The sequence below is a fragment of the Neovison vison genome, chromosome 6 (genome assembly GCF_020171115.1).
Source record: "Neovison vison isolate M4711 chromosome 6, ASM_NN_V1, whole genome shotgun sequence".
Taxonomy (NCBI): Eukaryota; Metazoa; Chordata; class Mammalia; order Carnivora; family Mustelidae; genus Neogale; species Neogale vison.
The window spans coordinates 173,541,829-173,686,007 of record NC_058096.1 but is presented as its reverse complement, the minus strand read 5'-3'; the positions used below and the strand labels follow the sequence as shown (position 1 = coordinate 173,686,007).

The window sequence follows — 144,179 nt, the reverse complement described above, 5'->3', positions numbered from 1 at the left end:
AAGGATGAGTATCAAAAAAATACTCATAAATACCAAGACATAAAAGAGTCCCCATATCAACTCACACATACAAAGCTACCTGATATATGACAAAGACAACACTGCTCAGCTGTGTGGGAAAAGACAGTGTTTTCAATAAATGGTCTTTGTGTAAAGTGGATAGTCACCTATCCCCTTCCTCTCACTGTACACTAAAATCATTTCCACTTCTCGGTGTAGACTGAAGCAAATGAGAAAACAGTAAGGATCCACAACTACACTGTCCACTGCAGTGGCCATTAGTCCCATGTGGCTACTTAAGTTTCAATTAATAAAAATTAAGTAAAATATAAAATTCAATTTGTCAGTTGCACTGGCTATATTACAATTGCACAACAGTCACATGGGGCTTGTGGCTGTCGTCATGACGTCATGAACAAAACACACATAGAACGTTGCCGTCATCACAGTGTGTACAAGTGGCCAGCGCAACTCTGACACACGGTTCAGGAAATGACGGCCAAGGAAACAAAACTGGCTCACTGCATGTCTTTGTAAATTACGTTGTATTGGAACACACACACAAGCCTTCACTTACACATTGCCTTGCTTTCCCACTACCGTGGCAGAGTGGCGTAGGTATGACGTAGACCGTAGGACTGACAGTCCTCAAATATTTATTATCCAACATGTTCCAGAAAGATTTTGTGCATCCCTGCTCTAGAAAATAAGAGAAGAATTTACTCATAACTCTCAGATCTTAAATAGGCCGTGAAATATATAACCATGAAGAAAAATGGTTAAACTGAACAGAATTAAGATGAAAATCTCCTACTCATCAAAAGACATCATTAATAGACTGAGAAGACAAGAGGAGAACGAGAATTTCTAATACATATAAAGACAAAGGACCACTTTTCAAAATATAGAAAGAATTTATACAAATCGATAAGAAAAAGAAAAATGGACAAGAGATTAGAAAGAGTATGTCACACACAAAAATCCAAATGGCAAATAAATATATCAAAACAGGGGTGCCTGGGTGGCTCAGTGGATTAAAGCCTCTGCCTTCGGCTCAGGTCATGATCCCGGGGTCCTGGCATCGAGCCCCGCATCGGGCTCTCTGCTCGGCAGGGAGCCTGCTTCCTCCTCTCTGCCTGCCTTTCTGCCTACTTGTGATCTCTCTCTCTGTCAAATAAATAAATAAAATCTTTAAAATATATATATATATATATCAAAACATGCTTAAACAAAGCTGATTCAATGCAATCCTAATCAAAAGCCCACCAAATCATTCTGTGACTAGCAGCAGACAGATTGTAAGATTGATAAGGAGAGATATAAGACCCAGAACAGCCAATGCTGTCTTGAAGGAGAACAAAATTGGAGGGCTGACACTACCCAACATCGAGTCCCGCTGCAAGGTTATAGTAATGAAGACAAAGAGTGGGGGCTGGTGGCAGAACAGACACACAGATCAATGGAACACAACAGAGTACCCAGAAACAGACAACTGATTTTTGACAAAGAAGCAAAGGCAATTCAATGGAGAAAGGACAGTTTTTCAACAAACGGCGCTGGAACAACTGGACACCCACGTGCAAAAAAAGAAAGTCAATGTCGATGCAGACCTTCTACACTTTACAAAATCTAACTCAAAATACACAGGCTTAAGTGTAAAGTGCAAAATTATAAAACTTCCAGAAGATCACATAAGAAAGGAATCTGGGTTTGGTGATGAGGTTTTCAGGATGCATGTAAGCCTGATGTATGAAAGAAAAACTGATAAGCTGTCCTACACTAAAATTAAAAATTTCTCCTCCATGAAAGATGCTATTAAGAGAATGAAAAGACAACCCACAGGCGGGGAGAAAATAAATGCAAAACATATAATCTGATAAAACACTTGTATCCAAAATACACAAAGAACTCTTAAGAAGAAAACAACCCAATTTAAAAATGGGCAAAGACAGGAACAGACTACTCATCACTGAAGATACACAGATGGTAGGTGAGGCCACAAAAAGAAAAGACGCTCAAATTTACATGTCATTAGAGAATTGCAAATTAAGACAAGAGATCGCTACCCACATATTAGACTGGCTAGAATCCCAAAACTGACACCACCAAATGCTGAGATGTGAAGCATCAGGAAGTCTCATTCACTGCCGGTGGGAGTGAAAATGGCTGCTCTGGAAGACAGGGTGGCAGTTTCTTACAAAACTACACCTGCTCTTACCATACAATCCAGCAACCACACTCCTCGGTATTTACCCAAATGCACTGAAACTTATGTCCACAAAACACAGCGCATGCGTGTTTCTAGCAGCTTTATACACAACTGCCAAGAGGTGGAAGCAACCAAGATACTCTTCAATGTGTGAATGGAGAGACAAACTGGGTATTTTGGAGATTAATCCAAATGGTGGAATATTATTAAATGATTTTTAAAAATTAACTACCCAGCCATGAAAAGACACAGAGAAACTTTAAATAGATATTGCTAAGTGAAAAAAGCCAGTCTGAGAAGTTTATACACTGTATGATTTCAACTATATGACATTCTGGAAAAGGCATAACCATAGAGATAGTAAAAAGTCAACCATTATCATATGGTTTCACTTATATGTGGAGCATAATAAATAGCATGGAGGACATGGGGAGTTAGAGAGGAGAAGGGAGTTGTGGGAAATTGGAAGGGGAGGTGAACCGTGAGAGACTATGGATTCTGAAAAAATCTGAGGGGTTTGAAGTGGCGGGTGGGGGGAGGTTGGGGGAACCCAGGTGGTGGGTATTGGAGAGGGCACAGATTGCATGGAGCACTGGGTGTGGTTCAAAAATAATGAATACTGTTATGCTGAAAATAAATAAAAAATAAATTTAAAAGAAAAAAAAGTCAGTGGCTATCAGGGCTTTGGGGGAAGCAGGGTGAGATGAGGAGATGGTACACAGGTCTTTAGGGCAGTAAAACTATTCTGTATGATACTCTGATGGTGGATACATGATGTTATGCATTTGTCAAAGCCCAAAGAATCAGACAACACCAAGAGTGAATCTTAATGTAAAGTGTGGACTTTAGTTAATAATAATGTATGAATATTAGTGCATTCATTGCAACAAATATCCCACAAGGGTGGCATGTGAGAACTCTCCGTACTATCCAACCAATACTTCTAAAACATAAAAATTCTTTTTTTTAAAAAATTTTATTTATTTATTTGACAGAGATCACAAAAGCAGGCAGAGAGGCAGGCAGAGAGGGGTGGGGGGGAAGCAGACTCCCCGCTGAGCAGAGAGCCCGATGCGGGGCTCGATCCCAGGACTCTGAGATCATGACCTGAGCCGAAGGCAGCGGCTTAACCCACTGAGCCACCCAGGCGCCCCTAAAACATAAAAATTCTTTTTAAAAGGTACTCAACCTCATGCAGGCGCTGTCAATTTCAGATGAAAAACACCACATGGGAAAATACAAGAGCAAGATAATCAATGCAAGACAGCCAAGAGTCAGGAATTGTGCCGGAACCAGAGAGAAGCAGACCCGAGTCGGGAATGCAAACTAAGCTGTAATGAGATAACAGCGAACACCTGCCACAAGGACTAATATAAAAAAGATAGTATCACACGTTGGCCAAGATCCACTCCCATATTGAAACCGGAATCTCATACCAGTGCTGTTGGGAGTTGAATTTTGTAAGAGCGTTCTGGAAAACATTGAACATTAGCTAATGAAGATGAACATATCTGTACTTGATGACCCAGCCATTCCATTCCTAGACACATACCCGACAGAAATGTGTGCTCACGAATGCCAGGAAAACACATACGAGAAGTGTTCACAGCAGCACTGTTCATAAGAGCCTGAGTCTAATTTGCAAAGTAAGAAAAAACAGTAATGCCCCCCAGGACTGCTGCGAGGACTCAGGACTGCCTCCAAGAAGCACCCAGTGACCCGCCTGGCATGGCTACCCACCTGGGCAATGGAAACTGTCCTTTATCATTATTGGTGGGCTGCGTCGGTCAGGTTTTCAACTACAAAAACCAAAACACAAGCATTTATTCTGACTCGATGAAGCAAACAAAGTAATTATTAAGAAGCTACTGCACTGGTCTCTGAATCTATCCAAAAATGGAGAAGGAAGGTAAAAAACGGACAGAAACCAGGAGGTCTAGGCAGCAAAGATACAACCCAAGTCAGGCCACTGGGAGAGCTGGGTGAGAGCAGATCACCTGTACAGCTGCTGCTAGGAGCCCCCTGTGATCTCCACGGAGCCCTCAGCTTCTCCACTTCTCCTGCATGAATTATTTCTCATGGGACCGTTGTTTTTATGAGACTGCCTCAAGATTCAAAGTGGGAGCATCTGGTTGGTCAGATATGCCAGAGAGGCCAGCAGCTGAGGAAAGGGAACATCAGGTCCCTGCTTAGGGAGACAGGACTGAGTCTGTCACCAATGAAGGATTTCTCCCAAATAAGAAAAAGTTCTGGATGCTTACAGCTATAAAACAACACAGGTCCACTACAAGTATCCAGCCCAAATCTATTCTGCTTGGACTCTATATCCCATCCAATGTTCTCAGTCCCCTTGGGACAAAATGACCACATCTGGAAACATAGCACCTGCCTTCAAGGAGACTATGGTGTGGACAGAGAAACTATATAACTCCCACATCTTGGGTGGAGTGGGTCAGGGGGACCAGGGCTGCAAGGGGAGTCCCGAGGAGTAGGCCAGGATGGCTGTCCCACCCTAAGTACAACTCAGCCCAAAGGAACTAAATCCACTGTCAGTTGTTGCTTTGGATAAGAAGCTGCATCCAAGCAGAAGCCCTTGAGGAAGCACTGAGATGCAGGAGCCAGCCATTTCAGAGGAGAACCGGCACATGGCAAAGTACAAGAACAGGATAATGAGTGCCAGAGAGCCAAGAGTCAGGAAGTGTGCAGAAGCCAGAGGGAAGCAGGCACAAGTCAGGAATGAGCAAGAAAGGTCTGGAGCAAGAAGATGGGTGGGGGGGTATTTGCAACGTCTATGATCTGTTGATTGTTGGGGATTAGTGTGTCCAGCCCGGTTCAAGGAGTAGGGTCAAGACAGGTATAGAGGGGTGCCTGGGTGGCTCAGTGGATTAAAGCTTCTGCCTTCAGCTCAGGTCATGATCTCAGGGTCCTGGGATCGAGCCCCGCATTGGGCTCTCTGCTCCGCGGAAAGCCTGCTTCCTCCTCTCTCTGCCTGCCTCCCTGCCCACTTGTGATGTCTCTCTGTGTCAAATAAATAAATAAAATCTTAAAAAAAAAAAAAAAGACAGGCATAGAACAGTATTCAGTGCCCATTACTGTGCCCCTCTGGCTGCAAGGTTGGACCAGAGGTGATGCCTGATCCAAATTTCCTCTCTTGGGATCCAGAACTGGGACACCTGTAGAAAGGATCAAGCACCTCAACTAAGTCTGTAAATACTGTTATATTTTATACAAGAGAGGTGGGGGTGGGTGGTATATCTAGTCTGGCACTTAGTGGGAGCACACCAACCCACATTTTAAGAAACGTTCCTTCCGTTCAAGCTATGGGATAACCAAGTCATTTCTTAAGATCCAAACTACCTGGATCTTTCTTAACTCAAAATGTGATGCCCAAAAATGAAATCTTGCCATTTGCAACAACATGGATGGAACTAGAGGGTATTATGCTGAGCGAAACAAGTCAATCAAAGAAAGATAATTATCATATGATCTCTCCAATATGAGGAATTTGAGAGGTAAAGTGGGGGGCTTGGAGTGGTAGGCAAGGAAAAAATGAAACAAGATGGGATCGGGAGGGAAACAAACCATAAGAGACCCTTAATCTCACAAAACAAACTGAGGGTTGCTGGAGTGTGTGGGGTAGGGATGGGGTGGCTGGGTGATGGACATTGGGGAGGGTATGTGCTATGGTGAGTGCTGTGAAATGTGTAAGCCTGATGATTCACAGACCTATACCCTTGGGGCAAATAATACATTGTATGTTAATTTTTTTAAAAATTTTTAAAATGTGATGCCCATGGTAGGAATGTCAGTGAACAACAAATCCTTCCATTTCCTTGACACTTGACAATTCATGGTGTGGACTCTCTGAGCAGTCCTCTAAGGGATAGGCATTTTTACTTTATTATGAATGTGATAAAAGTGAGGTTAAGGGAAAGGAAGCTGCATGCCCAAAGACACTTGAAAGCAGAGCATAGGGTGGATTTCTTTTAAAAGGCAATAAATTCTTCCCATCCACGTGCACACACGGCTTTGCAGCCTCTCTTTGCTGCTCCTTCCATTAGGAAGTGGAGTCTCTCTCTTTTGAGTCTCAGCTGGCCCTTGCAGTACATTAGCAAGTGTGCCCCAGGATGGAGTCTGAAGTGTCTACAGGGGGATGTCTGCTCCCTCTGCCACTGGGAACACTGAGATCCCTCAGGAAGAAGCCCGGGCTAGCTGCCTTCAGGACGCTAGACTGTGCCTACAGCCATCACAGCTGCGGTCTGCTTTCAGATGTGAGGTTTATTACGATTCGGGTATGGTGAGGCTAATCGAGCAGTACATGACAGCCACTGAAAAGAAAGTTACAGTTTGCAAGAGGAGGAGGCTCGTGACAGCCACAGGGGACCACATGGGGAAGCAGACAGAGGAGCCAGAGGAAAACACGAAGGGGAGGCTGTACCATGGCTTCTTCCATGGGAAGGAGCAGGCAAGGTAGAGGAAGCCAGTTTAGGGTTGGTCAGTTTGAATAATTTCAGTGGCTCTGGGACACAGGGGCTGTCCCTGGTTGTCTGGCACCTGCCTTGGGATAATTAGGGCAGTGAGACAGTGGCCCCGAGTACAAGAGCTCCACAAAAGAGATGGTGAGGAGGAGTATGGGCTCTTGGTTTCTACGTGAAAGGTGAGCCCTTGTAGGAAAGTCTCTGGAAATATAGGTTAACTCTGGGAGGGCAGTCCCTTGCAAGGCCCCAATATGTCAAACCATCAAAAATACAGAAAGGGGCTCCTTGGTGGCTCAGTCAGTTAAGTGTCTGTCTTCAGCTCAGGTCAGAGTCCCACATGGGGCTCCCTGCTCAGGGGAGAGTCTGCTTCTCCCTCTGCCCCTGTCCCTCCCTTGCACATGCTCTCTCTCTCTCAAAAGGATAAATAACATCTTTTAAAAAATCCAGAGAATAAGAAGGCATGATTAATATACTGTTCCAACTGAGGACCCGGGGGTGTGAGTGAGGCCACTCCAGACCATCCAATCCCAGCCAAACCACAGAATTGTGGAGGAAGAATAAATCCTTTTAAGCTGCTGATTTGGGGAATGTTACATAGCAAACACTAACTGAATCAGAGGATGACCCAAAACTGGCCTCCGACTAGTCCCAGCATGTTCCACTCCCCCTCCTGGAGAGGTAGAGGGGAGGGTAATTTGGGGTACAGAGAAGGGATTACCAAATCAGGGCCTAGGCTGCCGGGGCAGGCATGCGGGAAAGATCTCTGTACAAGGAAACACAGCCATCCGAAAGCTCAGGGGAAAAAGAGCTCCCACCGTCTCAGAACATCAGCTCTGTGCAAAGTAGTGACAGCAGGGTCACATGGGAGAGATATCCCATGCCTCACTCCTCAGGATGATGGCTCCACCTGAGACAAAACCACCAACACTGCCAAGAGGGTCAGACGTCAAAAACAGGCAGCAAGTTATGTGTCTACTTAGGAGAGACATCTAGACCCAGAGGGGTTCCTCATCCCTTGCTCCAGCTGTCCCTCCTGCCAGTGGCTGTCTGGTGCGCAGGATCCAGGAGGTGAGAGGAACAGCTCAGGGAACCAGGATCAGGCAACACTCACAGGCGGGCACATAAGAATGTGTGAACTTGGCAACCTGTCAGAGTGGGGCAGGAGGCGGGGACGGATGGAGGAGGGAGCAATGGGGTGCGGCTGAGGGAGCGCCAGGTGAGGAAAGCCACCTGGGTTTGGAGTCCCAGTGGTCCCTGTGTGTGTAACCTGAGGCAGGTCAGATTTAACCTCTCTGAGCCTCAGTTTCCATACCTGCAGAATGGAGATGGTTCACCTCGCTTCACCCAGCTTCACAGGTCTGTTGCTTCCCATGAGATGACAGCAGCGATGATGGTGATGAAGACGGTGATGGTGACACCAAAGAGGATAAGCTGCTCCTGTATACTGGAGACTCATGTTCCTGGCACCGCTAAGCACTTCACAGAAGGCATTTCAATGAACTGCCATAATGATCTTATAAGGGGCCTTACTGTTATTTCTGTTTTGCAGATGAGGAAACCAAATCTTAGACAGGTTACGTAACCTTTCCAAAGTCATGGCTTGTCCTCAGTGGAAGCAGGATTTGAACCAGGAGCTCAAGGTCAGGGGGAGCTGCTGGTTCTAGTCCTGTCCCGGGTGAGCACCAAGCAGAGGAACAGCTGCTGATGGCCTGCCTCCCACCAACTGTGCTCAGGGAACCAGGATCAGGCAACACTCACAGGCGGGCACGTAAGAATCCCCTGGCTGCTTATCACCTCAGGGAAAGCATCCCCCTTGGTTCCATTTCTGCCCCTCACAGATCTCCTGAACACCAGGCAGCCCCCACAGTCTGCAGCCCCTCTCATCTCAGCGAGGGAAGCCACCGGCAGGGGCTGAGGTCTAGGCCGGTGTGGGGAACCGGGAGCAAGAAGGAGCTGAACCTCATGTCTTTGAGGAGCTCAGCAAACATGTGACACGGATTCCAGATTACCCACATTCTTCCTTGTGGGGAAGGTATGTGAATGACCCTGAGTGAAAGGTCACTGAAGAAAAAGACCGAACAGAGAGACTAATGCCCAAGCTCTCCTCTGGAAATAGACTGTGGAGCTGGCCCCTGGACACCTGGGGATAACGGTCATCCCACTCACGCTCTACCAGCTCTGGGGCAACTAATTATCTCACTATTTTAGGCCAACCTGGGCCCATTCAGAAACTGGTCCCAAGTGTGACTCAGGAGGGCCAGGAAGACCCCCACTGAAATTTGTCCTTTCTGCATCTTGTCAGAGCAGTGAAATCCCTCTGGCAGATAGCCAGGCTTGGGGTTTAAAAGTTCTGCAAACTTCAGAGTTCTCTTAGAAAAAAAGGAGCAACACCTTAAGGCATTTTAGTTACAAGAGAGGTTTCCAAGTGTTTTTGGTTCACGGTCCCCTTGGTATCACTGTTTTTTCACAGTGCCCTTAGGCCAAAAGAAAGGCCTAACAATTCCATTTATGATGCAGTTAGATCCAAGCAACTTAATAAGTTCTTGGGTTCTGGCAACAATAAATAATACACAGAAATTAAAAGAAAGATAATCTTTTTATTTCATTCTTAAGGAACCACAATTCCTTCCCAATGGGACATGTATGCCTGTTGGGCACTGCACAAATTCTTAAGCCTTGCAATCTGATAGGACACTGCCACCTTCGATTCCTGTTCTACATGGATTTTTACTGGCTCTCACTTTTCATCACTGCAGATACTGAAAAGCCATCTTGCAAAGATATGATGTCATCTAAAGGAATGCAGAGTGGTCTGTTTCTCCCTTTCCTATGGGGTTGGAGAGATACCATGCACTGCTGTTTCCTCAAGTTTTCAAAATAACTGACTGAGCTCCTGTAAGTTCCCGGCCGTACCCTGGGCACCTTGCAACATGTGGGAACTGCATCTTAGTAGGTTACAAGTCAGACCAGCAAAACGCGAGGGTCTTTGATTCTACAATACAGGGTAGGGGCCTGGGAAACCCAGGGAGGCAAAGAGGTGCTTGGGGGAGGGAGGGAGTGAAGGGTGATGGTGTAGAAGAGGCCAGAAGAGCCTAAATGTCATTTAATTTTGGCGATTCTTTCCCCTTTGGTAAAAAGGTTCTAACCACAGCCATGTCTTCCTGCCTCCTTTAAAGATTATCACAAGTTCAAATGAGGTGACGGGTTTGGTGGTGTTTTACAAACTATAAAGCTTAGACCCATTTTGGCATATTGCAGTCAATGCACTTCCTCCCCCACAGAAATCACTGGAAGGACCCTTTGTCACGAATGTTTCACATACCCCCAGCACTTTGAGGGAACGCGGCAGATTCTAAATGAAGCTCCAACCGTATTTTCTTTCTTTTAGATAATACCGCGATGGTTACTTAACCAGGTTTGCTGCAGGTTTCTGAGAGAGCTGGTACTGTCTCAAAGGCAAGGTGAGAGCCAATTTCAACGGCCCGCAGGGTCACCGAGGGAAGGAAAACACAACCCTGAATGTAGGCAAAGCACCCCAGCACATTCAGAAACCCTCCACACAATTCCATCAACTCTGTGCCTGGCTTCCCTCTTGATTACATGGGTTTCCTATCAAATATGAATGAAAAGGAGGTTGACTGTATTAGAAAATTAATCACATAGGGTGGCAGCTGCCAGAGCCATTCATAACCTTAATTGCTTTTGCATGCATTCTCTGGAAAGCAATTTCGGGTTTGTCAAGAATTAGGAATGAGGACTCTCCTTGGATACTTACAGAGTCAGGCACAAGATGGGGCCTGGCAGCACACCGGAAGTGTGGTTCTCAGAGTATATGTACTCCAAGGCCTGTAAAGGTACTTTGATTTGGCCAACAAACTCAGAAGAGAATGCGTTCTTTAAGAACCCTTTGACCCCACTTCTGAGTTGAGATTTTCATAGATGGTTGCCGAAAGTTACCCGGGTCATGAAGAATTTCAAACTAAAGGGAGCTATTATATAATCCCTACAGTCAACATTTGATGTGTGCAGTGTCAAAAGTACTGGGAAAGGTAAGTGGGAGCAGTCTGAACCCAGTGGCATTACGGCACTGAAAATTCTAGAATCCTAGGAAAATTCACGAATTCTAGGGTTCTGGGAGAAAGGAGGAGGCTTCAAGTCTCCCCTCAGGAGAATAAGAGGAGCGTCTTCTTGTGAGCACAGAATGGAGTCTTGAGCACAGACTTCTGGAGCCACTTCCTTTTTTTAAATTAAATTAAATTTTATTTATTTATTTGTCAGAGAGCGAGCAGGCATACACAAACAGAGGGAGCGGCAGGTAGCTGAGCAGGGAGCCCGATGTAGGACTTGATCCCAGGACCCTGGGGTCATGACCAGAGCCAAAGGCCGAGGCTTAACCAACTGAGCCACCCAGGCATCCCCGGAGCCAGTTCTAAGGGATGACGAGAGTGATTCACCTGAGTTAAGAGAGAGACCTCTCTGAGGCTCCCTGTAACAGATGTTGGGTCACAGAAGAAAGATGTGACTCTGCCCTATCCCCAGGGTCTGGGGCCAGGCATATCTGGGGTTCAAGTGCCAGCTGGCCTTGGGCAAGTTGCTTCCTTGTGCCCTCAGTTGCCTCATCTGCAAACTGGAGGCAATACTCCCTAGCAGCGGCTAAGTTCCAGCATAGTGACATAGGAGGCAGAGCTCCAAAGTCATAACATCTGTACAGAAAGACTTCTTTTCCTCTCTGGCTCTGGGCCCAAACAGTCATGGATTCATGAGCCACCCCGATCATCAGTCTTTTCATCTCCTCCTGCTCGGATGTTGCCTTCCTCCCATGGTTCTCCAGCTCTGGGGTGTCTCAGACCCCCTGGGGAGCTGATAAAACCCCGCCTGTGGATCCAGGAGGCTGTGTGTGTGGCCTGTGAGGGTTTAACCAAGCCCTCCGGTAAACCTGATACTGTCCAAAGGTAAAGAACACTATCTAGATGTACCTAAAGCCCAGCAAAACATCCAAGTGAAAAAATCCTACAGAGACACATTATTTCTGTTAATTTCATGGTTCTCAAACTTGGCCACACAGTACTCACCTGAGGAGGGTCTTACGTGACTGAGGCTGGAGACCACTGCCACAGAACCTGATTTAACAGAGACCCACGGTGTTCTAAGGGGCAGCAAATTCTCAGAGGCACTGAGTTAGAAGCACGTGAGGTGTCTGGTCCCCTCTTCTCTGCCGCAAGGTAGCTGCTGAGGCATTGCCACCAGACTCAAGGACCTCAAGAGGACAGTGTGCAAACAAACTGACTCCACATTTGGTAGAAATGCCCTGCCGAGCTAGCTTGTCTCAGCCCATTACTTAGCCCTGGCTGAATAGGGCCGGTAGTTCAGAGGGGAGCACAGCCAGACTACAGTATATTCGGGCACTCCCCGCCAGCACTGCACCCCAAAATCCCTCAGGCCTGGCTGGCAGCTCTGCTCCCGCAACGGGAATATGGGCTCCAGGGGAAGAGGGGTTTCATCGATTTCCCCAGACTGGAAGACAGCACCTGGCACTTCGGAGGGGCTCCATAATTATCAGCTGAATCAATGAATGAATGAGGGCACGTGACTGAGAATGGGGTATGGGCTGACTGCACCCTTCCAGTGAAACCGCATTCTGGAAAGACCAAAAACCTCTCAAGCCCCCAAAAGATAGACTTCCAAGTATCTCTAGGTGGCTGGCCAGCAAAGTCCTCAGCGTCAGGACCCTCGACAGAGCTCAACTCACACCAGGTGTGGCAGATACACCGGGACGTCACCCATTCCGTCCAGCAGCAGTCCGCCTAGTTCAAGCTGTGTGCTACGGCGCCCTGTGGCTTCCCAAGATCCTCCAGGGCCTTCATGGAGGGGGTGGGGCTGAAAGGGGGAGACACCCCGCCCTCCACGCCCCATCACCTGAGAGCGCCCTCTGGCTACCTGTTTATATCATCAGCTCCAAGTAGGTTTCCACTGAAAGAAAGTATTTTGTTTTATTTTGTGTTTAAAGTCTGAAACAGCCCTAACTAGACTGTTTCGATAGATGAGTAAATTACACTTCCTTCATTAAGGCTGAGTACTTGTCTCCCAGCTGGAGGGAAAGAAAGTTACTCACGCCAAGGTAGCTTCCAGAGGGATGCTTCTGCCGGGTGTGATGTGTGCCCACAGAGTCTCTCAGTCCAAGAAGCAGGAAGGCCCAAGACCAATCCCCGGATGCTCCACATTCCTACAGCCTCAGCAATTCCTATCTTGTTGGTCCACACAGGAGACTTGGGGAGTAAGAAATGGGACGTCATCAGTCCTCGGCTCAAACTGCCCAAAGACTCATCACAGAAAATCCCGAGGAAAACAGGACCGCATTGCCTTGTGGATGGGGTCCCAGCCCACAGGGGGTCCCGCCAGCCTTGCTCACCCTGCCACAGAGGCAGCAGTAGGAACATGTGATATATGTTAAGAAAATCTTGACTTGAACTTCAAATATACAGAGCCTGGGTAGTAGTGATAATAACCAATGCTACGAGCTGTTTTCTCCATTAGACTCAAAGCTTGTTAAAGAGAAGGGACTCTTCCTTATGTTTTCATTCCCAGAGCCTAACACACAGTAGGTGACTCACAACCGCTGTTGTTTCACTGAATTTTATAAAGGTCACTTCACATGTTGACAATTCTAGGAGAGAGATATTGCCTTCAACTGTATTTGATAATCAGGGAGACTGAGAACCAGAGAACGTGGGTGATGCCCAAAAGACAATTAGCTGCAAATGGAGCCAGGAATAGAATTAGAATCTTGGTCCACGCCCTAAACTCCTGCAAAAGCCTAAGCATTTTGGACAGAGTCGAAACAAAGCACCTCCAAATGCTCAGTCCCTTAAGGACAGGAGTTCACCTCTGTGGCCCTAAGGGCTCTAGTGAGAATCCCACATCTGCGAAGACAGGGGAACTATTTTCTATGGGCTCTTGGCCCAGAGGGATGAAGTTCTTTCTAGGGTTTCTGTAAGAGCCCAGCATCCTGCCTCCCCCTGACCTGTTTCCAGCTCTGAGTCACGCTCGTCAGCGTGTTCCCAGTAATCAGACCGGCGCCGTTGGCAGCTGGTGCCCTGACTCACCTGGGGAAACAGAAGAGAACTTGGCTGCCCTGCTTTAGCTCCTCATCCTTTCACATCAGTGAGGAGCAGGACATTCACCATAAGACCCTGAGGAGTGCCCCGGAGTTTGGGCAAGGCCTTTACTAAGGTGAAAAAATTGGACCGTCCAGGAAAGGGTCCCAGGTCTGTGCCACCCAAATGCCTAATAATAAAACCTATCTCCAACTAATAGGCTCCAGATTTACACCTTAAAATAGGCGTGAACAGGTCCCAACGGGAGACACATGGTGACAGAGCTGGGGTATGGTCCCTGCAGCATTCGCAAGCATCACCTACAGACAAAAGGACATGCAGTGGAAGGAGGGGACACCTTGTCGTCCTGCGTGCTTCTTTTTAAGGGCATGAGAGCTCTTCCTGCCTTACAGAACAGCAACAGAGGCAGGTGCCTAAACCAGCCTCTGGAAGGAGACGTGGGCCACTGTGACTGACTCATGCCAGTCAGGATTTGTCCCTGGAGTGGGGGACGGCTCACTCGTTTCCTGAGTCCTCAGCCCCAGGGGCAAGATGGACAACGGAGCAAAAGACAAAGAGGAGGACGCCAACAACACTTCCCCAAACAGCCACCAATTTCTCCTACAGAGTTCAATCACTCTGCTACTTGCTGATCCCACGAGTAATCGTAAAACAGGTGCGGTGGCACGGGCCAAATCTTACAACTGAACAAGAAGGAAAGAATCAGGAGGCAAATGGGGCGCCTGGGTGGCTCAGTGGATTAAGCCACTGCCTTCGGCTCATGTCATGATCCCAGGGCTCTGGGATCGAGCCCCGCATCGGGCTCTCTGCTCTGTGAGGAGCCTGCTTCCTCCTCTCTCTCTGCCTGCCTCTCACCGACTTGTGATCTCTGTCAAATAAATAAATTAAGTAAATCTTAAAAAAAAAAAAAATCAGGAGGCAAAAATATATGCGCACAAGGACTGCAGCACACAGTGATGTCTGTGTGAGGACAATGCTGAGAGACTGTGTGCCAGGATGAAATTAATTCACAGATGGATTAAGACTAATGTATTTTTCGATCTTCTGAACACCCTGTCATGTTAGAAAATATTAATAATTACAACAATGTGAATAATTAATTTAAAAAAAAAAAAACGGCCTCACTATCAGCCAGGCTGAAGTATGGTCGAGATACTGAAATGCAAGCAGAGTGTGGATATTCTAGCCTAGTTCAAGGCCCACAGAGATTCTACTCAGAGCCACGCACTGCGTTGGAGGGAATGACTTATTTCTCAAGGTGAAATGCTAAGCATCTGGGCATCTCTCTAAATAAAACTGAGTTTGTTTTTTGTTTTAGCCATAGCATGTTAAAACAACAACAATAATAACAACAAAAAACCTTGAAAACATGAAAACAAAACAAAAAACAAAAAACATGAGAAAGAAGGGGCGCCTGGGTGGCTCAGTGGTTAAGCCGCTGCCTTCGGCTCAGGTCATGATCTCAGGGTCCTGGAATAGAGCCCCATGTTAGGCTCTCTGCTCAGCAGGGACCCTGCTGCCCCTCTCTCTCTCTGCCTGCCTCTCTGCCTGTTTGTGATCTCTCTCTGTCAAATAAATAAATAAAATCTTAAAAAAAAAAAAACATGAAAGAAGTGTTATGTTTCGGGTGGGCAATCTGACAATAAATATAGGCTACTGGGTCCACCCAGAATTCATCTTGAAGGTCTGGAACTGGGAAAAGCAATCTTCTATAGAAGGTTGTCTTTCCCAGGGCTTATCTTCTATAGCAACTGGGGCTGAGGCCAGTGTGCTACTGGGTGCAGGAGACAAACGCGGGTTTCGCAAACCAGCATGGAATCTGAAGTCTCAAGTGCAGACGCTCTGCTGGTAGACGTTGGTTCTTACTGGGGCAACTTTTTGAAGCAAGACCTCAGGGTAGATAGCAGATTTTACACATATACCAAGCAATAGTTACTAATGGCCCTGGACAACTCTTGCTGGTCTTATAATCAAAAAAAGGATTTCTCTAAAACAAAGACGTTGATTGCCCCCAGCAAGACCCAGCTTAGGAAAGGCGTGAGGGCCAGAAGATGGCTGGCTTGCACTGGCAATCACAGTCCCTTCCACACTCACAAGAACCCTGGATGTGTGCTAGATGGGTGACATCCCTCGGAGAGTCCTCTTTTCCCTGTTTCTAGTAGGATGGTAGCAGCCGCACGTAAAAGATAATGCCGACACTAACGACATGAATTACGTCACACTAGAGGTCCAGAGCTGAGGGAGCAAACACGGCTCCCCAATCACGTCATCCAGGATGTGGATTCTCTCCATCTCCCTGTTCCAGTGTTTAAAGCCTGGACTTCACCTTTATACTCACTCCCCTCATGTAGCAAGACACTGGCCCTCAGTGGGGCATCACATCCTCACATGGTAACATCCAAAAGAATAGTCCTCCCATTCCTGGGTCTGTCTCCTGACGATAAGGAAGCCTCTCCCGGGAACAACCACCACACTGGCTGTCCGGGCTCGTTGACCATACCGCGCCAAGTGCTCACGCCCACATTAACTAGCAGCGAGGGCGTGGGGCCGCAGGACACAGCTGCGCTAACGGTGGCTGCACGCTCGGAAGCAGCGTTCTATCAGAGAAGGGAGGAGGGATAAGCAGGGCAGGAACCAAAGTGTTGCTCACCCCATGCTCTTGGCATTTCCCCCCTTCACCTACAATGGAAAAACACCTCCCTGCCCTCTTTTTTTCATGGGCCCTACTATCCAGGCACCGGAAATTCTCTCTCTAGGGAGGTCTCACTTGGAGCAGACCATGGCTTCTGTAGAACTGGGACTCCCTCTCCTGCATCCCACACCACCATGCTTACACTCGCCCCCCTCAGACTCCTACTTTAGTCCATTATGAGCCATCTGTTTTCCCCCAACTGGACTGTGAGCTTCTGGGGGACAGACACTATGCCCCGTTGATGTTTCCATCCCCCCAGGATGCAGCTCTCCACCTGGTGCTCTGCATTTATTCACTTGAAACTGCCAGAGCTTTGCATCAAGGAGCTGAGACCCAAGGACCCATCCAGCAAATCTATGTCCCAACACTCAAGGCCAACGCCTACACTCCAAGTTAAAAACATGTGCCAGCACCAGTCAGAATGGCTAAAACTAACAAGGCAGGAAACGACAGAAGCTGGCAAGGATGCAGAGAAAGGGGAACCCTCCTGCACTGTTGGTGGGAATGCAAGCTGGTGCAGCCACTCTGGAAAACAGCATGGAGGTTCCTCAGAAAGTTGAAAATAGAGCTACCCTACGACCCAGCAATCACACTACTGGGTACTTACCCTGAAGATATAAATGTAGTGATCCGAAGGGGCACGTGCACCTGAAGGTTTATAGCAGCAATGTCCACAATAGCCAAACCATGGGAAGAACCTAGATGTCCAACAGATGAATGGTTAAAGAAGATGTGGTGTGTATATATATATAATGCAATACTATGCAGCCATCTAAAGAAATGAAATCTTTCCATTTGCATGACATGGGTGGAACTAGTAGGGTATTATGCTGAGCGAAATAAGTCAATCAGAGACAGACAATTATCATATGATCTCACTGATATGAGGAAATTGAGAGGCAGGGTGGGGGGCTGTGGGGGTAGAGAAGGAAAAAACAAGATGGGATCAAGAGGGAGAAAAACCATGAGACTCTTAATCTCAGGAAACAAACTGAGGGCTGCTGGGGGGCAGGGGCAGTAGGGATAGTGAGGATGGTATATGGACACTGGGGAGGGGATATGCTATGGTGAGTGCTGTTAATTATGTAAGACTGATGATTCACAGACCTGTACCCCTGGGGCAAATGATATGTTAATAAAAATAAGTAAATAAATATGAAAAATACATACATACGTATATACATACATACAAGTGTCAGGCTAGGCAGGAGGCGTGCCCTCCATCTACCTGCTCATTTGCAGTACCTGGGGATGGAATCTGCTTCCTTGAGATATTCTTGAGCATCCAAGGACAGTCACATGGGACACAGTGAGCATCCCCTGCTGTTTCTCCCTCTGGGCCCCGGAGTCAAGAGGGCCGGTGTTCCCTGACAGCAAACATCTCAGAAATGTACAACATGGAGGACATGGGCCAATTCCGTAGCACTGATTTCAACTCTAACACTAAGTTCAAACCAGGTCAATGTTCGCTCCAATCTGGTGAGTGCCATCTTGCCAGTCTTCCGGACTTGGCTTCACAACTCTCCCTTCTTGCACCCAGCAGCCCATGACACCACCGAGGACAGGCCTCCCACCTCCCCGGTCTGCTGCTGAAGTGGAGGCCTGTGATTCCTGCATGGTTCTACCTATGATGGTGGGGATCCTTGCAGCCACCGGGCTGGCCTCACTCATCCAAAAACACTCCAGCTTGTCAGTGTCCTCCAAACATAAGAGAGCAGAACCCGATACCCTAGTAATGGTGTAGCCAAAGCAGAAAAGAGGTGGACTTCCCCTTCTGTAAATGTTAAAGTAATCCCAAATCACACTAATTGTCCAAGAAACCACTTCAATGGCCAATTATGTTGAATTTACAAGTTTGCCAAAGCACTGGATTTGAAGTCAGCCAGAGGCAGGTTCAAATCCCAGCTGAGTCACTTGTTAGCTTGCTGTGTTACCCAGAACAAGTCAGATCACAGCTCTCTGAGGGTCGGTTCCCTCATCTCTAAAGCACCGATCAGGAAAAGATTGATAGGGGTGTTGTGAAGACTTGATTAGAAGAGAGCACATTCAAAGAACCGAGCACAGAATATGAACTCAACAATGGGAGCCATGACTGCTGTTACCATTAAAAACATGAACCCCTAAGCTGTTTTTCTGCATACTGTGCCTTTGCCCCTTACCAACACCATGGACGGAGAGTAGAGGGGTCACAGAAAAAACTTAGCCTGGGGGTTATTTTTCAGCTCCAGTGGAGTCATACAGAGAACTTTCCAAAAAAAAAAAAAAATCATCTCACAGGCCCAACCACAGACCACTTTAATCAGGATCTCTGGGGACAGAGTGTAGGCACCTGTTTTCTCAGACCAGTCTCCCCGAGGTACAGGGGAGCACGGGAGGCCCAGAGCAGTGAAGCGATTCTCTGATGTCTTCCAGTTTGATACTGTGGCATCAGCCCTGTGTTTCAGGTATCAGAGCATCTTAGGGACTCTGATTCTATTAGCCAAGGCCAAGGTCCCTCCCAGCTAATCCACGGGTTTGATTGGCTTGTTTTCCCTATCCTCACCCAGCTTCTTCTGGACTTGATGTTTCAGACTGGAGAAGGCATTGGGGCCGCTTTGTGTGATGGACAGAAATGGGCAAGATGATGGGAAGCATTCCAGGATGCAGGAACAGAGGGGCTACTCACCTCTGTCCGAACGCTCCCAGTCTTCTCCTCGTGTCCCGGTCCAGCTCCCTGAAGTCCAGCACACGCTGTTCTCCCAGGAAGAAAGCATTTCCTCGCACTGGCTGGTTCCTACTAACCTTGGCACCTATTCCCTGCCTCAGCCCCTGCACCAGTCAGAGGGCCCAGAGAACATTCAGTAATTCAAACGCTCTGTGCCTGGGGCTCTGCTAAGGAACGGAGATCTGACTGATCCAACAGATGGGGAAGGCCGACTCGGCACCTGCCCTTATGGTGCAGTCAGTCCGGGAAACGTCCTGCTTCCAAGAAGAGACCACCAGCCGGAACCTCAAGTCAGACGCCAAACTGTTAGCCAACGGGGAGGGACGGCCCTCCTTGTGGGGCACACACCGAACAGACAAGCGGTGCCCGCTGAGGTCCGGGGAAGCCGTGGAGTTCGGGGCAGGCTCCCCGCAGAGGGAGCATCTAGGGATTGATTCATTTTTAGCTGTAGAAACCTGGTTACAGAAGGTTCCCTCGAGTTCAGCAGTGTGGTCGCTGGAGCAAAGCTGTTGCTGATTGGCCGACTTTCAGCGGGGGAGAGAGACAGCACTGGGAGCTGTTGCTGATTGGCTGTTTGCAGGATGATCGCCGGTGTGCTCATTGGCTGTTAGCAGCACCGGTCCCTGGGGTGAAGCTGTCACTGATTGGCTGACTGTAGCAACGTTGTTACCGAAGCCTGGGCTGAGTGTGCAACAGGTGCGGGAAGTTAACCTGTGTACTGCAGGAAACTCTAGCCGAAAATAGCCAGTGTTTTCTTTTCTTGATGTTGGCATGTTAGATGGTTTATTTTACCCAGTTCCCCCTCTGAGTTCTTTATCCCCCATTTCTGAGTTCCAAAAAGGGGGACTGTCCCGTCCCTAATCCCAAGAAGTTCATAACACAGGTTAGGAATTCAGGACACACTCCTAAAAATGGAACAATGATGCCAGGTTTGGTGTTCACTTAGCAAATGAACTCCATAGTATGAGGTCTATCAGTGTTTTAGCCTAGGTGGAACCACTTGCGGGGGGGTGGGGGGAAGGTTGCTGAACTCCAGACCAAAAGGAGAAGGGTCAAGAACAAAAGACCAAAATAAAATAAGGCCTCTGGAATTGAATCATCTCCAAATGTAAAGCTGACAGAGACCCACCCCGAAGTGTGTGTGCATCAGCCTCCTCATTTAAATGGTAAGAAAACCTGATTCCCAGAGGAGGTAACTGATACACTCATGTTCACATAGCATGTTACTTAACAAAGTGGGAGCCGAGTATCCTGACTCCTGGTCCTGTGCTCTTTTACTGAAACCTACTGCCCATGCACAGGGACAAAGAAGCTGGCTGCTCTCATTTAGGGTGATGGGGAAAGGGTGTGAGTTTGCAGCTGGGTTTGGGGGAAAGGGTATGAGTGAACGTTGAGTACAGAACCCCCTTGCACCAGCTCACCCAGATGCTCCAATTCCTCACACCAGCTCTGTTCTTTTTCCCTCCCTCTGCCCTGGTGCATTGCCCCTTCTCGCTGGAGTAGTCACAGCTGAAGCCCTGAATCCTGGAAGACATGTCAGCCAGGATTTCTAAACTGCATTCAAAAGTCTGCCCCACTGGGCTATCTGGAGAAAGTGGAGGATGAAAAGACACAGTCTGCATCAGAGAGGTGACCCAGCTAATTGGGCAGGCACCCTGGGCCTCCCCTCTTCCCCTCGATTCTGGATCAGCTCTTCGAGGATCCTCTACAGATGCTCCCTAGGGTGCATCTTAAACAGCCCATTTGTTAGCAGCAGCATCCACCACAGGCTGGGAATGGCATGGGATCCGAAAGAGGTGATGCAGGCAAAGCTTGTCCTTGATGCCCACAGACACCTCTGCTCATTCATATCTGAGCCTGCCCCTACCCTGCTCCCTAACTCCTCCCAGAACCCCTTGCCCCTCCCTTAGCCCTGCTCTCTAATACAGTCTTCCTTCCCTCTTACAGTGGAACACATGTCCTGGGCCTCCTATACATTGCATGGTGGAGATAAAGAGAAACATCATGGTGGGATCCTTTGGCTTCAAGAAATCATGAATAAGTCAGAGAAAGAGATTTAATGAATATATATGGAAGACCAACAACATGCCAGGCCCAGTGCTAGGTACTTCCATATTTCATTTCACTCCCAGTGCTAAGAAGCAGATGGGTTTGTAGCAGACAGACTCCTAAGATAGCTCTCCAAATTCCCACCCCCTTGTGTACACACTGTGTAAAATCCCCTCTCCTTGAGTGTGAAAAGGACCCATGATTATGATGGGGCATCACTTCCTTGAATAGGTTATATTATAGAAAACTCTTATAGTAGACTGGAGATTCTCCTGCTGGCTTTGAAGTATTAAGCCACCATGTTGTAAGAGGGTGATGTGGTTAGGACCAAGGGCCACATGGCCTCTGGGAGCTGAGAAAAACCTCCAGCTGATGCCCAGCAAGAAAACTGAGACCTCAGTCCTGCAGCCGCAGACCCTGAATTTTGCCAACGACCTGAGAGAGCCTGAAAGGGGACCCAACCTCCAGATAAGAATGCAGCTCTAGCCACACCTCGATGTTAGCCCTATGACACCATGCAGAGAGAAACTAGTTACGCTGTGCCCAGACTTCTGACCTGCAGAAGCGGGGAAATAATAGGTGTTAAGTCTCTGATTTTGTGATAATTTGTGATGCTGCAAAGAAAACTAATACGGGGTGATATTTGAAGTATTTAGTAATCAGCAGGGTAGGGGACCAAGGAATCAGAGAGGACACAGACATTATACAACTGATAGGGTCATGTGGGCAGAATATTAGCCGTGAAGGGAGGTTTTGTCATGCACATTTTATACATGTGGAAATGGCTGTTCAGTGGAAATTAACTAGCCCAAGACTCTGTAGCTGTAAGAGGTAGAGCCAGATTCAATCCCAGGCTGGAAAGCAGCTTAGCATAGCAGAGGAGAACAGATGTCAGTGTGGGGAATGAAGGGCTTGGAGAGCCATCTTTAGGGATCGGGACTTGATCTTCTGGGTAAGGGTGAGCCATGGATAAATGTCAGTAATATGCAAGGGTCTAGTACAAGCTTGAGCGTGCAGAGGGGACAAGTATGTGTGTGATTCAGGAAAAGTTTTGATTAGAGAAGCAGACCCCTGACAAGTGATATGGAACATAGTGTTTGATAAAGAAACTAGGATGTAAGCAGTCGTGAGGGCTGGTTAAGAAGGCTAAGCAAAGCTGGGTCTTTGCTTTTGATTGGGTGCCTGGAGGCATAGGTTAGCCAGGCTTGTGGTCCAGAGAAGAGCCGGCTGTGACAAAGGACAGAACGAGGACTAATGGGAATCCCTGTGGCTGCCCTGAAACCCAAGAGGAAAATCTGGGACAGCGGGAGCCCATGCCTGTCTTCCCCTACCGCCAACCCCGACGATGCCAGAGGAAGTGGAGTGCCTCATCACAGAGCTGCACATGCACATGGCCGAGGACTCAGAGAAGTCTAAGGTAGAGAGGGTGGGAACTACACGCTGGGTTGCTGCCCCAGCTCAACCTCTGCTAAGTTGACTTGGTAAAACATACCCTACCATAACAAAGAAGAAAGTCTGCAGCCGAGGGAATGAGGTTCCAAGGCTGGAATTCCAGATGTAAGTTTTCTGTGCAGGATTTTCCTGTGCAGGAATTCCCATAGACTGTATACCCACAGGTATCTTGGTCCCAAACCTGCCTACTCTACCCCTGTCACCTGCTGTCCCTTCACAGGCCATCTTTGGCAGTGCCGAGAACCTTTGACTCTGGTCCTAATGTTTTAACAATCACAGCTCGACATTTTGCTCCTAGATCTTAGACATCGTCCCTGGGCTTACACCCTCTTCCCCTCATTCTTGTACCCACACATATTCTAAGTGACCCCAAAGAAGTCACTCGGTAGACTCTGGCATACACATTATATACTGAATACATGGATCTCCTCTATGTCCCTGCTAAATCCTTGGTTTCTTTATAACCACTGATGGTCAACTCACAGTCAAGGCTCCATTCCTATTCCATTCTGAATAGTGGAAAAGAGAAACATTATTTGTACTGAGTTGTAAGAAGTCTCCCTGGAAAGAAGTCTTTCCATCTATTAGTCTAGATTTTGCCACTAGATCCCATAGGAATAATCGAAGTCCCCAAAAGTGGTGGTGAAGACTTGCAGGAACTAGAGCCAGACAAACCCAGGTTCACATCTCAGCCCTGCCACTGCAGGCTCTGTGCCCTAGCTTCCTAACCACTCATTTCAGCATTATGTGGGGATCAGCACTGAGGCAGACAAACAGTGATTTTCTCTTTCCCCGTGCTTCGGTTTCCTCATCTGTAAATGGCGCCTGTGAAAATTTTTAAAAGAAAATGCAACACAGTCCCTGGCACACACCGAGGGCCCAGCAAACGCCAGCTTTTATTACGCAGACATACCGATGTCCCAAGGAACATTCTTTTCTAATTAAATGCCCCTGGTTCCTGTCATGGTTTTCAGGCTCCTCGCCTTCCCAGACTGCCGGTGCAGCACAAGGGCTGGGTGACCTTCGCCTCTCTGCCTCCCATCCTGTCCTCCTCAGTTCCCGCTGTCCTGCTCTCTCAGGGCTCACACCTGAGGCTGCTGAGATGCAGAAGCTAGAAGGGCGGTGTAGCAGGAACAAGCTGAGTGCTCACTTCGGGGAGGAACAGGGAGGTGCCTGGGGACAATGAGGATAGTTGTCCTGGAAGTGAGCAGGAGGTGGCCCCAGCTGGCGGGGGCCGCAGTGGGAACAGGGATCTGCACGCTGTGTCACGGAGGATCCCGTTGTCCCTGCCCAGCCCTGTGCTCACTGCTCACTTCAGCCTGGCAGGAAGCAGCTGATGGAGATGTTCCTTCAACATCATCAATTCCCTACAATTTCCTCCTCCTCCTTGACCTAGAAAAACAGACCAGCAGAGAAATGTCATCCCATCTGGAGTGATAGAGAGCTCTGGGAAATATTTCACTTTCTTCTAGCTCTTAAGGAAGCCCTGGGAGAAGAAATGAAAAAGGCAGAACAAGCAAGGCAATATGCACTTTAGAGCAGTCACTGGCTCTAAGCATGTCCCAGCAGGAGAGATCATTCTGTGGCTGAGAAGACTGAGGCTCAGAGAAGGAAAATGACTTGCCCTAAATCTCACAGGAGAGTTGTAGCAGAGCCGCTTATGGTGCAAGCATCCTCTGTCTCCTTTAATCAAACCCTCCATATTTCTTCCTTATCCCACTCCCGTGTGCACACACGTGCACATATCTATGTACACATGGACACATACACACATGTAGGAGACTCTCAATGGTGCATTAGAGACAATTTAGAAATACAGAAAACAGTAAGGAAAATGAAAATCATCTGAAATACCAAAATTCAAAAATTACATGTTGGGTGTTTTCTTTTTTTCTATGTATACACAGAATACATGAATAATATACAGTATGCACTTTTAAGCACTGGAATTTAGTGTAAATACCAATTTATAATTTCTTTTGCTCACTTACTATATTATGAAGTGTATCTACCAATATTCTTCCAAAACACTTAATAGCTTTAAAATACAACATCATATATATGGACCATATTTATTTAACTGTTCCACTATTGATGATCTTTAAATTATTTTTATTATTTTGCAATTTAATTAACAAGGCAATGGGCAACTTGCACATCCAGCCAAAGTGGAGTAATAGAGATCAGACTTATTCTCCTGCCTGATAAAATGTTTTTAAAACATGCAGAAAAGGGGGGGAGCTTAAAACAGCAATTTTCAAGAAACTGGCCCTGAGGCAATGAAGGATACTGATCCCTAGGAAATGGGAAACCACCAAGGGGAGTGAGAGTGTGGGCTGCTCCAGCTTGCCACCCAGAGAGAGTTTTTGGGTCACAGTGCAGGGGTGGGGAACCCAAGTAGAGCTTGCTGAACTCCCTGAGATGAGCAGATGCAGCTGAGAGTCCAGAGAAACCAGTTAGACAGAGACACAGAGAGATTTCTGCACAGAGAGCAAGCCCTGGAGACTTGCAGAGGGCCTGTCTTGAGTCTTCAAGAGAATATTAATTAGCACATGTAAGAATATTAGATGCTGTAGAAAGGACTATGAAAAGATTAGAGGTAACAGTGCCCAGCATTCACGTACAGCTGGAAACTTATTTCCACAGCTGGTCATAGCCAATTCCCACCAGCCAGACTGGAAATATTTGTAATTCACAGGGCATTAAGCACAGCAGTCAGGAAGGTCTTGACTCAATACTGGGGAAACCAGCATTAAACTGAGCCTTGTTCTGAACCCACCAAAAAAAAATCTTAAGACCCAAAGAATCAAACTGTTTCCAAGTAACTCAAATGCATCCCAGAAAAATGATCAAGATTATTTATAAGGACACAGAAACATTCAGGACCCAACAAGGTAAAACTCACGATATCCGGCATCCAGTAAAAAATTACCAAGCAGGCAAAGCATTAGGAAAACACAAGCCATAATGTAGAATTCAATCAATTAAAACTGATACAGATATAATACAGATGTTAGAATGAGTAGAAAAGTTCAATAAAAGCTATTATAACTGAATTCCCTGTGTTCAGATAATTAAGTAGAGACATAAAAGAGACAAAAAAGATCTTAATCACTTTCTAGAGATGAACACTGAAACGTCTGAGGTATAGAGTACAGTGGGTGCAATTAAAGACAGAGAAGAAATTGCAGAAAAAAAGATTAAATAACTTCAAGTGTGGAAATACAAGGTATACAAAATAAAACACGGAGAGAAAAAAACTGTAATGACAAGAACCAACAGTGAAATATGGGACACTTTTAGTATACATGTAACTGAAATCCTCAAAACAGTAGAGAGAAGGGGGACAGAAGAAATAATGGCCAAACTTTTCTAAATCTGATGAAAATTATGAATCCTCAGACCAAGGAATTCAAGAAAGCCCAAGCGCAAGAAACATGAAGGAAACAACAGGGACACAGGCTGTCAGAGGCATACTTCGGAGATACTGAAGTTTCAGTTCCATGCCATCACAGTAAAGTGACTTAAATGAATGTTTTGTTTTCCTAGTGATATCAAATGTATGTTTACTCTATATCATTGTCTATTAAATGTGCAACAGCATTATGTCTAATATAGATATATATGTGTGTGTGTGTATCTTAATTTAAAAATATCTTATTGCTTCATCAAAAAATTAAAATAGAAATATCATGCAATCCCTTAATTCCACTACTGGGTATTTACCCAAAGAAGACAGAAACACTAATTTGAAAAGACAGAGATTTACATACCCCTATGTTTATTGCAGATTATTTACAATAGCCAAGATACAGAAGCAGCCTGGGTCCATTGTCAGATAAATGAATAAAGTGTGATATAGATATACACACTCATACATACATGTAGTAGAACATTATTCAGCACTCCCCCCAAAAATGGAGATCTTACCATTTGCAACAACATAGATGGCCTTAGAAGGTATTATGCTAAGTGAAATAAAGACAAATACCATAGAATTTCACTTACATGTGAAATCTAAAACAAACCAAAAAATGAACAAACAAAAAAGCAGAAACAGTCCCGTAAATACAGAAAACTGGTGATTGCCTGAGGGAAGGGGTCGATGGGTAAAATGGGTGAAGGGGTGGGGAGATACAGGCTTCCAGTTATGGAAGCCACAGGGATGAAAGGCACAGCATAGGGAATATAGCTAATGATCCTGCGATAGTGTTGTATGGTGACAGATAGTAGCTACACTTGTAGTAAGCACAGCACGACATAGAGAGGTGTTGTACACCTGAAACTTGTGTAACATTGTATGTCAACTATACTTTAATTTTAGAAAATTGCTAAAAAATGCTAACCATCATCTGAGCTTTAACTGAGATATAATCAATGATCACAGATCACCATAACAAATAATAATGAAAAAAGGTTGAAACGCTGCAAGAATTACAATATCTGACAGAGACACAAAGTGAGCAAATGCTGTTGGAAAAATGATGCTGATGTCTAGTTTAGTACAGTGTTGCCACAAGCCTTCAATCTGTTAAAAAAAAAATAATATCTGGGACGCCTTGGTGGCTCAGTCGTTAAGTGTCTGCCTTTGGCTCAGGTCATGATCCCAGGGTCCTGGGATCAAGCCCCCCATCAGGCTCCCTGCTCCACGGGGAGCCTGCTTTTCCCTCTCCTACTCCCCCTGCTTGTGTTCCCTCTCTCGCTGTCTGCCTCTCTGCCAAATAGATAATAATTTAAAAATACTTTAAAAAATGTAATACCTGCAAAGTCCAATAAAGTGAAATACAAGAAAACAAAGTATTCCTGCATTACACTCAAATCTAATAAAAAAGAGAAAATCTCAAAAGCAGCCAGAAAAAAACACATGTTACATACAGAAAAGCAGATAAGGATGTCAGAAACTTTCTCACAGGAAGCAAAGCAGAGGAGATGACAATGGTGCAATATTTTAAGATACTCAAAAAAAAGTCAACCTACAATTCTATACTCAGATAAGATTCCTTATAAAATTGAAAAAGACATCTAGGTTGGAAAGAAAGAAATAAAATCATCTTGATTAGCAGACTACATGATTCTCTACAAAGAAAATCTAGCAGAATCTACAAAAAAGTTACCAAACTAGTAAGTTCAGCAAGATTGTAAGATACCTGATCAAAACACAAACATAATTCTATCTCTATAAGCTACCAATGCACAATCTTCTCTAAACTGAAATTTAGAAAACTAAACAATTAACTATTACACTCCGAGGTTAAAAAATTTTTAAATAGGCAAAGAATCTGAACAGACATGTTTCCAAAGGAGACACAGAGTTGGCCTGTAAGCACTGGAAAAAATGCTCAAAATTCATTATTTACTGGGGAAATACAAAACAAAACCACAGTGAGATACCACTTCACACTCACTATCATGACTGTAATAGACAAGACAGATAATGACAACTGTTGGAAAGAATGTGGAGAAACTGGAACCCCAATTCACAGCTAGTCACCTTGGAAAATAGTTTGACAGTTTCTCAAAATAAATTAAACAGAGTTACCATGAAATCCTGAAATTCCACTCCCAGATATATACCCAAAATGAATAAAAACATATGTTCACATAAAAACTTGTACACAAATGGAACATTAATTCATAACAGTCAAAATGAGTAGAAGCAACCCAAATATCCATCAGCTGATGAATGGATAAATGCCACATGCAATGAAATATCATTAAACAGTAAAAAGAAATGAAGCTCTGGTATGCGCTACAGCATGATGAACCTTGAAAAACTTATGCTGAGTGAAAGAAGCCAGATGGAAAGGGCCACATATGGTATGATTCCACTGATATGAAATGTACAGAATAAGGAAACAGACCACCAGGCAGTAGATGAATTGTTGCCTGGGGCTGGAAAGGATGGGAGCGTAGTGGGTAAGAGATAAGGAATGAAGGGACAATGAAAATGTTCTAAAATCAATTATGGCAATGGTTGCCTACTCTGCATAAACTAAAAGCCACTAATGGTACGTTTTAAGTGAATGAACTGTACATTAAGTGAATTGCATCGCAAGAGAGTTGTTTAACAAAGTTAGTCTCCAAGAGGTAGGATTCCCAGGAAGTGGTCCTGATCCTTGTACAAATCTCCATGGAATTCATGGACATGACCCAGTTGATATTCCCTTTGTTTCAACCTCTTCATCCCTCCTCTTCCCTCCATTATAAGTCTAAGTCTAGATACCAGTAACCCACCTACTGAGCTCACAAGTAGGTGGGTGGCAGCTTCAGGATGTCCTTACTGGTGCCTCAAAGAAACTTGCCAGCAGTTCCTCAGAGCAGGAGCCCTTTCTCTCAAACCAGCAACAAGACAAGACTCTCAGACTGGCCAAGGAAATTGCATGTCACCAGGATACAGGCAGCCCCAGAGCCACTGTGTGCCCTCTCCGAAGGTTCCAGAGACTCTTCCCGCCTTTGAGCTGTCCAGCCTCAGAGGCTGCATTTTTTTTTGGCCTGCTTCTAAAGTACCTGAAACCAGTTCCTTCCCTTCCGGGTTGACTGCTGAGCAGGGAAAAGGTTTCTCTTTCCCTTCGCTAAGCGGAGAGCTACCCATCAACTCCAGGGATCCCCTTTAATATGAAGCAGATCTGGACACTAGCTCTCATTTCGCAAGGGAGGGACCCATGAAGAGCGTCCAGCTCAGGAACGCCATCTGCAGCCCTGACCTCCACCCTTCTGAGGGCGAGGAGCCTCTGGTCTCTGACTGGAGCAACCCCACAGTTGGGGTGTGCCAGACCAGGAAGGACGTCAGGTGATGGAGCTTAACTCGGGAAGCCTCCAGCTCACCCTTCTTTTACCACCGGAGAAGCCAAGGCCTTGAGAGACTGTTGTTCAAGATCCTCTTCTGCAATTCCTGCCCCCTTCCCTGCCATCTCAAGGAAGCAGAAGAAAAACCCCCTTTTGGGACTCGGGAAAGCTGTGCCACCGAAGTCAGCAGAATGTAGGCAGAGGGACAGCTTTCCACCTCCCTCAGATGCCCACTGTGGACTGGGGTCCTTTATGAGAAGAGTGGCCCCTCCTTGTCTCTCCCCCTTCCTACTCAGCTCAGAACAAAGAAGACACAGACCCCCAAACCCAGGAAGGTGGCGCCAGCAGGCCAGGAAGCAATTGGTCTCCTTTCAGGGCCTATGGTTGTCCACAGGGGACAGTGGAGGCCCCTGAGAGGCTGTCCCAAGGGGTCCATGTTAGTTCTCTTCAGGCTAGAAAGACGGAGCTCCTGGAGCAAAGTTGATGGAGGGAACACCCCACAATGGGGTGTTCTTATGATCTTAAGCGGTTGCCTTCCTCTTCTTTGGTGCCAGGCAATGTAAACATTTTCCTTAATTTAGGGGCCAAATTTTACTTAATGGGAGACCAGAGATACAATATCGGTGCCATCCTGGATACCAAATATCTCCCGTGAAGTTCCTGTCCCTTGTCCCCAGGATTATTCTAATCCTATTGTTCTCTGTGAACTGTGCATGCTGTTCTAATTATCTGCCAACCTGCTTGTCTTTCTACCAGACTGAGTTCCTCATGCGCAAGAATGGTGCCTTCTACATCTTTGTATTCCTAGTGTTAGGAAAAAGCACCTCCCAGAGGAGGCGTGAGATGAAGTTGTGCTGAACTTCGTGCAGAGCTGGGGTCCAGGCCTAGCCTCACTCTGTCCACATCCAGTATCATTCTGCTCCACTGGAAACTCCTGGACAAGCAGGGCGTCAGGGCTGCAGGGAAGCACTGGGAACGATTTCTACACTATGGTCAGAGGCCCCATCTACCCAAACCTCTGTCTTCCCTCCCCTTTCTGACAGGTGCCAGAAGGCTCTCCCTACCTCGTCTTGCTCCCTCACCTATCATCCCTCTCCGGTGTTCCCTCAATAAACTTCTGGTCTCAGTCTGTCTTGGCATCTGCTTCTAGGAAAACCTGAGCCAACAGAGTTTGAGCTGGGGGCTCTCAGAGCAGGGATCTGGCTGGGGGAGAGAGCAGGGTCAGGGCAGCAGGCATTTTCCAGGGAGTCCTAAACATCCCATTCCTGACGCTCTAAAGAGGCCCAGTCAGGCCACTTGATTTCCTCACCAGTTTGCTATGGTTATAAAGCTGGAGGTCTACAGTGTTTGTTTGTTTGTTTGTTTGTTTAATGAATCACATTATCCAGGGGGTTAAAGATGACATTGAACCCGATGGTGCCTAATCTATCCTAAAACCCCCAGTCATTATCAGACTAGAGTCAGGCACCCTTCTGCAGAACTGAATCAGAAACTGAATCTACAAGATTGGGTTGAAGCTCAACCCAGCAGATGGGGAATCCCATCTGCTATATAGTCCCAACTCAGTTCTTCTTCCTCCTGCAAGAGAGGCATAAGAGAGGCCTTGGGAATAAAATCTGAACCTTGAGACAGTGCATGAGTGGCTGTCAGGAGGGTTAGGAAGAGCTAGGTGGGCCTCAGGGCTTGTAGGGCATGGCCTGAGAATCAGGTGAGAATACAGGCACAGCTGCCTCCAGCAAGTGGGGACACTTTTCCTATCTTAGCTCTTCTAAGACAGGTGACGTACCTGAGAGATGAAGACCAGGGACCGATTCCTCACCTGCCACCATCAATCCTACTGCTTTGACTGAAGCAAGACTATGCACAATACCTACTAACAACATGAAAACCAAGTAACAACAGGGTGTTAGCCAGGGAGAACAAAGCCTTCTTACACATTTCCCACACTGCCTTAGTTACCAAGATACTTAAAACTAAATTCAGCCAAATGCCTTTACCTCTCTGTTCCTCTCTCATCAGGTCAGTTACCACATTACGCTGCCCAACTCTGTAAGCACCAAGGTGAAAGTAGAAATGTTTAGGTATATGGCCAAGAGTTGTGATGTTACACTCCCAACCCTCATGGCAGCAGCTGTTGGAAGGGGAGCACTCACTGATACTTTGCTTGCTAGTTGTGGTTTTGTGTGGTTTTCATACAGGAAAATTGCATTTTTTCTTTCTTTGTTGTACACAGTTCTGTAAGACTTGGTCTGTGTTGATGAGCATGGACCCCACATGACACACCCTACTTGCCCTGTCTTCTCAGTGACAGCACAAGCCCCCAGCACTAGCCTGAGCAGTCTGAGAAGTTCTGTGCTGACCCAGACATTCACAGGCATCTAAGAATATATTCACTCATCCAACAAATATTTATTGCTATTTTGATACTAATTTTTATCATATGCCATTCATTCTGACCCTTATAAGGAAAAACTAGATGAAGGATTAATAGTCTAGGTCAGGCTCCACGGGGTACTTTGCGATCTGTATGCCCTGTTTGTGGGAGCAGACACTCTGGGAGCCTTTGCATCCGAAAGTGACAATGTGAGCTGTACAAAGATTTCCAAGCACCTTCATGTTTAGTCCCTTCTCAGTTGGCCCGGTTGTGGTCTTGGTTACTTTCTATTTTTATTATGCAGACACACATTCATACCTTTTCCCCCTCATCTCAGATCCTAAGCTTCTGTGAGTCAAAGGGCCAGAGCCTATAATCATTTGGAAAGAAGTTGAAAGCAGTATTTAGACTCAAGACATTAAAGTGGCATGAACTATCAAAATCCTTGAGCCAGGAATGCCTGGGTGGCTCAGTTCGTTGGGCTACTGCCTACGGCTCAGGTCAGGATCCCACAGTCCTGGAATAGGGTACCCCATCCGGCTCCTTGATCGGCGGAGAGCCTGCTTCTCTCGCTGCCTCTGCCTGCCACTCTGCCTGCTTGTGTGTGCGCTCACTCTCTCTCTTTCTGACAAATAAATAAATAAAATCTTTAAAAAAAATCTTTGACCCATTAAGTTCACTTCTAGGAATTTATCATACACATACACACACACACACACACAATCCATTTGTGTGTGTGTGTATGTGTATGTATGGTTATTTTAGCAAAATTTATAACAGAAATTTATTAGAAATTGAAATATCTTTTTTTTAATTTTTAATTTTTTAATAAACATATAATGTATTATTAGCCCCAGGCGTACTAGTCTGTGAATCGCTGGGTTTACACACTTCACAGAACTCACCATAGCACATACCCTCCCCAATGTCCATCCCCCCACCACCCTCTCCCTACCCCCTCAGTTTGTTTTGTGACACTAAGAGTCTCTTATGGTTTGTCTCCCTCCCGATCCCATCTTGTTTCATTTATTCTTTTCCTACCCCCCAAACCCCCCACGTTGCATCTCCACTTCCTCATATCAGGGAGATCATATGATAGTTGTCTTTCTCCAACTGACTTATTTCGCTAAGCATAATACCCTCTAGTTCCATCCACGTTGTCCCAAATGGCAAGATTTCATAGAAGTCGAAATATCTTTCATTTGGGAAGTGGTTTAGACATTTGGAACAGCCAGCCATATATGCAATCCTATGCAGCCTTTAAAAAAAAAAAGGATACTTTAATAAATGATATTTAAAAGGTATAATATTAAAGAGAAAAAAGCAAGGTACAGAACAGTGGCTATAGGATGCTATTGTTTCTGTGGAAATATAAAGGGCAGAGACTACATAGTTTCTTGCATGTGCATAATCCACTGGGAGAGACTGGTGGCTCCAGGGAGGGGTACTCAATGGCTAGAAAATGGTGGTGGCAGAGAGATTTCTTTTGTATACTCTTTTTGTACCTTATGAATAATGAACCATGATAATATATTGCTTAAAAATAATTAAAATGTTAAATACACTAATTACAGGCACTCTGATGGTATTTCTACTCTTCCTATAAAAGGGCCAGCACTATTCCATGTGTAACTGGACACAAATAATTAAATAGCTATAATACCGACCCGGCCTTTTCTCCAGAAAATGGTCAAGACGGGAATCAGTGAATTGGGGAATCGGTGTCCCCCAAAACTGATAAAGAACACAAATAAACAAGTCAGAGGACTTACTCGAGATCCTACAGTGAGCGATGAGTGTTTTTTTTTTAAAGATTTTATTTATTTATTTGACAGAGATCACAAGTAGGCAGAGAGACAGGCAGAGAGAGGTTGCGGGGGGGGGGCGGGGGGGTGGAGCAGGTTTCTTGCAAGCAGAGAGCCCGATGCGGGGCTCAATCCCAGGACCCTGAGATCATGACCCGAGACCAAGGCAGAGGCTTAACCCACTGAGCCAGCCAGGCGCCCCACTATGAGTGGTTTTAACAGTGCGTTGGTACCCAACCTTCATCTGTCCAAGTGGAATTTCAGTTCTTGCTTTTGACTGAGTATGTCTGCTGTGTGACCTGGAGAGAAACACTCTCTTTCCACTGAGTACCTTCATTTCAACGACAATGAGGTTGATTTCAAATTCCAGTCTTATGACCTCTTGAATAAAAAACCAACAATAATCTCAGGCCTCTTTTTATGATCACAGCCACAGTAATCCTTCAGATGCCTCTTCATCTGTTCCCTGATGACAGCGGATCATACGCTCCCAAGAGTAGAGCTTTGTCTCCAGAACAAAATTTCTGCTCTTCTTGTCACAAAACTCCAGAGAAAAAGCATGACAGTGCTGAACACTTCAAGTTTATTTATTTGCTTTTTTTTTTAAGGTTTTATTTATTTATTTGACACAGAGAGATCACAAGTAGGCAGAGAGAGGGGTGGCGAAGCAGGCTCCTTGCTGAGCAGAGAGCCTGATGCGGGACTCAATCTCAGGATCCTGAGATCATGACCTGAGCTGAAGGCAGAAGCTTAACCCACTGAGCCACCCAGGTGCCCGTTTTGGTTTTAGTTTTTTGTTATTATTGTCTTTTTTGGTTTTGTTTTTGGTTGTTTTTTGGTTTGTTTGGTTTTTTGTTTGTTTGTTTGTTTTTGGTACTCTCTACACCCAACCTGGAGCTCGAACTCACAACCCTGAGATCAAAACTCACATACTCCTCAGACTAAGCCAGCCAGGTGCTCCTGTGCTGCACATTTCAATATGATACAGAGACCCTGGAACCATTTATTAAGCCAACAGGAAAGCTATTAACAAAAGCCTTGAAGGCACCTAGGAAGACAGAGTAATAGCTTTTAGCATTAGGGATTCTTATCCATTTTAAGTGAAGATCTGTGTCCAACATGCAGGTCAACGTAAAGATTCAAAGCAAAATTAAGTTTGCGCCCAAAGAAGTAAGACTCTAGGTAAGCACTACATAAAAATAGAAAAAATGAAAAGGAAAGGAAAGGAAAGTTCCTCAACGATGTTTCTTGTAACATTTTTTAGTTAGGAGACTATGTCCACACTAGAAGACCAGCAAACTTCTTAAAGTCAGAAAAACATTTAGCGTTGTCATCAAATAAGTGGACAGTAAAAATTACTGTACAACTTAGTAAAGGTACACAGAGTTGCTACTGAGTGTCATGATGATTTGGAGTAAGTGACAAGCCGTTCACATACATGATATCGTTGATGTGATTTCCATCCTGTTGAATCAAGCATTTCTGGGACCGACGTAGAGCAGGTAGAAAGGACAGGAGCTGAGGGAAGGAGGAATGGCTGCAATGGCCTCTGAGCCCGCTAACCGCATCTCTCTGCTCTTCGGCAAGGACTCACCCAGTGCCTCTTCAGTGCTAAACCGCTGGCCTCCCAGGCTGCTTAAACAATGGGGGTCCAGGGGTGAGCACGACACAGATACAGTCCCCGGCCTCAGGGGCCTCATGGTCCAGCCGGGGAAGACATACCACAAACAGCTTTTCATTTTTTGTTGACAGTTTCAAAAACCTATTATGTACCAGACACTCTCCTAGGCACAGCAGACAAAGCAGGAAACATGACCGCCCCTCTTCCCAGAGCTCATGTGCTGGTAGGGGAAAACAAATGAAAAGCAGGCAGGCAAATAAATAGCTTTGGACAGTATTTAGGATGAAGGAAAGAAAGCCAAGCCTGGCACAGAAAGGGACTTGTGGGAGGGGAGCAGAGTGGACAGGGCTCCGGTCACCCAGGGCGGTGTAAGTCATGGCAAGTCATTCCTCTGAGAAATTTGGGCTTATCTGAAATATATTGGAGGAATCGAAGATCCAATATCATCTCTGCCACACATACTACATGTATAATCTTGGAATACTTCTTGACTTCTGTCTCAGTTTCCCTCTCTATACAGTTTTGTTGTAATGACTGAGTTAACACTGACAAAGTCCTTAGAACAGTGGCTGGCAAACACTACACACAATGTAATAAACATGAGCTATTACTAACTCCAGTCATTTATATACAGTGATTATCATGTATTTGGGCTTATCAGACCATCCTGTTTCATGTTTTCACCACATTTCTGTAGTAGTTTAACTTTCTTTTCTGTCTAGCGGTGGTTTGATCAAGTTTCCCTTAATCCCACTGTCTGACTTGAAAAATATTACATTGTTTCCATTCATGAATAATTAGCCCTAAAAATTTAAGAGATCTTTGAGTTAAAATGTAAAATAGGTCAATGCCTCCCAAACAATACCAAGGGCCTCAGAATATCTTTAATATTCTGGCTTTCCTTTCCCACAGACCATGGTACGGTGTAATACTGTCTGTCCATCCTATTTGGGCCATACCACATTTTTCTTTTTCTTTTGGTTTGTCTTTGTTTAGATTTGCCAATGTGTTTACCAATTTCTTTGCTCAGAACTGCCTTTAGTATCTCACTCCTCTCCTCTGGGTTCTAGTCCTGTCTTACACCCTTTAGCAAGTGCCCTCAGCCTACCAAAATCTAAGAGTACAGCCCGGGTCTCTCGATCAGCCCGGGTCTCTCGATCTATTATCTTGCATGACGAACACACAGGTTTTAAACACAACTATCCCCAAATGTATCACTATATTCTTTTTCTTTGCAAGAAAAGCCCCAGCCCTGAACAGGGTAGGACTTTAAGAAACATATTATCATCTCTCTTCCACTTCTAGGTAGAAAGCAGCAGTAGTCCAAACTGTATGATCTTGAAACACATCTAGGCAAAATGTGTCTCTATGAAGCCTGTATTGCCAGATGCATAAGGATATCAGCTGTCACATATGCAACCTTAACCTACCTCCTCCTTCAGGTTTTCAGCCTACTTAGATAACACAGTGACATGAACTGAAAATACAATAGAAATTGCTCTATAGAGATTTCATGGTTTCAGAAATTAACGTTGCCAAGTAAGAATGTTTTTAGCAGATATTCTTCAGAATTCAAACTGTTGTATTTAACAGCTTCATTCAACTACAAAATGTCCGAAGTGCATTCTGTGGTTCAGACTGTTTGGCACAGGAAAGTCAGGACTACTTTAAATGCTACACATACAAAAAATATATAAAATTCCTACAAGATTGTGATGTGGTTCTTATGCAACCAAAATGAAGTAATAAACAATGCCATGTGAAATCTGGGGTTTCACTTACGAAACTTAAGAGTTTCAAAGGTGTAATACTGGGACCAAAAATGTCCTCTGCCTGCTGGTACTCCTGAGCCCACCTGGCCCTCCATTCAAATAGACATTCATGAGAGTCTGCCAACTTTCTCACCTGTTCATCTGGCACCCAAAGCAGCTGGACTCTTCTCTGGACAGCACTAGAAAAATGAGAGCCCTAGAATCTTGCCAGAAAATGTCTTCAGCTTGGCTATGGAATGCTATAAAAAGGATCCCTAGCCATCGCCCTCGGAGAACCTAAATACATCATTAGAATGCCCAAAGTATTTTGGCCTTTTGTTTGCTGATAACCCTGCAGAACTGTCTGTTGTTAGTCCCTGTCAAAAGTGGACCTATCAGGTTTGATAGCTAAACAAAAGTAGCAGCCATATGTAAGATTTTGCACTTGCTGTGAAATTCCCACAAAGAGCTCCAATATATTTCTTAGTGGCCATTATTTTAAAGCACAGACCAAATTCCCTTTAGAATTTAATATCCTAATGTCCTCTCTTTTGAAAAAAACCTGCCCATATATTTTGTTAAAAGCTAATGTTTCGACAATTACATTTCTGGGAATCTAACTGAAGGAAGTAATTGCATTATTATTCATAACTTGGAAAAACTGGCAGTAAATTCAACATCCAGGAAAAGAAGACTGTAAATGTGGCACATGATCCAGATGGGTTCATGTCACAATACTAAAGAGTATTGATAATGTACTGTAAAAGTGTTCTGTGGCAAAGTGATAAAAGCCGTGTGTGTGTGTGTGCAGCATGGAGTCACTCCTGGCTGGGTCACACGTCATTCTGACTTGTCCAGCTTGTCTGACATAGTCGTGAAGTTAGCGGACACACAGGCACTGATTTGCATACATTTACTTCAATGAGTATTTTAGTATTTTGTATTCTGGACCAAAAAAGTCACAAGATACATGCACAGTTTCTGGGGATGAGGACATAGAGGATAAAGTGGGACTATGGTGATTAACCCCTTGGACTGATTTTTAAGCTCCTTATAGAGCTTATGGGGAAAACAAAATCCCTTTATTATGTATTTTCATGGGGTCATGTATCTCTGCTTTATTTCACTTATCAGAACGATAATCTGTGTAATTATTTAATTAATGTCCATCTGCCCATTTAGTCTATCAGTCCCATTAAGGCAGGGGGTGTGTAGGGGGTATGTGTTCTGAACTATACTACTTGACAGTCATGACAGCCACGGAAAGGCAGGGGAGGGAAAGAAGAGAAGGTAAAGGGGGAAAGGGAGAAAGAAAAAGGGAGAAGCAGCAAAATGTTTATGAAGGATACAATGGTTCCAGGGGATAGCACGTACTATCAAACTAGGGGAACATATTTTCATTGCTTCCACTTAGAACACAGCAAGGCCAAGAATCTGTGAAATCAACAGGAAGGGGGCAGAGGGATGACTTGACACACGGCAAGTCAGGACATGGCAAGTCAGGATTCTCTAGCAGGACCGGCAGTGAGAGAGAGCACTGGCAAGGGTGACAGATGCCCGCAGGAATGTGGCAGGAGAGCAGCAACATACTGAGGCATGGATTTGTTCCTGTATTTTCAGTAGCCTGAAGCCAGGGATAGCTGGACATATGGGGAAGGGGCTAGAGAAATGTCCCCAGAAGGCCTAAGGGTAGCTGGGGATGTGAGGCCAGTAACAAAGAGAGGTCAGTGCTGGTATGACCTATTTATTACCTCAATCGGCTACAGCTAAGGACATCTGATATGCCCCAAAACTAAAACCAAAGAAAGTTAAAAGAATGGTCATGAATTCAATGGTTGTGATGGGTTTCCCCCCTCTAATGTTCATAATTAGTTACTTTTATCATAAAAAGAAACACATAATAGGAAAAGGTGTTTCACTTTAAGAATTATTTTCTTTTCGCAGATGCTAAGAATTTTATAATCCACTGTTTCTGCCTTTTCCCAAGTTCTAAGAAAACTCAAGAGTCAAATTTTGACTTCAACCACAGCAACGATTAGTGAGATAATCTAGAGAATTGCCTTCTTCTCATTCTATAGGGCTGAGGGCCACCAGGGGGAAAAAAAAAAAAATCACCAAAATCTTCTCTATTTTTTTTACTCCTGTTGACAAGAATCTTTACCATACTGGGGAGGAAAATTTTTTCTTTAGCCTTCAGATTCTTCCAGCTGGTCTAACAAGTTGACAAGAGACAGATTAGCAAGAGAAAATCAAATTAATTTTATATGTATGGGAATCCCACATACATTGAGAGGTTCAAAGACAGAAAGGAATGGGATAGAGGCCTGGGGTTCCAAATTCAAGGGAAATAAGAAAAAGATCAGATGCTTTAGATGTAATTAGATGTTTATCTGAGAAAGATTACACAGATAAAATTTTATCTCTGGTATTAATTCTAAATCTGCAAAAGATCCCCAGTTTAAATTCTTCCAGGTAGTTAAGGGAATTGGCAAAAAGTTTTTGGGCCTACAGGGTCTCAATTGCTTTAGCTCAATTACCACGTGCCAAAGGGGCACATTTTCGGGAGACCTGCTCTAAAGCTCTACAACCACATCAGTTAGTTCTTTTTTTTTTTTTAGGTGTATTATTTAACTTTTTTTTTTCCAATTTATTTATTTTCAGAAAAACAGTATTCATTATTTTTTCACCACACCCAGTGCTCCATGCAAGCCGTGCCCTCTATAATACCCACCACCTGGTACCCCAACCTCCCACCCCCCCCGCCACTTCAAACCCCTCAGACTGTTTTTCAGAGTCCATAGTCTCTCATGGTTCACCTCCCCTTCCAATTTACCCAAATTCCCTACTCCTCTCTAACGCCCCTTGTCCTCCATGCTATTTGTTATGCTCCACAAATAAGTGAAACCATATAATTGACTCTCTCTGCTTGACTTATTTCACTCAGCATAATCTCTTCCAGTCCCGTCCATCAGTTAATTCTTAAATATCCACTATTGTCACTACACTGTTCACGCTGTCATGTGCATGAGTTACTTTTTCAATGAGACCAGTGACTTTCAATGAGAGGTATAAAGAAGAAAGAAGGGATTAGAAGATGAAAGCATGGCCTGACAGCCATGCTGTCAGGGACCTGGAGGTCCCCTTCTGGATGACACAGCAGCTTACCTGCACCCTCCCCAAACCATAAGCATCGCTGCCATTGTGGGATGACATACCCACAGGAGATGTTATACCCTCCCTAACTACCCTTAAGGGGAGTTAGGAGGTAAAAAGAAGAACCAGTGATGAGGATCACTTTTTCACTGAAAGATGAACTTTGGAATCAAAAGCTTATTGGCTTCAATCCTGAATTTCACACTTACCCTATGTTCCTCATTTTCAAATGGATATAAAAATCCCTTTCTTTCAATATATGAGTATTAAATGTATTCTAAATGCTAATATATATAGCTCAGTAAATACCCTTTATGCATTATTTTTCAAGGAGATCTGAGAGCTTCTCTACACAGGAGCTTCTCAATCTTGTCACCACTGACAATTTTAATGGACCACATAATTCTTAATGGGGGGGGGGTTGCACTATGCGCTAAGTTGTGTTCCCTGACCCTGCCACTCATATACTGAAGTTGTAAATCCCAGCACCTCAGAATGTGAATGTACTTGGAAACAGGGTTTTTAAAGTGATAATTACAGTAGAGTGAAATTGTATTACTGGGCCCTGATCCAGTATGATTGCTGTCCTTTTAAGAGGCGATTATGATACAAACATGGGCAAACAAGGACACAGTAAGAAGATGGCCATCTGCAACCCATGGAGAGAGATCTCAGAAGAAACCAACCCTATTGACTTTATCTTGGACTGCCGCCCTCCAAGAACTGGGAGGGAAAAAAAAATTCTTTTGTTTAAGCCACCCAGTCCATGGTGCTTTGTTACAGCAGCCTGAGCAAACGCTGCAAGAGGACTACCCCATGTGTTGTAGTATGTTGAGAAGCATCCTTGGTCTCTACCCACTGATACTAGTGGCAATCCCCTAACACCACAGCTGTGACACCCAAAAATACCTCCACACATTGCCAGATGTCTCCTAGGGGCAAAATCTTCCTCTCTGCCCTACTGCGAACCACCATTTCAGATGGCCTCTGGTCACCTCTGTTTTCCCAGTACTCAGTGATATGGGAACAAAGGCAGAAAAAAAAACTATTAAATTTCTTTACTACCTGTAGCCCATTGACAAGTCCTTTAAACAGGCAGAGTGGCATTCCTCTAGAAACTCAGCTGCTTTGATGTTAATACTTTACTAAGGGCAAAAGACAGTCTTAGTCCGACCCCAAGGTTCCTATAAATCTACTTTAACATAAAAATTCCCTTGGTGGGGTGCCTGGGTGGCTCAGTGGGTTAAGCCTCTGCCTTTAGCGCAGGTCATGATCTCGGGGTCCTGGGATCGAGCCCCGCATTGGGCTCTCTGCTCAGCAGGGAGCCTGCTTCCCCCTCTCTCTCTGCCTACATCTCTGCCTACTTGTGATCTTGTGATCTCTGTCAGTCAAATAAATAAAATAAAATCTAAAAAAAAAAAAATTTCCCTTGGAAACTTCCTTTATCTCTACCCACACAAGATATAGGTTGGCAATCATCCTCCAAGCATATGAGCCACCAATACACACCTGAAAAGTCTCATGACTGAGTTTTTACTGAAGAGTAATAAATGACCTTTTCCTAACTAGCCCCTTTTCCTAACAACAGCTAGCCCCCTCAGAATCCTGGAAATCTTGTCAAAATACCTGGGAGGCTTATGCTATACCTACCCCCCCCACTTGATAGTATATAATGGGCCACTCTTCCTGACCCCAGTGCAGTCTTTCTGCCCACAGGTCCTCTCCCCGTACTTTAATGAAACCATCTTTTTACACCAAAGACGTCTTAAGAGTTCTTTTTTGGCCCCTGGCTTTGAACCCTAACATCATTCCTATATCACTCAGCACAGTGATGGCTACCTAATGAGGAAGATAATCAAATATCTTCTGAATAAAGTCACTTGCCTGACTCCCTATCATGGGTCTCACTACTCCCTTGCAAAATCTTTCGTTGTGTTTAAAAGGAAGAAAAAGGAAAAGAAATAACAGGCCCAAATGGAGTCACTTGCCCCCACAACAGCAATCAAAATTTAATTGCACTGCCGGAATGTGACTTCTACCCAGCCAATCTGGAATTTCCTGATCAGCATTACTGACATCATCTGCATCTAGTCTTCCCCCAAATGGTGAACTTGCCTACACCAATCCTTTCTTTTCTTTTGCTAATGGCTTCGGTCCTTCCTTCAACCTTGTTTCTGCCTTTAAAAACTGTCCATTTTGTACAGCAACTTGGTGCTCCTTTCTACTTGTAGATGGGATGCTGCCTGATTCATGAATCCTTGAATAAAGCCAATTAGATCTTCACATTTACTTGTTTGGATTTTGTTTTTAACAGCTGCAATTAAAGTAGTAATTACTTCCAGTTTAATTTATAGTAGGCTGTGCAATTTTTATTGGAACAGTTTTCATTTTAGCATAATTTCTGGCAATTCAGTGACGTAAATATCACATCATGTTAAACCTTATTTTAGTTGATATTGCTCACTTACCTCATATCAGATCCTTTGAAAGATTCAGTGAGTGGTGCTTTTAGTTTCCTTAATGCACCACTCATAATTTAGCAGATGAAATGACTATGACAAATTCTTAAATAACCATTTGGAGCTCAGGGAACTCAAAAAGAAAACAAATGGCCATTTAAGTGTGGAAGCACTGAACTCTAAGCATAATGAGACTCCACACATTATCCAGAAACCCAAAAGCATACCAAAAAGCCAAAGTCAATGGAGACATTCTTTGGAAAGGGGAAGACACAAATGTCTCTCTGGTACATTCATAAATTTGTTTTCTTAGCACTGGCTCATGTGCTGTCATATTATTTGAACGGTGATGTGTTTGGGCCGGGAGTGATGTGGGGACAGGGGTGGAGAGGGCTGACTCTGGGATGCTGAATGGCCTTAGGAACTCTGGAAGAACTGGGAACTGGTGGACATTTTGCACAGAGACAATTTCTGACCAAGTCTTTCCATTGATCTGGAGCTTGTACTCCACTATTCATAAGACACTATTTCCAGAACATTATTTTAAAATTGATACAGTCTATTCATTTTCAAATTCATTTATTGCATTCTTTTTGTTTACTAGCTTGGAGTCAGAGTAGTAAAGATCTGATTTACCCAAGTGAAAAAGGAAAAAAAAGACTAATATCATTTTGAAGTGCCATTTCCAAAGAATATGCCAATGTTTCAAAGTTAGTGTTTGTGACTTTTAGTTTCAATACTCACATCCTACTCCAAGTGACAAACAACTACATTAAAAACTCGGGCAATGACCATCACATAACTGCTGTGACAGGCATGCTGGCATCCGGGCATCAAGGGCTGATAAGCACCAAAGTGGTGCTGCCTTTCCAGAAATACAAAGGCTCTTAACTCCTCAGCTGTTCCTTGTGAGAGAGGTTGAAAAGAATCCTTTTCTCAAGTTAATTTCTACATCATTAGAAATTACATTAATTTCTACATTAACTTGAGAAGAGGAGAATGCTTTAAGGAAATCCTGAAATTCAGAAACAAAACCACACAAAACTCTTTGTCAAGATCTTTGTATACTCTGCAAAGTCGGCAGATGTGCAGATGTCAATATTTTTAGACAGAGATGCTTTAGAGACAGTGAGTAATTGACCAAGTGAGGGGGTTTTAGAACTTATTTTTCCCAGGAAAGGCAAAACGTATGAAAATCAGCTAACTATCATATTGAGAAGTCGACACTTGGGCATTTATGAATATGAAGTCTATGTGGCAACCCAAAGTGCCACACTCCAATCACCACACTGGAAAGGTCAGCAAAGCCCTCACTAATTTTTATTCCGCTTATTTCTTGGCTCAGTCTCAGCACCCTCTGCTGATCTGGTACGACGATTCTGTCTTGGACTCATTTCTGTGTCTTGAAGATCACTTCTGAAAACAGAAAATAGGAAAAAGCATCTCAGAAAATAATGATCATGATTATTCTACAGCAGCTTCTAGTTGACAAGTGCTTTCACATACACTAAACAGTTCTCTGCTCCACTGGCAAATCTATAGTAATTATTATTACTGTTATTATTATATACATTTTATAACTGAGAAAATAGTGACTAAGAAAGATTACAGGCCGTAAGTGACAGAAGCAGGAACTGAATGCCTTACGAATCAAAATCTAGACTAGCTTAACATGAAGAAAACTGGAAAAAAAAAAAAAAAGTGCTGGTATCCTAACAAGACAAAGTCAGTGTCTAACAAAACCATTCTCTTGAGCCTGTCTGAGAGCTGAGGTTGTAAGGTAATCAAGAAAACAAACTCCAAAGAAAGATAAGCCCCATGAAAGAAAGGTGGGCCACATAAATTCTGTCACTTTTGACACAGAACTGGGAGAAAGGTGGCTGTTGTACAACCAGGCAAGAGGACATGAGCTAACATTTTAATGAATTCTGAATAGGCTGGTACTGAAGGCCCCTGACACAAAGGACAGGCCACATGCATTGGCAAGCTCTTTTCCAGAAGCTTCCAACGGTGCTCATAAGAAAGACTGGGAACAGAATGGGAGACTGAGGAAAGCCCACTGCGGTGTCACAGGATAAAGCTGGTGAATGTGGGTGACAGGGATCAGGCAGAAAGCCCTACCTCTTCTAGGAACTCTTCTCTCCTATGAACTGAGAGCTTTCCGCTGCTGAGGGAAACTCACTGGCTCACAGGAACCAGGCAAAGATCTACTATCTCTATAGAAGGGGCACAATGTTTGAATGGGAAGTCTGCTTGAAAGGGAAGGATAGGAAATAATTTGCAAGAACACTGTAAAGTTTCTTTGCTGCTGGGGAAATAGAAATAAAAATCTTTACCTCTGGAGGAAAGGCAGAAAATCATCTTGGGCTGGTGGTCTTAAACAACACCAAGCAAAGGCTTGGGCAAGGTAGTCTGACTAACAAGGGAGGTGGGAAAGATGGGAAGAGAAAGCTCCAACCCCGAGATCCAGGCACACAGGGCCTGCCCAAGACTGTAGCTGGAACAAGACAACAAGAGAGTCCCAGCAGGCTCCCACCAGGAGCCAAGCACCAAGTAATAGGCAGTAGCAGTATACTGCTGAGGGAGAAGTGTAGACATGGAGAGTTGCACCTCTGGAATGCAGGCGTGCAGACAAGGCTGAAAGGTAAATGATAACAAAATCAGAGAACAAAAGTTTCCCACAATCCAGCCCCCATACTAAGCACAAGGTAAAATCAGCCCACTGGTTGAGGAATTTGATGCCTCTGATACACTGAAGGTCATGTTAGGAACCTGGAAATTCCAACCTGGGTCAACTTCCCACACTAATGGCCTAAGAGAAGAAGAAGCATGCTGTTTCCAGGCACAAACCCTATTTTTACCTCAGTATCTAAGGACCTCTGCAAGATGTCTAGCATCCACATAAGATGTACAATGCACAAAGAAGAAAAACCAAATAAAAAGTCCACTGTCAAGATATAAAGTAACCAAGAGACACTGACAGAATGACCTACATGTTGGAACCATCAGACTAAAACTTTAAGTAACTACGATTAATATGATAAAGGCTCTAGGGATAAGCTGGAGGATATACATGGAGAGATGGCTCCAGGGGTGGCTCTGAAGGACAAAGTTCATTATTGTCCCTCCCTCTCTGTAACTCCCAGAGTCTAAGAGGTTCCTCCCCCACTGTCAGCACTGTTACTCTTTCTCCCCCTCCACAAAACCAGCCTCTGCCTTTTTATTAGCTGTAACTGTACCTTTTCCTCAATTTCCTCAAAAAGTTTATTAAACTTTTCGGAGACTCGTTATGTCCCCCCTTTGACACATGCAGGCCATAGTAAGAAGACTCAGTGAGTACTGCACTCAGGCAAGTCATCACTAGTCTTCTGATTTAGGACAGGAGTTGGCAAACTCTTTGTGTAAAGGACCATATATTTTGGGCTCTGAGGGCCATACAGTCTGTTGCAACTACCCAATTCTGTTGTAATCGTGAAAAGAACCAGAGCCAACAGATAAACAAATGTGTGTGGCTATGTTACAATAAACTTTATCAACAAACAGACAGTAGGCCAGACTTGGCCTATGGACCATAGTTTGCTATCCCTGACCTAGAACCATATCAGTCCAGAAAGTGAATCCAATAAGCTGAATCAGAATTAAGTGTGAATCCACTAGGACACCCCCTCCCCGCCCCCCGCCTGCCAAGCTGCTACCCAGAGTAGGTACCAATCTGGCCATTATACAGTTGCTGTTAGGAGAAAGAAAGAAGCATCATGCACAGGAATAGTTAAGAAGGAATCCTGAGTTTCTGAAATAGGCAAACACATAACCTCAAAACCCTTTCTGTCCTAATCATTACCCAGAAAGTGGCCAAAAGGAAAGGATTCCTTTCTGGAGACAGCAGCATTCAGTGACAAAATTTCCTTACTAAGGTATGTGGACTAGAAAGTGAGGGAGTTGACATTTTTAAAGGAGGCCATTCCAACACTTAGTAATATTATGCCTGCAGATTGTAGGGAGGATAAAAAGTCTAGCGAATCCCCTGACCATCAGCCCATTATTGATTCCAGTCATTTCCTTCAAAAAATGGGCCCTTATTATTGATACATATGTGAATGACCCACATGGCTCACTCAGCACCATTCAGGTTTGTAGCCTCAAAGCTGGAGATCTGCCAATCTGTGGCTTCATGACCACTTTTATAACCTGTTTAACCTTAATTACTTCTTTAAAGGCTCCATCTCCAAATATAGTCACATTGGAGGTTAGAGCTTCAACTTGTGAATTTTAGGGGGAAACAATTCAGTCCATAAGAGCCTCCATGGATCAGACCATTATGTTTTGAAAGAATCTAATAGCAAGCAAATAGCTATTTTTCAAAAAGGTGTATAACTTGTAGCTATGCTAGGCTGGACAAAAGTCCAAAATCCGAAAGGGTGCCTCTAGGTTGAAGCTGCCTCCTTTCTCTGAGGCTCTAGGGAAAATCATTAGTCTTAAGACTTACAGCTATTAAGCGTGATTAGGGTTGTGGGAACTCAACTCACTTCTCTGTGTGTGGCTCTTCCCTATCAGAGAATTTGCTCTGGCATTTACTGGATATAGAATTATGAGTACATAACCCATCAATTCCTACACACATACAAATTTAAAAACAATAGTATAATGAATTAGCCCAAAGGGCCCCATCTACAAAGTCACATTACTGCCCTTCCCCATTGTGAGTCTTACCCAAACCTCATTAAATCAATTCAGATGCTTCCTTTTCCCACAGGACAGGGTAGGATGGTGAATCTGGTACCTATATCCAATAGAACCACAAAATCCCTTCCCGAAGTTCAACAGCACATCCAGACTGGTACGGATAGCCTTTCATCTCCCTTAGGGACAGGGGAACCTCAGCACCACCTTTTTTTTTTTTTCTTTTTAAGATTTATTTATTATCTGAGAGAGAGAGTTGGCGGGGGTGGGGGGGCAAAGGGAGAGGCAGTAAGAGTCCCAAGCGGACTCCACACTAAGTGCCAGGACTGACATGGGGCTCAATCTCATGACCCTGAGATCACAACCTGAGCTGAAAGCAAGAGTCAGTTGTTTACCTAAGCAAGCCACCAAGCAGACCTAAGCTTCAATTCTAATCAACAAAACCAGAATAGCCAAAATAATTCTAAAAAAGAAAGATTTACATTGATAACACCAAATGCTGGTAAGTATGTAGGGCAAGAAAAAATTCTCACTCACTGTCAGTGGGAATGCAAAATGGCATAGCCACTCTGGAACAAAGTTTGGCAGCTTTTTACAAAATCAGATATAGTCTTACCATACAATCCAGCAATTGTACTCCTTGGTATTTCTCCAAGGGCACTGAAAACTTAAACCAAATCCTGTACTTTGTTTTTAATTAGAATATAATTATATATAGCACTTTAATCATAATCGCAAAAACCTGGAAGCAACCAAGATGTCCTTTAATAGGTGAATGGATAAAAGAACTGTAATATCCAGACCATGGAATATTATTCAGCACTAAAAAGAAATGAGCTATCCAGCCTCGAAAAGACATGGGGCAATTTTAAATGAGTATTAGTAAGTGAAATGAGCCAATTTGAAAAGGCTACATACTGTAGGGTTCCAAATAAACAACATTCTAGAAAACGCAAAACTATAAAGACAAAAAAAATCAGTGGTTGTTGGAACTTGGAGAGAAGAAGAGATGAACAGGTGGAGCATAAAGGATTTTTAGGGCAGGGAAACTATTCTTTATACTATAATGGTGGACACGTCATTATACATTTGTTAAAACTGATACACTATAGAATACAAAGAATGAACTCTGATGTAAACTGGAAAAAGAAAGTTAGAGGTCTCATACTAGCTGATTTCATGACTTATATTAAAGCTGCAGTAATGAAGACCGGGTGTCACTGGTGAAAAGACAAACACATAAATCAACAGAGCAAAACAGTGATTCCGGAAATAGACCCACACATACATAACCAATGGATTTTTGATTAAGGTACAAAAATTATTAAATGGAGAAAGGATAGTTTCTTCAATAAATAAAGCAAACGGAGGCCCACATGTAAAAGAGAAAAACTGAACCTCAATCTATACTGTGCGCCATTTATAAAAAACAACTTGAAATAGATTACAGATTTAAATGTAAATCCTAAAACTTCTAGAACATAATAGAAAACCACTGGGTTAAGTAAAGAATTCCTAGGTAGGACACAAAAAAGCACCATATATAAAAGAAAAGAAAAAAATTGACAAATTAGATTTCATCAAAACTTAAAACTGCTCTTTGAGAGACACTATCAAGAAAATGAGGGGCGCCTGTGTGGCTCAGTGGGTTAAAGCCTCTGCCTTCAGCTCAGGTCATGATCCCAGGGTCCTGGGATCGAGCCCCGCATCGGGCTCTCTGATCAGCGGGGAGCCTGCTTCCTCCTCTCTCTCTGCCTGCCTCTCTGCCTCCTTGTGATTTCTGTCTGTCAAATAAATAAATAAATAAATAAATATTAAAAAAAAAGAAAGAAAGAAAATGAAAAGGCAAGCCATAAAGTAGGAGAAAATATTTGCAAAACACGTTTCTGCTAAAGAACTCATAAATCCCAAATTTAAAAAACCACCCAATTTAATAAATGGGCAGAAAATTTGAGGAAGCACTTCATCAAAAGACACAGGAATGGCAAATATGCATGTGGGGGGAAGTTCAACATCATGAATCCTTAGGGAAATACAAATTAAAATGACAGAAAAATACCAATATATTTTTATTAAAATGGCTTTAAAAATAAAGACAATGACGAATTACTGGCCAAGATATGGAGCAACTAAGAGCTCTCATACATTGCTGGTGGAATACAGCTGGGCATTTTCCTATCAGTTGAACATACATGAACCATACGATGCCATTCCTAGATATTTACCCAAGAGAAATGAAAACTTATGTCCACACAAAATACTGCACTCAAATCCTTACAGCAATTTTATTCATTAATCCCCTAAATCTGGAAACAACCCAAATATGCCCAACAGCTGTTGAATGGGTAAATAAAATGTGTTGCAAATGAATTCTCATGGGGTTACGATGAAATTCAGATTAACAGAGAAAATTATTCCTTTCTGATTTTATAAGAATATTGGAGAAACCTATTTCCTAAAATTTCCTCTTTAAGACACTATGAGATAGTTAAAATGATTCAAAAGTGACAATCTTTATCCACTCACAGGTTCTTGAAGCCACAGAAGCTGTCACTAACAGCTACATCCATTAATGAGTGTATTGAGAGCCAATAAACCCTGACTGACATATTCTTTCATTCATATACTTACTGAGTGCCCACTATGGGCCACCCAGGCACTAGGCTACACACATGAAGATTCAAGGTCCAATGCACATGCTCACTAGAAAGGCAGTCAAGTGGTAAGTGCAGAGTACTGGAGCAGAGTCAGGGGCTTCTGAATGGAACTGTGGAGAAAGGATTAACAAATGCCATCTAGATGAGGAAAGGGGAAAAGGCAATGAGGCAAAGCAAAGGCACAGAAGCAAGGCAACATGATTCTCTGAGGTGACTATGAGTAGTTCGGCTTAGATGAAACAAGGAGTTGCAGGGTGGAGAAGGGTAGGCACATACGAAATTCCATGGGCCAGTAGGTAGGCTGGGGCCATGACAGTAAGAGTCTTGGATGCTGGCAAGTCCCCAGAGGACTTTAAAGTCCAACAGAAAGAACGCAGTGTGTTTCAGATCTCACCCGCAGAATGAACTGTAACGACCAGAGGCAGAGAGGCAGCTGGACAGCTGTTGCAGCAAGCTAGAGAGAAGAGCAAAAGGCCTAAAGCCAACTGCAGCACAAAGGGCTGATGGAGAGAGATATCGCTCAAGTGCTGTGCTGGGTGGGGGCCCCAGGAGCAGCTTAGTGACACTTGGGAATGTGTTAAAAATGCAAACTATTAGGCTCCACCCCAAATGTACTGAATCAGACTCTTCGAATTCGGTAAAGCCCAATAATCTGTGTTTTAAGAAGTCCTTCAGATGTCTGTGATGCATATTTAGATCTGAGCACCACCTACCCATACGACTTTGGCAGATAACTGAATACGAAAGATCAGGGCAAATGAGAGGTTGAAAACGATTCCTGGGTGTCTGGCTTGAACAGTGAGGCAGACTACCACACTCCATTCACTGAGGGAGGGGAGAGTGGAGGGCAAGCAGCTCTGGAGAGAAGGGACTTAGACTCCCTGGGGCAGAATTTTATATATATAAAAAAATGAAGCCTAGAAAAGTGAAATGATATACCAGGACCACTTCTCTTACTGTTTTCATTCTGTTTGATGCAAATATATTTTATAGCTCAAAACAGTAAGATGAACAAATATTTACAGACATAAGAACCCAAGATTAGTCTGCAGAAAATAGTTTTTGGGTTTTTTGTTGCTCATGAAAATACTGCTTTATATTGAGCACTGTATTGCTAATAGAACCTCTCAATCATTTATGGAATTAAGAGAATGTGTTGGAACTGAAATAGTATGTTCTAGGACAAATATCTCAAATATGCCACTGTGGTACCACAAAACATGCCTATAAGCTTAAGATGTAAAGTGCCAAATTCTGTTTAAAAGTAAAGATATGGAGACTTTTCTGGATTCTGCCTCTAAAGCTACATTATGGCATAAGCTTATCTGCACTGTTCTATGCTTAGCTTAAGTCAGGAGGCCTGGATTCTCATCTTGGCAGTGCCACTACCTAGCTGTGGACCTAGACCTAGTCAATATACCACTCTGGTGTCCAGCTTCCTTCTATAACATGAAGGGATTAGATGAGATGAACACTTCGATCCTTCTAGCTGTAACATTTATTATTTATGAGGATGAATTGATGGGACTGGTCTTCTCAGTGCTTTGTTATATGATGCCTTTTTTTTTTTTTTTTAAAGGTTTTATTTATTTATTTAACAGAGAGAGAAATCACAAGTAGGCAGAGAGGCAGGCAGAGAGAGAGAGAGAGAAGCGGAAGCAGGATCCCCCTGAGCAGAGAGCCTAATGCGGGGCTCAATTCCAGGACCCTGAGATCATGACCTGAGCCAAAGGCAGAGGCTTAACCCATTGAGCCACCCAGGCACCCTATATGATGACCTTTGGAGGCCATCACTATTGAGAATGCCTGGGGTACAGAAACTCTGGCTACAAGGTGTCATAGCCATTGGTGTTGGATTTAGCTCAGCATGAACAGGGTGATTCCTGGTACAAGAGGAAATAGTTAGCTAAGCAGTGGCCTTCTTTCCCAAAATGCATATTTAAATCATGCTCAGGTGAGAGCAATACAGCCAAAATCTCAAACTTTCATAAAACATTACTGTTTGAACCACCAAATAACTCATTGGCTTGATAAACCACCTCATAATGCTTTCCCTGGATACAACACACTTCCTATTGTCCCAGTGATTCAGCTATGAAACTACAAAATCTCAGTACAGTAAACTTCTCCTTCTTTGTAAAGACAGTACACAGCTTAATGGTCCCAAGAGCTGACTTTTGACACACTGGTTACAATCTTAGCTCCATCACTGACCACTTACTGCTGAGTGACCTTGGGATGGAAATTTACCTCTTTGAGTCTCAAAGAGGCTTTTAAAAAGGTGAAAAGGTCAACAGTATCAAATCTGCTAAGAAGTCAAAGAAGGTCTTCACTTTGGATTTAGCAAGATGAAGTTCTTTGATGACCTTAGTGAAAATGAATTCAGATGAACGACGGAACTGGCTGAAAATGTGGAAGAGTCAGTGGGAGATAAGGAGGTGGAAAAAGCAGGTAGAGACCATCCATTAAGTAAAGGAAGGACAGGGGCGCCTGGGTGACTCAGTCGTTAACCAGCTGTCTTTGGCTCATGTCATGAACCCAGGGTCCTGGGATCAAGCCCTGCGTTCGGCTCCCTGCTCAGAGGGAAGCCTGCTTCTCCCTCTCCCACTTCCCCTGCTTTTCTGTGTTCCCTCTCTTGCTGTGTGCCTCGTCAAGCAAATAAAATCTTAAAAAAAAAAGAGAGAGAGAGAGAAAAGAAAGGAAAGAAAGATACAACAGTGGCTGCAGGATGAAATGGTAACGAGAGGAGACACTGAATGAAGTGTTATTTGTTGGTTGGTTGGTTTTAAGATGGAAAGATTTGAGCAGTCTGAGAACCCAATGACAAAGATACAGTTGAGGGGGAACAGCTGCCAGACAAAGAAGGGATAAAGTTCCTAACAAATGGGTAGGAACAAGGAAGAATAAGCCTCTGATAAGACATCCCTTTATTATAAAAGGAGGCAAATATAAAAAGAGGAATAAAATACATACAAATATAGACAGATTTATACATTTGGTATTGGAAAGATAATGGCTTCTATTTTCTCTACAAAAGAAGAGAAAAGGTCTCCAGCTGGGGGTGCAGCCACTGGAAAGAGGTGAGGTTTCAAATAATCCTTGTGAAGAACCAGACAAAGGAATGACCACAGAAACAGTAAAACTGCTAGGCAGTTTGGAGGGCCCACTGAAGTGTAATCACAAAATTACAGTGGAACAAAGCTGCCCCATTGTACTGCAGCTCACTCCTGCAGGTAGAGATTAATGAAAATGTAATATTCTTTGGCATTGTTCCTTCCTTCCTTACCTACCAGTAGGACCTGGAATAGGTCCCCTCCACCATTCTCATTTCCCAGACAGATTCCTAAATGCTAAGAGGAAAAGGAATCAAACTGCTGCATTTATTCTACACTAAACATGACTGGAAACATCTAGGAAAGGACTGAAAGTTTTCTAAACTCTGAGTCAGTGCTTATGGCAAAACTGTAAATTTCTCGTTGGAACATTCTGTCTTTTGAAAACAACTTCTGACAAGTAAGCAGAATTATTACAGTGGGATTCCACTTCTAAGCAAAAATGTACAGAAACAAGTAGTAAACTGGAAATCTTTACCTTAATGTGTGTGAATTATTACCGTAAATCAGAAAGCACAAGAACTCTTTTGTTTGAAAATCAACTACATGGAATTATAATTTCTCAGAGTACACACTGCTTCTTGATGATGAGAACTCACCCATGTGATGCTTCCCAGGCTTCCTCTTCTTCTAGAAGATCTCTTATGATATCTGAACTGGAACTAAAAGGACATGTACATCAATATTGTCAGACAATAAAAAGACCATAACCACATGGTTCCATTATATGAAATTCTAGAAAATGCAAACTAATCTCTAGTGATAGAAAGCAAACTAGCAGATCAGTGATTGATTACCTGCAGGGGGCAGAGGGTGGGCAAGGAGGGATTACAAAGTGGCACAAGGAAACTCTGGGAGTGGAGAGGTTCGTCGTCTTGATTGTGAAGATGATTTCATAGCTGTATACATGTATCAAAACTCATCAAACTGCGTGCTTTAAATATTTGCAGTTTATTATACATCAATGTAAAAAAACTTAATAAACTAGCAATGATAAAGAAAAAATCATTAAAGTTTAAATAAATCCTTCAACATAAAACCTGCATTAAAATGGAATACAGTCACAAACCTTTTTAATCTCCCATGGCAACCAAAGATCAAACTGTGTTTAAAAGACTGCACTCTAGTAATGAGATTCACAAAGAGACATTAAGTTCCTAAGTGGCTTTTAGTCCCTTTGTAGCCAAAGTAAAGTAAAATTTAATTAATTTGAACTGTGCTAATAATGGAATTTGTTATAATACAACCTGGCTTAAAGTGTCATACAATCTTTGGTCTATCTGTGCAGGACACAGGGTAAAATAAGGTTATAGAGGACATGTATAATTTCTTAAAAAGAAAAAAGTGTTCCAAAGCTTTTAGCATCTTGTTCTTATCCAAATAATTCTTACCAAGTAAGTAAAAAGAAAAAAGATGTGCATCAATAGCAAAAAAACATTTCTTTAGGTATCCAAGACAAAAAAATGTGAAGGGCATTTCATGGGACAACTCAGAAACAGGAGTCACTACCCCAGGGTGGAGAAGGCTAAAACAAAGGAATAACTTTCTCCTGGATGAGAAACAATAGGATTGGCTATGTCTATGCCAATCATTTTCTTTTTCTTTCTTTCTTTTTTTTTTTTTTTAAAGATTTTATTTATTCACTTGACAGAGATCACAAGAAGGCAGAGAGGCAGAGAGAGAGAGAAAGGGAGGGAAGCAGGCTCCCAGCTGAGCAGAGAGCCCAATGCAAGGCTCGATTCCAGGACCCTGAGATCATGACCCGAGCCGAAGGCGGAGACTCAACCCGCTGAGCCACCCAGGTGCCCCTATGCCAATCATTTTCTGATGATACTCAGATAACACAAGGTTAAAAATTATGGACCTATAAGAAGAATGAATCATTCTCAACTACTGACAAATCACTTTGAAGCAATGTTTGCCTGTAGTACATGAACAAAACAAGGCAACAACTATCAGTCAATACTCCTCTATGCCAAATATTTTACTCAAGGGGTACCCCCCAAACCCTAAGCCTCTCAAGGAGCTATATGCACGAGCCCTTCTGACTGTGGTTTGTTCATGTGTGCAACGGCCTCTGTGTGGCGATTCCATGTGCCGTGCAGGGGTAGTGACCAACACAGCTAGTTCAGTGGTTCTCAGGCATTTCAGGATAAGGATCTTCAGATGGAAGCAACAATGCATTTACTATAGGTGGCTTGAGAAAATAAATAATAATAAAGTATTATAAATTTAGTAAGTCTTCTAGTCTTTATTTTACTCATTACAGTGGCACATGCAGGACAGTGAAAAAACAGTAGTACCTGGATTTGTGAGACACTCTTTAAAGATAATTCTTGTCTAAAGATAATTCTTGCTATGTATGTGCTCTTGCAGGCCCCGTGAATCTTTCCTTCAAGCCCCTGGGTTGGGAAGATCTGATCTAAAGTATCAGAGCAACTAAGCATCTGCTACTCTTCTACATTTGAGGGTGCCCCCTCATGCAAATGCAAGTGCCCCATTAAATAATAATATTCATTTTACTGGTAATTTGTACTTTACTGTAAACTGTCTTAAAACAAGCTTTCTCATTAAATAGCTAGCTAAATCTAGTATTAGGAGAGAAGGGAAAAAAGCAGAAGGTCCTTGAGGAGATACAAGGCAGAATGCACCAACTTAATGAATTTTCTAAGAGACAGACCCTCATAGCCACTTACTAGGGAGGACTAATAGCTACGGCCACCCTCACCCCCACAGAAGCAGTCTACCCTTTCCACTCCCAACAGCCCAACCTTTGTTATTCCTTACTTCACTTTTAACTACTACAACTTTATAAAGAAAACTGAAGCTGTTTTCATGAAACTTTTTTTTTCCTCTTCTCTCTCCTGTTACACTGATAGCATCACCCACTCTTCTTCACCTGGACAGAGCTACGGCAGCGTTTCCCAACCTTTTTCTTTATCATCCCCAACCTAAAGATCTTTTTTAGACTTTTTATTTTTCCATAATTGCCTTTCTATGAGATTTTAATACTGAAATATTATGTGTACCTGTTTATATATTGTATGTGTGTCTATATATATGCTTTATACACAGAGTAAGTTGGTTTTTTGGGGTGTGTGTGTGTGTGTGTGTGTGTGTATTTTGGCCATCCAGCCTCCTTGCTGCCAAGAACCAAGTTCCATCCACTAGGGAGCTCCTATCGAGAAGCCATAAACGAAGGGAATGGGAGTTAAAGGGTGGTCATGAGCTCTGGGTCCTGGTAGGTGTCACAGGGCTAGAAGAAATAAAGTGTGCTTCTCGCCAACATCCCCAACAACACAAATATACAGTTGGGGGTTTTTTGTTGTTTTTTTTGTTTGTTTTTAACAGAAAGGTTACAAAATATCCCTCCGTTCTAGCTAAGTAAGCAGGACAGCTGGGCCTGTCAACTAACCTAGTCGTCTTGTGGTCAATTTACCTACAGGCTTTCAAATCACCAGTAGAAATCATTGATTTGTTTAAAGAAAATATTTGCAGTACATTAGTGACAAAAACCTAAGCAGTTTTTGCTACACTGCCTCAGTGAAAACAGATGGTAGAGAAAGTTCACAAAAAACACTTCTCAAAAATGATCTGCAGTCTCCTCTTGCTCTGTCATTTCAATACCCCTGACTAGACATGCTGCTCAGCTAGCTCCAACATCCTCAGTTCTCACCTCCTTTCCTTCCGCCCCAGTTTAGTTACTAATCTGAATGACATAAACTTTACCTACAGTGATATTTCAGGATTATCTGCTATATCTGCTACTCTGATTCTAGTCACCACTAAGAAACAGAGTTGGAGTGCCTGGATGGGTAAGCATCCGATTCTTGATTTTCTGCCCAGGTCATGATCTCAGGATCATGAGATCAGACCCCAGGTAGGCCTCTGTGCTGGGTACGGTGCCTGCTTAAAAAGATTCTCTCCTGGGGTGCCTGGGTGGCTCAGGAGGTTAAAGCCTCTGCCTTTGGTTCGGGTAATGATCCCAGGGTTCTGGGATCGAGCACCGCATTGGGCTCTCTGCTCAGCAGGGAGCCTGCTTCCCCCTCTATCTCTGCCTGCCTCTCTGCCTACCTGCAATTTCTATCTGTCAAATAAATAAATAAAATCTTAAAAAAAAAAAAAAAAGATTCTTTCTCTTCCTTTTCCTCTGTCCCTCCCCACATCTCCCAAAAAACAACTAAGAGTTGACGCTAATACAATTAAAACAGCAGAGAGACTTGTTCGTTCCTTTTTAAAGTAATGCACTCACCAAATTCTACTTAAAAACCACATTCCTGAAATTACACATACGGTTTCACAAATAGGATTTTATAAAAAGACTACTGGGCACAATAGTCAGTATTACTAAAATTAACACTCACAGATCTCTTCCTTGTGGGTAGTAATTAATATTTTTGAAGTCTTAGTCATTTTACTATGACTTGGAGATCAAAAATTCCTTTCATATACTTTCAAGACATCTAAAAAACCCTCCACAGGAGAAAATATTCACTCTGTTATACAAGGGGTCAGAGCATGTATGAGTCTACACAGCTATAGCTTTTAATTCTCAGATTTTCAGAGTAAATCTCAGCTCCTCTACTATTTGGGTTTGAACATTCTGGTAGACCATGCTTTAAGAAGCTGGATGAACATGAGGTCAGGTATATAAAAGTCACAGCTCCCAATATAAGGGTGTTTAAACTGTGTTCTCTGATGTTACCATTAGTCCAGGCTAGACTAGGAATTATTCTATAGATTAAATAGACATAAGGACTCAGAGACAAAAATATTAATCTTGAATTCTATGGAATTCCCAACCTCTGCTCAGAAAGATTCTAGTAGATCTATTTAAAACATCCATACTTAATTTTCATACCATTTAACCTTTATTTTCAGCTCAAACCTTCAGAAATATAAGCTAAACTGGTTTTGGCTTGTTGGTCTTGGACCTAACTGGACTTTCTATAACATTTTGCTCTTGTTATTCTCTTACCAAAAGTAGTAGCACAACATTTTAACAGGCAAAGGAAAACACATTTTGTATCTTTCTTTTGCAGTATCTGATTTCATCGTACTAGTTAAGATTTTACCACCAAAGCTAAAAAGATATCTAATACCTCTCACAATGGTATATGACTGATAAGACTACCCAGAAAATAAGAAATCACAGATTTTAGTATCAAACAGTCGAGTTTCAGTGCTGCTCCTGTTACTTGATATGTAATACTGGGCAAGTTACTTAGTCTTTCCAAGTCTTAATATTCTCACCTATAAGGTCAGGATGGTAACACATGCAGTTCATGAGGATATTTTAAAGTTTAATCAATAAAACATGGAGAATGGTTAGCACAGAGCTTAGCACATAGTAAATGTTCAATAAATAGTGCTTCCATTTTCATATAACAAATCTGGGTCTCAATTACATGAATAACTGCCTCAGCACTATGCTTCCATTTGCGCTAGGAAACCTGATCACTATGTGCTCTATTTTAATCTCCGATTTCCACTGTTTCTATGACACCAGGGTGCAAATTCATCAGAACTTGTTATTTATCCAGCATGGCAGGTACACAGGGTACTGTGGGGTAGAAAAAATGCAAACATCTGCTATAAAAAATCCTGTGGATTAAAGATTACTTACAAGTGGGATTTTGCTATTATCTAGTAGTTACTCCACCACCCTCCCCCACAGGCCCATCTCTTCTCATAATTACGGCATTAACTTGAGCATGCTTGAGTATATCAAACCCAAAAACAAAACCAAAAACCTCCTTAAGGAGAGACCACTGGAGGACTGATAGAGAGCACACAGTGCCACCAGACAGACAACAGTATCTAACTAAATGCTGCTGGCTCCCATGAATCCTTCCTCAAATCCTTATTTTTAGTAATCTGTTCTTATTCTACAGGAAAAGCAGCAGCTTATATGCCCAATGTTAGCAGCAGGCTAACAATAAAACGTTAGAATAGTAAGCATCCTATGTTCAAAGAGGAAATCACTCAATGTTGACAATGACAAAAATGACCACTTTTTGAGCAACTACTACTACAAACCACTGTAATAATTAGCCAATGAGCCTTGGCTTTACTTCATATAAGCAGCCTAGGTTTTATCCCCACAGATGGACAAAGGATCGGGGACATTAAAGTAAGTTAACAACAACAACAACAACAAACAGGGATGTGAATGCAAAGCTCCTCTTCTTTTTACCACACTGTGCTGCTTTGACCAGTAGCAGCAGAATGAAAAATGCTATTAATCCACAAGAGTTAAAAAATACTACTTTCTCCTATACACTCATCAATAAGGTTTATCAGACAACCACCAATAAGGCGCATGGATAAAGCAGAGCTAAGAGTTTCACTGCTCTCCATTATATCTAGAAAAATGTAAATGAAGCTAGATTCAGATACAAGAATAAGAACTTTTTTATCAAGTAATACATGATAAATCCTTAAGAGATGAAAGCAAACCTTACTTAAAACTAAGGTTATGTTTAATTTACAAAGCATTCACAATATATAACACCTCATTTGTTTAGTTTTGTTGTTTTTAGAATCACCCAGGGAGGTTAGCCCAGCAAACACACACACACACACACACACACACACACACACACACAAAACCCAAAAAAACACTATCCTTCCATTTTATCAACAGGGCAAGTGAAACCCAGGGAAATTAATCCAACAATCGGCTACATGCTGGGAACCACTCTAGTGTTAGAAAACCATGACTGAGATGAACTTCCACAAACAAAAAAGCCTACCTGCTAGGTATGAGGATCTCACAGACACATTTCAAGGACTTGATATCATAGTATCTTAGGTGAAGATGTATTCCCCCCAAAACAATGTTACATTCAACCAAAGGACAGTAGGCTCATTTACCACCTAGTTTAAGTTCTTCTGAAAACACAAAAGGTGCGACAGAACTATTCAACATTCCCAAATTTCCTTAAAAACTTCCAGCAAATAAATATCACCACCTGAAACACAGGGAATCATTTAGCTTCCAGAGGTATTTTGAAGTTCATAAGTGACATATGACCATAATAAAGTACAGTAATGTATTTTAGTAGAAAAAGATTTTGTGGCAACAGTAAATTCAATAAATGTCACATTCTTAAAAAAGTTAAAAAACAAAATGCACTGGCAATCTTCCAAAAGCAACCATGAAGATTTTTAAAAATACAAGGTATCACTGAATTATAGTAATATACTTATAACTTATGTTACTGTTTCCTTTGATGTTTTCTTTAGATACTGTTTTCTGTTGACCAGAAACATAAACTTATTTAGCAATTTTTCCAATAATCCCAATGCCTCCTAAATTACAAAATCTCTTTAATATCTTTTTCTTACCTTACTGCCTGCATCATCCAACTTAATTAACCAATTTATATTAACACTGAAGGTAACAAAGATTTCCAGACTCTATTTTAAAGAATCAGACTTTTTTCCATTTAAAGTAGACTAATATATTTACAGACTAATATATTTACAATCAAAATGACATAAAAAGATGTGCACTGAGAAATCTCACATTCTCCTCACTCCTCTACCAACTCATTCCCCCTTGTCTCCAAAATGTAATCACTTACTAGTTTTTTTATTCTTCAGGTATTCTTTATGAAAAACCAAATAAATATAAGTATACACTATCCCCTACCCGCCTTATAGAAAGGAAACCACATGCTACCTATGCTGTTTTGAACAACGGTCTTTTCACTTACAAATCTATCCTGGGAATCTCTCCCTTATTAAGCACACAGAGATTGTCCTTTTGAACAACCACACAGTATTTCATTGTATGGCTGTACTATATAGTTCAATCAACCAGCCCCAATGATAAATACCTGAGTAGCTTCCAGTCTTTCGTTATTATGTACACAATAAATAACCTTGTGTGTAAGTCACTGTGTAAAGGTGCAGGCGGAATCTGGAGAACAAATTCATTGAATACTGACTAAAAAGCAAAACAACAGTACTTTTGGTTGATCCCATCAGATTCTTCTCCTTTGGAAGGGTATTAAGTAGCACCAGCCAGTAATAAATGACAGTGTCTGTTTCCTCACAGCCTTAACAGCAGAGGATGCAAGAAAATGTTAAGATTTTTTTGTCAACCTATCAGGTGAGAATTGGATTTAATTTGTATTTCTCTTTCAGAAAACCATCTTTATTCATGACTTTTGCCCATTTTTCTCCTGGGTTTATGGGTCCTTTCCTTATCGGTCAGTCCTTTCCTTATCAGATGCTCAAAAAGACTATCTACTCCTGAATATTTTCTTTAAAAAGGTACTATTAAGCCTCTGTAAATGATAAGAAAAAGTATTAGCATGTCTTCTTTCATTGTCAAAAAATATTTCTATTAAGTTATATATCAAAGTTGAATATTACTTCTTTAAAGCTATATATTTGACATTTTCTCAGTGGGTGAGAAAGAATTCCAAAACAATCATTATATTTATCTTAATTTTAATTCTAGCTGCAATTCACTATCAAACCTGTCTGATTCTTTCAAGTATCCTACACTATCCTCTATAATTAATGAGGAATTCTGCTAACCAAAATTAACTATCATCCTGAGCTGTACGTGAGCAACTAAACATGCCAGAAAACAAAACAAAACAAAATATCTATTCATTTGACTTTATCTGCTAACTAATCTCATTTGAAATTCTTTTTTTTGTTTTAAGATTTTATTTATTCATTTATTTGACAGCGAGAGAGAGAGCACAAGCAGGGGCAGCAGCAGATAGAGGGAGAGAGATAAACAGACTCCCCACTGAGCAAGGAGCCTGACACGGGGCTCAATCCCAGGACCCTGGGACCACAACCCAAGCAGAAGGCAGATGCTTAACCAACTGAGCCACTCAGATTCCCCTCTCATTTGAAATTCTTGACCACAAATCTGAAATGGACCATCCTTGCTACCAGGCAATCCTATAATACTTATCTGGCACATTCTGAGTCCCACTCTCAAAAGGACTCATACCTTCCCAAATCACCTATCACACACCCTACTCCCACTCTCAGCTGATGAAACGGCCTTAGCTACATTAAGAAAATAAAAACCACCAGGCAGACTTGCTGGTCATGCCTTGGTGAGATGCTTACTGAGTAAGCACTAAATTGCTAAAACTATTCACCCAGTTGCTAAAGATATAAATTTAGGATTCATCCTTGATGCTGAGCTTTTTCTTGCTCACCATATACAAACCATCAGCAACTTCTGCAGCTCCTACCTCCAAAATATATTCCCCAATCCCACCCATTTCTATCTTCACTATCATTATGCAGATGCACCTCACCATAAACCCTAGAATGGATCACTACAAAATCCTAACTAGTCTCCTTGTTACCACTCTTGCTTCACTTCCAGAACCCTCTTCCCCCATTCATTCTCACATTTGGAGTTAAACTTTTTTTTTTTTTTAAGATTTTATTTGTTTATTTGACAGACAGAGATCACAAGTAGGCAGAGAGGCAGGCAGAGAGAGGAGGGAAGCAGGGTCCCTGCTGAGCAGAGAGCTAGATGCAGAACTCAATCCCAGGACCGAGATCATGACCTGAGGCGAAGGCAGAGGCTTAACCCACTGAGCCACCCAGGTGCCCTTGTAGTTAACCTTTAAAAACACATAAAACAGACCGCTTGGGATCAGAACAATATTGATAAATCATTTGGTCTCTAAACTGACCTGCAGATTCAACTGAATCTCAACCAAAATTCCTTTTTTTTTTGTTATAGCAATAGACAAGTTGATTTTAAAGTTTATATGGAGATGCAAAGCACTAAGAGCCAAAACAATTTTGAAGGTCATCACAGGCACCTCTGGCCTCCACCATCACCTCTTCATAACACACAAATAACTTTTCTGTGTGCCAAGAAGAAGGGTTAGGAAACACTGTATTAAAGAGAGAAACAGACCTTTAGGTCAATCTCTTTAAATTCTTCAAAAAAGTTAAGAAAAGTACTGTGTGTTGGTTTTTTAAGAAAGAGAAATAAAAGGACTTAGTTTAATTCCAGACATTGGAATCCTCTTGGCTGTCTCAAAAAATTCTATTTCAAAATATAATTAAACATGTATGCTTATGTTTTACTTACAAACTTAAGAAATAAAAGAAGACATTAACTCTGAGAGTCTAATGTAAGGGAAAATTTTTTTAATTGGCAAATTTTTCACTGCTACAACTAGATACTGAATCAAACTCTCAAGTTAAATGGGCAGGGGGGCAAAACCATGATGCTTCATTTTGTTTTTATTCTTTAGATTGTCAGCCGTATAATGACTGATACAAATAAAAAAAAATACTCAAAGATAACAAGATCACAGTAACAGCTACAATATTTACCTCCATAAGGAGAAATAAATAAAAAGACAAGCAACATTGCAAAGATGAAAGTCTCCCCTATAACTTAAGAGGAAGCTTTCATCTCATTACAAATTTCTGTAAAAACAGGGACCAAGGGGCTGGATATGAAGCTTATACTGAGACTAGCTTGACTTCTGCACAGCCAGGCCAACTTCTACATCATCTACCCACCTGTCTACCCTAAGAAGGCACATTCAACTGTGCAAATTTGAGAAGCCAGGCCAATACTATCCACACAAACCACAGAAATCCAGGATTAAGTCAAAGTTGAGGCAATAAAACTCCAGTCTCATGATAAGTTCACAGAGGAGAAGAATCTGAAAACTACCTTATATTGCTGGAATTTAGGCAGTGGACATTGAACCTTCTTGCAACTCAGTTCCTAAAAAAATGAAGTGTCAGACTAAATGACCTAGTGCATGAGAAAGAATAATCCCTCCAAACTGTACTTATACCAAATTTTAATGTTCTGATAACAGTTTTCTAATTTTGTATTCCTACTATTACCCATACTCCAATAACACATTCTAAATGGCTCTAATAAAATGCACTTATTAGTACAAGAGAAGCATACTATAGCACACATTAATGCAATATTAAAGGCTTCTATAACTGACTTCTGTAGAATTACTTTAAAAAAAAAAGGCTTCTGCATTTGAGGCCTGTTACATTTTAACACTCAAATCTCTCTGAGATACAAGAACAATGTGCACTACTCATGTGGTAAAATCAAAGGAGGAAGCAAAATCAGCAATTTTATATGTACCCATGTTCCAGAATGTTTGTGTGGGAATAAAGAGAACAGAGAACATGTGCAAATTAACATTGCATGTCCTAACAAGGCAACTGTACAATCTAGCTTCTAAACCCAGACACTCTGGAGAGTAATATTATGGCTATTAATAATGATACCAGGACAAGAAATGGAAACTGACCTATCTCAGGGAAATCAGAACATATGCTCATTCTTTATCTAACTGATATTTGAACAATTCTATTAAAATGCTACAAGCAAAGAAAGCAATGGTGCCTAAGACAAAAGTCCTGATGCAACTCCCATTGTCATGGGCAGGGGTGGGGGGTTGGGGAGAGGGGGAGGCAGGACGGGGAACCTGGGCTGTGAATTACTGGCTTCCACTTTATTCACTGACTTTGGATAAGTCCCCTCACCTGTCCAGGTCTCCATTTCCTTACCTGTGGTATGAAGTTACTATAGTTAGTGACTTACTGTATCACCTTCTAACTTGAAAATATTTGTATTCTACCCTAATATGTCCTTTCCCCAAGTTCTGAAGGCCTCCAAGGAGACCTCATCTATCTGTTCCTGATTTAAAAGCAAAGGTAGTATGAAATGAGAAGGCGGAGGGGGGGAAAACCTCTGACTTTAACTTCCGAGGTGACTGTAACAAATTATAAACTAGATCAACTGACTAAAAATATAAAATTCCAATAGTATGATATGTAAATTATATACTTCTATTCCATCCAAATTCATTCACCAGAACAGGACGCTTTTTTTTTTTTTTTAAGATTTTATTTATTTATTTCACAGACAGAGATCGAAAGTAGGCAGAGAGGCAGGCAGAGAGAGAGAGGAGGAAGCAGGCTCCCTGCTGAGCAGAGAGCCCGATGTGGGGCTCAATCCCAGGACCTGAGATCATGACCTAAGCCGAAGGCAGAGGCTTTAACCCACTGAGCCACCCAGGTGCCCCCAGGACTCTGATTTTAAATTTTATTTATTTGCTTGTTTTTTCGTTTGTTTTTTTTTTTTTTTTTTTACTGCAGAATCTTCCCTGGCTGTCCACAGTTGGGGGTCTGGGAGAGTTAATCCAAAATACTGACTGCATGCCTACTAACATTTAGAAGAAAGTGGTAGTTCCTGCAAGGTCTCATACTTGCTCTTCTGAAAGCATTCTGAAAAATACACTATCACTTACTCTATTTTTTTTTTAAATGAAAAACTGAATTCTGAGCCAGTCAAGCTTGTATTCTCAGTTTTATATGTCAAGCTAAATATATCCAGAAGCATAACAAACAAGAATTCGTATGTAGTTTATAAAATGTCTGAAAACTAAAAAAGGAAAACACCCTTTAAAAATGTCAACTTTATGCAAGTATTACCTTGTTATGCCAACCAAAACTCTCAACGCTACAGTCACAGTACCAAAACCTTGGGTGATGATCAGACACTGCTCCAAGCTATGGCAATGAAGGTATCATTTAATAAGTATGGAACCTGGAAGGAACTGCCAGTTTCTATAAGCATTTCAGACACAATAGTAATAATAATTTAAAAACTCTCTCCTGATCAAGGAAATTGAAGGGCTCAAAGTAATTTTACAGAGGACTTCTGTATTACGCCAGTTCATGAATTTGATAAAAACAAACAAAAATATCTGCCACCTGGGATTGACTCAGAAGGCTGAAAAATCAAGACCTTATTATAAAACAACAACAAAGGCACTCTAAAGAACCTCCTCATATTACCCAATAAAAATGCATAATAAAAAAACTCCTTGCAAATGTGTTAACATCAACTGCCTGAGAGTTAAAAAAAAAAAAAACAAAAAAAAACCCTTATTAATGAACAACAAATATCCTTTGGCAATGAGTACTAGAGAAAAGACAAAACTATTTCTCCTTTCACATTGTTCTTGGAGGATCACTACTGAAATCAGTTTTACAAGTATATATTCACAAATAAAAATATGGTAACTAAAGGGGATGAGGCATGTTGTAAATTGTACATGTTTTCTCTTATGATGAAATGCAAAGGCTGGGCTACATCTTTGGAGGGGAAATCATTCTACAGAATAAAAATATTAGTACAAGAAAGCAAATTGATTAAAAAAAAAAAGACAATGGAGAGGAAAGTAGAATTTTTCCCTCAGGCCACATTTATGGATTAAATTTTAACACAGCATAAAATAATAACACATTTATATAATGCACTAAAACAGGGTTTTATTAATTTATATGACTAAATGTAACAAGTAACATTAAATGAAAGGAAAAATGGAATAGTTCAATAACTAACCTTACTACAACGCAGAATGTGCCCAATTTGATGTCCTAATTTATTTTTTATTTTTTTTTCTAATTTTTTTCAAACAAACTTTTTATTTTAGGATAGTTTTACATTTACAGAAAAGTTGCAAAGATAGTACAAAACATTTCCACGTTTCAATTTCTTCTACTATTACCAGCTACACTAGTCTGATTCATTAGTTCCAACCAAGGAAGCAATATTAATATATTATTATTAACTGAAGTCCTACACTTGAATTATATTTCTTACAGCTCTAACTAATGTCTTTTTTGTTGTTGTTCCAGGATCCTATCCAGGTCACTACACTCCATTTAGTCCTCAGGTCTCCTGAGGCCCCTCTAGACTGACAATTTCTCAGACTTTCCTTGTTTTTGATGACCCTGTCAGTTGGAGGTGCTGGTCAGGTATTTTGTAGGACCCTCAAATGAAGTTTGTCTGATGTTTTTCTCACAATTTGACTGAGGTTATTGAAAGTGTCATTCCCACCACATCATATCAAGAACACATGCCATCAACATAACATCACTGTGTGGTGACCTTGATCTCCTGGCTGAGGCAGTGGCTGTCAGGTTTTTGTTTTCTCTTCTTTTCCCTTCCTTTTCTTCCCTTTCACCCCTCCATACTCCCTCCCCACACCTTCCTCCCTCCTCTATTTCTCTCTGTCTCTGTCTCTGTCTGTCTCTGTCTCTCTCTCTTCTTCTAACACTTTCTCTAGCACTGTCTTGCTTCCTGCCCCAGCTGGGGAATCAGCCATTTCTCCAAGAAGCAGTAGTTCCTTCTTTTGGGGATTGTTATGAGAAACCAAGATCAGGGAACTAGGTGTGCTGGTTCCAACTGCGGTGTCCTTGCTTCTTGGCCCTGGCAGCTGACAGAGCAAGGAAATACATGTTTGTACATTAGCTCACTTCCTTACACAGATCTATAAATAGCTCTGTATGTATCCCTCTGAATTTACAGTAAACCGGCCATGAGTTCACCCTGTACCACAATGAAAGCATAACCTTGCTTTTCTGTGATCTCCCACTCTAACAACATGACTCCCATTTGCCATCCATTTTAAGAGAAGGGCATATAGGGGTGCATGGGTGGCTCAGTCAGTTAAGCATCTGCCTCTGCTCAGGTTATGATCCCAGTGTCCTGGGATCCAGTCCCTGCTCAGCAGGGAGTCTGTTTCTCCCTCTGCCTCTGCCTGCCGCTCCCCCTGCTTGTGCTCTCTTGCTCTCGCTCTCTCTGTCAAACAAATACATAAAATCTTAAAAAAAAAAAAAGAGAGAGAGAGAGAGAGAGAGAGAGAAGCACACATAGCTAACATGACAGAAAAAAATTATGCTCAACTACAGGTGGATAAGACTTTATAAAAGTCTTCTAAAATAAGTTAGGGAGAAACTTCAACACATATATGTTGGAGAAGTATTTAAGGCCCACACAACAATGCAAACCAAATAGTACAGATAAGTATACTTGAATACCACTTTCCACTTCTTAAACATAAATAAGAAACTGTGTAAAGAAATTTTTTTTAAATGATTACCATTAGATGTGCTGAGTAGTAGGTTTTTCGTTGTTTTTTTTTTTTTTTTAATATGTCCAAGGAGGGTTCGAAGTCATGCAATGTTGTTACTTATCCCTAAGGTACTTCAAAAGACCTTCCCAAAAAAGACCAGCATGCCTATTGTGCTACAGCCAGCAGAGTAACTTCAGAAGGGGGAGAGGATGTCCATACACACAAGGGTCATTAACAATACAGTTATCTCTATTAAGAAGAAACAAAGCAGATGGTAAGGAAATACATTTGACTATCAGAACTCCCAGTTTTGTGTTTGTGATTTTCTACCTAAGTCCAAGAGATTTTTATTCAGTATGTTGGTAAACTTTAGTATGATGATAGATTATTTCATACTTCAGTTTACTATGACACAAGATGAAAAAGTAAACTGTTTCTCATCAACAAGCACATTTTCTCCCATCAGTTTGCAGGATGCATTTGTCTCAGAGCTTTTTAGATAATGTCCCTTTCTCCCCCTGACATTTCCTTCTCTATCACTTCTTCAATAGCCCCCAGACATCCTTATCTCTTCCACTCCTGGAAGCAATGAGCACATGTGTGTGGCAAACAGATATGCAGAGGTACAGTTAGCTCTGGAATGCCTAGTCTGTAGGCATCCCTACACTCATTTGGACTAGAGCTCTAGGCAAAAGCCTAGAGCACCCCCATTTGTACTGATAAAGCATACATAAAACCAAACCATTTTCCTATCTTCAGTTGGAATCACTGCTTTGGCAGATCCCAGTGGTACCCTGCCTGATCCCTTTACCCTTATCCCTTCAGTGTACAGGCTTAACTTAAAACTGTCAGAGCCTTTGTTGGATTGTCCTGTCCCTGTTGGAGCCTGCTCTATCACCAGCATGGGCGGCTGCAGGCAGCAGAGGGCAGACACAACCAAATAAATGGACTTCCTTACCCTTTGTCTGGGTTAACTCAGGTCCTAGTTCCAAGGAGTTTGGAAAAAGCTCCAGTTGCTCACAGTGCTATCTGGTTTGATAACATGCCCCCTTCAATACTGTCTTCACCTTCCTGTCTCATGTGTTCACTCCCCACAGTGGTTCCTTCACCTTCCAGATTAACCATTTCCATTCCAAATCTTGTCTTGGGGTTTTCTCAGGAAATCTAACCATTTCAATGCCTGTGTTTCTACTCTTTCAACAAACTATACCTGGATTCAAATCCTGATACTGCCACATACAATACATACCACCCTAAGCAACTTATTTAACTCCTTTAACCTTTCATCTTCTCCACATCTTTACAATGTTTGCCTGTGGGCTAAGTGATATAACATAGACAACACTCTTAGCTCTCAAGTAACATGTATCAAAATTACACATCCTACTGCCCACATTAATAAGGATTTACCAACATACTTCACTATTCCAGGAGACTCTTGTCTAGGAACATGAAAGTTGTGAATAACTTTATTTTTGAATCTAAAAACTTAAAAGACCCCATCAGCTTTTCAACAGAAAACATGATAAAACCCAGGATTCTTTGCACTCCTCACTGCTTAAAATTCCCATATCGCTATATTCACCAATTTTCAACTTAGGTCTACCGAATCCTCACCAAGACCTTCAGGGAAAGACCTGCCTGAAACTAAACTTTGAAATCTCAACTTTGACCTTCCGGCTAGAAGGGACCACTCTGATCAGTGATAGAGGTAGTGTTTCCCCTTTCCTTCAGTAAGTCAAAAGTTCTACTTGGTCTTATCAACAGGCTGATGATGCCAGTATTCCTTAGATGAATGTCACAATACTACCCTTTCTCCTAAGATTGTGCCATCATTCTTCGGTTTACTCATAACTTATGAAAGGCTGAAATTTATCCCTTAAATTTTCCAATAAATAGTAATCAAGATTTCTTCATATTTCTGTGTTTTTTGTTGTTATTCTCTTGTTCTCAAGAACTCTGGACAGACAGCTTTTCCAAAAATGACTGAAAAGTGAAGAAAAGTTGCACCAACATATATCAAATACATGACCAATGGTTAATTTAAGCCTTTTAGTCAAAGAGCCTGGTGTTCTGCGCCTATGTCTGGGTTGGACTTCCTACAAAGTTACTGCTAATTTAGCATCAGAGAAGAGGTAACTTTCTGTCAGAAATTGTGAAAAGTTAAAATGTATTCATTCACACCTTATCTGACTCAGATTCTTTTATGACCAACACCTAGAATCTGCAAAAAGGTTCACCTACATTACCAAGTGAAGAAATTAGCTTGTCTTTCTAAGTATCAAAATCCCAGTTGCCACTTCATTAGCCCAAGTTCTCTAACACACCAAAGCAGAGATAACCTAGCTGAATTGGTCCTGAACTGACTGAGTTACGTGAAAACCATACTCAACACCTTATGTAAAGCACTGGCTATCACTTTTTCAGGTCAATAAATCAGAAGTATAAATCTTTCCATTCGAAAATTTCCTAGTATAAACAAACTTCTTTGATTATGGACAATGACTTTTCAATAAATCTTTTAATTTTAATTTCAAAGCCACAGAAAGTGACTATGTGTGCACATATGTGCTCACACACAGATTATCATTTTTTTTTTTAAAGTTTAGGGATTTTATTTTATTTATTTATTTTTTTAGATTTTATTTATTTATTTGACAGACAGAGATCACAAGTAGGCAGAGAGGCAGGCAGAGAGAGAGAGAGGGAAGCAGGCTCCCTGCTGAGCAGAGAGCCCGATGCGGGACTCGATCCCAGGACCCTGAGATCATGACCTGAGCCGAAGGCAGCGGCCTAACCCACTGAGCCACCCAGGCACCCGAAAACAGAAGTCTAAAACAATCAGGTAATACAGGTTTCTTACCTATTGAATGAGTCTGATTCTGATGAAGAAAGAGCATCTTCTTGAATATCAGTACAACTGGAAGAATCATCTGGTCTATCAGCCTCCATTCTCCTTGGGGATTCCAGCTTTGATTGAGAGAAGTGGTTTGTTATAAGGGAAGTATCTGAGAATTTTGCTTTTTTATCTTCCTGTTCTAAAAAGGAAAAAAAGAAAGAAAAAAAAGAACATTTAAGAGTACCAGAAAATCTATGACCTATTATTTCTACAACATTTAATATTATTACTTATACTTAGTAAAATGGAAGTTTATCTAACATTGATTCCAAAACTCTAGCAACAGAGAGTAAGAATCAACACTACATGGGCCATCTATTTATACTGTCCACCCCAGGTATTTCCATTTTATTTAATTTAAAAACAAAATTTCTGGGGCGGCCTAGGTAGCTCAGTTGGTTAAGAGCCTGCCTTCTGCTCAGGTCATTAGCCCGAATCCCAGGATCAAGCCCATGAGATTGAGCATCTGCCTTCGAGTCAGGTCATGATCTCATGGTCCTGGGATTGAGCTTGTGTCATCAGGCTCCGTGTTCAGCAGGGAGTCTGCTTCTCCCTTTCTGTCTGCCACTCCCCCTGCTTGTACTTTCACTCACTCTCTCAAATAAACAAATAAATCTTTAAAAAATAAAATATAATAAAAAGTAAAAACAAAATTTCCTTTTAAAATCAGGAGTAGTGAACTGTGTCATTCTAATGAGGCTATACAGTATCACTGAAGAATTCCTGCATATTTCACAGATGAGAAAAGATGGACAAACATATGTAGCACAACAAAAAAGGATTAAAAATTCAATTAATAAAAGAACCACGGGCTTGGGGCACTTCAGTGGCTGTCGGTTGAGCGTCCAACTCTTGGTTTCAGCTCAAGTCATGATCTCATGGGTCCTGGGATCAAGGCCTGTGTTGGGCTCCCTGCTCAGCAGAGAGTCTGCTTAAAGATTCTCTCTCTCCCTCTCCCTTTGCCCCTCCTCCCACTCTCGTGCTCACTCTCTCTCAAATAAATAAATAAATCTTAAAAAAAACACACACATTATATTTGTCACTGACCACTATGTAATAGTGAATCCATCTGGATATTTCTCTTAGTCCACTAAATAGGATCTAATATTCAATACGAAAAAAGAAAACTAATCAGACATAACTAGTATTTCTGTTTGATCTAATACATGTCATATTTCTATGTGTCCCTTGTCGTATTCTGAATTTCTGAGGTCTCTTGCTGAAAATAAAATAAGAATAAGGGAAGCTGGAGGCATACAGACAGTGTCTGCAAGAACATAACATACAGGTATGACCAAATATTTGCAAATGTAAGTGCAGAAAATAATACCCATGAAGGATTCCTCAGTGCCCAGGACTCTCCCTCATGACCCTTTCCAGGACTTTGCTAGGATTTCAGCTGCACTGTCTTTAAGATTCAGGAACTGAGTAAGTTCTTAGCATGCAAGTCACACGTGCTAGTAGTATAGAGCCTCCTTTCATAAGTTTCCTCACAGAGAAGCAGAGCTTTCACACATTACTCATCCAGTGTGCTTGCACAGGCAAGTGACCTTCAACAAAAGACACTAAAAAACTGTCAAGGCTTTGTCATAAAGAGAAAATTTATGAAAAAGAATAAGACAGCTTCTTCAAAAAGAAACCTTTCCAAGTCCATACAGTCAAGATTTCTCCAGAAATAAACAGTTTTGTTATACTAAAGAACAGCATACATCACAAAAGTATAATTTCTATAAATACACTCTTGATGTCGGGCTTTCAAAATTGAACTGTACCCTCTAATGTTTACCTGGGAAAAGAAAAGAAGAAGCTAACCACAAAAACCACCCAGGAGCTTGACGATCTCTTGTAAAGAGACACCCCGGATCACATTAAGAAGAATCAATCACCCAGTAAACTCAGTGAACCCAGACAATTCAACACTCAGCTGGACAGGAGAATGCAATCAAGCTGACAAACCAGGGAGCAGGAATTCAACCTAAAACTATCTTTTGTTTTTGCACCTGACTTACATTCTTTTCATACTTCTTCCCCTCTTATATAAGCCTCTCCAATATAAATTCCGTCTTGGGGGACAAGTATCATTCAACAATTATTGCGCACTAAAAGTCCGTTATCTTTCGTATCTGTCCACAGATGTCAGAAAAGAACGTCAAACAGAGCAGACCACTCTGAGGCTCTGACATCAAACATCCCGGAAGACATGCGACAAAAACAGATGAAGGATTTACTTAAGAGAACATGTATCTTCTTCACCTATACTGGCATTTCAATGACCAAGTTGATGCCAAAGAACAAAAATTACACTGATTGTATGATGCTGTACAGAGCTCAACTTCCCAGTAAGTTGTGCTAGTCTATCTGTGCTCCTGTCCCCCACACTCTCCACCCTTCTCAGACACGTGCATTCATGTACAACAACCTAGAAGCAGCAATCCTCACTGAACCCCACAGACAGCAGTATTTATGGCCATATACATATATAATGCACAGCCCTGAGTATAAGTAATCAATCATTTTCAAGAGACATTCAACTAGTAAGCAAAATCTCCCAATCTGAGATAAACCAATCCAATCTGAGATAAACTAGATTTTTTTCAGGAACTAAACTACTTTTTAAGAAAATCCTTCAACACAAACACATTCAAGTTGTTCACAAAGAGCATGAGGTACATATTCAGGCAGCAACCTATTAAATGTCACCAGGAGACTTGGGTGGGGGGGGGGTGGAAAACAACACACCAGCATGTAAAACAGTAACACTTAGGAATAAATCTAACCAAAGAGATGAAAAACCGAAGTGCTGAAAACTACAAAACATTGTTGAAAGAAATTAAAGAAGACATAAAGACATCCTGTGTTCATAAACTGGAAGACAATACTCGTTAAGATATCAAAAGTACCCAAAGCAATCTATAGCTTCAATTCCAAAGGTACTTTTGCAGAAATAGAAAAATTCATCCTAAAATTCACATGGAATCTCAAGGGACCCAAACAGTCAAAACAACCTTGAAAAGGAAGAATAAAGTGGGAATACTCATACACCTTGACTTTGAAATGTAAAATAAAACTACAAATTAAAACAGTATAGTACTGACATGAGAATAGACATACAGACCAGAGAGTAAAACAGAGGGTACAGAAATAAACCCTTACATATACAGTCAATTCATTTTCAACAATATCGAGAGCATTCTCTTTGGAAAGGATAGTCTTTTTAGAAACTGGTGCTTTATCTACACATAAAAGAATGAAGTTGGACCCTTACACCACACACCAAAATTAACTCAAAAAAGATCACATACCTAAACATTAAAAGCTAAAGCAATAAAACTCCTAGAAGAAAACAAAGAGAAATATCTCCATGAACAATTTGGAAACAATTTCATGTATATAACACCAAAAGCACAGGTAACTAAAGAAAAAAATGGATATATTGGACTTCATCTAAATTAAGTACCTTTGTGTAACAAAAAAAACTATGAAGAAAGCAAAAAGACAACCAAGAAAATATTTACAAATATATGCAAGTCATATACATGGAAAAGGATTAATATCCAGAATATATATAGAGTTCCTTAAAAAAACCCAACAAAAAAACCACCAAACAAACCAAATGAAAAATGAGCAGAGCACAAATAGACATTTCCACACAGCCAGTAAGTATATGAAAAGAAGTTCAACATTTTTGGTCATTAGGAAAATGTAAATCAAAACCATAAGATATTCACTTCATACCTACCTTGATGGCTATGGTTAAAAAAAAAAAAAATAGGAACGGGTGTGGCAAGAATATAGAGAAACTGGAATCATTAAGCACTGCTGGCAGGAATGTAAAATGGTACAACCACTTTGGAAAGAGTTTTGTGGTTTTTCAAAAAGTAAACACAGAATTATCCTAAGAATCAGAAACTCCATCCTTAGGTATATACCCAAGAGAAGGGAAAGCAGATACTAGAACATATATTTGAACACCAATCTTCATAGAGCATTATTCACAATAGCCAAAAGGTGAAACCCATTACAGATGAAGAGATAAACAAAATGTGGCATGTACACAGAATGGAATCTTTTTTGGTTATAAAAAGCAATGAAATTTTGATATTTGGTACAACAGGACCTTGAAAATATTATACTTAGTGAAATAAGTTGATACAGAAGGACAAATATTAACATGATTCCACTTATATGAGCAAATTCACACAGAAAATAGAACAGTGATTACCAGAGTGTGGCTGGGAAAGGGCAAGAGAGTTACTTTTTTTTTTTTTTTAAGATTTTATTTATTTGACAGAGAGCGATCACAAGTAGGCAGAGAGGCAGGCAGAGAGAGAGAGAGGGAAGCAGCAGGCTCCCCGCTGAGCAGAGAGCCCGATGCGGGACTCAATCTCAGGACCCTGAGATCATGACCTGAGCTGAAGGCAGTGGCCTAACCCACTGAGCCACCCAGGCGCCCCGAGAGTTACTATTTTTAATAGGTACAGAGCTTACGCTGGATGATGAAAAAGTTTTGGTATGGATGGTGGTGGCTGTCATAAAACATTCTTAATGTATTTAATGCTGCTGAATTGTACATTTATGAATGGTTAGAATAATATTATATATAGTTTATCACAATAAAGGAAAAAAAAGGAATTTTTATGTGCACTTTCCTCCACTGATTCCGTTTTGTTCATTGGCCCAAAGCCCTGACAAGAGAAATATGATATTAATCTCAAACTTAAAATGGACCCAAATTAAGGACATGCTGTATTTCACTATTTATTTTTAATATGAAAAGAAAGTAAAACAATGGGAATTTACCTGAAGTTTATAAGCTTCAGACTTTTTAGCAGAACATTCCATCCAAAATACCAGTGACCTATAACAAAAACTATTCTAAAATAAAAATCATTTGTATAATATGGGACACCTGGGTGGCTCAGTTGGTTAAGCAACTGCCTTCAGCTTGGGTCATGATCCCAGGGTTCTGGGATCCAGCCCCATGTCAGGCTCTTTACTCTGCAGGGAACCTGCTTCTCCCTCTCCCTCTGCCTGCTGCTCCACCTGCTTGTGCTCTCTCTCTCTCTCTCCCCCTGTCAAATAAATAAATAAAAATAAATTATTTGTACAATATTTGAAGATATGTAGCAATAAATCCCACACCTAAAAAACATCCTTAGGCTGAAACAAGTAAGAAACTCCCTATTTACCATTAAACCAAAGATTTTAGAAAATTGTCACCATGGCATCTCCCAATCATTTTTCCCACAGTAACAAACTTAGTTTACATTCAACAACAGCTGTATGTCTAAAAATACTTTTTCCACTTCAGATATCCAATAAAAAGGTAAATTCCCATTGTTTTACTTTCTTTTCATATTAAAAACAAATAGCGAAATTGAGGGGCACCTGGGTGGTTAAGCGTCCAACTCTTGGTTTTGGCTGAGGTCATGATCTCAGGGTCATGAGATCAAGCCCTGTGTTGGGCTCTGTGCTCAGCAGAAGTCTGCCTGAGATTCTCTCTCTCCCTCTTCCTCTGCCCCTCTCCCTGCTCTCACACATACACATGCTCTAAGTTAAATAAATAAAAACTTAAAATAAATAGTGAAATTCAACACATTTGCTTTTAGTTACTAACTGTAATTAGTCTCTTACCCACGCAAATAGGTAATAGCTTTTCTGTAGATCCATCTTCTTCTTTTGTTACTTTTTTTTTTGATATTTCAACAGTTTTCTTGTATCCTTTTTTGGCCTGATCCACCAGAAGCCGAAATTCATTCTGATGTTTTTTACCTAAAATTCAAAAGATCTTCTCAGTAAAGCAAGGACTGTAAAAGCTGTATTTTTGTTAGGCTGACATACTAAGTATCAAGACGTGTACAAACTTGCTCAAGAACATTCTTGTTGGGGCACCTGGGTGTCTCAGTTATATGTGGGTTAAGCATCTGCCTTCAGCTCAGGTGATGACCCCAGGGTCCCGAAATGAAGTCCCAAGCTGGGCTCCCTGCTCAACTGGGAGTCTGCTTCTTCCTTTCCCTCTGCCCTCCACCCCCGCTTACTCACTGGTACTCTCTCTCATAAATAAATAAAATCTTAAAAAAAAAATCCTTGGGAATCACTTGCAAATTTACAAACTGGAAAGCAGAAAAATACATAGAGCTAGGGGTCATGGAAGCCTCTCTTTCTTATCTTCTCCTTTCCTCAGGTACAAACATGGAAACAGGATATTCCTAGTTTGCTAGTATAGGTTTTCCCTCCAAACCTCATACTCTGAAAGGTTTTTGATAAAGCACGAAAGATACCACTTTCTTAAATATATCCAAAAGACACCACTCTAACACCCAAGAAACAAAAGAGTACTAACATGAAGAACACTATCTGAGTATAAAAGCAGAAGTCTCCAGGAAAGTTGGATTATAAAAACAAAGGATATCCATTTGGATTCCCTTTCACCTTCGTGTTTCTTGCGAAGATCCTTTTAATATCCCAAAAGATCCCTCTAACATCCACCTCTTACCCCCAACCACCTTATCTCAGGATATTGTAATTACACCAATCTTAATAACACCTGCTACTTTAATAATCTGAAGATAATGTAAGCCTGATCTCAATGTCACCATTATTAATGTACATTCATTTACTCAATAAAGAATAGCCAGGCATTGTTAGAGCATAGCCTTTAGGATGTCTATTTGTAATCCTGAACTATAGTTCAGACAGCTGAGGTTGCACTTGACTTATCTAGCACCCTCATACACTTAAGTCATGGTTCAAAATGATGTCATAAATCCTGTAAAAATGTATTTTAGAGTCATACTTCAAATAATACATGTTTTGAGACCATTTTCATACAGTAACCAACACTTTCCCTGTGGCACAATATTAAGAATAAATGAGTGTAAGAAAAAATTTGTGCTTTTATTGAAAACTATGCCTTTCCTAGTGCTACCCTTCCAAGATTCCAGGCATTCATTGCCTTTGAGCTATGTTACAGTTCTGTAAATTGTAGGTAACTAATAGCAACGGAAAATGATTCTTGTCTACAGATATGCAAAATCCTGCAGGGCAAAGGGTCAAACTGACTTCCCTCCCCACTGTGAAAGAAGCCAGTCCTCCATTTGCACATTGATTTCAATATTCCTGACCTATAAATGTGACTGTACTTTGGACATTAAGGAGAGACTGCTCCTAATCCCAATATATTTATGTGTATAGTACATGTAAAACTCCCCATGAAACTGACATGTTGGCTTGGTTAAAATTCCAGCAAAAGAAATCTGGGCTGGCCATAAAAATTACTGGTAAAAGTTAGCTCTTCAGAAATAGGCGAGATCCTGCCTAGGAAACAAGCTAGGTGATTTCTTTCAGGTCCTATTTAACTCCGTGCATTTGAGGATAATCATTTTATACTTCCTTCAGCTCCCCAGAGTCAGTGGGAGACCACCATCATCACTATATGGTTTCTGTTAGGCAAGGGTAACCCAGCACTGTGGGGTCTATGAAATTTGGTCAGATCTGGTCTAGGTCTTCTCCCAGGAAGGCCTTTGCATACATGGAATTATGGGTGTAAGAATTACTTAAGAAACCTGCTTAAGTAATCTCATTAAGAGTTAAGAAGGCTTAATGACCTTCTCCTCTGAAGTAATAAAATCCCTGGTTTAAAAGAGATTTTCTGTTTGATCTGATTACCCCTACAGCTAGGCTGGAAACCAAAAAGTAAATGGCAGCCACTCCTCTGGCTTTAGCCCAAAGAGTCCAATAACCTCTGCTCAAAAGATGAACAATGCTAAGAGATTATGACTAATAAAATTGTTCCCATTCATCTCTTCACCTCATTTTAGGAGCTGTGCCATCTGGCAAGGAGTACTTTAGAGTTTAAAATCTCAGTTCTGCTAATTAGATGCCCTGAATTTACCTCTTAAAAATATTAAGTGACTGAGATAATTGTGGAAGCTGATGAATAAGCCCCACATTCAACCAACTGATATTCTTCAAGATTTTTAATACTTGAATTCTATCACCCTTTCCGCCTCTCCAAGTCAAGCCCTTCACTCTTTCACCACCCCTTAACTACTTTTTTAGACAAGCTTCTACAGCCAAAGCATCTCTGGATCTGCCTGTGAACCCTGTGATACACAAGACCAAAGTCAGGCTGTCACAAGAATAGGACAGACTCATCCTCCAAAAGGATGATACTGAGATACTCACTCAACTACTTTAAGTCACAGAACAAGTTTAGAGTCAGTGTCTCCCAAAGTAAAATCCCATGCATTTTTTTCACCAACCACCTAGGAGACCCAACCATCTAAAACCTGGATGAGAAGAGAGTAACAGTAATGGCTAACACTCACTAAGGGAATATTCATTTAGCCCTGAACTGACCAGTTTCACTGTAAATTCATGACATAAGCCTAAAATGGGCACTCAACACTGCTGTACAAGTTTCTCACCTTTCTTTAGCAAACACTGCTTTACTATTCTCCAAAATGACCATGCCACACTTTTCCAGACCTGCAACACTCCCTTCTCGGCTGGGCTCACACTACTTTGAAACACAGAAACATTTTTTTTTTTTTTGGGAAAATCCAGGAACATTCTAACCAGAGCCCTGTCATCTTCCAACTACCATCATCTGAGCACATACGCTCTATCTTCCTTGTATTGATGAGAAGTAACTGTCCTTGCAGCAATTAAATGCCAACACCTGGCCATCTTGGAAACTGTGGAGGTCTGCTGGGAACAGGACTCCTAAAACGACAAATAGTTCTGGAGGCTGTGGTCCAAGGCCATTTTTGCTGGCTATAAGCCAGGTCTCCAGAACCAGAGGGAACACACAGCTATTCTTTTTTTTTTTTTTTTAAGATTTTATTTTTATTTATTTATTTGTCAGAGAGAGAGGTAGAGCGAGTGCGAGCACAAGCAGAGAGAGTGGCAGGCAGAGTCAGAGGGAGAAGCAGGCTCCCTGCAGAGCAAGGATCCTGATGTGGGACTCGATCCCAGGACGCTGGGATCATGACCTGAGCCGAAGGCAGCTGCTTAACCAACTGAGCCACCCAGGCGTCCCCACACAGCTATTCTTAAAATTAAATGTTATTTATGCTAGAGATGAATCTGAATTCTATCTAGGCAAGAGATGTGCTTATGTGTACAAAACAAAGAACATCACAGTGATTGCTGGTGGCAAGCCAAACAAAACCAGAGGAATCAGAGGAAAGGTAACTCGTGCTCATGGAAACAGTGGCATGGTTCATGCCAAATTCCGAAGCAACCTTCCTGCTATGCCATTGGCCACAGAATCCGTGTGAGGCTGTACCCCTCAAGTATTCAAGGTAATTGGAAAGTAAATAAATAAAGGTGTAGATCTATTCTCTTGGGGGGGAAAAAAAAAGCCAAACCCTAAATTACCCTCTGGATTCCATCACTAAGGTTGTCTCAGAGAGACAGCACCTGTGCTTACTTACCCTCTCCCTGTCTCACATCAACAATTTCCTCCTCTTATGCACCTTTCCCGCTGGCATACAAATACACCTGAGACTGTTCTGCTAAAAGTGAGAGTGTGGGTTATGAAAACAATTAGGTATACACCAGCATTTTTTTTCTTAATGAGATAATAAGAGTAGTGCAATACCAGGTCGATGCGTGGAGTGGATGGAGCAAGCTCCTATTCCATCTCCCTGCTCCAAAAATCCATTTAATATATTGTCCTCGGATGGAGGACGTATCAGATATTAAACTGATAAGAACAGATACTACACTTGATCTTAGCCAAAAGGCCGAAAAGCGATGAGATAATAAGAGTAGTATGGAAAGTGCCAGAGTACATCAAAAATGGCAAGAGTAAGCAACTAAGGGTCGCCTGGGTGCCTCAGTGGGTTAAAGCCTCTGCTTTCTGCTTGGGTAATGATCCCAGGGTCCTGGGATTGAGCCCCACATTGGGCTCTCTGCTCAGCAGGGAGCGTGCTTCCCCCCCTCTCTCTGCCTGCCTCTCTGCCTACTTATGATCTCTGTCAAGTAAATAAATAAAATCTTTAAAAAAAATTTAAATTAAATTTTTAAAAAAAGAGTAAGCAACTAAGATGTCCTTCAGTTGTTGAATGGATAAGCTATTAGTACATCCAGACAATGGAATATTATTCAGAACTAAAAAGAAAAGCACCATCAAGTCATGAAAAGACATGGAGAAACTTTAAATGCATATTGCCAAGTGACAGAAGACAATCTGAAAAGACTAAGTATTACATGATGGCAAATATGTGACATTCTGGAAAAGGCAAAACTATGCAGGTAATAAAGAGATCAGAGGTTGCCAGGGGTTTGGTAGCAGAGGGTATGAACAGATGAAGCACAAAGGATTCTAAGGGCAGTGAAAATACTCTGCAGGATATCACAGTGATGCATGTCATTGTAACTCTCTCCAATACCAAGGATGAACCCTAAGTATGGACTTCAGGTGACTATGATGTGTCAATGTAGGGTCATCAACTATAACAAGTGTACCCTCTGGTGGGGGTTGTTGATAATGGGAGAAGTCATGCATGTGTAGGCGTGGGGGATATATGGGAACTTTCTGTAACATTTCCCTGCTCTAAATACATAAAGTCTTATTAAAAAAAAAAGAGAAAGAGAGAGAGAGACAGAAAGTAGGATGCAATATGGGTGGTTTGGATAAGCATAAGCAACAGGCTTTGGAACATTATTTATCACACTACTTCTATTTTTTTCAAAGTCACTGAAATTTTGAGAGAAAAATGATAGAAGATAATTTTTTCTAACGTTAGGGCCATTTAAGGTTGGGGGAAGGGGAATGCAAACATCATCTGAAAACATCTCAATACAATCTTTTAAAAAATGAGAAGGGTAAATATTACTTTGTGAAACTTTTATTTCACAATAAATTATCTAATGAATTATATCTAAAATATAATCCTCGGGGTGCTGGGTTGGCTCAGTTAGTTAAGCATCTGCCTTTGGCTCAGGTCATATCCTGGGGTCCTGGGCTTGAGCCCCATGTCTGACTCCCTGCTCAGTGGCGAGTCTGTTTCTCCCACTCCCTCTGCTGCTCCCTCTGCTTGTGCTCTCTCTCTGACACATTAAAAAAAAAAAAAAAACCTTTAAAATAAATATAATATAATTCTCACTGTGGGCTGCAGTCAAAAAAGATCTGAAAGCCACTATGTTATCTCCCAACTTGAAAAACAAACAAAACCATCCCTTCACCAACACCCACCTCCAGCTATGCCCTCATTTTTCTGCTCTCCCTGACATAGTAAAACCTCCCTGAAAGAGCTGTCCACCTTAAGTCTCACCTCCTCACCTCCAATATGTTTCAGCCGACATAGAGTGCTTCTGATGCCTCCTCTCTAATGAAACTGTTCTTGCGGAAGTTAGTGTAGCACTTGAGTTGTGAGATGTACTGATGCCTTCCATCTCTTACTCAACCTTCTACAGTAGCATCTGACACAATTCATCATACCTCCTTTCTTGAAACACTTTGTTTTCCTAGATTTTCTGACCCCACATTTTGAAGTTCTATTCCTATCTCCAGGCCACTCCTTCAGTTCTCTCCACTGCCTCCCCACCCATCCTCTACACTCTGAAACAGCAGAATTTCAAGTGTACTGGTTGACTGCTGAAGATCTCTGAGCCTCTTTCAGAGGGCAAATGAGGTTAAAACCTATTTTGTTTGCATTTTTTTGTTGTTACACTGACATATGTGTAACAAAAATATTGCACAGACAGTGCAATGGTAATGGTAGATAAAACCGTGTCTTAGCATAAGCCAAGGAAGTGATCCTGAACTGTACCAGTAATCACTATATTCTACATGACCATATACCACCCATTTTTTAAAAAGTCAATCTTACTTAAGAATATCCTTGATGGGGGCGCCTGGGTGGCTCAGTGGGTTAAGCCGCTGCCTTCAGCTCAGGTCATGATCTCAGGGTCCTGGGATCAAGTCCCACATTGGGCTCTCTGCTCAGCAGGGAGCCTGCTTCCCTTCCTCTCTCTCTGCCTGCCTCTCTGTCTACTTGTGATCTCTCTCTCTCTCTGTCAAATAAATAAATAAATAAATCTAAAAAAAAAAAAGAATATCCTTGATGAAGCAGTAAGAAAATTATTAATCTTATTAAATTTTGACCCAGGAGTACCTTTTTAATAACCTCAGAGGTAAAATGAGAACTATAAATATAGCACTTCTGCTACATACCCAAAGTGCCCTGCAGAAGCATCTGTGTAATTATTTCAGTTGTGAGCTAAATTAGCCACTTTTTAAATGAACATTGTTTTTATTTGAAAGAACAGTAGACAAACTGTAATTATTCATACTTGGATAATGTATTTTCTCAAAAATAAATGAGGGAAGGAAGTTGTCACTTCAGGAAAAATAAGTTAACAGTATTTGCTGCCAAATATAGAAGAATAGCTTTCAAGGAAAATCAGAATTTTGGATAACTTGTATCCACCATTTTGTACAACTTCCCATACTTAACTTTTCTGATAAGACTGGTGGTGAGAAAGGGAGACAAACCATACGAGACAAACCATTGTTTCTTAATCTCAAGAAACAAACTAAGAGTTGCTGGAGTGGAGGGGGATGGGAGGGATGGGATGGTTGTGTGATGGACACTGGGGAGGGTATGTGCTATGGTGAGCACTGTGAATTGTGTAAGACTGATGAATAACAGACCTGTCCCTCTGAAACAAATAATACATTATATGTTAATTAAAAAAAAAAAAAAGACTGGTGGTAAAACTAAGGAACGCTACTTTTTACATTATATAATATAAATGCAATATAAACATGCAAACATTTGCAACTCAATGAGTCAGTATTTTCCAAATAACCAACATATGATACTACAAAATCATTCACAGGTAAAAGGTCCATTCAAAGCACATGACAGACCAGTGGATTTTTATGCAATAGAGGACAGAAACTTCATTAACAGATTTCAAATTCCATTGTAAATAACCTTTCTGAAATAACACTTGCCAAGAATATCCATGATCACCTTAAAAATCTACTGAAATACTTCCCTCTTTTCAATTACCTATCTTCATCAGGCTGGATATTTTTCACATACTTCAATAAAAAAAAAACACACATGGCAACAGTTTAAATGCAGAAGCTCACAGGAGACTCAGGATATCCTCTATTAAGCAAGATATCAAAGAGATTTGTAGAAATAGAAAAGAATGCCACTCTTGTCACTAAGTTTTTAAAGTCAGAATTCCTGAGAAATAATTTATACATAGTAAAATTCATCAATTTTAAGCAAACAATCTGATGCATTTTTTTTAAAAATGTGCAGTCAGGGGCGCCTGGGTGGCTCAGTGGGTTAAAGCCTCGGTCTTCAGCTCAGGTCATGATCCCAGGGTCCTGGGATGGAGCCCCACATCGGGCTCTCTGCTCAGCAGGGAGCCTGCTTCCCCCTCTCTCTCTCTCTGCCTGCCTCTCTGCCTACTTGCGATCTCTGTCAAATAAATAAATAAATAATCTTAAAAATAAATAAATAAAAAATATGCAGTCATGTAACTACCAATGCAATCATGAAACAGAAGATTAGAAGAATTAGGTCACCTATGAGAGTTCCTTCGTGACCCCCTTTTCCTCCAGCCACAGCAGCTGGCAGTACCAATCTAGTTTCATTACTAATCTTTGCCTCTTCTAGAACTTCATATAAATGGAGTCATTCAGGATGCAGTTTGCCTTGTGTTTTAACAACAATGTTGTTGACATCCCTCCATGTTGAATCCTATGGGTAGCATTAATTCTTTTTTATTAAGTATTGTTCCATTGTATATGGCTGTATCATAATGTATTTATGGATATTTAGGTTGTTCTTAGTTTAGGATAATATGAATAAGCTGCTATATTTGTCAATAATATCCTTCAAATTGTTCATTACAACTGATTAGTTTTATTTTTTGGAAATTATATCTCATCAAATCTGATTTGCTCCACATCCTGACCAATGGTTTGGTATTATCCTTTCTTGGTTTTTTTTTCAGTTAAAATAACTACATAGTATTATTTATTTTTTTGGTAGTATTGTTTCATTTAAAATTATATTTTCCTAAAGACTAATAAGACTAACCATATATTTTCATGTGTTTATTTGGTTTTTGAATACCTATTTTGCTGAAGAATGTTTAAATCTTTTGCTCTTGTAAAAACAGTATGGCATATACCTTACTGAATTGTAAGAGTTCTAAAGAATATAGTACATATATAGAATATAGAACATAGACACTAGTACCTTGTCAAATATAAATTTTACAGTATTTTCTCACAATCCTTAGCTTGATTTTTCATTTTCATATTTGCCTTTTAAAGAGTAAAGGTTTAATTCTACTGAAATATAATTTATCATATTTTCTTTAAGCTTTATCTTTTATGATTCAAACTATGAAAGATGATCATCTTGACTATGAATATAAAGTTTTACTCCTTCTGCTCAAATCTGTATCCTATTTATTTCTGCTTCTTCACAATGTTTAGTACCTACAGAACAGTGCTAAACAAAAGAGGTAAGAATGAACACCTCTACCTCGCTTCTAATCAGAAGAAAAGTATTTACTATTTTATCATGAATTATGATGTTAGTTGTAGGTTTCCTATAGATATTTTTATCAGATTGAAGAAATTCTATTTTAGTACGAGTTTTTAATATTAATGGGTGTTCAATGCTTATTCTGCATCTACTTAGAGAATCATTGAGTGTTTTTTTTCAGTCACTTAATACAGTGAATTACAATGATTAATTTTCTAAAATTAAAACAATCTTGCCTTATTAGGATCCATCCCACTTGATTATGATGTATAATCCTTTATATGTATTGCTAGATTTAATTTATTAAAATCTTGTTAAGGATTTTTGTATCCATGTTCATGAGGAATACTAGTAAGAACTTTTATTATACTGTCTTTGGTTTGTAGTTTCATGGAAACTTCAGCCTCATAAAGTGGGGTAAGAAGTTTTCCTTCCATTTCAATCTTCTAGCAGAATATGTATGGAATTGGTAATACTACCTTCTTTACAAATTTCATGGAATTCACCAATGAACGCATTTGGACCTGGCATTGCTTCACAGACTGCAAATTCAATTTGCTTATCTACTTCTTCTTGAATACAATTCAGTAATTTGTATCTTTCAAGGAAATTGTCCATTTCATGTATTTTTTTTAACTAAATACAGAGGTTTATTTTAGGGCTAAATGCATTAATTTAATACAATGTATCTAGTAAAGTTAGACTTTCTTTTAGAAATGTAAATGGAGGCTCCATAGCTCAGGGGTTAGAGCACTGGTCTTGTAAATGGAAAGCAATAGATAGTTGTATATTTTCTTGCCTAAATCTAATCCACATTTTCTTCAGTATGGTGTTGTAAGGTATCATTCTTTTAGTGGTTTAAATTACTTTCTCTAAAAGCAGATTTTCTGGTTTCCTTATTTTTACAGGGCTTATTTTTGGCAATTCAGTGATCATTTGATAGTCTCAATCTCCTGTCTCAAGAAAAATCACACTGACTTCCCAAAAACTGATTAAGGAGGCTCCCATCACACTTTCTAACAAGAGAATAAAAGTGACTTTTGTTGTTCTGTCTGTGGTCCACGAATACTCAAGGCTTCTTTTCCTACTCTAGTAAGGCACTGGCCATGAGACCTGTATCTAGGGCCTGTGTACTTCATTCCCCCCACCCCAAACAGATCACTATTGTACCTACACAAAGCCCAAGAACTAAAAGAAGAAAACAAAATTCTCTTAGCACAACTTAAACATATCACATGCTGAATACTAATTCAATAAATATTTATTAAATACCTGTTTGTCAGGCACTTAAATTTAAACTAAAAATGCAACCAACCAAGCAATATAGCTACCAAACTGACAAAAACATTAAAGCGCTGACCCTGGAAAAGATGTATACAAAGGCTTAATAAGGAAAAGGAAGTAACTTGGAAGTTGGTAATAACTGATAAAATGAAAAATATTTTTGACACAAATTTGGAAGCCACAAAAGTGCTGAAATTCTTCAAAGAAGTGTTGTCAATGAGTGGCCTGAGAACAGGATAGAAAGTCAGGAACGTTTCCATTTTTTTTTTTTTTTTTAAGATTTTATTTATTTATTTATTTGTCAGAGACAGAGGGAGAGAGAGCGAGCGAGCACAGGCAGATAAAGAGGTAGGCAGAGGCAGAGGGAGAAGCAGGCTCCCTGCCGAGCAAGGAGCCGGATGTGGAACTCGATCCCAGGACCCTGGGATCATGACCTGAGCCGAAGGCAGTTGCTTAACCAACTGAGCCACCCAGGTGTCCCAGGAACGTTTCCATTTTAATTCCATTTTATTTTCACAGAGATGCTTTGAAAGCAACTAATTAATATTTTGCAAAGTGCTTAGTGATAAGCTCAAAGAATGTTAGAAATCAAAAAGCAGGCACACAGAATTACAAAAAAGGTCAATGAATAAAAACTCAATTAAAATTCAGTGGCTTAAGTTGCTTAAAAGGTTTATATCAAACATTACTATAAAAATTTACTTTAAAAAAATTACTTAAGATGAAAATCTACAACCCAAGTTCTCTGTAAAAAAAGAAAATGTCACACAACTTACGATATTTACTGTGAATTTCATCTATTTCCTTTTCTGTTTGATCCTTTGTAAAAACCATTATCTAAAATAATCCAAAAAAATTAATTAAAAATTTAAAATATGACAGAAACAAAAATTAGTAATACAAACTTTAATACAAAATCTCAAATGTGGATATTTAAAATAGGGGAAAATAATCTCTTTATCTCTGTTATATATAAACCTAGGAAGAATAACTCCTGTGGATTTCCCTTAAATAGCATAATAAGTATACCTTTCACTCACTACTGTTTTCTCATGTGCAGAAAATGCAACACTAATATACAGATTAAGGCTAAGATGAACTATTAACACAATAATCAATTAAATTTCTACTTTCAATATTTAATTTTTCACATTCATTAATACAACAAGTAACACTTGAAACCACATGACTGAAAAAGCATTTAGCAGATCATTAATAAGGCAGATTTTCTTGCTTGTCTTCTACCTTTTCCAACCTAACTTCTCCAAGTCTACTGGAAAAAGAACATATAAAGAAAATATGACAGTGTAAGATTTTAGTGTTTTAAATTTCTACTTCCACTTTTGAAATTTTTAGACTTAAAAGATCAGAAATCTACTTATAGGATTCGTTATAGTTTCCATCTTATAGTTAGTGCATAGGTAATGATAAAGTCAATGAAAATCTCATTTTTTTTCTACTATCTGATTATAAACTTACTTCCCTAAGGTCGTAGCTTTCCTTACAGACACATTACCGATGGTCTAGGAAAAAAAGTCTACTTGGGAGAGCCCCAAACACTTCCTCCAGTGTCATAGGACACAATGACTATTTTCTTCTTTGGTATCCTTTCCTCAAGTTTTGGACCATCAAGCTAGAGGAAGGCAATAGTGAAGAATTTTAAGTCTCTGATTCCCTCAATAAGCTCAACAGATACTCAATCCTCATAAAGTTTTACAATTACTTAATTTCTCCATCAATATAATCATAGAAATGCAGAATGCCAGAGCTAAAGGAAGATCTTAGAGATCATATAGTTCAATTCCTGAGTTTTACAGACGAAGATCCTAAGGCCCACAGATATTAAAGAGCTTATCAAACACAATCAGCAGAGAAAGGACAAATATCAAGGTCACCAGATGTACAGACATATGCTTTTTCCATAGGACTATAATTGTATTTTGTCCTAGAAGATTGCTAAAGGACAGAATTCTGTGCTAAAAATAAGCTGCAATAATACATTAAATGGAAATGTGTTCCAGGATATTTCCTATTGAACAGATTTAATTCTGGCAATCTTTAATTTTGGGGGGGCACTCTATTTTTCTTTCCATCATTTCTACGCAGATAATGAAACAGACCATCAACATACACTTTCATTGAGTTTACTAGCTTCAAGACGCATTCTAGTCTTCTCCATATTTTCAATTTCTTGAACTATTTCAGCAGCTGTTAAAATAAGGACATACAGCCAATGTTAATTACATGGTTTTCATCATTATACTATGGATATATAAGGTGTTAACTCTAAAGGTAAAGGGTGGGTATACATGAACTCCCTGTCCTATTCTTATAATTTTTCTCGAAGTCCAAAGTTATTTCAAAATAAAAGATTACAAAAATAACATGGAATAAAACATTGAACTCTTACACATGCAGAATAGTTGAAGACAACCGTAAGAGTAATTTTGCTCTTTCCTTTAAGTACAGAGGTATAAAAAGCAGTCCCAATGGAATATGAAAATTAATTTGTTAATGTGAATCCAATTCTTAGCAGATATCCACTCAAACTCCAATGTACTAAACATAAATATACACTTTTATATACAGAGCATTAAGACTATGGAAATAACAAAAAGTCTAACATATATGTTATAGAAATCCCAAAAGAGGAAGAAAGGGGAAGAGAAAAAATATTTGAAGACCTAGTGGCCAGAATTTGCCAAATTTAAAAAAAGACATCAAACCACAAATGTAAAAAACTCAAGGAACATTAAGAAGAATAAATGCAAAAACAAAACAAAACAAAAATACAAGAATAGCATATATACACACTGACAGAGAAAAATCTGTGAGAGCCAGAGAAAAAGAGTATATTACATAAAGAAAAATCAAGCATTATATAATGCTTCTCATCAGAAACTATTCAAGCCAGAAGACAATGAAGTAATAAATTAAAAGCACAGAGGAAAAATCCTGACAATCCAGAATTCTCTATCAATGGAAATATTTTTCAAAAGTGAAGGAGGAATAAAGATTTTCTGCAACAAACAAAACAGAGAGTGTATTATTAGCAGATCTATACCACAAAAGCATTAAAGGAAGTTGCTTAAGCAGAGGAAATACGAAACAAGAAATTTATGTCTTCTTTATCTCTTCCTATAAGAGAAAATGAAGAATGCTAGAAATGGTAAAAATGAAGGTAAATACAAAATATATTTTTCCTTTTTTTTTTTCCTCTCTAAAAGATAACTGTCCTTTTAAAGGAAAACAAGATTATTGTGTTAACAGCATAGGTAAAAATGTAAAACTCATAACAACAACACAAAGAATTAGGGATTGGGACTACACTGTTGTTAGGTACTTATACTACAAATGAAGCATATCATTCGAAGGTAGACTGTGATTACTCGAAGGTATCTAGTACAAACTGCAGGTCAACCGCTAAAACTTTCTATAAAGAGAAAATAAACCCAAAGAAATAAAATGTATTAGTAAAAAAAAAATACTCAGTCCGAAAGAGAACCAATAAATAAATAAATGGAACAGAAGCAGATAAAACAAGCAAAAAACAATTAGAAAGACTTTAACTGTAAAGCCAACTATTACCAATAATTACATTAAATGTAAATGATCTAAAAGCAATAATAATAGAAATGCATATTAGATTTAAAAATCATAACAAACTACATGCTTTCAGCAAAGAATCCTTTTTATTTTATTACTTATTTTTACTTATTTTTTTATTAAGATTTTACTTATTTACTTATTTTTTTACTTCAATTTTACTCAAAGTGAGCAGGAGTAGGGAGAAGGGCAGAGAGATAAGCACACTCCATGCTAAGTTGGGAGCCGATGTGGGGCTCCCTCCGAGGACCCTGAGATCATGACCTGAGCTGAAGTCAGATGCTTAACTGACTGGGCCACCCCAGCACCCCCAAAGTACCCATTTTAAATAAAAGACATAGGTTCAAAATAAAGGTATGGAGAGAGATGTGTCATGTAAATACTAATTAGAAGAAACACAGAATAGCTATATTAATATCAGGCACAACAGACCTTAGAACAATGAATGCTGCCAGGGATGAAGAGGGAAATTACAGGGATGCCTGGGTGGCTCAGTAGGTTAAACGTCTGCCTTTGTCTCAGGTCATAATCCCAGGGTCCTGGGATGGAGCCCCCACAGGAGCCTGCTTCTCCCTCTGCCTGCCACTCCCCATTTGTGCTCTCTTGCTCTCTCTCTCTTTCTCTTTGACAAATAAATAAATAAAATCTTAAAAAAAAAAAAAAAGAGGGAAATCATATAATGACAAAGGGGTTAATTCACTAAGAAAACATTTCTACACATGTTTGCACCTAGAACAGAAATTAAAAATTAACAAGAACTTCTAGTTCTGAAGATGAGCTAAGACTCATACCTCTCTTCATATTATTCCTAAGTATAACTAAAACCCTTAGATGTAATATAGTAAGAGACAATTGTAAGAGAACTATGAAAGATAGGAGGAGGAAAATGGACTGCCTAAGGGTCTCAGAATTTAAAGAACAACATGATGATGAGTTCCCTAGGCTTTCTCTTTATCTTCTATATATACCAGACTGGGCACTGGTGAAGCCTGCAACCCAGCATCATCAACCATCTCTCTCTCTCTTTCTTTCTCTCTCTCTCTCTCTCTCACACACACACATACACAAACTCCAAGAAACCAATTTTTGTTCTAGCAAAGGACTATGAAAGGAGAAGACCAATAAACTTTTTGATAATACCTGATCTAGTCCAACTAAACACTGCTGATGCTTCCTGCCCACCAAAGTATCATCAGAGAATAAGTGTAGAGTATGGATTCTACCCCCTTAATTCCCCCAGCAGTAGCAGGAAGACTGGGGACAGCTTTTTTCTTTTAGGAACACTGTGCCAGTAAAGACCTAGTGAATAACCTAGATCTCTATCTCACCCACCAGTAGCAGGTAGCAACCTCATCCCCTAACAGTGATTGGAGTGAGGATCTCAAAGAGAAAAAACCTGAAGGAAACCATCCTTTAAACCTGCACAGCAAATCCTAAACACATTCCTGACCCACTCATATGTGAAATATCCTAAAATTAACAGGCCAGGAATGCCCGGGTGGCTCAGTCGGTTAAGCATCTGCCTTCGGCTCAGGTCATGATCCCAGGGTCCTGGGATCAAGTCCTGCATCAAGCTCCTTGTTCACCGGAGAGCCTGCTTCTCCCTCTGACTGCTGCTCCCTCTGCTCATGCTTGCGTGCGTGCTTGCTCACTCTCTCTCTCTCTCTCTGACAAATAAGTAAATAAAATCTTTGAAAAAAAAATAAATTAATAGGCCAAAAAGGTCTGAGAACTGAACCACAATATGGAATATCAGGTTTTCTGAGTGCCCCCCCAGGTAGCAATTAAATGAAGCAGACCTGAACAACACTGAAAGAGTTCTGAAAACTAAATTGTCATTAGAACCATAGTCCACAGAAGGAGGCCTGGATCTGAAGCTAAACCTTAACAGCGTGACTGCGTGCTCTAGTAGAATATTTTAAAAGGAGCTAGAATCTCATATTACAGTCAAGATGTCCAGGACACAATAAAAACACTTATCAACTAAGAAGCAGGAAAATAACTTCAATGAGAAAAGGCAATCAACAAATGCTAACACTGAGATGACTCAAATCTTGAAACTATAAGAATTTTAAAGCTACCATCATAAAAATGCTTCAAGAGTACACTGCTATGGCATATGAGTATTATTCTTTGTATATTTTGGAATACTGTGTAACAGAAACTGGTAAAAATTAATGCAATTAATATTTTTATGAAAATAACACTTATAAAAATCCTAGTTTTGGTGGCATCTGTCTGGCTCAGTTGGTTAAGGATCTGCCTTCAGCTCCATTTATGGTCCCAGGGTCCTGGGATCAAGTCCACATTGGGCTCCCTGCTTAATGGAGAAACTGCTTCCCCTTCTCCCTCTGCTGCCCTCCTACTTATGCACTCTCTCTTTCTCTCTCTCACTGTCTCTCTCTGTCAAATAAATAAAATCTTTAAAAAAAAAATCTTAAAAAAAAAAAAAAAAGAGTATACTGCTATGTGGAATTTAAGAAACAAAACACAGGATCATAGGTGAAGAGAGGAAAAAAAAAATAAAACAAGCCAAAACCAGAGAGTGAAACAAACCATAAGAGATTCTTCATCATAAGAAACAAACTGAGGTTTGCTGGAGGGGAGGAGGGTGGAAGATGCGGTAAGTGGGTGATAGACTTTAAGAAGGGCATGTGATACAATGAGTGCTAGGTATTATATAAGACTGATGAACCACAGGCTTGTATCTCTGAAACCAATAAAACATTATGTTAATTAATTGAATTTAAATTAAAAACTGTTTTAAAAATGCTTCAAGAATAATTAGGAGCACTCTCAAAACAAAAGAAAATAAAACTGCTACTGTATGTAATATTTTTATGACAGCCAGTGGTCCATTATAAAAGTACAGCTTTTTAAAGTAGTTTAATTGTTATATTTCAGTTACTAATGTCTTAGAAGGGACAACTGAGTAACAAGAATTAGAAACAAAGTGAAACAAATGAACCCCACTGTATTTCAGTAAAAAAAATCAAGTCACAATGAGAAAGGTAAAAAGGAAATTATGACCACATATTTGACTGCATACCCTCAGTCTAACTAAGGGAGGAGGGGAGAAGCAGCCTGGGAGAGAGAACTAGAAAATATCCTGAATTCTTTTTCATAGGTAGATCTGTTTTGCCATGGTGTAGTAGTATTGATGAAGCAATTTTAAAACTATTTTAATTGTGCAATAAAACTGAACAAATCAGTAAGTGTGCTGATGCTACTAAAGGGAGAATTCTCTCTGTGGGGGGGGGGGAGAAAGGGAAATATAAATATGTAAGAGAGAAAGGTAAGGAAAACTCTGTCAGATTGGACTGTAAACACAGGTTCAGTATGTCCTCATAATTTCTAATGCATATAAGTATAAATGGATTTACATGTGTACATACATATATAATACATAGGCATACATTCATCAGGAGATACCACTACATATCCAACAGAATGGCTAAAATTAAGAAGACTGGAAATACTAAGTGTCGGCAAGGAAGTGGAGCAAGTGGATCTCTCATACAATGAAGAATAGTGTAGCCATTTGAAAAACAGTTCAGCAGGGTGCCTGAGTGGCTCAGTGACCTCTGCCTTCGGCTCAGGTCATGATCTGAGGGTCCTGGGATTGAGCCCTGCATCAGGCTCTCTGCTCAGCAGGGAACCTGCTTCCCCCTCTCTCTCTGCCTGCCTCTCTGCCTACTTGTGATCTCTCTCTCTCTCTCTCTATGAAATAAATAAATAAAATCTTAAAAAAAAAAAAAACAGTTCAGCAATTTCTTTACTTTTAAGCATACACTTACTATATGACCCAGTAAGTCTACTCCTGGGTATTTATCCAAGAAAAATGAAAACATATGGCTATACAACAATCTGTAATCCCATGTTCATCACAGCTTTATCCATAATAGCCAAAACTGGAACACTGCTTGACAATAAAAATGAGTGAATTACTGATAATGCAACATGGGTAAATTTCAAGAGCACTGCACTAAGTGAAAGAAGCCAGATACAAAAGACTACATAATGTACAATATGTATAACTCCATTTGACTGGCATTTTAGAAAAGGCAAAACTAGAGAAACATAAAAGATCAGTATATTTCAGGGCCTTAGTGTAAGGAAGAGGGAAATGACTACAAAAGGGCAGAGGAATATCTGGGGAAGAAAATGTTCTATATTTTGACTGAAATGATAGCTAGATGACTATGCATACATTTGTCAAAACTCATCTAACTATACATAGTAAAAAAAAATGCATTATAGAAGCACACGGGTGGCACAGTTGGTTGAGCATCCAACTCTTGGTTTCAGCTCAGGTCATGATCTCAGGGTCATGAAATCGAGCCTCTTGTGGTGCTCAGCACTCAGTGTCAACTCTGCTTCAGACTCTCTCTCCCTCTCCTTCCACCCCTCCCCGCTGCACCCCCCCAAATAAATAAATCTTTAAAAAATAATAGGATGATTATGCACCAATTTTAAAATGCACACATAAAAAGTGAATAAATAACAAGGTGCTGGATATAAGACAATGTATAAAAATTAGCTACATTTTACATGCCAGTGACAAAAAAATAAAAATTGACATTTTAAAACAAGACACCAATTATAACTGCATCAAAAACATCAAATACCAATGAATAAGTCTTTAAAAAAAGCCCTTCATACTGAAGACTATAAAAATAAAACATCACTGAGAGAAATGAAAAACTAAAGGGTTAAACCAAATTCATGGATTGAAAGACTCAAATAGTGTACCGATACCAACTTTGATACCAAACTGATTACAGATTCAACATAGGCCCAATCAAAATCCAAGCAGATTTTAGTTTCTTGATGAAATTTTACAGGCTTATTCTAAAATTTACATGGAAATGCAAAGGGCCTAGAAAAGCCAAGGCAATCTCAAAAAACAAAATTAGAAGAACTACATTGCCAGGCAGCAAGATCTATTATAAATTACTCATAAGGGACGCCTGGGTGGCTCAGTGGGTTAAAACCTCTGCCTTCGGCTCAGGTCATGATCTTGGGGTCCTGGGATCGAGCCCCGCATCAGGCTCTCTGCTCCCCAGGGAGCCTGCTTCCCCCCTCTCTCTGCCTGCCTCTCTGCCTCCTTGTGACCTCTGTCTGTCAAATAGATAAATAAAATCTTTTACAAAAAATAAATAAATAAATAAATTACTCATAAAATAATTAAGACAACACACTACTGATAAAAGGGTTAATGTGACTTAATGGAACAAAATAATGTCCAAGATCCACACATACATAGTTAGCTGATTCTCAATTAAGATGTACTGACAATTTTGTGGGGAAAGGACGGTTTTTCAATAAATGGTGCTGCATTAATTGGCTATCCATATGGAAAAACAGGAGAATCTTGCCCTTACCTCACAATATATGCTAATATAGATTCCAGGTAAAATCTAGGTCAAAATGTAAAAGCAAAAACAAAAAAACTTTCAGAAGAAAACAAAAGATCTTCCCAATCTTGTAGTAGGCAAGGACATAGAAAGCGCTAACGAAAGGCAAAATGCAAAAGATTAAATAGTACAATTAAGAACTTAAATGTTTTGAATGAAGTCAGAGGCGAGCCTGCTTCTCCCTCTGCCTCCCCCATCAACCCCTCGTTCTCTCTCAGACAAATAAATAAAAATCTTTAAAAAAAATTGTGCTAAACATTGTAAGTCATTGGGGAAATGCAAACTAAAACCGTAATGAGATACTACCAAGAACCCACCAGAATAGCCAAAAAGGAAAAATGACAATACTGATGTTGTCAAGGATGTGAAAAAAACTGTAACTCTCTGAACCTCCTGATGAAAGTGCACATTAGTAGAAATGAAAACAAGAAAGGAAGAAAAAAAAGGAACTAAATGAGAGGGGAAAAAAGCACCCTCATACTGAGTTTTTTGCTATATTCATGAAAACTGAACAGCTGCAGAAATATAACTATTTCACTACTAGATATATACCCCCAAAATATGTGTGCATAGGTGCATCAAAAAATAAAAAAGATTACTCACAGCAGCATTATTCTTAAGAGCCAAAGAGTAGAAAAAATCCAAATAACCATCAACCACTGAATGGAAAAATAGTACGAAATACGTATACAATGGAATACTCTACAGCAACAAAAATGAAAAAAAAATCACACCTGCACATGAAAACATGGATGAATTTTCTAAACGTAATGTTGCACAAATGAAGCCACACTCAAAAGAATAGATAAGCTATTTATTATTCCATTTACATAAAGATAAAATATAGGCAAAAGCAGACAAAATGAATAATCCCTACTGTTAGAAGTCAAGATGGTGATCACCTACGAGAATGAAGGTGGTAGTGACTGGAGGTGGGGAGCACAGGGGCTTTTGGGACACTGGTTCTGACCTGAAAAGTGGTAACAGAGGTATTTTCCCTCTGTGAAATACACTGTGATAATTCACCAAACAATACAATTTGTATATTTTTCTGTTTGCATATTATATTTGTTTTTAAAAAATTAGGTAATTCTTGGGGTGCCGGGATGGCTCACTGGTCAAAGTGGCTTCTGCCTTTGGCTCAGATTATGATCCCGGGGGTTCTGGGATCGAGCCCCACATTGGGCTCTCTGCTCAGTGGGAAACCTGCTTCTCCCTCTCTGTCTGCCTGCTTCTCTGCCTACTTGTGATCTCTGCCTGTCAAATAAATATATAAAATCTTTAAAAAAAAATTTTTTTAATTAGGTAATTCTTTATATACTAATAATTCAAAGAACTCCAAAATATGTGTGTGGCTAAATGAAACAGGACAAATCATTTAAGAGTGTATATATAATACTAACATTTTTACCAAACAATAATCAAGGACATATGTTTGTGTATAATTAATAATCATAATGATAACATTTACTGAATGCTAATTACTTGCTAAGGTATGGGGCTATGCATTTTTCATTTATTCCTTTCAAAAACACTATGCAGTATGCAGTATTATAACCCTTATTTTATAGATGAGAAAAGTGAGAGAATAAGTAACTTGCCCATAGTTTCCCAGTCATAAAGCTGCAAAACTGGGATTATAACATGGCTCTCTAGATCAACTCTTCATCCCACACTATCTCTGGAAAGATACACAAAAGAAACCAGCAGCAGTGGTTACCTCTGAGAGAGAAAGTGACTGAGAGACTGGCTGGGAGAAAGGCTTATCAGAGTATAACTAAGTACCTTTTGAAGAAACACATCTGCATGTCCCATCTATTATCAAAATTGTATTTATTAAAATTCTGTTCTATGACTTATAATCCCTGAGGTACACAAAACTGCTTTAACCAGAAAATAAGAACTCATTGCTTTATTAGTTTACCTGATTTAGGATGCAAAGCATCGCACTGGGCATTGTACATGTGTACAAATTCTTGGTGCCTTTTAATGAGCTGCTGTTTATTTCCTTGAATAGACAGTCCATGCTCTTTTAGCTTTTTCTTTAAATCACGATCTGAGAGCAAGTTATATACAGTTTTGGGCAGAGGCTTCCTTTTGTGAACAGAACTAAAAAGAGGGGGAAAAAAGAGATCACTTAGAGTTACTGTGAACTATCAAATGTTCTCCACATAAAACAGTTAATTGGCCTTCTGATGGAGTACCAGTGTGACTGGGAAAATAGCAGAACCATTAAGATAAAAATGGGAAAGAGAAGAAGAATTAAATTTGCAAATAAGGTTGACAGTGTTAGACATGATGCATCTGAGGTGCCCACAGCACATTCAGATACCGAGGTCTAGGTGGCAGCCAACTTAGAGAAAAAGGTCTCAGAAAGATGTCAGGCCTAAAGATGCAGACTTGGGAACACCCATGGAAGGCTTGTGCACTAAATGCTATGAGAATCTCACTTCAGAACCACACTTACATAGACTTCCTCAGTTCTCCATTGCTTTAAAGCATCTTTGTCCCAAAATGTGCCAGTGTTTTCCATGCAAAATCTCTGCAAAAAACTGTTACCTGGGTTGATCAGAGTACATACACTATTGAGATTTAGACTACAGATTTAAGAATATAGCTGCTTTAGAAAAAGTGCCAATCCACAGGCAAAACTGCTTCCTTAAAGTATAGGCAGTCATTGTACAAAAGCTCTAGATTAAATAAAAGATGCATTGGGATGGTTAGTTTTAACCAATTCATTACTGCCAATGAAAAAAGAATTCTGAAAGTTCACAGGAAGATAATATTTTTATGGCATCATCTTCAAAGAACATGACTGAAAACAACAGCAAGAAATACAAGAAGGTTTTGTTCTCTTCAACTTCAATTAATTATATTAACAAATATATAAGGATTACAAGCACCGTCTGTCTCTTCATTTTATTTATATAATTTATACACTGACAAGCACTAAGCTACAATTTAATATAACAAAGCCCTATGAAAAGACATTCTGCTCCCTCCAAAAAACCAGTTAAGAAACATTACTTCTTAAAATGGAATAGAAGTCAAGCTACCTAAGGGTATCAATGATTTGGACAATTCTAAAAACAGAACTCCTTAGTGAGCTTTAAACTATTTAATCTGATTATAAACTGGCTCTCTGAGTACATTACTTGGCTCAACACCATGGCAATTAGGTGCTTAATAAATACTCATTCAAAGTAGTCATTAAAATTCCAATATTCCAAAATTTAAATACCAAAGTTTCCAGTAAAAACTAATAAGCACTTGAAAGTAAACAGTTTATCCAAAAAAAAAAAAAACCAACAAAACAATCCTGAGATTTTACAAAGGACTTGCATATATCTAGTTCACCTTCAAGGCCATACTACACAAACTGGAGTAAATCTTGGAATCACCAAGGGAGTTTATTAAATTGTAGATTCTTGGTCACACCTCCACACCATCCCCCAATTTTGATTACATTTAGAAGTGGAGACCTAAAATCTATGTTAACAAGCTTCCATAGAGTAATCTGATATAAATCGCCCAAAGACTACACTGAGAGAAATAGTACAATTGCATATATGTAGAATGAAAACAACCAAACATTTTTCTACTAACCAACAGTACCATTCCCTAAATTATTTCTTTTATGCTTTATCAATAAAGTCTAAAAGCCAGAGATAACTATTTATCATAGAAAGACCTAAAACCCTCAAGAAAGTACGTTTTTCTGAAAACTGCCCAGTGGGCTCTATGAGACAGGTAAGATTACAGCTAAATAAAATCACAGTGGGTAGCAAGAGCTAAACCATTTTGTAGGAGTTTATACAAGCACACTGTCAGGGACAGTTCAGTAATTTTATCAAGGATAGACCATTAAACTCATGACTGTGAAATTCGAATGGGAAACTCAACAGTTTAATGGCATTTACCATGAAAAGCACCAACAGAAATCAACAATTTCTATCCAGAATTTTAAAATATGAAGCCTGACAGATGATTCCCAAAATGTGAAGATAACACTGATCCTTGATCCATGATTTAGTGAAAGTGAGTAATGCATTTAGGAGTCTTCAGAATCTGAAGACATCAAAAGGAAGAACAGTTTTTGAATCAACTCTGACACAATTCTACATAGAATGGGTTAAGGGTTGTCACCCCTATCAAAGAAATGGCCTGCCAGGGTGTTGTGGATAAAATGTTCTAAATGTCATAGTATATTTTATGTGACCAGACCCCAGGACCAGGATGTAACTAAATGGAAATGCAGTTCAATGTTCCCCTAAGCATATCTCTACAAATCAGCTTTGTAAGAAGTAAATTATGAGGATAAAAAGGTTTTGGGGTCAAGGGGTGCCTGAGTGCCCCTGTGGGTTAAGTGTCTGCCTTTGGCTCAGGTCATGACTCAGGGTCCTGCAATTAAGCCCCACAGCAGGCTCCCTGCTCAGCGGAGCCCCTCCCCTGCTCATGCTCTCGCTCTTGCTCTCTCTCTCTCTCATAAATAAATAAAACCTTTAAAAAAAAAAAGATTTTGGGGTGCCTGGGTTGCTCAGTGGGTTAAAGCCTCTGCCTTTGGCTTGGGTCATGATCCCAGGCCTCTGGGATAGAGCCCCACATCGGGCTCTCTGCTTAGCAGAGAGCCTGCTTCCTCCTCTCTCTCTTTCTCTCTGCCTACTTGTGATCTCTGTCTGTCAAATAAATAAATAAAATCTTAAAAAAAAAAAAAAAAGATTTTTGGGTCAAGTAAATGTAGTACTCACTAGATTAAACAAAACCCAACAATTGCATTGATACAGGACTTCTCAAAGCCTTCAATACACTAACTGGTATAATGAATCTTTCCCTAAGAAATATGATATACAGTGCTTCTAAACTGCAAGACAGAGCAAATGGCAGGACTACAGTATTCCAAGGAGCAGGGTTTGGAACCACTATTGGAACTTGAACTTAATTACATTTGGATGAGTATGTCTTTGGATAAACTGACAAAACTAAATATATTAGAATATGACAGATGCATCTAGAAAAAGAGCAGTCCAAGCAAGACTATCAGTGCTGATTTCTCACTATTCAATAAGGAGAAAATATTCAGCCTCTATACTTGAAACTCATTCCTCAGGAAGAAACACTTTTTTTTTTTTTAAGTGGGCTTAAAAAGTGCCCAATGTGGGGCCTGAACTCAGGACCCTGAGGTTGAGAGTCACATGATCTACTGACTAAGCCAGCCAGGCACCCCAGGAAGGAACACTTCTAAGGAGAAATGCAGGTCACCGGATTCTCATGGCGTATGGGAAATAACCCTCAGGATGAAGAAGCCAGAATGGAAGAGGTGAAAAATAGTTTAAAAATCATAAGAAGTACCTTGCTGAGGTAACTCAAAGGTTATGCTTAACTTTCTTACCTTCTGAGGCTTTCCTTCTTCTCCTCACGTGTTAAACAGCTGTCTAAGTGCTTATTAATGTGATTTTCTGGAATATTAACCCCGCAAACGGGACAATCCACTGTAATTTTTAAAAAGAGAAAGAGAGACTTTATTATTTACATAAAGGGCAAAAATAATGTATAACCTGTAATCTTTCAGCAATTAATATAAAAAAAAGAATCCCAACCTTAACATGCACTTAGGAAGCAGAAGAAAAAAAGAATGACACCTCAGGGCAACAGGACTGGGAGAGACTATTCACTGAGTAATGACTAAGTTGTGGTAAGTCACATAATTAGAATCTGGGGCTTACAGAAGAGATTGCAAAGAAGTCTGGAGATTCATTTATCAGAAAATGATTTGGTTAAGTCTTTTTTACTGAGGGGTGACTGACCTATAGAACTAATCTTAAGTTTTTCTGTCTTAGGAGCCATTCATCTGCAGCACTATAGCAATCATAACAACATGAATAAGATAAACCTGGCTGGGGACAGGAAGCTATGCAAAACTAAACTGAAACATTTGTTGGTTTGGGCCAACTACTATCAAAATTAACAATGGTTACAAATTTAATAACTTAGCTCTTATCTGTAATTACAAATGTAGTATTGCCTTTAGGAAACACAATCACTGTCAAACTGTTTGATGAAGTTGCAGTTTGATGAAGTTGTGGAAGAATCTTGGGGCTCAGAGGCCACCATGATAATGGCAGGGGTGAAGCAGAAGGTCAGGCCCTCCATCTCTACTTCAATGGAGCAGGACCAATTTTAGCGATTTTATGTGTTACAGTTCGCGGTTAAGATTTTATTTGAAAAAATTGGTCTGTTGGGGAAAAAAGTTAACTATCAAGCTAAAAACACTACAAGAACTGTCAACTGATAGACTAACAAAATATATGTAGGAAATGCAAGATTCACATATCCTTACAAAAAATTTTATTTTATTTTATTTATTTATTTGAGAGAGAGATAGTGAGAGAGTGACATCAACAGTGGTAGAGGGAGAAGCAGGCTCCACTGCTGAGCAGGGAGCCTGATGCAGGGCTCAATCCTGGGACCCTGGGATAACGACCTGAGCTGAAGGCATACCCTTAACTAACTAAGCCACCAAGCGCATCTCGTTACAAAATTTAAACCCTTGACTACTAATATGCTAACTTTAACCTAAGTTTAATAACCACTAATAGCGGGGTGCCTGGGTGGCTCAGTGGGTTAAGGCCTCTGCCTTGGGCTCGGGTCATGATCTCAGGGTCCTGGGATCGGGCCCCACATCGGGCTCTCTGCTCAGCGGAAAGCCTGCTTCCCCCTCTCTCTCTGCCTGCCTCTCTGCCCACTTGCGATCTCTCTCTCTCTCTCTCTCTCTCTGTGTCAAGTAAATAAATAAAATATTTTTTAAAAATAATAATAACCACTAATAGTGGGGCACCTGGGTGGCTCAGTCAGTTGAGCATCTGCCTTCAGCTCAGGTCATGATCTCAGGGTCCTGGAATAGAGTTTGCATCGCCAGGCTCCCTGCTTAGCAGGGAATCTGCTTCTCCTTCTCCCTCTGCCCTTCCCTGCCATTTGCACTTTCTTATGCATGCTCTCTCTCTCCCTCTCCCTCAGATAAATAAATAAAATATTTTTTAAAAACTAAAATAAATAACTACTAACAGCCCTGCACTATGTGTGATGTGGGTGTACCAAAGATATCTTAGTGTCTGCCTAAAAGGTGCCCTGAACTTCACAGGTAAGAGGAGACATGGAAACATAAGTTAAACAAGCTAATTCATCAAAAAAGCAAACTATAAACAAAATAGCCCAGAAAACAAGTGCTGTAACACTTTCATGATGTGAGATGTCAATATCCCCTAACATAACTAAAGAATGATTAGGATCTGAGTAGAGTATAAAAAGGTAAAACAGGGGTTAGCAAAACTTTTTTTTTTTTTTAGAGAGAGAGAGAGAGAGAGAGCAAGAGCATGCACATGAGTGAGCACGGTGGGGGTGGGGACTGGATATCTCAAGCATGCTCCCTGCTGAGCACAGACACCCCAACATGGGGTCCGATCTCACAACCCTGATATCATGACCTGAGCCAAAATCAAGACTTGGATGCTTAACATAATGAATCACCCAGTCGTCCCAGCAAACCTTTTTAGTTAAGGGCCAGCTAGTAGAGATTTTAGGCTCTGCAGGCTAGATGGTCTCTGCTATAACTACTAACCACGGCCATGGAGCATGAAAGCATTCATCAACAGTATGTCAACAAATGGGTGCAGCTATTTTCTAGTGAATCTTTACTTACAAAAATAGGTGTAAAGCCAAATTTGGCCTACAGCTTGTAGTTTTTCCAATCTCTGGGTTTATTCAAGGAATAATGGGAAGATTAGCGTGGCTACTGCAGGAGGATTTTTGAGATGAAGAGGTAAGAAATAAGGTCAGACATCTAGGGGAGGGGTCTAATTGTCTATAGCTATAAATGCCAGTCAGAACAGCTTGGAAGTTTCAAAGAGGGGCATAAGAAGATAAAAGGAGCTCTTTAAGATTAAACTGGAACTGATATGACAGATGAGGAGGGAAATTAAAAGCTGAAAATTAGAAAGCGACTGCCATAGTTAAAATATGAGCTAATTAAAACTGCTTCATTTTTCCAGCAATCAGCCTGAATTCCTATTCTGTGAGAGAGAAAGAGTATAAAAATATCTTGCAGCACTGCTTACTTACATCAATTCCCGAGACTGTTATAATGTGAAATGTGGTTTGTCTTTTCCCATTCCATCCCCCTCAAGATGCTTATTTATTCTCAGGTCATATGGGATGAAAAGATTTCCCTTAAGTAAGAAAATACATATATGAAAATAATTTCCTACCTTTGGTAACCTGTTTCAAAGTTGATGTAGAGGGTGTCTCAGGAACATGACCATCTAAGGAACACAGAGCTGCCTTTTCTATGGAAGGTGTCTCCTTGGTCTTTGAAGAAGTGCTCACCTCTTTCTGAGGGATGAATTTAATCTCATTCTCTTTTAGCAACAACTCTGATGTAGAACCACCAGTTTCTCTGATCAAGAAATTTTCCATTAACCTGCTTCCTTGCTTTAAAGAATGTCTGAAGGCTACAGGAGTGTGTGCTTTGGCAGCAAGGTTCTTTGAAGAGGAGGAAGCAGGAGATATGGGTGGTGACTCCAAGGCAAACTGCAAAAGATGATTCCTTGAAGCACAAAAAACACAATGGATAATGAAGATGTCAAATTATATACAATAAGTAAACTGTAAACATAAGCTGTTCATCCAATTAACACTTGCTTCTGTGAAATACCAAACTTACTCCATAATGACAATCAAACCAGCATTTCTTCAAAGCAACAAATCTGACTTAAAAGGCAGTTAATCTTTTATAAAGGAAAATGGAGATACTTTAGCAACTGGCCATAAAGAATACCTAGTGTGAGACTTATTCTCCAACCATACACAACTTTAGGATCTGAGCAAAACATACAAAACAAATGTTTCTAGCATGGACTATCATCAATGCAAGGCTGTAGTCAGTGAAAGAAAAGGGAAACATGAGGTGATCCAACATTCCCCTAAGAACTTCCCCAGCATCTTCTGGAGTTAGGTATTGAAATGAAGTCCAAATAGAGACCAGAGGGAAGAGAGATGAGAGTTCTGATTGAAGGGGTAGGGTGCTGGACTAGGGGTACCCATAGAAAGAGAACCCCCCAAATCTGCACAAATTCTCATCCATTCCTGATCATCTCCAGGGCTGCAAAAGCCTAAGAGAGAAAACAAGAGACTCTTGTAAGAAGCACATGTTGAGAAGCTGAGATTCCCAAGGTCAGTGAAAAGTTGTTGGGAGTCTGAGCACAGCCAAACTGGAAAGATATTGGTAAAGATCCCAGACATTCAGTTAAAACCCCACAAAGGCCATATCTCAGGATAAAGGACCATATTCTGGAAATATAAAACATAAATAGACCAAACCAGCAAAAAACTAAATAAGGCCCTAACAGAATAAAAGTGAAGAGCTGGTGGGAAGCCTGGATGGCTCAGTCAGCTAAATGTCTGACTCTCAATTTCACGTCAGGTCTTGATCTCACAGTACAGTGCATTAAGCCTCACACCGGGCTCCATACCAGGCCTGGAGCCTACTTTAAAAAAAAAAAAAAAAAAAAAAGTGAAGAGCTGATAATTTAGCCACGTGAGAACAGAATCCAACATCTTTCTTTCTTTCTTTTTTTTTTTTTAAAGATTTTATTTATTTATCAGAGGGGGGGGGAGAGAGCAAGCACAGGCAGACAGAATGGCAGGCAGAGGCAGAGGGAGAAGCAGGCTCCCCGCCGAGCAAGGAGCCCGATGTGGGACTCGATCCCAGGACGCCGGGATCATGACCTAAGCCGAAGGCAGCTGCTTAACCAACTGAGCCACCCAGGCGTCCCAGAATCCAACATCTTTCAAAGGAAGATAATTCACAGTCTCTATAACATTTCATCGGAACACATTTAAAAATGACTAGACATGCAAAGAAGCAAGAAATTAGCCACTAATTAAAAGCTCAAATAGTCGGGACGCCTGGGTGGCTCAGTTGGTTGGACGACTGCCTTCGGCTCAGGGCGTGATCCTGGAGTCCCGGGATCGAGTCCCACATCAGGCTCCCAGCTCCATGGGGAGTCTGCTTCGCTCTCTGACCTTCTCCTCGCTCATACTCTCTCTCACTGTCTCTCTCTCTCTCAAATAAATAAATAAATAAATGTCTAGCCTCCGAACTATCTTTAAAAAAAAAAAAAAAAGCTCAAATAGTCAATGGAAGTGGATCCAGAGGTGATCCAAAGAGTGGCATTAGAAGGACTTCAAAATTACTGTGATAGGGGCGCCTGGGTGGCTGAGTGGGTTAAGCCGTTGCCTTCGGCTCAGGTCATGATCTCAGGGTCCTGGGATCGAGTCCCGCGTCAGGCTCTCTGCTCGGCGGAAGCCTGCTTCCCTCTCTCGCTCTCTCTGCCTGCCTCTCCATCTACCTGTGATCTCTCTCTGTCAAATAAATAATAAAAATTTTTTTAAAAAATTACTGTGATGAATATTAAAGAAAAAAGATGAAAAAAAAAAGAATAAAAAGGTAGCATACTGTTAGGAGGAATTAAAATCCATCCCAAAAAGGATAAATAAAGAAAATAAAACCTAGGCATGTATTAATCAAACTTTTAAAAAAATAAAAGAAATAAATTCTTGTACATAACCAAAAAAAAAAAAAAAAAAAGCCATGGTACCTCTAAGCATGGTTTCTCAACCTTGGCACTACTGACACTTTGAAACAGATACTTCTTTTGCTGTTCTGTGCATTGTAGGAACGTCAGTTCCTCTAGGTTGAGACAACCAAAATGTAACCAAACATTACCAAATGTCCCCTGGGGGAGGGGTAAAGGGAAAGTAAAATCACTCCCAGCTGAGAACCACTGCTCTAAGAAATAATAAAAACATTATTTACTTCTCGACAAAAACAATGAGAGCAAGAAGATAACAGAATGACATCATGACATATTTAAAAAGCAAAACTACCAAGAGTTCTATTTTCCATTGAAAATAGTGCTCTAGGGAGCCTGGGTGGCTCAGTCCATTAAGTGTCTCCCTTCAGCTCAGGTCATGATCCTGGATCATGTTGTCCCGGATCCTGGATGGAGTTCCCCAGGGAGCCTGCTTCTCCCTCTGCTTCTGCTTCTCTCTCTCTATCTCTCATGAATAAATAAAATCTTTTTAAAAAGAAAAAAAAAAAACAGTATTCTAAAGTGAAAGCAAAATACACTCTCAAACTAAGAAAAGCAAAGAGAATTCCTCACTGGCAGACAAAAAATACTACAAGACATGTACTTCAGCTTAAGGGAAACAATTTTAGAGGGAAGCACAAAAATGTCGGCAAGAATCAACAGCTCCAGAAATGGTAAATATGCGCTCAAAAACAAAACTACTGACGGTTTTCAACAACACTAACAATCTTACAGGATTTATAACACACATGGAAATAAAATACATACAAAAACATAGCAAAATAAGGGAGACTGAATAATATAAAAATACTGTGAAGTTCTTGAATTGTTCAGGACATAATAAAAGTACTAATTTATGGTACATTATCATTAGGATATATTTTGTAATTTTTTCAGTAAGGACTTAAAAGAGTAAGGCTCAGAGGGTTGAGCCGCTGCCTTCAGCTCAGGTCATGATCTCAGGGTCCTGGGATCGAGTCCCGCATCAGGCTCTCTGCTCAGCAGGGAGCCTGCTTCCCTCTCACTCTCTCTGCCTGCCTCTCTGCCTACTTATTATCTCTGTCAAATAAATAAAAAAAAAAGAGTGACACTAAGAGATATAAGGTAAAAACTAACAAAAGAAATTAAATAATAAAAATACTCTTAATATTAATATTGAAAAGAATGGGCAGGAATAAAGAAACGATTTTTTTTTTTTAAGGAGCAAATGGAGAAAGAAAACAAAAAGTAACATGGCAAATTGTAATCACATTAAATGTAATGGATACAGACTCCAAAATACAAAGATGGTCAGACTGGATTAAAAAATAAGATACAAAAGTTATAACTATATACTGTGTGAAAAAAAACACTTTAATTTTTTTAAGATTTTATTTATTTATGAGAGAGAGGGAGAGTGAGAGTGCGCACAAGCAGAGGGAGTGGCAAGCAGAAGAAGAGGGAGAAGCAGACTCTCTGTTCACTAGGGAGCCTGATGTGGGACTCCATCCCAGGACCCTGGCATCATGACTGAAATGAAGGCAGATGCTTAACGGTCTGAGCCACCCAGGCGTCCCAAAACACTTTAAATATAAAGACCCAGGATGGTTAAAAATAAAAGGATGGGAACAGATGTACCACGAAAACACTAATGAAGAGAAAGCTGATACGGCATTATAAGTAAAAGATAACATTAAGGCAAAAAGTATCATGAGACGTAGAAGGGGATATCTCATTTTGACAAAATGGTCAATTTAATTCAAAGCCATAAAAATCATAAATTATATTCACTTAAAAGCATAGCTTCAAAATATATAAAGCAAAAACTCACAGAACTAAAAGGAGGAACAGCCCATTCATAATATTGTTTGGTTTAAATAATAGTATGTATAAATCTAAACACACCTTTCTAACTTACAAAACAGATAAAAATCAGTAAGAATACAGAATATCTGAACCAACCCAATTAATCAAATTGATGTAATTAACAAAAAATATTACAACTGACAAATGCAGAATACATATCCTTTTCAAATATACATGGCCCATTATACATTCTGGGCCATAAAGTAAATCTCAACAAATTTATAAGGGATGAAAAAATTCAGTGTATCTACTCTGACCACTGTGACTTCATGTGATACCCAGTAACAAAAAAATTAGACAATCTCCAAACTTTTAAGAGACACATTAAGTGTGTGAAGCACCACACTTTCAAATAACTCTTTAGGTCAAACACAATGCAAATTAGAAAATATTCTGAGTTGAATGACAACTTGGATGTTTGCTAAAACAACATATAGCTTAATAGAAAAACTGAAAATCAACACTCAAAGCTTCCAACTTAAAACATTAGGTAATGAAGAGCAAATAATGAAGTAAGTAATAATAGATATTAATGAAATAGAAAATAAGCATTTAAGAGGATTTGAGCAAAGCCAAAAGTTGGTTCTTTGAAAAAAATTAACAAAACTAGTAAACTTCTACCAAGACTGAACAACAAAAAAGTGAAAATACAAACTATGAAACAAAGAATTATAAGGAGACATCATTATGAATCCAACAGAAATTAATATGAGGATAGCAATAAAATCAAAATTTTAAATGAAATGAAGAAATTTCTTAAAAAAGACTACTCATCAAAAACTGCCAAAAGGAAGAAACAGAAAATCTGAAGAGTGGTATTATCTAGTAAAGAAACTGAACTGTAATTAAAAAACCTTCCTACATAGAAAACTCCAGGCCCGGTTGGTTTTGCTGGTAATTTTACCAAATAATTCTGGAAGAAATAATATAATATCAGTGTTACACAAAATCATCCAGAAAATTTAAAAAATAATATTTCCCAGTTCACATTAAGCTAGCATAACCTTGATAACAAAATCTGACAAGTACATTGTAGGAAAAAAACATTATAGTCTAATATAGACACAAAAATCATAAATGAAATATTAACAAATAAAATCTGGACACAAATAAAAAAAAAATAATGCACTATAACCAAGTGGGATTTATTCCAAGAACACAAGGTTGGTTGGTTTGCTATTTGAAAAATCAATCTAATTCACCACATTAGCAAAATAAAGGAGAAAACTATACAATCATTACAATAAATGCAGAAAAAGCATTTGATAAAAATTCAATACCCATTCATAATAAAAACACTTTAGAAAACCAGGAATAGAAGGAAACTTTTTTTTTTTTTTTTTTAAATTAAAGTAGGCTCTGTGGCCAGCATGGAGCCCAACACAGGGCTTGAACTCACAAGCTTGAGATCAAGACCTGAGCAGAGATCAAGAGTCAGATGCTTGACTCCTGCAAGTGAGATGCAAGAGCCACTCAGGCCCCCAAAAGGAAACTTTCATAATCTGACAAGAGATAACTTCAAAAAAAACTATGCTAATATTATAGTCACTAGTAAAACTTTGGATATCTTCCCCTAAGGCTGAAAACAAGAAAAAGATATGTCTACCACTATTTCTCTTCAAATTGTACTAGAGGCTCTAGCTTTTGTGGTAAGGCAGAAAAAAAACACACAAACAACAAAATACACACACACACACACACAAACACACATATATGCATACACACACACACACAAAAACAATGGGAAAAAAAGAAAACATTATTTGCAGGTGACATGATTATGTTCAAAATAATCTAAAGACTCCACATGCAACTAGAATAAGTGAATTTTTGCAAGACCCTGAACGTAATATCAGTTAACAAAAATTAATGTCTATATGATAGCAAAGAGAAAATGAAAATTTAAAATAAATACCACTTGAAATACCATCAAAAACTTTAAATACCTAAGAAAAAATTTAACAAAAATGTATAAAATTTATATCTTGAAAACCACCAAATCTGCTGAGGGAAATTTTATTTTATCCTATTTTTTAAAAGATTTTATTTATTTATTTGACAGAGAGATAGAAAGCATAAAGAGGCAGAGCAGCAGGCAGAGGAAGGAGAAGCAGCTCCCTGAAAAGCAGGGAGCCCAATTCAGGGCTGGATCCCAGGACCCTGGGATCATGGCCTGAGCCGAAAGAGATGCTTAACCAACTGAGACACCCAGGTGCCCTTGTTAAGGGAAATTTTAAAAAAAGACCTCAGTAGCAAAATAAATAAATTGGGAAAAAAAAAAAAAAGACCTCAGTAAAGAAATATCCTATGTACATGGATTAGAAAACTCAACAATTTTAACATATCCATTTTCTCCATATTTATTTATAGATTCAATAAAATGCCAAGCACAAAAAAGGCAACTTTTGTGGGGGTGGAAATGATACATTCATTCTAAGATTATGGAGTATTATGGATATACACAATGGAGTATTATGCCTCCACCAGAAAGGATGAATACTCAAACTTTTGTATCAACATGGACAGGACTGGAGGAGATTATCCTGAGTGAAATAAGTCAAGCAGAGAGAGTCAATTGTCATATGGTTTCACTTACTTGTGGAGCATAAAGAATAACATGGACGCCATTGGGAAATGGAGAGGAGAAGGCAGTTGGGGGAAACTGGAGGGGGAGACGAACCGTGAGAGACTGTGGACTCTGAGAAACAAACTGAAGGTTTTGGAAGGGAGGGGGTAGAGGGTTGGGTGAGCCTGGGGGTGAGTATTAAGAAGGGTATGTATTGCATGGAGCACTAGGTGTGGGGTATGAACAATGAATTCTGGAACACTGAAAAGAAATAAAATTAAATTAAATTAAAAAAAAAAAAAATCAAGAAATCAAAGGCCCCAGAATGAAAGTAGTCTTAAAGGAAACCAAAGTTGAGTACTCATACTACAAATGTTAAGAACCTAACAGCACAGCTATTGTATTAAAGACACTGTAGTTTTAGCTGAAAGAGACACAGAGAATGTGTCCAGAATGTCCAAAATTAGCCCAACACATGTAGTCACTTGATTTACAACAAAGGACCACTGCAATTTAGTGAGTCTTGATAAATGGTGCTCAAGCAACCAAGTATCTGTCGAGGAAAAAAAAAATGAATCCTGACTCTTAACCTCCATCATACATAAAAATTAACCTGAACAGGTTCACAGGCCTAAGTGTAAAAGCTAAAACTGTAACAATTCTAGGAAAAAAAAATGAGAAAAATATCTATAACCTGAGGCAGGCAAAGACTTTTTAGGTAAGATTTTTTTTTTTTTTTTAAAGTAGTAATCATTAAAAAAAGACAGAGAGAGAGAGAATGGACTTCGTCAAAATGTTAAAATGTCTGTTCATCAAGACACCCTTTAGAAAATGAAAAGATAAGCCAAACACAGGAAGAAAAAAATACATATATATGACCAAAATACACAGAAAACTACAAATTGATAAGAAAAAAACAAAATACCATTTCTAAAAATTGGGTCAAAATTTAACAGACCCAAAGATATAAGAAGAGTCAGTAAGTACATGAAAATGTACACTGATCATCAGAAAGTGCAAATTAAAACCACAATGAGTTATCACTTCACACCCAGTGAAATGTTTACAACTAAAAGGATTAATGTTACCAAATGCTAATCGGGACATAGAGCAACTGAAATTCTCATAAACTGCTGGTGGAGGTGGTCCAATCCAGCAGGAAAACTATGTGCCAATTTCTTATGATGTTCAATACACACCTAGCATTTAAGCCAGCAATTCCATTCATAGATATGTACCCAAAAGAAATGAAAACAGATGCACACAAAGATGAACACAAAGACTGGACACAAATGTTCACAGCAGCTTTTGTCACACTAACCACAAAATGGAAATAATCCAAATTCATCAACAGATGAATAGATAAGCAGAAGGTTTTCAAATGACTTTACACAGATACATCAGAGGAATCACTACCTACAGCAGCTATAGCCTTATAAAACGTATTTCTTATTTATTTATTTATTTATTTATTTATTTATTTGACAGAGATCACAAGTAGGCAGAGAGGCAGGCAGAGAGAGAGAGGAGGAAGCAGGCTCCTTGCTGAGCAGAGAGCCCGACGCAGGGCTTGATTCCAGGACCCTGAGACCATGACCCGAGCGGAAGGCAGAGGCTTTAATCCACTGAGCCACCCACGTGCCCCTAAAACGTATTTCTTAAATAATAAGACTTGAAAGTTTAAATTACTCCTTGATCCATGGGCTGCAAAATGGATGCTGTGTTAGCAGGCACAAAAACAACATTAATCTCATACGTCTCCACTGGAGCTCTTAGGTGACCAGATACATTGTCAATGAGCATAACCATGTTGTCAACAGATGTATTGTCATCCAGGCTCTGTTGTTTATTTATAGAGCAGAGGCAGAGTAGATTTAGCATAATTCTTCAGGGCCCTGGGATTATCTGTGTGGTAAATGAGCACTGGCTTCAACTTCAAGTCACCAGCTACATTAGCCCCTCACAAGAGAGTCAGCCAGTCCTTTGTAGTGTTGAAGCCAGGCACTGACTTCTCTCTAGCTATGCCAAGTCCTAGATGGCCTCTTCTTCCAAAAGAAGGCTGTTTTTGTCGTATAAGTACCGCGCGCTAACCGATTGCGCCACTGGAGCTCCGGAAGGCTGTTTTTGTCTATTTTGAAAATCTGTTGTTTAGTGCAGGCGCCTTCATTCATGATCTCAGCAAGATCTCCTGGAGCACTTGCTGCAGCTTCTGTATCAGCACTTGAGTCACTTTGTACTTTTATTTTAAGGAGACAGCTTCTTCCCTTAAGCCCCAGAAACCACCCCTTCTCTTCTGCAGCTTGCTCACCTCTCTCAGCCTTCACAGAATGACAGAGTTAGGGACTTGTTCTCCACTAGGGTTTGGCTTAAGGGAATTTGTAGCTGGTGTGATCGATCCAGACCAGTCAAACTTTCTCCATATCAGCAACGAGTCTGTTTGCTTTCTTATTATCCATGTGTTCACTGGAATAACAATTTCACTTTCCTTCAAAAATGTGGCTGTTTGGCACAAGAAGCCTAGCTTTCAGCCTATCTCAGTTTTCAGCATGCCCTCTTTTTTTTTTTTTTAAAAAGACATTTATTTATTTAATTATTTGAGAGAGAGAGAGAGATTGAGATCAAAAGTAGTCAGAGAGGCAGGAGGAGAGAGGGGGGAAGCAGGCTCCTGCTGAGTAGAGAGCCTGATGCAGGGCTCGATCCCCAGACCCCAAGACCATGACCTGAGCTGAAGGCAGAGTCTTAACCCACTGAGCCAACCAGGCACCCCTCAGCATGCCTTCTTTACTAAACTGAATCATTCTTTGTTTTTGATCTAAAGGGAGACTTGTGACTTCTCCTCTCATTTGAACACTTAAATGGCTTGGAGAGTCATTAACTGGCTTAATTTAAATACTGTTGTGTCTCAGGGAATATGGAGATCCAAGAAGAGGGAGAGAAATGGCCAGTGATTGGAAAAGCAGAACACATACAACATTAGTCAGTTAAGTTTGTGGTCATATGTGGCTGCAATTTGCAGAGCCCCCAAAACAATCACAATAGTAACATCAAATATTACTGACCACAGATCACCATAACAATAAAGAAAAACTTTGAAATATTTTAACAATTGCCAAATTTGACTCAGACACAAAGTGAGCAAATGCTGTTGGAAAAATGATAATAATAGACTTCGCTCAATGCAGGGTGGCCAAAAACTTTTGGCCAAAACTTTTGTCAAAAAATTAAATACCTGCAAAGTACAATAAAACAAGGTATGATTGTACATGCTGAAAAAAAGTGGGAGACAGGAGCACCTCGGTGGCTCAGTGGGTTAAGTGTCTGCATATAGCTCAGGTCATGATCCCAGGGTCCTGGGATCAAGCCCCATGTCAAGCTACTCCCTCAGCAGGAAGCCTGCTTCTCCCTCTCCCTCTGCCTGCTACTGCCCATTTGTGCTCTCTCTCTCTGTCAAATAAATAAATAAAATCTTAGAAAAAAAAATAGGTGTCAGACAGTTGCACTATTGCAGTGATAAAATTATGCCCCTCACCAAAATTGAAACTCATTAACTTCTTCGTGTGCCGGCTACTTTCAGGGTACTTTTCAGCAGTGGAAATAAAACAATGAACAAAATCACCTGTCCTCACAAACCTTATACTCTAGTAAGGGAAAAGATGTGAGATGCTCATGATGTATATAAAAGTGCTACAGCAAAAAAAGGAAGCCAGCAAAGCTGTGCATGAGGAGGGGATGAGCTTGATACTCCTTACAGAATGGTCACAGAAGGCCTCACCGAGAACATGCCCTATGAAAAACAGGGCCTGAAGAAACTGAAGGACTAAGCCATGTGACTATCTGGGGAAACAGTGTTTCACCAAGAAATAACAGTAAGTACAAAGTCTCTAGGGTTAGTGTATGAGTGACATGTTTAAGAAACAGGCAAACAGGTGCCTGGAGCAGAATAAACGAGGGACTGAAAAGTGGGAGAGAAGTCAGAAAGGGACAGTGGACTGTCACTGAGGGGAGAGGACTCTGGCTTTTGCTCCAAATGAGATGGGATACAACCTCAGGACAATATTAAGTATGATCTGACTTCTTAAAGGACCCCTTTTTAAAGGATCACTTTGGTTGCTGGCCTCAGAAGAACTATCAGATGGCAAAAGCAGAAATAAGAAAGACCACCAGAGGGGCACTTGGGTGGCTCAGTGGGTTAAAACCTTTGCCTTCAGCTCAGGTCATGATCTCAGGATCCTGGGATCAAGCCCCACATCGGGCTCCTGCTCAGTGGGGAACCTGCTTCCCCCTCTCTCTGCCTGCCTCTCTGCCTATTGTGATCTCTGTCTGTCAAATAAATGAATAAAATCTTTAAAAAAAAAAAAAGGAAGACCACCAGAAAGTGACCACAAAAGTCCAAGCTGACACTGGCTTGGGTAGGATAATTCCGGCAGGGTGATGAAAAGCTTCGGTTTCAGGAAGTCTGTCAGTGATAAAGCCAACAGGATTTATTGAAGGAATGACAGATTAAGTGTGAAAGGAAAGAGTCAGGGATGACTTCAAGGTTTTTGGTCTGGGCAAATGAAAGGACAGAACTGCCATTTAACAAGATGAGAAGACTGTGGGAACAATACATTTGGAGTAGGGGACTGCAGGCAGCATAGAGAAATCAAGAATTCCTTTGAAGAGGTCCAAGCAGAGGTAAGCAGCTGGATATATGAGTGTGGAGTTCTGGGGTGAGATCTAGCTGAAGATATAAATTTGAAAGCCATGAATGGACATATGGTATTTAAAACCATGAGACTACTGCAATTCATATACCTTAAGTATGAGCTATGTGAAAATATTAATTCCAAAATGGATACTTAAACTAAATTGGTAACCTTTCTTTCATTCCTATCACTCCTATAAATTTAATTTAAAGAAAGTTGGTATTATAATGCCTAATAGCATTCATCATAGATGCTCAGATTTGGGGAATGAATTACAGATCTTCAGAATAACTGTGACTCCATGAAGTACAGGAAAATGTTGCTCATTTGTTAACTATACAATAACCTTACTTCTTCAGAATGCAGCCAAGAATCAAGAATCAAAATAGGTTTTTGGGTAGACATGGTCACGAAATCCATGCGATTAAGTCCATGGATTTCATTAATTAGTAAAAGTCCCTACAAATGCTCTTCTGATCCAAAACATGCAAACGGCGGTCTAAGACCGTTTGGTTAAACAGGCAGAGGCCCACCGAAGCACAAATTCTTATTAACACCTTAGGACATCAATCTATAATATAAGTGAAGACAATATAAGTGCAGGTAAAATACATATGATAATAATGACAGCAATCTTTTTTAAGATTCCTTTGTTCCAGGTATTATGCTGGGTATCTCTTAGTATAACTTCTCACTTCTAATCCTTAAAACAATCCCTGAAAGTATCAATATTATTATTCCCACTTTTCAGATGGGGAATAGAGGCCAGAAAGGTTTAATATTTTGATCACAGTCGCATCACAACTAGAAGAGCCGGGACTAGAACCCAGTTGTGCTTGAATCCAAAGCCAGTATGCTCTAAACTGTATCATCAGAAAAGGTATATTCTACATTCTTTTATAAGATGCTAAGGGAATTATCTATTATAATATTCATCTAAAAGGTTTAAATTCTGGGACACCTAGGTGGTTCAGTTGGTTAAGCATCTGCCCTCGGCTCAGGTCATGATTCCAGGGTCCTAGGATCAAGTCCCCCATCTGGCTCCTTGCTCAGTGGGAGCCTGCCTCTCCCCAGTGCTTACGTTCTCTTGCTCACTCTCTCTGACAAATAAATAAGTAAAATCATAAATAAATAAATAAATAAATAAATAAATAAATAAAACGTTTAAATTCTAAACTTGGAATAAGAACCTGGAGAAAAATCCATACCTTGATGGGGATAAATCAAAGCAGTAAATGATGCTGTGCACTCTCAATTTGTAATAATGACATTGATGTAAACTGGCTGCTACACAAAAACACAGAAAGAGTATTTTCTTACTTAGGTCAAGAATGATGTTCCACTTAGACAAAAATATTCTGAATAGTTTTGTTCAACACCACCATTTCTGAAGAACATTATTTTATTTTAAAGATTTTATTTATTTATTTATTTAGCAGAGAATGAGAGAAAGTGTGTGTGTGCACAAGCTGGTGGAGAGGCAGGCAGAGGAAGAAGCAGGCTCCCCACTAACCAGGGAGTCCAAGGTGGGACTCAATCTCAGGACCCCGAGATCATGACCAGACACTTAACAGACTAAGCCATCCAGGCATCCCTGAATATCAGTCTTTTATCTGAAAAATCTCTGGAATTATTTCCAATACTCTTTTATTTCAGTTGAGAATATTAAAGTTTTTAAAATCATCATGTCTTAAAATGGCAATAACAGATAAGAAAGAAACAAAATTGACAAACAACACAAATGTCTTATATTTTAGTCATAAAATTAAACTTCTTCTTTCATCAATCCTAAACCAGATGTCAAGCAAATACTGAAATTGACTAGCCTAAATTTCATCCCAACTAATTTTGCAAATAAGGTACCATAGCACTTTAGAGATGACAAATGTCCACCATAAGGCAATTCCAAGGCAAACAGAGGGAGAAAGAAAAGATAAAATCCATCCCAAATCCACAAAGAATGCTTCTTACCCTGCCACACCCACTAAAATGAACAATTAAACAGCCCATTCCTTTTGGGAGGAGGCAGGAAAGGGGTGAGTTCTATCATTCCAAGGCTTCCCTTTAAGTTCTCAAAAGGTCTATAAACCCAAAGATACTGATTACTTCTCTTCAACAAATGTGTGCTTGCTTTGTGACAGTCCCTTCCTCCTAACAGGGAAGTCATTATACTTTCAGTACCAGCTAAGAAAAAAATAAACCTTGAGATTCAATTTTACTGTCTCAGGAAAAATCAAACAACTAATAAAATCCTTTCTAGACACAAAAACTGCTAAGAGACGCATGAAAAAATGCTCAACATCACTAGACATCAGGGAAACGCAAATGAAAATCACAATGAGACACCACTTCACGCTGGTCAGAATGGCTAAAAGTAGGAACTCAGGCAACAAAAGATGCTGGCGAGGATACAGAGAAAGGGGAACCTTCTTATACTGTTGGTGGGGATGCTAACTGGTGCAGCTACAGGGGACGACAGTATGAAGTTTCCTCAAAAAGTTAAAAACAGAACTACCCTATGACCCAGCAATTGCAGTAAATTAGGTATTTATCCGAAGTATACAAACGTACTGATTTGAAGGGGCACAGGCACCCTGATGTTTATAGCAGCAATGTCCACCATAGCCAAACTATGGAAAGAGCCCAGAAGTCCATCGACAGATGAATGGATAAAGAATATGTGAGACAGACAGACACACACACACACACACACACACACACACACAGGAATATTATTCAGCCATCAAAAAGAATGAAATCTTGCCATTTGCAACAATGTGGCTAGAACTAGAGGGTCTTATGCTATGCAAAATAAATCAGAGAAAGATAAACACCATATGATTTCACTCATATGTGGAATTTAAGAAACAAAAGAGATGAATATAGGGGAAGGGAAGGAAAAATAAAATAAGAGGAAAACAGAGAGGGAGGCAAACCATAAGAGATTCTTAACTATAGTGAACAAATTGAGGGTTGCTGGAGGTGGGGTGGCTGGGTAGGCAGATGGGGTAACTGGGTGATGGCCATGAAGGAGGACACTTGATGTAATAAGCAGCACCGAATGTTATCTGCAACTGATGAATCACTGAATTCTACCTCTGAAACGAATTATATAACATATGTTAATTAAATTGAATTTAAATTAAAAAATTTTTTAAATTTCTTTCTAAAGACATGGCTCCATCCTTTCTCAAGACTGCAAAATCTAACTGGTGAAAGATTTTAAAATAAGCAAAAACTGTAATTGTAAGAATCGGAGACTCTCAGAGTTTCTTAATCTAGGAAATAGCATCCTTTTAGGATTCTGTTTAGGGAAATGACTAAACAGGCCAATTTCTAAAATGTCATAATAGGCAAGTTCAGAGGCCTAAACCTGATCATTTTCAGGACACAACCCAATGAAATAAATGTATGATTCTACTGGAAGAAACCTCTTTACATTTCAGAACCATTGTAATGTACCTCCAAAACTGTCCCAACAGCTAAGAAGTCATATACTTAAGGAGATGGGCACCTATTATCTAAACACAGTACCTTCAGAATAAAAGCTCCTGATTGACTTGCACGATTAAAATGAAAAATAATTGAAGATACTGTTTGTTAAAATATGCCTTTTTATATCCCTTTGGAGACCAAACTTACTTTTACCATCATGCTAAGAAATAAAACTACATTTCTGAGCTGTATAAAGTACCAGCAATTAATCTATTTCACATGGCATACCATCTTATACATGCTGAGTAAATCAGATTAAGAATTAATGGGTTAATAAATAACAGCCATAGATACAATTATAGATAAGCGTGTACACGTGGGTTAGTATACACATATGTATACATGCATATGTTATCCAGCTCTGTCCACTGAGAGCTAGCAATGACACCTCAGTAACAAAGATCATACCTAGCTCCAGATCCTGATCCTAAATACCATTCTCCAATAAAAGGAACGCCTTGAAAAAATGGATGATTCTAGGGGTAGGACAGGAAAAATAAAAGATGAAGCTGGAGGATCTTTGTAGTACCCAAAAGTAAGTGCTCAAATCTGCATTTTAACTTTTGTTTTTCATGATGAGACTTTCTGTTAAGTAAAGGAAGAAAATATTATTACCATTAGATTGTCCATAAGTGATAAATGACTGTTGTCACTTCCTTTCTTTTACCCAAAATATCCAACCCTGCATTCTCTAATCCCCAAAGGTTCACAAAGAAAAGAGGGGACTCATATAAAAGGCCAGAGCAATTAGGGGTTAGTCACAAAATTAAATCATACCGTGCAAAATTCAAGCTTTTTACCAGTTCATCTAATATGCGGTTATTTTTTAGGTCCGGCTCTGTGACTGTCTAGAAAGGAAAAACAACAGATGGAAAAAGGTCAGAAATAATAAAATAACTTGTCATAATCTTGTTTTGAAAATGTGTGATCCAACCTCCTGAGACTCCCCATCCCACTAAGTCTTCCAGGAAAGCCTCAAAATAAAGTTCATTTATCTCATACTAATATGGAATTTTAAAACAGTGAAGCAGCATCTGCTGACTGAAAGTCTGATAAAAGTTCTCTACAGCCTTTGATAAAATCGTATATGCTCTGTACAACTACGATAAAACCTAACATGAGCAAGAATCGTTATTCAAAATACCATCCCAAAAAATTTCTCCTGAAAAACAGAACAGAGATGCTCTTTTAAGTGACCACATAGGGAGAGGCATTAGGTGCTACAAGAAAGGTAAAAACAAGGTTGGTGTTAAGGAATGCAACAGAAAAATGACAGATTCCGTAGTTATTTGGCATGAATGGTATTCAGTTCATCTCCTTAATGATATAATCTTGGCTATGGCAAGACATCAACTTATAAAGAGATTAAACTTGGGAGCCAAACTGCATCATTTCTAATGTAGGGAAATAGTTCAGAGAAGTTCAATGACATCTTAACACCATGTACCTACCAGAGGCACCAAACTAAAACCCAAACCCTTCAATTAGTCCCAGTATCCTTTCTATTAGACCTCACTGCCTCTTCTTTTTTCTTTATTCCCATTTATGTTTACTTGCCCCTTTTACCTACCTTTTTGCCTACTTGAAATGCTTCAGAAACTCTAACATCAAATTTCCTACTATTTTCCATGAAGGTCTAATTTGAGAAAGAAGTAAGGGACCGTTATGAGATACCTAGGTGGCTCAGACAGTTAAGCACCTGACTCTTGATTTCAGCTCAGGTCATGATCTAAGGATTGTGAAACTGAGCCCTGGGTCAGGCTCCTTGCTCACTGTGGAGTTTGCTTGAGTTTCTCTCCTTCTCCCTCTGCTCCTTCCCCCACCCTCACTCCCTCCCTCTTTCTTTTACTAAAATAAATAAATAAATAAAATCTTTTTTAAAAAAGAAGAAGAAAAAGAAGTAAGGAACCAATTAGGCTGGGCTCGACCCAATGGCCATGAATCTTTGGCTTCCACACAAATACTTAAATACCAACCCTATGCAAATGAATAATCCTACCATCAGATTTTCTACCCAGGGTGAAAAATTATAAAACATGAGAAGCCAAGCCATTAAACATAGATCATAAGACTTAAAAGTGCTATATCCTGATCTTAGAATTAGTTTCTACTTCCTAAAATACATTTAGGTTTTGAAATCTTTATGAAAAATTGAACAAAGCCCAGGTCTCTATTTATGTGTTTTAGAGGTTCTTTCTGAAAATGTCTTTTATGTAGCTTAATTCAATAATTATACCTCTTCCCTTGAGCTTCCGTGTATACATGATACAGAAATTTGCACCAATCAATTAAGTTTACAAGAAAAAAACAGGAAAGAAAAACTTACCACACAACAAGTTGGACATTGTGTTTTATAGGACAGGAATTTTCTTATACAAAGAGAACAGTCTGCAAAAAAAACAAATGCAACGTAATAAATTAGTTAACCTACATTAATAACATAGGAATCTGACTTCTATCAAAATCTGACTTAAGCCCTAGAACATTTCCATCATCTAAGGCATATCATTATAATCTCAAAATTCCAACACCTCTACTCTACCTATGCATACTCGCAAAAGTGACAAAGTAGCATTTTTAGGACAGGGAAAGATAGCAAATAATAATAATTGTGAGTCCCTAGGATATCACAACTCCATAAAATGTAGGAAATATACATGTAAGACCTGGGATGGATACTGTATATACATGTCAGACATCCCTATGCCTAACATTCTAAAATATAAATTTTGAAATAAGATATACACATGTTAAAAAATAATATATACCTAGGCTATCAATTAGGGATTTCTACATCCTAACTCTACAAATGATGTCGAACATCCCACATATAACAAGTACTTTGTGGCAAGCACTCAGAAAAGAAAAATATATAAGGGAAGGTTCTTGACCTCAAGGAGCTAACAAAGTAGTGAGGTAATTTCAGTAACATTCATTGTAATAAATCCTAAGGATTTAAGCAGGAAATTGTCATTAACTAAATTCTTCACATCCAAGGCAGTATAAAATGATCTCCCAAAGGAGGGGAAAATGTGACTAAATAGAATGCTCCCTTAATGGTAGCTAATTTGCTATCAGTCCAAATTCAGCTTAGTGAAGGGGCCTCACTAAAAACGATTCAGTTTAGTTAAAGAGGAGGAGACAGTATGATTTTGGGTATAGATAACGAGGAAATCAACAAGTCCCGGCAGCCTCAGCAAGAACAACCAGGGGTAAAAATGAAAGAACATGTTAAAAGAGAAGATAAAATAGGCAATGGGTTAAGTTTTGTGGGGAAGCAAAGATGAATAAAGGGGAAATTCCGGTTTACAGGTTTACAGGTAAGGAGTTAGAAAGTCATTAACCCATCTCCATCTAATAACAAGTAAAAAGACTGAAAAATCAGCTCTTCCTAGCTCTATCAGAGAAGTGAGGTTAACAGACAGGCTGTTGCTCCAAAATTAGAGTCAGAAAGGCTGGACAAAGAGAATCAGAACTTACCAGAGCAGAAACCTCCACAAGAACCAGAGAAAAAGCCTCTGCTAGAACCAGTGCTGGGGCAGGAAAACTTGAATTGTAATTGGCAAATCACTGGAAGCTCAGCAGGGTGGAGTATGAGAGTTAAAAACTCCAGGGGATCCAAGATATAGGGTAGGCCCAAACATACATGAATTTCAGCTCCAAGGGTTCTACCCAGTACTCAAAGTGACAACCTGAAAAATCCCATAATCCTTCTGCAGGGAGAAGGGAAAGTAATCATTCTGCAATACATCAGAGCACTCTGTTCTCCTTAACAAGGCCTGCCCTCAAGAGAAACTTTACCAGTCCCAAGTCTCTGGGGGTATTATCAGAGCTAACCTCAGGAAGGGAAATAAGCAACTCCAGCTACCTCTACCTGTCCCACCAAGGGGAAGAACACACTTGAAGTTTGTTGTGAAGTTCACAGTCTAGGGCATGGGCTCACTAAATGATAGATATAATCATAGAACTACAAAACACGGTACTTCTGACATCTCATGGCCACATTACTTTATAAAGGTCTATTTACAGTCCCATTTCCCTAGTACATCACTGGTTATTACTGGTTATTAGGTAACCAATTACTGGTTATTAGGAAAAAACTACAAGGCATACTAAAAAGCAAGACATAGCTTAAAGAAACTGCACTCATCAGAATCATAGCCAAATATGGCACAAAAGCTGGAATTAAAAAACCAGGAATTTAAAACAACTGGACAAAGTTGATGACATGGAAGAACAGATGGGTAATGTAAGCAGAGAGATGGGAATTCTAAGAAAGAATCAAAAAGAAATGCTAGAGATGAAAATCACTGCAAAAAGAATGACAAATACCTTTGATGGTATCAGTAGACTGGACACAGCTAAGGGAAAAATCACTGCACTTAAGAATATCTCAATAGAAACTACAAAAGTGAAAAAAACAGAACAATATTTAAGAACATTTTGTAGCAGGACATTATACAAGGTGTGATATACATGTAATAGCAATACCAAAAGGAGAAGAAAGATGGGGAAAAAAAAACCAAAATATTTGAAGCAATAATGACTGAGAATTCCCCCCCAAACGGTCAGAAAGCGAACCAGGGATCCAGGAAGCCAAGAGAACACAAGAAGGAAAAATGCCAAAAAAAACTCACAAAACCCTACAACCTGTTATATCATATTTGAGCTGCAAAAAATCAAAGATAAAGAAAATAATCTTGAAAAGAAGCTGGGGTGGGGGTGGGGGGACGACACCTTAGCTACAGATAACCAAAGAAAGAATTAAATCCAACTTCTCAGACACCATGCAAGCAAGAAGATAATGGAGAACTGAAAGAAAAGAACCCACCACCAACCTAGAATTTTATGTCCTGTGAAATAATCCTTTAAAAGTAAAAGAGAAACAGACCTGCTCTGACAAATGAAAATGGAGGACTTTGCTCCCAGTAGACCTGCATCATAAGAAATCTTTTAAAAAGTCCTTCAGAGGGGCACCTGGGTGGCTCAGTGGGTTAAAGCCTCTGCCTTTGGCTTGGCTCGGCTCATGATCCCAGGGTCCTGGGATCGAGCCCCACATCGGGCTCTCTGCTCAGCAGGGAGCCTGCTTCCCTTCCTCTCTCTCTCTCTCTGCCCACCTCTCTGCCTACTTGTGATCTCTGCCTGTCAAACAAATAAATAAAGTCTTTAAAAAAAAAAAAAAAAGTTCTTCAGAGAGAAGGAAAACAAGTCAGAAGCCTAGATCTATATAAACAAAGGAAAAGCACTGGAGAAGGAATAAATATAGGTAAAATAAAAACTTTCATTTTTCTTATTCTTAATTGATCTAACAGGTAACAGTGTCTTCAGTTTCTTCATATATTTATTATATTCACATATATATAAAAACATACACACATATTTTCATTCTTATGTGCGCTTATGTGTAAACGGAATAAATGACATCAATGATACAAAGTACTGGAGGGAGGATTAGATGTAATCTGCTCTGGCTGCCACAACAAAATACCATATGTTGGTGCCTAAATTTATTTTCTCACAGTTCTGGAGGCTAGAAGTTCGATATCAAGATGCCATATGATCAGTTTGTGGTGAGGACTCTCTTTTTGGCTTGTAGATGGCTGCCTACTCAAAGTGTCCTCTCTTGGCAGGGGGGAGAGAACAAGCTATATATGTCTCTTCTTTCAAGGGCACTAACTCCCTCATCAGGACCCCACCTTCATGGTCACAACTAAACCTAAATAACTCCCAAATACTCCCAAATACACTAGGGATTAGGGCTTATGAATTCTGGGAGGGACACAGTTCAGTCCACACCATTCTGCTCCTTGCACCCTGAAAATCCATGCCTTCTCCTGTGCAAAATGCATTCATTCCATACCACCAATCCCAAAAGTCTTTAATTCATTCCAGCACTGACTCTAAAGGCTATAAAAGTCCAAAATATCACCTAAATCAGATATAACTGAAACATGAGGTATGATTCATTCTGAGGCAAAATTTCTCCCCAGATTCATTCTCTTGACTATCAGTGTTATTACCTTCACAGTATAAAAAAATCTCCTAAGCAATGTTGTAAATCAAGAATTCCCAAACCCGGCTACTTATATGAATCACCCGGGAGAGATTATTGTTGGTTTTAATTTTTTAGTTTCCCAGGCCCTACCCCCAGTCATATGGATTCAATGCATTTGGGCCAGTAAATTGCATCCATAATATGTGATTCTGATTGAACAACAATTTTTTTTAATTAGCATTTTTTTTGCTACTACATTTAACTATATAAAGTTGTCATTTTTCAGTAAATCAAAAAAAGAACAAATACTGGCAATTTTATGTGGTTTAATGTAACACTGTACACTTACTATGTGCTCTCTTTTAAGCATGTTTTATGTATTAACTCTTTTGATCCTTACAACAACCCTGAGGCTGGTACTAATATCAGTCCTATTTTACAATAAGTAAAATGCAATTCAGGGTTCACCCAATTCAACCAAGATCACAAAGGAAACAGGTAGCAAAGGCAAGTACCAGAGCTCATGCTTTTAACCTATTAATTATTTAAAACATATACAATTTGCTTATAAAATACATTTATTATATATACCTATATAATAGAAATAAATATTATTTCACTAACAGGATCACCTGTACCAGAGTATGCATAATGAGACTACTGCTTTCTCTTCTGCATAATCTTGTATGTGTTTTGTTTCACAAAAAGAGAACCAGACACAGGCCCAAAGTAGATCAAGCTCTCGGCTTACTTTCAGTCTACTAGTTTACTACCAAATATGTACTGGTGAACTGCAGACCAGCATAAGAGCAACTATGATATTCCAATCAAAGTTAGAGCTGTTGAAGAGCTCTGGACTATGTATTCCTCAGTGGCTTTATTTAAATCATCTGTGAAGTCTATTTTTCCTCCCAAAATCCAACTATGAGCTCTAATTCTGTGGACAGGGTGGAGGAGAGTAGAATAAAATAGTGATGTAATGGGTAGCTTCAGGAGCGCCTGGGTGGCTCAATTGATTAAGCATCAGACTCTTGATTTTGGCTCAGGTCATGACTGCAGAATCATGGGATCAAGCCCCACGTCAGGCTCCAAGCTCACAGGGAGTCAGATGAGATTCTTTCCCTCTCCCTCTGCCCCTCCCCAGCTCACATCCTCTCTCTCTGTAATAAATAAATCTTTTTTAAAAAAAGCAGGGGGGTAGCTTCACAGAAACACCCAAGCCTTGGGGAAGGAAGCATTTCTAATCTCAAACAGGATACAGCCAGCTGCTAGCTTTCAAATATCAAAAGAGCCTAGCATCCTAATAATAAAAAGCAAATTTCTAAAAGTTAAACCAATTATTTTTGTGTGTGATCTTAAAGCTTGTATGAGAAAATGAACCACTTCAAAAATTCTTCTCCTGTGTCGAGTTAAAATAAGAAAATCTAGTTTCCGGTTTGAAAGGAATAGGTCCTGGAAAGCTGAGAAAGCTGGTCTCTGCCTCCAGTTCTGGGGTTAAATGACCAGCTAGCTGTGAAGAAAGAACCATCCCTCCTGACAAGCAGCAGTCCAGCATTCCCATACGCGCAGTTCTGCAGAACTGTATGTCCCATCCGGATGTGAGCTATCGCTCTTCTCCCATCCTGCTCACAGTGCTGCCTCATAAGAATATAAAAGAAGAAAAACACAGTATTTGGGTCACCAATTCTAGTCGATCCAGAACAACAGCAGAACATGATTGCCCTACCTAGTTCCTATTAAGTTCTGTGGCCTTTTGTGTCATTAAAACAATACCACAGACCACAGAGCAACCTCTGGTCTTGCAGGAACTGTAACAAATGTGTTTAGTAGCAAAGGCCTATCAAATCATGAGAGGTACAATATGAAAAATAAGTGCTCATAAAATAATTACTGAAAGTACCCTCCACTGACTTCCTCTTAAATAAAAAATGACATCAGTGACAACTGTAAGTGACAAAGAAATAAACAATGAAAAAAAAAAAGAATGGAAGTACAGCCTAATTTTTTCAGCTAAGTAGAGTTCACAGAATTCATAAAAAGTAGTCTTTCATCTACAGAAGAGACACCCATCTCTGTCCATGAGAAAGTAACAGGGTCCAGAATTACGATCCTTCCATAAACAACTAAAGGGATATATGAAAATAATATATGACCGGACGGATATATGAAACACAACTATTTTCGGACTTCGGACAAGGGCAGAAATGAGAAAGTTCTATCACAGCCCAAGCTTTGTCTGGAGGCATTTTCATGACCACAGTATATGGAGAAGAGCCAAGCAGCCCATCAGTCTTGCTAGGTGAAGCAGCAAAGATCAGAATGCAGAGCAATCCAGGTAGCTAGAATTTCTAGGGCAGAGTACCAGAGAGAGAGAGGCTGTTCCACACATACACAGTCAAATGGTCTTTGACAAGGGCACCAAGGGTACACAGTGGATAAAGGGCAGTCTCATCAACAAATGCTGGTGGAAAAAGTAGATTTCCACATGCAAAAGGATGAAGATTTGAAACTATAAAGCTCTTAGAAGAAAACAAAGGGGGAAAGCCTCATAACATCATCCTTGGGAATGATTTCCTAGATATGATAACAAAGGCCCTGGCCAAAAAAAAAAAGAAAGTGAAAATAGTGGGACTTCATCAAATTAAAAAGCTTCTGCAAATAAAATTAACAAGTCAGGAAATGAGAGATGTTGGTGAGGATGCAGAGAAAGGGGAACCCTCCTACACTGTTGGTGGGAATGCAAACTGGTGCAGCCACTCTGGAAAAGAGCATGGAGGTTCCTCAAAAAGTTGAAAATAGAGCTACCCTATGACCCAGCAATCATACTACTGGGTATTTACCCTAAAGACACAAATGTAGGGGTGCCTGGGTGGCTCAGTGGGTTAAAGCCTCTGCCTTCGGCTCAGGTCATGATCCCAGGGTCCTGGGATTGAGCCCCACATCGGGCTCTCTGCTCAGCGGGGAACCTGCTTCCCTTCCTCTCTCTCTGCCTGCCTCTCTGCCTACTTGTGGATCTCTGTCTGTCAAATAAATAAATAAAATTTAAAAAAAAAAAAAAGATACAAATGTAGTGATCTAAAGGGGCATGTGCACCCAAATGTTTATAGCAGCAATGTCCGCAACAGCCAAACTATGGAAAGAACCTAGATGTCTATCAAGAGATGAATGGATAAAGAACACACACACACACACACAATGGAATACTATGCAGCCATCAAAAGAAATGAAATCTTGCCATTTGCAGCGACATGGATGGAACTAGAGGGTTTTATGCTGAGTGAAATAAATCAATCAGAGAAAGAAAATTATATGATCTCTCTGTTATGAGAAATTTGAGAGGCAGGGCAGGGAGTTGTGCGGAGTAGGGAAGGAAAAACTGAAACAAGATGGGATTGGGAGGGAGACAAAGCATAAGAGACTCTTAATCTCACAAAACAAACTGAGGGTTGCTGGGGGTTGGGGGGGGAAGGGATAGGGTGGTTGGGTAATGGACATTGGGGAGGGTATGTACTGTGGTGAGTGCTGTGAAATGTGTAAGCCTGATGATTCACAGACCTATACCCCTGGGGCAAATAATACATTCTATGTTAATAAAAATAATTTTAAAAAAAAAACAAAAAGCTTCTGCAAAGGAAACAATGAACAAAGTAAAACAAAAAAAAAACCAATCTATGAAATAGAAAATATCTGAAAACCATATACCTGAAAAAGAGTTAATATCCAAAATATTCAAGGAACACCTATAACTCAACAACAACAAAAATACCCCAAAACAAGATTTGAAAAGGGCAAAGCATCTGAATAGACATTTCTCCAAAGACATACAGTTGGCCAACAAGTATATGAAAAGATGCTCAACATCACTAATTATCCGGGAAATGCAAATCAAAACCATAATGAGATATCACTTCACACCTGTTAGGATAGCCAATTATTTTTAAAAAGTAGAAAATAAAGTTGGTAACACTGTAGAGAAATTGGAACATTTGTACACTGTTGATGGAAATGTAAAATGGTACAGTCACTATGGAAAACAGTATGGTGGTTTCTCAAAAGATTAAAAATAGAATTACCATATGAGCCAACAATCCCACCTCTGGGTATTTATCCAAAAGAAATGAAAAAAGGATCTCAAACAGATATCTGCACTACCATGCTCAAAGCAGCATCATTCACAATAGCCAAAAGATGGGAGCAACCCAAGAGTCACCAACAACTGAATGGATAAAGAAAACGTGATACATATATACAATGGAATATTATTCAGCCTTTAAAAAGAAGGAAATCCTGTCACATGCTACCACATGGATGAATCTTGAGGACATTAAGCTAAGTGAAAAAACCAATCACAAACAGCCAAATACTATATAATTCCATTCATATGAGATATCTAGTCAAATTCATAAAAGAAGAAAAAGGGATGGTTGTTGCCAGGACTTAAGTAAGGAGAAATGAGGAGTTTCTGTGCACTGGATATAAAATTTCAGTCACACAGAATAAAAAAGTTCTACAGATTTCTTATATAGTAATGAACATATAGTTAACAATACTATACATGCAACAATTTGTTAATATGGTAAATTTCTTGTTATGTGTTTTTTACCAATCCCTCAGCAGCACCACCCCCCAAAAAACCCAGCCCTATAGAAAAGGCTACTCTAAATCCATACCAACAAAACTTAAAAACAAAACTTGACAGAATCAGTCTAATCCACAAATGACTTACCCGCCTGCCACAACACAGCCCAACACGCCAATAAATTATACAATAAAACTACCCAATCAAAAAGGTAAACACTATAATGGCAAGCATCTAATCAAAAATTACTAGTCATGCAAAGAAATAAGAAAATATCATTTATACACAAGAAAGGTAAAAAAAAAAAATCAGTCAACAGAAACAGACTTAGAAATGACACAAATAATGGATTAGCAGATAGGGAGGTTAAACTCACTATTAGAAATATGTTCAGTGGGGCGCCTGCGTGGCTCAGTGGGTTAAGCCTCTGCCTTTGGCTCAGGTCATGATCTCAGGGTCCTGGAATCGAGCCCTGCATCGGGCACTCTGCTCCACAGGGAGCCTGCTTCCCCCTCTCCCTGTGCCTGCCTCTCTGCCTACTTGTGATCTCTCTTTCTCTGTCAAATAAATAAATTAATTAAAAAAAAAAAAAGACTATGCTCAGTATGCTCAAAGCTTAAAACACACACATAAACCTAGTGAAAAAATGGAAAATATGTTTTAAATGAAATTTCTAGAAATGGTCAATATAATATCTGAAATGAAAATTTCATTGGAAGAGACTAACAGCTGAGATACTACAGAATAAAAAGTGGATAGACCTGAAGGCATAGCAAAAGAATTATCCAAAACTAAGCACAGAAAGGCAGGGTGGGTGTGGGAATAGGGGTAGAGACCAAAACAGAAAAAGAAAAAAGAAAAGAGTCTCAGTGTCTGTAGATAAATATCAAGCAGTAAAGTAAAAATAGTTAAGATTTAACAAAAAAAAATTTTTTTTTAAAGATTTTATTTATTTATTTGACAGAGAGAAAGATCACAAGCAGACGGAGAGTCAGGCAGAGAGAGAAGCAGGCTCCCGCCAAGCAAAGAGCCCGATGCGGGGCTCGATCCCAGGACACTGAGAACATGACCTGAGCCGAAGGCAGCGGCTTAATCCACTGAGCCACCCAGGCGCCCCGAGATTTAACAAAATTTAATTGGAGTCAATACTGGAGCATGGGATGGATGTATGAACAGAAAAATACTCAAAAGAAACAATGGCTAAAATCTTTCCAAATATAAACCCAGAGCTCAAGAACCCCAAACAAAACAAATACAAAGTAAACCAAACTAAAGCATATTACAAATTTCTGAAAACCAGTGAGAAAAAAGAAAATATGAAAAGCAGCCATGGGGCGCCTGGGTGGCTCAGTGGGTTAAGCCTCTGCCTTTGGCTCAGGTCATGATCTTGGGGTCCTGGGATCAAGTCCTGCATCGGACTCTCTGCTCAGCAGGGAGCCTGCTTCCCCCTCTCTCTCTTCCTGCCTTTCTGCCTACTTGTGATCTCTCTCTGTCAAATAAATAAATAAAATCTTAAAAAAAAAAAAAAGAAAAGAAAAGCAGCCAGGGAAAAAAGGTACATTATACACAGAAAGCTATAAATAAAAAGAACACACCTAGTTTCATCTGAAACCAGTAAAGTCAGAATGACATTCTGAAAGGGAAAAAACATTAACCCTGAATTTATACCCATTGAAAACATCTTTAAAAAAAAAAAAATCTTTCAAAGGGCGATGAAGTAACTTTTTCAGACAAACAAAAGCTGAGAATTCTTTAGCAGCCTATGTATACTACAAGAAAAGTAGCGGAGAGTATAAAAATGATACCAGAAGTTAACTTTGATATGTACAAAGGAGAGTATCAGAAATGATAAATATGTGGGTTACACCAAAAAAACATTTTTTAATTTGTTTAAAAAATAATGGGTGTCTAAAGCAAATACAGAAACAATGTATTTTAGTGTCTATAATACATGTACACATAAAATGAATTACAATAAGATGACAGGAAGAGGGCAGAAGTACACATCTGTAACACAGTTCTACACTATTCAGGTAGCATGATACTGTTTGAAAGGAAGTTGAATTAAGTTAAAGAGGCATATTTTAAACTACCACTAAAATAATGAAACAGAGAAGCAAAGCTAGTAAGGCAACTGTGAAAATTAACTTAAAAAATGTTCAACTACTTCTTAAAAGGCAGAAAGAGAGCAAAGAACAGATGGACAAATAAAACACAAAATGGGAGTATATGTAAATCCAGCCTTATCAATAATTACTTTAACTTTCTGCAATAATGGAAATGTATCTGCACAGTTTAACACAGAAGCCACTAGTCACATGTGGCTATCCTGTGCCAATAAACTCAACCACTAAGATTAAAGAGGTAAATTTAATGAAAGGAATTAAAAAAGGTTATTTTAGCAAACAAAAAGCAATTCTGTAACATTATGAAGGAAGAAATCATGAGCATCTCCATAGATGCAGAAAACATACCTGACAAAATTCAACACACATTTATGATTTAAAAAAAAAAATCTCAGCTAATTAAGAAAGGAAATGCCTCAACTTGATAAATTTATGAAAATGTATCATGAATATAATACTCTAACACAATATTTAAAAAACTAAATGATTTCCCCATAAATTAGGACTAAGAAAAGGATGTCCGCTCACATCACTTCTACTTAAAATTGTACTAGAAGTACTAGCCTCTATAAAACAAGAAAAAAATATGAGGCATGGAGATTAGAAAGTAAGAAATAAAGGTATTTTTATTCACAGATAACATGATTGTATATGTAAAAATTCTGAAGGAATCAACAAAAAAAGATGCTGGAATTAAAAAGTGAATTTACCAAGATTACAAGCTAAAAAATCAATTAAAAAATTGTATTTCTATGTTCGTAGCCTGTGCAATGAAAGCTAAACCACACTGTTGAGAGAAATTAAAACTACAAAATGGAGGAATATACCAAGTTCATACATTGAAGACTCAACATTGTTAAGAAATCATTTCTACCCAGATTGATCTCTAAATTCAGAACAATCCCAATGTACATACCAGCAGCTTTTTTTGTAGAAACTGACAATGATTCTAAAATTTATATGTAAATGCATTTATATATAAAATGCAAAGATCCTAAATGGTCCAAATAATTTTGATAAAGAAAAACAAAATGGGAGGCCTTAAAATGTCTAACATCAAGATGTAACACGAAGCTACAATAATTAAGACAGCAAGGTACTGGCACAGGAATAAACACAGAGAACAAGAGAACAGAAAAGAGTCCAGAAACAGATACACACATTATTGCCTGAGGCTATACTAAGATGAGCAGTACTCTATCATGGGATTGAAAAGTACTATATCTTAACTATACTGGTTACATGATATATACCTTTGTCAAAATTCACTGATGCTTATATACTTTAGTGTGCATTTAAAATGGATGTGTTTTCGTGAAACAGACAAACACATCAAAAAATGGGCAGAAGATATGAACAGACACTTCTCCAATCAAGACATACAAATGGCTATCAGACACATGAAAAAATGCTCATCATCATTAGCCCTCAGGGAGATTCAAATTAAACCACATTGAGATATCACCTTACACCAGTTAGAATGGCCAAAATTAACAAAACGGGAAACAACATGTGTTGGAGAGGATGTGGAGAAAGGGGAACCCTCTTACACTGTTGGTGGGAATGCAAGTTGGTGTAGCCTCTTTGGAGAACAGTGTGGAGATTCCTCAAGAAATTAAAAATAGAGCTTCCCTATGACCCTGCAATTGCACTCCTGGGTATTTACCCCAAAGACACAGATGTCGTGAAAAGAAGGGCCATCTGTACCCCAATGTTTATAGCAGCAATGGCCACAGTCGCCAAACTATGGAAAGAACCAAGATGCCCTTCAACGGATGAATGGATAAGGAAGATGTGGTCCATATACACTATGGAGTATTATGCCTCCATCAGAAAGGATGAATCCCCAACTTTTGTAGCAATATGGACGGGACTGGAAGAGATTATACTGAGTGAAATAAGTCAAGCAGAGAGAGTCAATTATCATATGGTTTCACTTATTTGTGGAGCATAACAAATAGCATGGAGGACAAGGGGTGTTAGAGAGGAGTAGGGAATTTGGGTAAATTGGAAGGGGATGTGAACCATGAGAGACTATGGACTCTGAAAAACAATCTGAGGGGTTTGAAGTGGCGGGGGGGGGGGGGGAGGTTGGGGGTACCAGGTGGTGGGTATTATAGAGGGCACGGCTTGCACGGAGCACTGGGTGTGGTGAAAAAATAATGAATAATGTTTTTCTGAAAATAAATAAATAAATAATAATTTTTTTAAAAATTCGCAATAAAGTTTCAGTATTCAAACTTTAAAAAAAAAAAAAATAAAATAAAATGGATGTGTTTTATTATATGTAAATTACATCTAAATAAAAATTATTTTAATAAACATTTCAAAACAATCCCCTAAACTTATCTTTACTAATGTGAATCTAATCTAGAAAGGAACTAACAATTATTAAGGGCCTGCATCATGCCAGACACTGGGTTCTGCACATTTAATTTTCATAATCATCTTCTAAAGTAGAAATTATTCATCAAACTTTTACATTTGAAGAAATGTTAACATTTGCAAATTTAACCAGCTGTAAGCTGGAGACTCAAGAGTCAAGCCTAAGTACACCCCTAATTCCCATGTTGCTACCACCACCACCCTCTTAGGTCTTTGCTATAGAAACTTCTTACCAAAGCTACTACCATACACCAAAATAATTTTTTAAGCCTACCTTGATTTTTTGTTGTTGTTTAATCTTCTAAGACAGATGAAAATAGCTCCTAAACAATGACAGGCTCACCACTACGTGTTAAATACCTTAAGCTACAGAATAAAAAAAAAAACCATGATAGACTCAGAAAGCTAAGTACAAGCAAAGTTCAATTTAAGGGTCTTTCCAGCCTCACACAGCAAGGTAAGTGATAAATTGCCTGTAATACTCTTTACTGGTAGATTTCCCACTGGGATTTTTAAACTTTGAATGTTTTTAAACTTTGAATTATATATCCATGTTAAGGTCTACATGACTGAACTACCTAAGTGTTAACCTGTTAGAAAACAAAAATTCTGAAATTTAACATCTAAAAGTACTAGGCAAATAAATAACCACATATAGTGACCAAGATCTTTATTGTCGTAATTTTACAAGAGGCATAAAAATATCCAAGAGGGAACCCAAGAAAAGAATTTGGGAGAAGATGCGATCTGAGGAGAACAAGAAAGGAAGAGATCTGCACATGGCCTGAGGACATCTGACATCAGGAACACTCCCTGTCCTATGGACTTCCTTAATTCATAAGTCTTAATTGGGAACCACAGGAGATGATAGATCCAGGAAAACACACTTTTGCCATCTTTGCTTATAATAGCAAGAAGTAGTGCCACCAGACCTCTGCTGGCAATATTACTCCATCTTCCATCTCTGGTTCTTCACTTCCATCTCTGGTCCCAGAAACAGCCCTTGGCGAAATGAGTGTGATGACTAAATGGGAAATTGATGCTATCACTTCAACCACCATCTTCAAATCCAAAAGACAATCTTCATAATGTACAGATACTCCTCTTTCATATGCTGGAGTGGATGTTCCTCACAGATGAAAAAACTGTACTGGGAAAGCTCATGTTTGAAAGTTACCTGAAGGGTGTCACTAGAGAGAAATGTAACCAGACATGCTGACTGCTTTCATTGTTGACACTGGACTAAATCTTGGAAGCCTGAATGATGGACATGTTATATTACACACAAGCTCAGGACGGTGTCATTGCAAGGCTTCATTTCAATGCTGCCATAAGTCTCAAGTGTAGAGATTTATAATTTCCACTTATCACAGGGTAAATTTAAAATTAATTCATAAAAAATTATCTTTTTCCAGATTTCCAAGGACACAGGAATTTGTGAATAGTATTTTCACTTCTTAAATGCTTTTTTCCCCTTCCTAATTCTACTCCCCAACATTATCTGCCAATGGAGTTTTTTTTTTTTTTTTAAAGATTTTATTTATTTATTTGACAGACAGAGATCACAAGTAGGCAGAGAGGCAGGCAGAGATAGAGGAGGAAGCAGGCTCCCTGCTGAGCAGAGAGCCCGATGTGGGACTCGATCCCAGGACCCTGAGATCATGACCTGAGCCGAAGGCAGCGGCTTAACCCACTGAGCCACCCAGGCGCCCCTCTGCCAATGTAGTTTTGTGCATATCTGTTTGGGGTGTACGGATAAATAAACTGATATGCAAGTATTCTTATGGGCCCATACATTAGCTACAAATTTTCTATGCAGTGAACGTGCTTATATATAAATTATTTTTAATTTCTCCACCTAATTTGTTGAGGTAGTCCCAGTAGTTCCACTTCATTGAAATTAAGGATATCCAAAATTTTTATTTTGAGTCAAAAGCAGAGGTTCCCCAAAATTGTATAGATTGTCATCAATCTTGTCCCTTATTGTCTATGAGACTTTCTCTAAAACAGTACAAACATTAAATGTCAGTGTTTTAATCTTTGACAATACATTACAAAGATTGCTTTTCTTTTCTTATTGCTCAGTTCAAACATCTTCATATATCCTTAAACCTTTCTACTCATTCGTTATTTCACTTTCCTCTGCAGTTTTTTTTTTTTTTTTTTTTCATCTCCCTTGGAATATTAGTGTCTTTGTTTCTGGTTTCTAAGAGATCATTTATGACTAAGGATGTCAACCATTTGCCATACAATGCAAATGTAATACCATGTTTTCTAACCAACATTTTACAATGATGTTTTACTTTCTGGTTGTACAGAAGCTGCATAATGAAAATATATTAATTTCCTGCTTTAAAAAAATATATACCCAAGAGTAAGGCAACAGAAAATATCATCTGAAAACTTCGAGATAGAAGAACTAAAGGTGAGAAATAAATACATGTACTCACCTGGGGTGTTAAATTAACATTACCTCATGTAAAAATCACATTTTTACTAACTCAGAGAGACAAGGCATACTTACAGTTATGTGAACACTGAGGAATCATCATTGCAATGTTGAAATATTCAAAGCAAATTCCACACCGCAGCAAATCATCTATTGTCTGAAATGCAAAGATACATATATATCTATCAGAAAAATGCCAAGACTGGAATGCCTGTCACAGAACTCTCTCTCCACACCCTAAAAAAAAAAATTTAAGAATATTCTTTTGTCAGGGTGTCTGGGTGGTTCAGTAGGTTAAAGCCTCTGTCTACGGCTCAGGTCATGATCCCAGTGCCCTGGGATCAAGCCCCACATCAGGCTCTCTGCTTTCCCCTCCCTTCTCTCTCTGCCTGCCTCTCTGCCTACTTGTGATCTCTGTCTGTCAAATGAATAAATAAAATCTTTAAAAAAAAAAAAAGAATATTCTTATGTCAAACACAAACTCAAAATTAACTCCACATAAACTGCAAGGAATCTTGACAAATCAAGAAAAACCTTCCCCATATGACTTAAACATTCAAATGTCAAGTTACCCAAAAAGCTTTCAACAGATAAAATTGACACTGTACAGATTCCTGCTCCAGATTGTCAACCCTTTACAAAACGGCCACTGCCCTCCTGTTCCATTTCTCACATGTTTCTAGCTCTTACTCCAAGCTGCTTCTTCTTCAGACCCCATTCCCTGGCCCACACTCACTGTTGGGGGAATGGTACAAATAACCATTCACCACACAGGTTAAGAACAAAATCAAAGAATACTAAAGCCAAACATGAGAAAGTATCTAGTTAAAACCTTTACTTCACAAATGAAGAAGCACACACAAACATGGGGTATGAGTCAAGCCAGGACTAAAACTTCCTGTCTCCCTGTGGGCAGTCAGTCCAGTGCTCTCTGCACAGTACCACATGTTAGTTACTACAAGGTAGAGCCAACTGAGGAGGCCCTGGAAAGAGCTGTAGCCAGCAGCGGTAGAAGGTGGTAAAGATGTGGTCAATCTGGAAAGTCAGACAGATGTGTGTCAGTCTGGAATGCAATCCAAATAGGAAAGAAAGGATCTATTCTCACAATGCAAAATCTTCTAAATCATTTAAAATAAGATGTTATTCTATCCAATAAGATTACTGAGCAGTTTTTAAGAGGGAAAAAAAAGGAAGAAGGAGGAGGAACTCACTCCTGTACCAACATGGAAAGAGTGCCAAAACAAGTGCAAAAAAGAAGTCAGGTAGGGACGCCTGGGTGGCTCAGTCCATTAAGTGTCTGCCTTTGGCTCAGGTCATGCTCCCAGGGTCCTGGGATCAAGCCCCTCATTGGGCTCTCTGCACAGCAGGCAGCCTGCTTCTCCCTCTCCTTCTGTCCCTCTACCCCAAACATGAGCATGCTCTCTGTCTAATAAATGAATAAAATCTTTAAAATGAAATTTTTTTAAAGAGGTAAGGTATGCTACCATTTGTTAAAAAGAAGATGAAATAAAAACATATTATATTTTTACCTTGTATACATATAAAGAAATTCTGAAAAGATACACAGTAAAGTAATAAATAATAGTAATAGGAATCAGAAAACTGGATAAGGGACAGATTGTGAGGGAGACTTTTACTTCTTGTTTCATATTTTTTTAACCATGAGTGTATTACCTAAATTTTAAAATTACAAACAAGGGCGTCTGAGTGGCTCAGTGGGTTAAGCCGCTGCCTTCGGCTCAGGTCATGATCTCAGGGTCCTGGGATCAAGGCCCGCATCGGGCTCTCTGCTCAGCGGGGAGCCTGCTTCCTCCTCTCTCTCTGCCTGCCTCTCTGCCTGCTTGTGATCGCTCTCTGTCAAATAAATAAATAAAATCTTTAAAAATATATAAAATTACAAACAAAAAAAGACTAATGTCACCAACAGTCTATATGATGAAATATTATATAGCCATTAAAAACACACACACACACACACTTTGGAGCGACTGGGTGGCTCAGTTGGTTAAGCGACTGCCTTCGGCTCAGGTTCCCCGGGTCCTTAGATGGAGTCCCACATGGGGCTCCCTGCTAGCAGGGAGTCTGCTTCTCTCTCCCCCTCTGCCTGCCATTCCCCCTGCTTGGGTGCTCGCTCGCTCTCTCTCTCTCTCTCTCTCTGTGTCAAACAAATAAAATCTTAAAACACACACACACACTTTCAAAGAATAATTAATGCCATGGGAAAGTGTTGTTTTAATGGAAACTTTAAAAAAAATCAGAGAACAAATCTACAACAATGCACTACAATAGAACTATACGGTTTAATCTGCCTAACAATCTTATGAAGTCTATAGCATCAATATCCCAGCTTTACAGATGAAGACTATCAAGCTATAAGTGGGTGAATTAAACCCAAGAAGTCAATTCCAAAGTGATCCCAAATTTTAAATGCATATATACATCATACACGCACATTAAACAGAGAAAACATTAAAATATGGTTACCTCCAGATGACAGGGTGATGGGGAACTTTCATTTTCTCCTTTATCTTAATCTGAATTTTAATTTTTTCTACTATATACACATATCCATTTATTAGCTGTCAAAACCAAAAATTCCTGCTACTATGAAACCAAGGAAATAAACATGAAAATGCCAAAATTTTCCATTATTTTGGATGGTAAGCCACCACTGATACAAAAAGCTAGAGGACTGTGTGGAGTATCAATTAAGAGCAGAGGTGGGGCTGGAAGTCAGAGTCCTGGCATCTCTATTGTGCTTTTTTTCTATATAACCATCCTCTCTGGAGAAGAGGTGCTGACACATACTGAGCAAGATTTGTGGAAGGTGACACTGCATCAGATGAGCTGTAACATTCTCTTTTATTTTTTTTTTCAGTGCAGCCAAATATGATGTGTCCTTTTTCTTTTTTTTTTTTTAAAGATTTTATTTATTTACTTGACAGAGAGAGAGACAGAACCAGAGAGCACAAGTGAAGGGAATGGCAGAAGGATGAAAAGCAGGCTCTGCATTGAGCAGCGAGCCTGATATAGAGTTTGATCCCAGGCCCATGGGATCATGACCTGAGCCAAAAGCGCCCCAGAGCTACAACGTTCTTTTTTTTTTTTTTAAAGATTTATTTATTTATTTGAGAGAAATAGAGAGAGAACATGAGGAGAGGGTGGGCAGAGAGAGAGGGAAAAGCAGACTCTCCGCTGAGCCGGGAGCCCAGTGTGGGACTTGATCCTAGGACCCCCGGACCATGACCTGAGCTGAAGGTAAAGGTTTAACCAACCGATCTACCCAGGCGCTCCCAGAGCTATACACTCTTATACAAACTTCTAGTCATGCCATTTCAAGACCATAACATGCACTCCACTAAACAGAGAGCAGTCAAGTGGAGCCTCTAGGAGTTCAACTTAGAAGAGGGGAAGTAGAAGGTGAAAGTAGGGAATGCGTGAAAAGACTTAATAACTAGAGGAAAGGCTCTTGAGTTTTTTGGGTCACAGATCCCCTTAAACATATGAATAAAAACTAGAACTCTCTGTTCAGAAAAACACACACAAACAAAAATCATAAATAATTCTGGATACAAAAGTCTTTCCATGGTTCCTATGTTAACCATGGATTTGGAACCAAGTTTCTATGCAGTATAAGAAAGAATTTTGAACAGAGCTACTTCTGGGAGCCCCTAATTCCTTGTCCCTAGAAAAAGTTCAAGAAAAACTAGATGAGAAATTGACAAATACATGACAAAGGGATTAAAATACATAGATCAATGGAACAGGAGAGAAAGCCCACAAATAGACCCACACTTACACAGTCAATTTACAACAAAGGAGGCAAGAATACAGGAAGGGGAACAGGCAGTCTTTTCAACAAATGGTATTGGGAAAACTGGACAGCTACTTGCAAAAGAATGAAACTAGACCACTTTCTTATACCATACACAAAATAAATTCAAAACGGATCAAAGACTTAAATTTGAGTCCTAAAGCCACAAAACTATTAAAAGGAAAAATAGGCAGTACTCTCTTGGACATCACCTGACCAACATATTTATAGCTACATCTCCTCAGACAAGGGAAACAAAAGCAAACATTAACTATTGGGACTACACCAAAATAAAAGGCTTTACACAGCAAAAGAAACCACCAACAAAACAAAAAGGCAACCCAGTGAACGGGAGAGATGCATTCAATGCAATGAGGGGTCAATATCTAAAATACAGAAAGCACTTAGACAACTCAGCACCAAAAAACCCCCCAAATAATCTCATTAAAAAACGGGCAGAGGACCTGAATAGACATTTTTCCAAAAAAAAAAAAGACAAAATGGCCAATAGACACCTGAAAAGATGCTCAAAATCACTAATCATCGGGGAAATGCAAATCAAAACCACCATGAGATATCACCTCACACCAGTCACCTTGGATAGTACCAAAAAAAAAGAAAGAAATAACAGGTGTTGGTGAGGATATGGAGAAAAGGGAGCCCTCCTGCACTGTCAGTAGGAATGTAAACTGGTGCAACCACTATGGAAAACACTATGGAGTTTCTTAAAAAAATTAAAAACAAATGTTATATGACCCAGTAATTCCACTACAAGGTATTTCCCAAAGAAAATGAAAACACTAATTTGAAAAGACATATGTACCCCTAGGTTTATTGCACCATTATTCACAACAACCAAGATAGATATACAATGTAATATCACTCAACCCTAAAAAAGAATAAGATCTTGCCATTTGTGACAACACGGATGGACCTGGGGGGTATTATGTATGCCAAGCGAAGTAAGTCTGAAAGAAAGACAAATACCATATGATTTCACTTCCAGGCGGTATCTAAAAAACAAATGAACAAACAAAAAACAGACTCTTAAATACAGAGAAATGGTGGTTGCTGAGGAGGTTGGGGGGTGGGGGGAAATGGGCAAAATAAACAGTACTAACAGGTACAAACAAAATAAAATAAAGAGCTATTAGAAAAATAGAAAAGAAAATACTGGAGGGGGCTGGCTTTCCACCATGATTCTAATATGGCTTCAATCAACTCCACCACTGAACACTCTCAGCTGCTGAACCCTGTTTTCAGTGCTGTGGTGAGACATCAAATCCGTAGAAGACATGGAACCTGCCTCTACAGAACTCTGAAAGTTGTGGTAAACTATTCTTAAATCTACAAAGCAAGAAGCTTTACAAGCTACAAAGCTTTTACTTCCTTTATACAATTCGATCTTCACAATAACAAATAAAAAGGGGGGGAAGAAACAACACATGTTAAAGTGCTATTGATTATAATAATAAAGACATTAACTGAATGCTTACTACCTTCCAGATACTTAGAACCTTCAACCAATCAGCAAATAATCTTGAAGCATGCACTATGTGCCAGACATTGTGTTAAGCACCATGAGTAAGCCAGACAGAATCCCTATCCACACACATCAGCTCATTTAACCAACCCCATAAACGGTTTATTTTTGCCTCCTCTTTACAGTTGAGGAAATGCAGGCTCAGAGAGGTTAAGTAACAAACCCAAGATCGCACAGTTAAATAAGAGCCAGAGACCAGATTTAACCCAAGACCACTGGAACTCAAATCTATGTTCTCTGAAGTACCTTAATGCCAAGGCCACCACCACTCCAAACCACATCCTTCCTAGATCCTTCCCCATTGCCAGCTTTTCGCCATGGGGCTATTTCAAGTCCCCAGGCACTGTAGATAACACTGGGATGGCAAGAAGAAAGGCCTTATACTTTAACCTTCCCCAAGTCCCTTCCCTTAATCCTCAAAAGTCAGTCTTATGACTGATACCATAATCCTCAAATTTACCGAACTGAGGAATAGAACTAGAAAGCGATCTTGCGCACAGTCAGAAAAATACATAATAACAGAGCAAGAAGAAAAACCAAGTAACTGATTCTTAGCTAGTACAGCAAAATGAGTTTGCTCTTCTTGATTAAGCACACAGGGTTCACTGCTACTGTAAATGGAACTGGAATGGCTTGCCAAAAACCACCATGTTATTTAAGTTAAGTAATATAATGAAATACAATGATATAATAGAATGAAATATAAATGCAATGAAAGGCTCTAGTGCTAAGCCTGAGCCCTGATCTCCTTGTTTAAGGGATGCACGACTGTTACGAGTTAGGACACGTCAGGGAGAAGTCAGGACCAACCAGCACTAGGTAATTAGAAGAAATGAAAGAAAGCAAAAGGAATGGGAAAATTCTCAACTAATGTACTGCGAGAGTTTACATATGCTTGACAAGCAGCAGGCCCTCGGAAAGGGTTAGTTGTTACTGAGGTTTTCACCGTTTAGAGTGACTATTTTTCTCGAGGTCATTTTCACCGTTGTGGCTGAACCGCTTAATACCCGGTTCCATAAGACACCAACCTAAGTTTACCACAAGGGACCCCGCCACTTCTCAGCAGGAGGAAACTGAGGCCCATCCACCACGTCGGTAAGTGGCAGAGCAGAACCGGCTACCCTGGCCCAGCTCGCAGCTCGCGTCTCCGCCTTTCTCCTTCTCACAGCGAAACTGGCCTCCTGCAGACAACCGAGTGCTCCCGACCTCCCCAGAGCACTCACCTTCATTACTGCCAGACCTGGAGGCCACCGAGGCTCGACTAAGGAGTCCATGGTCTGTCCTAGGTAGGGTGATGGGGTCCCGCACCCACTGGCCTCCCGCGCTCCACCGCTACTCGAAATTCCCCGCGCTACGGCGTTACGTCAACAGTCAGCGACGCGCCTGAGGCGTTTGCGGAGCCTGCTGGGAGTTATAGTACAAGGGCGGAGCCGGGCAAAGACTCTCCCACTGCGCACGCGCCACGTTGCCCCTTCGCGTCTCAAGGCATGTAAGTGGTTAAAAAGCCCGCAGTAGGTTTTGCGCAAACCCTTGCTAAATAAATGCCCGTTGACCGTTAAGAAAAAACAGGCCGGAATCAAACCAAATCCAGACCTTGCCAAACCTTTCAACATCTAGGTTCCTGCCTCCTCCTCAAGTTGCCCTCCGTGATTGCTATAGCGATCCGTCCCTTCTGAGTAGTCCATATTAACCACTACAGAATAGTTTCATTAAAAAAATAAATAAATAAAAATCATCGTGAGAATTATTCCTATTTTCATAGATGCAGCAACCGAATTTCAGAGAGGGACTCATTCAAGATCACACAGCTTGTCAGTGGCAAAGTCCAGCCTTCAATCTGGGTCTTTTAACCCCAAACCATAAAGGATCATCCGCGGACACTTTACGGAGGAGTAATTGAGCAGATAAAGCCACAGGTCAGAGATCTGAGACTCTCAGGATGCTTTACTTTGTGGGGCTCCCAACAGGGTGGTGGGGAGTGGCAGAGACCGTGGAGGGTGAGGGGTTCCAAAGAGTTTCTATCAACCAATCAGAAAAGAGCACGCGGTTGAACTCCTGGCGTTCCCTAGTTCCGGAAGTGGGTAATGGGGTGGGGGACACAAGCTTGGAGAGACTAAGACCCGGTCCCAGACCTGGTAGTGAACTTTCTTTCCTTTATAGTACTTGTAGGTGGAAGATGACGGAAGGCTGAGAAGGTAAGAGAAAAAGAAGGGAAAAGAAGAAGAAAGAAAGAGAGAAAGAAATGCATTCTTCCTGTTGGTTCAACCAGGAAGACAGATTTGGGACAGGCGTCATTTG

General features: G+C 40.1%; 1 protein-coding gene and 1 non-coding gene across 3 annotated transcripts; both read right to left on the bottom strand.

Moving 5' to 3' along the window:
- Positions 1 to 43,210: 43,210 nt before the first annotated feature.
- RAD18 (RAD18 E3 ubiquitin protein ligase) lies at positions 43,211 to 143,237 on the bottom strand. Of its 2 annotated transcripts, XM_044253103.1 has the most exons (13): positions 143,105 to 143,237; positions 136,600 to 136,681; positions 121,317 to 121,378; positions 119,768 to 119,838; positions 104,015 to 104,352; positions 101,143 to 101,242; positions 97,678 to 97,862; positions 88,862 to 88,938; positions 87,507 to 87,567; positions 76,547 to 76,684; positions 70,877 to 71,051; positions 53,698 to 53,760; positions 43,211 to 44,064 (listed from the first exon to the last, which is right to left on the bottom strand). In XM_044253103.1, exons 1-13 carry the CDS (start codon positions 143,153 to 143,155, stop codon positions 43,962 to 43,964), a joined length of 1,506 nt encoding a protein of 501 aa, XP_044109038.1. In that variant the 5' UTR covers positions 143,156 to 143,237; the 3' UTR covers positions 43,211 to 43,961. The 2 variants fall into 2 exon arrangements, with proteins under 2 accessions (XP_044109038.1, XP_044109039.1); XM_044253104.1 differs by lacking the exons at positions 43,211 to 44,064; positions 53,698 to 53,760 and adding an exon at positions 67,180 to 67,374.
- LOC122910846 lies at positions 80,491 to 80,676 on the bottom strand. The gene has a single exon (XR_006385281.1). It is a non-coding gene; the product is annotated as a U2 spliceosomal RNA (small nuclear RNA).
- Positions 143,238 to 144,179: the final 942 nt, after the last annotated feature.

Coding starts and splice junctions, on each gene's coding strand:
- RAD18 (XM_044253103.1), bottom strand. CDS start 143,155: ATGGACTCCTTAGTCGAGCCTCGGTGGCCTCCAGGTCTGGCAGTAATG. Junction 104,353..119,767: donor AAAAGCTTGAATTTTGCACG/GTATGATTTAAT, acceptor TTGTGCTTCAAG/GAATCATCTTTTGCAGTTTG. Junction 76,685..87,506: donor TGAAATTCACAGTAAATATC/GTAAGTTGTGTG, acceptor TTTGAATTTTAG/GTAAAAAACATCAGAATGAA.